Source organism: Symphalangus syndactylus, chromosome 3, assembly GCF_028878055.3.
Source record: "Symphalangus syndactylus isolate Jambi chromosome 3, NHGRI_mSymSyn1-v2.1_pri, whole genome shotgun sequence".
In the NCBI taxonomy this organism is placed as follows: Eukaryota; Metazoa; Chordata; class Mammalia; order Primates; family Hylobatidae; genus Symphalangus; species Symphalangus syndactylus.
Window position 1 is genome coordinate 142,880,901 of NC_072425.2, and position 121,896 is coordinate 143,002,796.

A 121,896-nucleotide genomic window follows, 5' to 3' on the forward strand; every position below is an offset into this window, starting at 1 on the left:
TTAGACGCTCAAGAAACATTTATTCAATTCATTGTTTATGTTCTTTGGTTAAGGGGTATAAGTAAGTTTAAGAGGCAGGAGCTATACATGCATAATCTCATGCGTTCCTCTCAGGAAAACCATTAAATAAAGGAAGAAATTGAAGCTCAGAGAAGTTCTGTAAGATGCTGAGGTCACACAGTAATAAAGAGATAAATGTGTGTTCTCACTACTACGCTTTCTTGTCCCTCAAAGCAAGGAACCAGTTCACCTTGTCTCTCCCAGCTCCTCACCTCCTGAGGCAGCCCTGGGCCTGTTTTCCCATTCCAGACACATCTCTTCTCTTCCAGACAGGGGCTGTGGCTCTGCCATGGGGTTCCTGTTCTGGCAGAGCCAGGGCACAGGATGGGGGGTAGGCTTCACCTCTGTGATGGTCTGTTTTATGTGTCAACTTGGCTAGGTCATGGGGTACCCAGATATTCCAAACATCGCTCTGGGTGTTTCGGGAGGGTGTTCTGGGGTGAGATGAACATTTGAATTGATAGAATCAGTAAAGAACATTGCCCTCCCCAACATGGGTGGGCCTCATCCAATCAGGTGACGGCCTGAAGAGAACAAAAGGGCTGAGTAAGATGGAACTCCGCCTGCATGACAGCCTAAACTGGAACTGCGGTCTTTTCCTGCCTTCAGACTCAAACTGAAACCTCAGCTCTCCCGGGATCTCAAGCCTGTGGACAGCAGATCGTGGGATTTGTCAGCCTCCATAATCACATGACCCAATTCCTTATGATAAATCCCTTTCTGTATAAACATACAGCCTCTTGGTTCTCTTTCTCTGGAGACCCCTGACTAATATACCCTCCCTCCCTGACTCTCCCTGCGAGGGTCCCCTTCCTAAGGGGAAAGAGCAGGTTGAGGAGCCCCACCTGACTTCCGTGTTCCTGATGCCCCAGCTGAGCAAAGGCTTGGGGGCTGATAACGCAAGCGGCGTAGACTAACTACATCAGCACAAGCTCTTGTCGCCGCCAGAGGATCCTTTAAAGCTCTCCTGATTCACATGGCTGGAATTCTCCTGTTCTCTCCAGAGACAGGGGCTGGCCACCCTGAGGTGGAGAGTGCTGCCAGATCCCCACACTTTATTTCCATAGGAACCTCTAATAGAGTTCCGAGGAGATACCCAGTTTGGGGAGTGGGGGAATCAAATGAGTGGCCCGTATGCATTGGTCACCAGGGGCAGTCAAACCTGACTCTCAGGGACCACCTGCCATTCTGCTCCATAGCTGAGTTAGGAGGGAACGGGGACTCGAGACCCTGAGGAAGGCATGGAAGGCCTTGGCCATGGATCGAGTGAGGGCGGGATAGGGGTCTGTCCATACAGCCTCTGTCCATGCAGCCACTGTCCCAGGCAAGTGAGAAGCCAGAGTGCCACAGTGACATCTCTGGGCCCCGGAGGAGCCACCTGGAATTCAACTCTGACAGCTCCTGTCTTGGCTGACCCTTGGAGAACCTGAAACCGGACATCAGATCCCCCTTCTCACTGGGGTTCAGGAATCTCATCCTCAGTCTAACCCTGCCACCAGAGGATGGAAAAATCTGACCCCCTCTCGGGCTGTCATTCAGAGACAGCTAGACAACAGGATATGCTCCGAGAGCTAGAGAGAGGGAGGATTCAGAGAGCCCTGGACAGCAGGAATGCTGGGCTCCAGCCCAGCGCCAGGGTCCAGACTTGATAGTTCAAATCTACCTAGGAGCATGAATGGTGCACCTACTGCGTGCTGGGCACTGTTCACCCGTGTGTGTGCATGAGCGCATGCATGGACAGGCATGAATGATATCAAACACATACGTGTGCATGAATTATATCAAAGATTTGTAAGGTACATAAAAAAATAAATGTACAGCTTGAGGAACTGTAACCCTCACTCAACTCAAGGAACAGCACATTTCAGCACCCAAAAAGCACCCTCGTGCTAATTTAAGTCTTGTCATTTGATATTCATAATATACGCTTTACAGCAAAGAAGGCGTTATTATCCCACTTATCTGTGAGGAAGCTAGGGCCCAGGGAGGTTCTGAAACGTCCTCGCTTTTCAGTTTATCACCAACCCCAGCTGTGTTTGACTCCAAAGCGCCTCCCGCCGCTCCACCTAAAGGTTGTTTGAACCTCAAGGTCCCTGTGGTCGGAGTCCTGTGTTGGGCAGGTGATTGGAACAGAAGAGTTTGGGGGCCTTTCTCAACTCTGTTCAGTGACTCTAATTTTACAATATCCTTCGAGTGAAAATGCAGGGAGCTCGTGGTCCTCTCCCCTGGGTCTGCCCCAGCCACGTCCTGCCCTCCCCAACTCTGCATTATGGATAGAGTGAATCATCTGGTAAATAATTCACAAGTCATCGAGGCACTGAGGGTAACAGGAGAGCAGGGGTGGAGGCATGGGCAGGGCTGAAGTTGGCAACCTGAACCAGACCACCATCCTCCCAGGGCTAGGCTCTGCTGTGGGTCGAAAGGGCCCCCAAGTCAGGCAGGAGCCTCAGGTGGGTGGCCACCAGTGAGATGGGGCCATGGTGGGTCAGAGGGCCCAGCACAACCCGGTCAGCCTCCTGCTGCTGATACGCCTCTGCCTTCTGCACCCGAGGGCCTCAGGTGAGTGATACTCAGATCCCCCAGGGGGTTCATTTCCTACTCCCATCCCATTATTCTTGCCACTTCCTGGGGGATCCTCCTTTTGCATTCCATTCCATGAAGTCCATTCAGTCATTCATCGGCTAGACATTTAGCTAGCGTTCACTGAGCGACTACTATGTGCCACGTAGGTGATAGCACTCTGCTTAACCTTGAGAAGCTGGAGTCATCCTGAGAGCCACTGTGAGGTGGTAAGCTTAGGAGTGGCATGGTCAGATCTAGGTTTCAGAAAGCTCCCTGGTTTTGAGGGGGATTAGGGCAATCAGGAGATCCTTGCCATAATGCAGGTGAGAGATGCTGGCATCCTGGGCCAAAGCAATGTCCATGGGGTTGGAAGAAATTGGTTTCTGGGTTACGTATTTTTATTCTTTTTTTTTGAGACGGAGTCTTGCTCTGTCACCCAGACTGGAGTGCAGTGGTGTGATCTTGGCTCACTGCAACCTCTGCCTCCTGGGTTCAAGCGATTCTCCAGCCTCAGCCTCCCGAGTAGCTGGGATTACAGGTGTGTGCCACCATGCCCAGCTAATTTTTGTATTTTTAGTAGAACCGGGGTTTTGCCATGTTGGCCAGGCTGGTCTCAAACTCCTGACCTCAGGTGATCCGCCCACCTCAGCCTCCCAGAGTGCTGGGATTACAGGTGTGAGCCACCGAGCCCGGCCCCAGGGACTTATTTTCACACAAATTTGCTGAGGTCCTCAGCACTTTATGGCATGAGACCCACCTGGGCCACATGTAAGAGGACAGCGGGGAACATGGTACTTGGGCTTAGGCTGGGGTTGAGGGCTGGGCCCTGAGCCAAGAACACCTGTTAAGTGACTTACTCCACAGGAACTACTTAATGGCTGGTCCCTGATAGACTGGGAGCTCCATGAGAGCAGGGGTGGGGGCTCATTTGTCCTTGTGACCCCGGCACTCTATGTTTAGTTGAACGGATGCTGGATGGGCTGATGGGTCCTCTTCCCCTTGCTGCAATGCGACAGGAACAGGGTGGGATGGAGCCCTGGGATCCTCCTAGAATCCTTACACATGAACTCCAGACCCCGAGCCACCAGGGGCCGTGCAGATCTCCTTATCTCCAGGGTCACCATCGTCACAGGACTGATCATCAGACTGATCTTGGGGTGCTTGTTACAAATATACATTCCTGGGTACTGACCCCCTCACCACCGCTGGGAGTGTCTGACTTGATAGTCTGCCACGAATCTGCCTTTTGAATGGTCTAGTGACCCATGAGGAGTGGGGATCACTGTTCCAGTCCATTCTCTGACTTCAGTCAACCCCTCCTTCAGTGCCTCCAAACAGGAAACCCGGAGGCTCCCACAGAAACTGTCTCTTGCCCACCGACTCCAGAAGTGCTTTTATGTGGCCTTCCTGAACCTGCCTGGGCCGCTTGGGACTGCAGAACCAAAAAGAGAGGCTCCAGGCAAGGCAGGGAGTGCAGGAGAGCCCAGAGCAGCCCAGAAGTCCTGCTATGCCCCTTCTCTCCCCAGGCCAGCCCCACCCGACCCCCGAGGCCCCTGCAGAGGAGGTGGTGTCTGTCCAGGGAGTGCGAGGTGGCTCCGTGGAGCTGGCCTGTGGCTCCGGGCCTGCCCCGCTGCTGGTCCTCTGGAGCTTCATCCCCCTGGGTTCCCTGGTTCCCCGGCCTGTGGCCGTCACCGATGGAGCCATGTCCAAGGTGGAGGCCATCGCCTCGGCTCTGGGAGTCGTGAGTCTGAGGAACAGCAGCCTGGTGCTGGGGGAGCTTCGCGAGGGTGCCCGCGGCCACTTTCTATGCCAGGTTCTGCACGTGGCTGGTGGCCAGCTCCACACTGCCTACTCCCACCTCACGCTGGCTGTGCTGGGTGAGGGCCTGGCCCCAGCTGCAGCTGGTCCACGGGCTGCTTTGGATTTCTCTGCATGCGTGCTGCCCATTCCCTTTGTGTGCGTGCGGGACCCGGATTCTAAAGGGCGCCCCACTGCAGGGACTGAGGAAAGCTAGGGTGATGAGGAAGGGATGGTCATGGTGGGTGGGCAGGTGAGGCCCCAGCCAGCAGGGGTGGGGGCGCTGGACACAGCTGGGCGTGTCCTGGGTCTGTAATAACACAGCGGGCCTCTCCCTCCTCTGGCCAGTGCCGGTGTCCAAGCCTCAAGTGCGACTGAGTAACCCATCCCCAGTGGAGGGAGCCTCCGTGGTGGCCACGTGTGCAGTGTGGGAGGGCACAGAGCCTGTGACCTTTGCCTGGCAGCATCAGGCATCCCGAGGCCTTGGAGAGGCCCTGGTGGGGGTCACTGAGCCACTATTGCAGCTGGACCCTGTCAACCGGACACACCTAGGCTGGTACATGTGCAGCGCCAGCAACTCCGTGAACAGGCTGAGCAGTGACGGGGCCTTCCTGGACGTCATTTGTGAGTCAGACTGTGGTGGGGGGGGGGGGCTGTCAGGGCTGACACCCATCTCCCCATCCACACTCGGCCTTCCACACCTCAGAACTCCCCAGATCCCTCCACTGCGGGAGTGCCCCTCCCTCTAAAATCTCCAGCAGGCAAGAGTCACGGGGTGCTGTGCCCCTGGTGCCCAGTGCAGCTCTAGTTCCAGGCTTTTAGCCTTTTTAAGGTCATGGACACCCTTTTCCAGGAAAATGTGCATACATTCATGCTTACAATTTCACTCACGATTTCACTGGCGGCCTGGAGAGTCTGCCTTTAGGTTGAGCCTGGAGGGCTCTCAGAAACCCACGGAACCCCGAGGAGATGGAGGTGGGGCCACAGTGGGAGGAGAGGGCAGTAAGCCTGAAGTTAGAAATCAAGAGCCCCGGGTGAAAGACGAAGGCCAGGGTGGCCTGGAGCTCGCTGTCCCAGATGGCAGCCACGCATGTGTACCTTCGGTCACTTGAAATGGAGCCGATCCAAACTGAGCTGTGCTGTAGGCATGGAAGGCACACTTGATTTCGAAGATGTAGTCCAAAAGAAAGAATGTAAACTATCCGTAACTTTTATATTGATTATATATTGAAATAACATTCTGGATATATATGCTTAAATCAAATATATTCTTAAAGTAAAACACCTATTCGTGGTTTTTGTTTTTGTTTTTTGCTTGATCGGGTTTGGTCATTTTTACTTAAGATTTGGCTACTAGAAAATGTTATAAAAAAAATCTGTGGCTGGCATCCACCTATTGCACAGTGCTGGTCTTAGACGTTTTAAGGAGCAAGGACGAATGGCGTCCAATTTATTGGTCTTCACGGTGGTGGTTTGTGGAAACTGTGAACTGAGGACTGTTGAGGAGGCAGGTGACCAGGAGAGTTCTTGGGAAAGAGGCAGGAGCAGACTGGAAGCAGGCAAAGAATTCAGAACTCTTGGAGTCAGGGAGAGCTTCGAAGACGGTGACCCTGAGCTTGGAACGCAGGAGAGAGGGGAAGGTGGAGTCCAAGGAAGTGAAAGGAGGCGGCTGCTGGGATAGGGCTCAGGACATCACCCACTGGAGTATCTTACTTCTGCAGTCTACAGTGGCCGACTGTCTGCTTCCAAGAGCCCCTCAGTCTCAGGCACATGGGGAGCTCCGGTCCCCTACTTCTCTTCTGCCCCACCTTGGCCCAACCCAGGAGTCCTTCGAGGAAGCGCCCACAGCCCAGGGCGCTCACCTCCACACATAAGCCCTGAGCATCCTGGACTGTGCCCATGGCCCCTGGACTCTGAGCTCCAAGAGGGCCTAGCCTTGGGGTGGACATGGGCCAGTGCATACTACATGCCCCTAAGATGGATGCATACATTCAGAGATGAGCATGTGCGGGAATGAAGGAATGAAGCTGGGGAGGTGTAACTGGCCTTCCTTGCTCTCCAGATGGTCCTGACAAGCCTGTGATCACCGTGGAGCCACTGGGACTCACTGAGGAGGGCTTCTGGGCCAGTGAGAGGGAAGAGGTGACCCTGAGCTGTCTGGCTGCCTCCAACCCACCTAGTCACTATGTGTGGCTCCGTGACCACACGCAAGTCCACACGGGGCCTACCTATGTCATCGCCAGAGCTGGCCGTGTCCACACAGGCCTGTACACCTGCCTGGCCCGCAACAGCTACCTGGACGCCCGCACCCAGACTACTGTCCAGCTCACCATCTACTGTGAGTGTGGGGGTCGGGTGACGCCCAGACCTGGCCTGGGGACAGCTCACCCTGGAGCCTTTGTGGGGCTGTCCTCGGGCAGACCCAGCGGCCCCGTGGAGAGACGTGTGCCGAAGTTGCTCTTGTTGGAGGGATGTCTCCAACCAAGTGGAGTTGGAGGGCGGGGAAAGAGGATAAGAAAACTGTGGGAAGGGGAAGGGATGGGGGGAAGCTACCGACACTACATAGCACCTCGCCACTAAGTGATTATTCCCATGGCCCTGCGGACTGAACTGAGGCACAGAGAAGGGCAATGACAGTGAGGCAAGGTGTGCTGGCTCCTGGGTGCCCAGGGGCAAAGACGAGAATGGGAGATGGGGCCTTCCACGGGGCCTCTGAGATTCCTTGGGGACTCCAAACCCCTGTACACTCGGTAACCTCCTGCCCCTGACCTGAGACCTCAGCCTGTTGCTCACCAGCCCCTCAGAGAGACTCAGTCTTTCCCCTAACCCACTTCTCCCTACTCCCCTACCCATTGACACCCCTGGCCTTCAGACTCGCCTGCCTGGGCCTGGGGGCTGCAGGGCACTGGCAGTGGAGCCTGCTCCAGCCTCACCCACTTCCCCATCCAGATCCCCCTGAGGGACAGCCCTCCTGTGCAGTGCATCCCAGCCCTGAGGCTGTGACTCTGCTCTGCGCCTGGCCTGGGGGGCTTCCGCCTGCCCAGCTGCAATGGGATGGGCCCCAGGGACCTGGCCCTACTGCCCCCAGCAACGCCACCTGGAGTCATGCAGCCGCCCAGCTCCCCAGTGGCAGCGTCTTCACCTGCACTGGCCAGCACCCAGCCCTGGCACCACCTGCCCTCTGCACGGTCATGCTCTGTGAGTGGACACAGGAAACCCTAGGGCTCTGACATTCCAGGCAGAGTGTGGGTAGAGGTCAGGGGAGAGCCGGGGGGCCTGGGATCTGGGTGGCGCTCCAGACCGCAGGCTCCAAAACACGCCATGTAACAAGGAGGTGGGCGGCACTCAGCTCTCAGTCCCCATCTCCCATCTTTCCCATCCACACTGTGCTCTGTTCGCCTCACTTTGGGCTTGGAGCCCTGACACCTCCCCACTGTCCCTGCCTGCAGGGTCAGCAGGCTGTCACTGCCCTCACACTGCACTTCTACCGCTCTGACGCACGTTGGGCTTGAAATTTGCCTTCAGCATTCTCTCTGCCAAGTGTGCAGACAGAACTCCCAGCCATCAGCCAGGATAGAGTTCAGATGTCATTCTGTCCTCTTTCCGGAAGCCCCAGGGAGTTTGTCTGTCTTTCTGTCTATATTCTAGCACACATCAAATCATAATAATTGTTTAATGTCTGTTCCCACCATTTCCCTGGCACATGATCAATAAATGATGAGTGTGTGAATGAGTGAGTGACAAAGTAATGAAGGAAGGAGGGAGTGAAGGAACAAATGAAGGAAGGGGGATAGGGTGGAACTGCCAAGCCCTTCCTCCTTCCACAGGGCCATACTGAGCCATCATTCCTTCCAGGGGAGCCTCTCGGGAGACCCACCTGCTGGAGCACAGCCACAATGGGGGACCAGTTCGTCATGCTGAGCTGTGAGTGGCCTGGCGGCGAGCCCCCCGCCACGCTGAGCTGGCTTGATGAACAGCAGCAGCCCCTGGGCGGTAGCAGCTCCTCGGTGGCCGTTCACCTCCTGCAAGCCCAAGAAGATCTGGCTGGCAGAGAGTTCACCTGCCAGGGCACTCACCTGCTCAGGACCCCTGACCCCCACTGCCACCTCCAGCTGGGTGAGTAGGGGCTAGCGAGTTTGTTCTGGGGCTGGGACAGGAGGAGGAACCCTTTGGAATCAGGACAAAGAGAGGGGGTGGCTGTGCTGGCATGGAAAGTGAGTCAGTGCGGATGGGGAAGCTAGGAGGTAGGTAGGAGCTGAGCTCCCAGGGACTCAAATTTTCTTTGACCCATAAAATGAGGGGGTTAGGCTAGGTCAGAGTTGTGTAATAAAAATATAATGTGAGCCATATATGTGATTTAAAATATTCTAGCAGCCACATTTAAAAAGAAGAAGAAACAAGTGAAACACTTTAGTTAACTCAATATATCCAGTATGTTATCATTTCAATATGTAATAATAAAAATTATTAATGAGATATTTTACATTCTTTTTTTATCTTGTCTTTAAAATCTGGTATATATACAATTACTGCACATCTCAATCTGGACTGGCCACATTTCAAGTTCCCATATTGACGTGGCTGGTCACTACAATATTGGATAGCACTGATCTAGAGGAAGTGGAAATGCCAGTTGCATAATCTTCATTTACATGGATTTGCATAAGAGAGGTGCCTGATTATATTGTTGATTTGCATTAATGTTTCAGAAGTCAGTTCTCTACCTCTCTTACTCTGTTTGGTTTTGGTCTGGTTCCTCTTTGTCTTCATCTGGCCCTGCCAGTCTGTTTACTGCAACCAGGAAAAAAAGAATAAAATATCAAAGTAAAAAAAATGTGAGAAAAGCAAACAGAGAAGCTGTCACATACAACAGTTCTCACAGAATGGTTTACCTCTTGGTCCCCAAAGGCTTGGTAACTAGCATGTTCTCAGGGCTCTAAGGAGGCCTCAACCCCAAATATTTCCTTCCCTATTACTCAGTCTCAGGACCGGAAATTCCATCGTAGGAGATTCATTGACACCTGAGAGTCTGGGTCTTTAATAAGTCAGTCCATAAAATCTGAGCACCTGCTATGGTCCCAGCACTATGCCTGGAGCCAGCCGGGAGGTGGGGGGCCACTAGTGGGAGGGAGGCCAGGTGCTGGAAGGGGCCGTTCAAGCAGAGACTAGTAAGGCAGGGCCCTGCCTGCAGGAGCCGAGGCTAGGGTGGGGCAGGGAAGGAGCAGGGAGGAACACTGCTGATTTTATCATATATCAGCAAGCCCTGGAGCACACTGTGACAGGAACTTGGCATAGGATGGGAACCTGAAGAGAAGGCAGACTGGCCCCAGACAAGCCTCATTGTCAACTCCGCAGCACTCCCGCTCCATCTCCTCTCCATGTCTTCCAATGCTGGCCAGCACCTTGTCCCCAAGCCCTCCCACTAGCCAGCCTCATCCTCTGTCCCCGCAGAAGCCCCACAGCTGGACGTGGCTGAGCCCCGCGTGTCAGTGTTGGAGGGGGGAGAGGCCTGGCTGGAGTGTTCTCTCCGCGGGGGCACACCACCTGCCCAGCTCCTCTGGCTGGGGCCTCAACAACAAGAAGTGGACCCCGGCACTTCAGGATTCATGCTGCACCCTGAGGGTGCCCAGCTGCGCCTGCGCATCTACAATGCTGACCCGGCACACCACAGGGGCACCTACCAATGCGTGGCCCGCAACGCCGTGGGCAACAGCAGTCGGAGCGTGCTGCTGGAGGTCCTGAGTGAGTGAGGGGTCGAGTGCGTGTGTGTGGTGAGGTGGGGGCTGGGAGACCAACAGCCACAGAGTGCTCGAAGCGGAAAGCACAGGGATTCCCTGCTCCAAAATGCGGACGCTTGAGCCACCTCGGGCATAGGCAGGACTCAAGAGCTAGATGGGCAACACGTGCGTGAATCTGGTGCAGTCATGGCAAACAGAACGCCATGCAGGCAGGATCGCCTCCCTTTCATTTTATAGATGGAAAAAACTGATGGGACAAGACAGGGCTTCTCAGGCCCACAGACCCCAATCCTGTGCCTTTTCCACACTGCCAGGCTGTCTCTTGACAGGAGCAAATCTGGGGGCACAAGCTCACATGGTTGTAGGTATACATGTGCCTTGTTTTGTCTCCACCCTCACCCAGGATATCCAGCTCCTCCCAATGTCACCATCAGCCGCCTGACCTACGGGAGGCACCGGAGAGAGGTGCAGCTTCAATGGGCCATCTCAGGATCCGGGAACCTGACCGGCTTCCTGGTGCAGCGGAAGGCCAGTGCCCTGGGCCCAGGAGCTGGGGCGTGGGAGACGGCAGCTAGTGACATCGAGCCAGAGAGTCGAGGCCGGTGGCTGGGAGGCTTGGACCCCGGGGTCCTTTATGCCTTCCGCATCCTGGCTCTGAATCACCACACTGCAGGACATCCCTCTGAGGTGAAGACACCAGGTGCCAGCTAATGCCAGGGAGGGACCCACCTTTTCTCCAAAGCACTGGCCCCTGGTTCATCTTCCTCTTCACAGGGCATCCCCTCCTCTGTTCCTTTGCTCGCTTCCTACTGAATTCTCCCGTCCCTAGCCCGTCCTTGTCTCCACCCTCCCCTCAGATAATCTCCACGGCTCTTTCCTGTCCCTCCCTGGGGGGCTCAGGAGGCTCCAGGCTGAGGGTTAGGAACCCTAATTCATATGATCAGAATAGAGAGGAAGGAAAAGGTGCGGATGACTAAGAACAGGAACCCACTCTGTGCCTCAGTCTCCCCTCCAGGGCAACAGGCAGGCTCTCAGCTTCCTGCCGCCCCCTCTCCATCCTGGGAATTCCTAATTTTATGGCATACTCCCCTTCAGCCCCAAGCAGCCAAGATAACCAACCTTTTGTCTTCTGCACCAGAAACAGGGGATTTGGCGGGAGAGTCAAACCCCAGAGCACTAGGCAGACAGAGCGCCGCCTTCCTGATCTCCAGGATTCTCTGGGTCCCCACGTCAGCTGCAGGGGGAACTGGATGAGCAGGGAGGGCACCGCTTCTCCAGAACCCTAGTGGTTCCCTACAAGCCACTGTGGCCCAAGTTCTGCAGTGGCTCTAAACCATGTGACCTGTGCTCTCCCCTCCTAGCGGACCCCCCCTTCAGCGCCTATCCAGCGGTGTTGGGTGCAGCAGGCACAGGAATGGTGGTAGCAACGGTGGCCTGTCTGCTGGTGTTCCAGTATGCTGCCCGGCACCCGGAGACTTTCCCCTGTGAGTGGGAATCGGAAGGGAAGGGCTGCTTGACCCCACAGGGTGGCCAGGCCCTGACCTACCCACAGGAGAGATGCAGCAGTCCCAGGGGAGAAGAATCTAGGCTCTTCCTTAATTCTGACCCTCTCCCCAGTGCTAGATGTTGCCATTCGAGGCTCCAACCCCCAACCTAGGCACCTGGGGCCATCCCCTTCTGGGTTCCTGAGGCCCTAGTACAGAGCCCATTGGGAAAGAGAGGGCTGTCCTCCTGGGATCTCTGCTGGGCTGGCCAAGTAATACTCCTTTTCTTTTCCTTCTTACAGGCCTTGGTCAATTGCTTGTTCCCATGTGAGTGTGGAACCCCAGTCATCCTGGGGGCCAGGGCTTTCCTCCAGTTGGAAAGGAAAGCGAGGGAAGTGAGTTGCCACTAACTTTACTCTCCCACTTCACTCTCAGGGAGCAAAGGCACCAACAGAGGGGTTCCAGAGAAGATGCTGAGGCACAGGCAGGTAAGCACTTTATCCAGAAGACGACGACTCGTGTGCAAGGAGACCAGTGTGGGGTGCTGAGGCTGATGCTTGGTCTCTCTTGAGCTCTGGGAACATTTGGACACTCTCAAAGCATCTCTCTGTTCTTTGCCCACATACGCCCTTCATAGGCCTTGAAACACCAACCACCACCCCAGGTTTGGATCCTGCACAAGAAACCATGGATGCTCCAGTGAATGTCACCATCACAGTGACTGCAACACCATAAGGCCCGAAGAGGAAGATGCAAATAGGCTTAGGGAAGGCAGGTGGGATTTGGGAAGAGCCCTTCTGTCAGACTTTGGTCATAAAACCAACGTAGCTAAGACACCAACTACCACTTTCACTTAATATCCAGTCTTTACAACTGGTGCAAGGCCCAGCTGCAGTGTCCCTAAGTGACATGGTTACAAGAGAAGCCCTGGCCCACCTTGGGGAAGACAGAGGTGGCAGGACAAGGAAGAGGACCCACAACTGGGAGAGAGGGTTCTCTGGGTGTCTGAGGGCAAGTGAAAGCCACGGTACTGGGAACCATCTGTGGTGCTATAGAAGTATGAGCAAGCTAGCTGCTTCCAGAAAAAAAGTCTGTGGATGGTGCAATTCCTAAATAAATCAGAGCTGATGTTCACGCCAGTAGAGGGCTATTTCCACTGCAACTCCCGCAGAGAGAGGCTGATGGCTGGGCCCCAGGTTTGGCTAGTGGGAAGAAACAAGGTGTGTAGGTGTGTGTTCCTTTGCTCAACCGTAGCTTACAAACATCACTGACGCTGCAGTGGTCCCACTCCAGGAGTCCCAGCCCACAAGATACAGAGCAGAGGTACTGCAGATGTAGCTTCCCGCCCCCAGGCTGGGGGAGCTGGCCCACAGAGCACCGGGGCTGTTCCAGAGTCACAATGTCAGCTGCCAGCATGACTCACTAGCTCCAAGTGTGTGTGTCTGTTTGTGTGTGTGTCTGCAATCTGGGTGAAAACACAAATGAATGCTTGTTCAACTGACTAGAAGACTTGGGACTCCAAGCCGCCTCTGCAGGAGACACAGATGAGAAGAAACGGCAAGACAGCCAACGGGTGACCCGCCAGCACAAGGGAAGTGGCGCCTGAAAGGAGACAGAAAATTGAGAAACTTAAGAAGATTCTGTGGTTCTCACAGAGTTAGACTTTATTAGATAAGGGGTTTCGGCTACCCTCAAAGCTCTCAGGACTGGGGCTAGGGTTTAAGGAAGGCTTATTTAAATATGGGAAATAAAATACAAAAGGGCCACACCCCATTCAAAAGACTTTGTTGGCTTTCTGGTCAGAGAAGCCTAGAGATGTGTATTTGCTTAGGGCAGTAAAACAAAACGTTTTCGCAAGGAGGCTAAATTTCTAACCTGGAGTTCGTAAACATGTGGCCCTAGGTTAATGGTAAAAATAGACAATGTGTGAGGCGGGACCGCTCCTCCTCATCCTCCCAAGCTCCTCTCCTACTCATCTCCCTTCCTTCCAAAGAAATGCAAAGTTGCCCCGAGGAGGTGGACCTGCCTCCCCATCGCCCCCAGGCTCACGTATGTTTTCAGCCTCCCCTAAAACACTTGCCCAAGATCCTGCTCCTTCAGGGCCTTGATCTCTGCAGTCAGAACAGAAGGGGTGTGCACAGGGGAGTTTCAGGGGAGGACAGGGGTGGAGGTTCCAAAGAATTTCAGAGGAAGACATTTGCCCACCCCAATCACAAACTATAAGCAGCGTTGTACAAACAGGGAGTATCCCCACCTTCAGGGGCTACGCTATATGAAAGCAGCGTTCTCTTTTAATATAAAATCATACCAACCAAATAAAACCTGCCAAAGCTACATCATTTAAAATATGTACAGTTTCACACATAATATTACAACTTTAAGGAAAATAAAACATACTTTTCAATATGATACAAAGCATGCATCTCAAAGCCATTACTTTAAAAGACAGCAACACAGGTAAAATTCAATGATAAACTTCACTTCTTGGCAGTACCGTAGCTGGAATGAGATCTGTGGCATGATCAGCCCAAGATGGATGCATTGAGTCTTCATAGACTCATTCGACAAAAACAAAACCCAGAAAGAAATGCTTTTGCTAAGAACACTTCAAAAGGTTTAGAACATTGCAATGTAACTTGCACCCTGGCAGCAACTGTCACCAGACCGTCAGTGCAAAACTGAAAGAAAAACATTAAAAGGAGATCGTGGAATGATACAGTGGGAGCGGGCAGTTTAATGCTAAAACAATCACACAGAATTCTAGATGAGAAGGAACATGAAGAGGCTTGACCAATTTCGTGATCACTGAGCACAGTAAAGATCAAATTTCCAGGTGGAGGTGGTAGACAGGGGCCGTCAAGGGGAGAAATGTGGACTCCTGGAAGACGAAGTCATAAGCAGAGCTCAGCCCGCGGAGGCCAGAGGGCAGCTTCTCCGGCTGCAGAGTTGGAGCCTCGGAGGAATTCCACGGCAGGGATAGATCACAGCATACGGAACGGGACTGGCTCCATCTAAAGAGTGAACCGCAATGCTTTTGGAAAGCAGTATGGAAAAATGGGAGGAGCCCAGATTATGGCTCCAGATAAACTAGGTTCGGATTCAGGTCCCATGGCTCACTGAGTGACTGGGGGATTTTAATACCAACTTTGTAGATGAGTTGTGAGGGTTAAATGAGTTAACAGTAACAAGCACTGAGCACAGTGCCTGGTACACAGTAGTTATTCAACACGTGTTAGTGCTGTCTCCCACACTGTACCATGTCCTCTCATTTCCTGGTGAAGTGACATTAGGTAGGATTGTTTGGGTGCCTGTGCAGGGCAGAAAAGTTCAGAGCCAACTCACGCTTAGGGAGAAACTCATACTGCCTAAACATAAAGGCAATTCTATATATATATATGTGTGTGTGTGTGTGTGTGTATATATATATTTATATATTTCAATATATAAAGGCATTTTTATAAATAAAATACAATAAAAAGAATAACACTTAAAACAGCGTTACTAATAATATAAATAAAGCAGTCCACAATGAGATTGTCCTAAAGGTAAAGCCATTTTCTCTTCCTTGTGGACAGATCCCATATTCAAACTCAGTCTTTAAAAGCAGTTCATGACCTAAGGCTCATGCTAATACACCTGTTTCCTGAATCAAAATGGCTGCTACGGACAGTGACTCCCCAGTTTTCTAAAACTCCCTTTGTGACAGCACTGCTGTGACTTGATTGGCTAACACAGGGTATGTTTTCATATTCTGTGTGCTGGGACTTTGTCCTTTGCTAGTCTCAGAAATAAGGGACGCAGCTATCCCCCTCCAGAGTTAATTGCATCTAAGCAACATGAAGAATAAATCCAGTATACTATAGGCACGGACATCTGGAATGTAGAACTTGGGTCTACAGCATCCCTAATATCCGACTAGGGAATTACATTCACTACATTCTACTGGAAGTAACTCTTGCATAGTGACCCAGCTTAAACAAGCACATTTTCACTAACAGTTCTATTATAAAATATATAGACATATGTAAGGGAATACTGATGCATTTATACAGAAAGTTGGTTAACATACTATTATATTCTATTCCACTGTGATTTCTGGGAAACTAACATTTCTTCACTTCTGCTGTAATTGCTTGATTCTATAGAAACAGTAATTTTCTGTTTCTTCCCCTAAAGGGATGCATAATACAAAAAGGAGCAGTGATCCTTGAAAGCTTGACTCAAGCTATGAAACACACTTATATAATTATTGTTTTTTAATGTGAAGAGACTTCCAAAGGCAGCTGCAAATGTCCTTGTCACGCAGAGGCAGCCGTGGTCAGGAGCTCTGCTGACCAACGCTATAGGTGCCTGTTCACAAGGGTGACATTCTGAAAAAGATATCAGGAAATTTCAGAAAAAAAAAAAAAACAAAAAAACAAAAAACAAACAAAAAAAAAACCCTTTTCTTCCAAAGTAAGTCTTTTTGGACACTCACCCCTGCAGGCCGCTGCCTATGCTGGAGGTGGGGCATGACTAGTTTCAGCGTCATGGCACCATGAGCGTGTCCCTGTGCTAATCCAACAGATTGGAGAGCTCCTGCGAAGACGGGCTCCCTGCAGCCCTCCCCTTTCTTTCTTCTGAAAATGCGTATCTTTCTCTTCAAGCCACGATTTAATGTCTTATTTTGTTCCTACTCCGAGAAACAGTCAAAAAGAGCCCCACGGTGGCCATTTTACAAATTAATGTAATTGTAAAGCAGTGGGACATTAGGCATTATTTGTCTCTCTGGCCTTGGTTCCTTTTCTGCATACTGCCTTACTTCATCAAGACCCTACACTCCACCACGTCCATAACACTATGACTAGTGCCTGGCAAACTGAACATCACTTGTGCCCACGTGCAGAAAGTCAACAGGTCACATTACCACTTTTGTGGAAGGCACTCTTGTAAAATCCATCAGCCAGGTCTGCTATTATAAACATGGGTCACAACTGCAGTTGATTTCAAAGTGTTCTCAGGAAGTCTGATAATACAGGCCGGGCGTGGTGGCTCACACCTGTAATCCTAGCACTTTGGGAGGCAGAGGCGGGTGGACCACTTGAGGTCAGGAGTTCAAAACCAGCCTGAAACCTTGTCTCTAATAAAAATACAAGACAATTAGCTGGACGTGGTGGCAGGTGCCTGTAATCCCAGCTACTCGGGAGGCCAAGGCGGGAGAACTGCTTGAACCCGGGAGGCGGTTGTTGCAGTGAGCCGAGATCGAGCCATTGCACTCCAGCCTGGATGACAGCAAGACTCCATCTCAAAAAAAAAAAAAAAGTCTGAGAATACACTATTGAAAGACCATTTTCCACCTGAAAACCCAGCTGGTGGCAACCTTCAATTGGCCCCTGCATTCCCTCCTAGACGAAGCAGCCAAGAGATGGGATCCTTTGCATGGGGAGCTCTTGCTGTCACTATAGCTGTTAGAAAACGTGGAAGGACCCCTCTGCCCTCCAGGTGACGGAATACCACGCAAAACAAGGTTGTTTCCTACCGAGGGGGAGGAAGGAATGGGGAAGAAAACATTTAAGGCATAAATAATATAAAAGGGCACACGTTTTAAGATACATTCATATGACATTACTACTACAAAAAAATAAATAATGATTTTCTCTGATTTGAATTAAGGTCCTTCACACAGTTCGCTCCCAGGCCTGTTTTGTGCAGTTACTGGCTGAAGTTGGAACATGACTGCTTGTTTGCACGTCCTCAGGTTTCCTGGGGCTGCTGAAGGACCTCTGTCGGGCTGTCTAAAGGAATGCCAGGCGGAGACCACGTTGTCTTTTCAGCACAGCCCTCTGGGACAGGTGGCAAGATAAGAGCATTCCAACTTACAATGTTGTTCTCTGTTTCTGAATGGGCACAGCTGTCTCCTGAAACACAGAAAGGTTTGGGAGCATTATCAAATGATAAAGGCTGATTTTTACAAAGCAGTCTAAAAACTTCTTCACATTTTGAGCCAAGAAGAAAGAAAAACGAGCATAAATAGAACCTGGTTTGTGTTTGGTTTGAATTTGAGGGAGACAGAAGGTTTAAAAGGTTTAAAATAAAGTTGAGCTCTCATGAGAAGCTATACAATTCACCTGAGGAGTAAAGCAACCCCTTAAAAGCCCTAAAATAACCACCTGAAAGGTTACAACTCCAGAACCAATTCAAATCAAAATGGGGCTCATGTTCACAAAATGCGTTCTTCCAGCAAGTCTTCTGTTACCCTACGAATGAAATCAAAGCCTATTTCCAAATAGATTTTCCAAAGTGTGATGGGACTGACAGCCTGAGATGAAGGACATGAGTAATAACAGAATTTCAAAGAATCCTTTATCTTGAGTCCTATCTTTTCTTGAAGGACCCAGCACCCCGCCCAGTCTCCCAAGAAATATGTAAACTAATCATAGAGGGGAAACTCTGAAAGCATCACCTTCCTATACACAGCTCTTAGCTAACTGAAGACGATCTGGAATCCTAAGGTTGATCATGCCTTCCTGACCTCTGCTGAACTCTGCTGGATCTTCTGCGCCATCAGAGCTGACGTCATTTACAATGTCCTGACAGCAGGTACGCTGAGTAGGGACTGGTTCCACATTGTCCTTGACGCTCTCCTCCGGCAACTGGCCACAATCAGGGACTGCGGAAGTCAGGCATACAGGCACCTTCATGTGACTGAGGGGCTTCATTTCCAAACCGTCCTGAGGATAAGGTGCTACCACAGGGACCACAGGAAGAGGGCTGCTGCTGAAAGTGCTATTGGTTTTGGTGAAACACCTGCAGAGTTTAAATCAAAAGAAACAGAATTGTGACTACAGGAACCAATAATTAAAATAAGCCTATTCTGAAATATCATTTGGTATTCTGTATTCACAGACTCTTAAGAAAGAGTGATGCTTAAAAACAACTGAATGATTCACTATGATTTGAAATACTGAGAATTTCAAAATGATAGTGAAAGTGCCATACAACAGGAGAATACACCAAAAGAATACTTAAGAATGTGTCCTTATTCAATGTCCCTGCACACAGGCTTCCTTTGTCTCAGTCCACTGTCAGAAGTCATCTACTTCATTATTAACTGGCTCCCAAAAGTAGCACCCAGAAGGAAAAGGCCATTAGCTACTGGGAAGAATGAGAGAATAAAAGAGGAAGAGGAGGACAGGAAGCTAAGAAATGTATGGACACATGAAAGAAACAACCTTGGGAAAGTTAACCAAAAACACCCTGCTTTGAAATCAGATGGTGTGTTCCCCCCATTCTTGGAGGAAACGCTATAAGGATTAGACATTCAAAATCCAGGAATTTTTAATTTTTCAACTTTTTTCTTCACAGAATTAATTGCTGGAATTTATTACCACTGAGCATTTCATGTCAATTTTGTTCTACTTTTACTTCCCGCCTTTACCTACAATGTGTGTTTTCTTTAATTTTTTTCTTTCTGTTCTTCAGACTGGACAATTTCTACTGATCTATCTTCTTGTCCGTTAACTTCTGGTCTCCAACAGCTGTTAAGCTCATCTAGTAAATTTTCCATTTTAGTTATTAAGCTCTTTAGCTCTGGAATTTCCATTTGGTCTTTCGTACCAGCTCTGTTTATCAGTTGAAATTCCCCGTATGTTCATTTATTATGTGTATACCTTCCTTTAAATCCTTGAACATATTTATAATGGCTGCTTAAAGTCATTATCTGCTAATTGTGACATCTGGGTCGTCTCAGAGTCTGTTTCTATTGACTTTTTTTCCCTTAAGTAATTATCACATTTTCCTGTTTCTTCACATGTATACTAATTTTTTTTTAAACTAGATTTTCCTTTTAATTTTCTGGTTGCTCTGTTGGCATCAAACTCAGTTCTCTGATAGCTTCTGCTTGCATCTTTGCCCTAAGATTGGAGACTGCTTTCAGACAAAAACCCATAAACTCGTAAATCTCACACATTTTATTGCAAGGGTAGACTCTTATTCAGTTTCTGCCTGCTTCTGCTTATTCTCCTATACTTTCAAATTATCCAGATTTTATCATTATTATCTGTTGACGATCAAGCTATTTCACCATTACTGGAAGTTGGAGCCTCAGAGACACTTTTTTTTTCCCCCTAAAATTGGGAGTAAGAAAAGTCTGGAGATGACATTGCACTGGGCTTTGATTTGGACATGTTAGGTAGGAAACACATAGGACTGACCAGTAGTACCCTGGAGCTAGATAATGTTAGGCAATGAAGATAAGAATTATTTGGATTTGCATTCTTTAAACATGGGCTGATATGTTTCTGGGGCAAAGAAAAATCAGTAAAAGTCTAATCAACTGTTGCTAGCAGTTATACTCATTCAAGTTATTGGAAATGCCAAATCTTATGCGTGAAGACAGATATGAACCTGAAAGAGAATAAGATAATCTGTCAGCAAACCAAATCTTTAATTTAAATAACTCCAACTTTAATTTCAAATACAGAAATATACTCGCTATATAGATAATTAAATTCAGAGACCAGTCACCTGGTAAGTAAAGTGTGACAAGTATTCATCTGTGCAGAATAATTTGAGTATGGTATTTTCTAATATGACTCTAATTTCAATGTTTAATTCTATAGCAAAAAAATGCCTGATTTAGATATAACCTATGTGTTTCCACGCATGTCTTCAGTGAATAAATAGTGAAGTAAGCTCTGGTGCAGAAGGACGTTAACTGGAGCCACAATCTGAGCACTGGTCTAGACGTGTCATGACTGCAGAAGAGTACGGCATTCCTGACTTACTCTCGTCTATTTTATCCAACCCTAAACTTATAAAAAAATTTTCTGGATGCTGGCAAAGGTGAGCACTAATCTGAAACCCACTTAAAAATGTCCATGTGATCAGTGTCTTCCTTTCTTGCATTTTGTTCTTAGTCTCCCAATATTCAGGGAACCCCCAAGTCCCCCTGAATGTATTCAATGCATGGAATCTACAGACTCTAAACAGGGTGAAATGTGGGGCAAGGTTGGGGGGAGAAAAGCCTTTGTGAATTCAGACTACTACTACTGAGAATTTAATGATTATCCATCTATATAACTAACCTTATCTGAAAGAACCCTTTATTGAGAAAGCATTTGCTAAATACCTTCCTTAGGTCAGACATCGTGGTAGGCACTGAAAGAGTGAAGAGTGAAGCAGGAAGAGAGCAGAGAGGGCTTTGACAAAGACTGCAGCTCAGGAGCAAACCACGTCAATCCCGGAATGACTTAAAGTGATCTGGCCTTTGTCCAACTGCCTGCCAAAGGCAGAAGTAAATCCTTTCTAGAGGGGAAAACATCTTCCAGAAACTCTGCAAGTTTGTCTATCTGATGTGTAAAATTCAATAAAAAGGCTGGTTGCAGTGGCTCACGCCTTTAATCCCGGCACTTTGGGAGGCCGAGGCGGGTGGATCACCTGAGGTCAGGAGTTCGAGACAAGCCTGATCAACATGGAGAAACCCCGTCTCTACTAAAAAATACAAAAAGTTAGCCAGGCGTGGTGGCGCATGCCTTTCCCAGCTACTCAGGAGGCTGAGGCAGGAGAATCGCTTGAACCTGAGACGCAGAGGTTGTGGTGAGCCGAGATCACGCCATTGCACACCAGCCTGGGCAAGAAGCGCGAAACTCCATCTCAAAAAAATAAAATAAAATTCAATAAAAAGTACTGGGCACATCAGGAGACAAGAACAAGAGAAAAACAAGTGATTCAGATAGTGAGTGAGCAAAGATTTTAAAAACTGGATGAATACATTCAATAAAGTAGATGACAAGAATTTTAACAGAGAACTAGAATCTAATAATAATAATCACTTGGAAATTCTGAAATTAACAGTAAAGTAACTGAACTTTAAGAACTCAACACATGGGGATAAGAGCATGCTGGGCACAGGCGAAGAGGATTGTTGACCACGAAGCACAATCGGTTCCCACGACAAGGGATGGAAAATATGAAAGCAGCTGAAGGAACATAGGAGGCACCGTATGGCGTAAAACTGTGTTTAACTGGAGCCTCTCTGCAGGGGGAAAAGAGAGAATGGAACAGAAGCCGCATTGGAGACATAGAAGCTAAGAGTTTTCTAAACCTGATGAAAGCTCAAGCTGCAGATCCAAGAAGCTCTGTGGACCCCAGGCAGAATAAATACAAAGAAAATTACACTGATCAATGCCAATAATTAAATGGGTAGAAGCAAAATACAAAGACAAAAATCAAAAAAAGCAGCCAGAAGAAAAAGTATTACCTTGAAAGGGAACAACAATAGCTGTACTGATGATTTTTCAACAGAAATGATGGAAGCAATAAAGTAACAGAATAATGTCTTTAAAGTACAGAAAGACAGTAACTGCCAATCTAGAAGTCAATTAGCAGTTAAAAAAAAAAAAGAAAAAAATCCTTCAAAAAGGAAGACAAATTAAAGATATTCTTAGATAAAAAAGCCGGGAAAATCTGTCACCTTCAGTCTTGTACTATAAGAAATATTAAGGGAAGTTCTTCAAGTTGAAGGAAAATGACTAGCAACAGATTTTTTAAAAAAAGGAAATACAGAAAGGAATGAGTAGCAACAAAAAAGGAATGCGGGGAATTCTGAATAAATATGGATTGCAAAAGCAGTAATTTTAATATCTTAGAGGATTTTTAATATTTTTAGAATACAAACATATGACGAAAATAACACAAAACACTGGAGAGGGAAATGGAGTTAAAATGTTCTAAAGTATTTGTATTGTCTGGAAAGTGGTAAAAGTCCTAATTCACATTAAACTCTAACTAATGTCATAATGGCTAGCACCAAGCACATAGAAAATGACACATAATAGGACCTCAAAAATGTTTTTTAAAAATGATAAACATTAGAACACCAGACTTTTTCCTTTTTTAATGATCAGGGAGCAACAATTAAACTAATAGTCAAAGTACCTTATAGTAGCCCATGCCCAATAGTAAGATGAGACACGTATAGTAAAGTGAGAATGAACAGATACACCTTGAGCTTTCTGTATCATGATAGTAGTTATTTCTGTCCTAGTTCAATATTGATTCTGTGATCTGTAAGGTCCTTCTATTATCTGTCTGCTTCAAAGTTGTCTGACTTACACTTCAATCTCCTGGAGCAAAGGCAATGACAGTTCTCAGTGTCAGATACCTTAGGACACACAGCACAGTCAGGTACTTAATGAAATCCCTCAACAGTGATGGCCTAAAATACACTAAGTGATCTTCTGCCTTGATGTCGCATTGCTCCGCAAGAATCTGGAGGTAATAAAAAGCTACAAGAAACTTGTATTTTCTTTATGGGTCTCACTCTGTTGCCCAGGCTGGGTACGATCATGGCTCACTGCACCCTTGACCTCCCTGGCTCATGTGATCCTCCCACCTCAGCCTCCAGAGTAGCTGAGGCTATGAGAATAGGGCACTTCCCACATTCTAGGTACAGACCAGTCCCAGTATATTCTTCCATATTGCATCAGACTCAATCAGACTACAGGCACGTGCTACCATTCCTGAAAAATTTTTAAATTTTTTTTGTAGAGAAGGGGTCTCATTATGTTGCCCAGGCTGGTCTTGAACTCTTAGGCTCAGGCAATCCTCTTACCTCAGCCTCCTAAAGTGCTAGAATTACAGGTGTGGGCCACCACGCCTGGCTAAAACCTATATTTTAAAGATGAAGAAGTATCAGATCAGAAAGAAAAGTTTTCATTTAAAAGAAGTAAAATTAAGATGTAGGAAAAAAAACACACATACACATATTTGCCAGAATTTGAAAACCTAGGACAGCTCCCTACAAAATATTAGAAATTAATAACTTGTTTACATAGAATGAACTTGAGTGAACTCATAATGCTGATATAACAAAACAATGATGACTTGCCAGACAATGAGATGCCCTTAAAGCCTTCTGCTTCCTTCTGTTTAATTTCTTTTTTTCTGCTCTTGTCTTTAATTTAAAGCCAAGTTACAGAATGAGATTTTTTAATGAAGTCTAAAGGCAGACCAATAGTTTGTAAAGTACTTCTGTCAGAGTGACAGTGAAGTTTTACGCATGGGGCAGGACTGGAGGAGCGGGCGAGACAGAGGCGTAAGGGCCAACCGCAAGTGTGGTCATCAGCGTGTTGACACAGGTTTTATGTGCTGGGAGCTAACTGGCATATGAAATACACACACTTCTTAAAGAAATTACAGATATTTAGCAAGAGAGAAATACAATTTCCTATTACCTACTCTTTAGCATCTGTTTTTCAGATAAGTAAAACAGGAAATCATAGCAGTGTTTACTTTATTCTGAACTATGACCCTCAATCACTAGAGTGGTGTTGACAGTAACATACTTGGGAGTTAGAGCTGTAAAGCAACTGTAACCTGAATTTCAGCATAAACCACATTGATTTAAAATTTTCTAGTACACTGAATCTTAACTCATAATCATCAGTAATTAACCAATTAGCTAACCAAATGTAAATGATTCAGTTATATTACTTTTAGTTCAATTCCAGATGTCTACATGTGTCAGCATAAAAATGGCTTTAACTTAGGGGTTACATGTTGAGATACAGGCATAAAGAACATCGTCTGCTAAAAAGGAATATAGTCTGCTCTGAATATAACCAGATATGATATATGAAAACTATTATTATTATTATTATTGAGATGAAGTTTTACTCTCATTGCCCAGGCTGGAGTGCAATGGCGTGATCTCGGCTCACTGCAACCTCTGCCTCCTGGGTTCAAGCGATTCTCCTGCCTCAGCCTCCTGAGTAGCTGGGATTACAGGCATGCACCACCATGTCCAGCTAATTTTGTATTTTTAGTAGAGACAGGGTTTCTCCATGTTGGTCAGGCTGGTCTTGAACTCCCGACCTCAGGTGATCCGCCCACCTTAATCCCTCAAAGTGCTGGGATTACAGGCGTGAGCCACCACGCCTGGCCCGTGAAAACAAATATTTTACTAATAATGCTTTAGTTAAAATTTCCAAAGCAATTAGATGATCACAAAAATCATATCTGTACATATGTAAACTTAAGAGACAAATCTAAGGTAGTAAATAAGAAAACAGGACAAATGTCTGCAAACATGACATTCAATAAAATGCTCTCACGATGCACATTTTACAGTTTATATAATGCAAATAGTTTGTAACTTCACTATCTTAGGCTTCTCAAATGGTCTTTCAAATGCAGTTATTACTGGCTTAACGTGGAATAAAAGTTTTTACTGAGTTTTCTCTAGCTCAATGAAACTACTTTGTTTAATCTTAAGTTTAAAAACATTGAGTAAATGTAGCTCTATGCATCTTGCTACATACAAAAATCTAAGCTGTTTTGTAAAACCTCAGGTGGTCTGGGACCTGTTAGTTTACTAAGATACCTTTTAGTAACACAGGAAAGGCCTGTCTGACCAATCTGAAAGATAGGAAAATGACTCTATTGTGGTATCACAAAAAATAATAAAATGTTCTTTAAGCAACACTCTGAATAACACAGACTAGGAAATAGAAGATTGGAAGAGTAGTATAGGATTGTGCTTGGAAGAATATTCTTGTAAAACTATACAACACCTCTGAAATATTTTCTAGAATGTATTTGAAATATTCCACTTCTGATTACACAGTTGAATATTTGTTAAGCATAATTATGTACAGAATTACTCTGATTAGGTGATTATATAATGTTTGCATTAAGTTTCCTCTTTTGATTATGCCTAGAGGGAAAGAACTATCCGTGAATTTCTTGGATGTGTGATGCTTATTCTCATGCATATATTCTTGAGCCTTCTAAAATAGTTACATCTTGGTGGTAGTTTATGTTTGGTTTTTTTTTTTTTTTTTTGAGACAGAGTCTTGCTCTGTCGCCAGGCTGGAGTGCAGTGGCACGATCTCGGCTCACCGCAACCTCTGCCTCCCGGATTCAAGCAATTCTCCTGCCTCAGCCTCCAGAGTAGCTGAGATTACAGGCGCACACCACCACACCTGGCTGATTTTTGTATTTTTAGTAGAGATGGGGTTTCACCATGTTGGTCAGGCTGGTCTTGAACTTCTGACCTCGCGATCTGCCTGCTTCAGTCTCCCAAAGTGCTGGGATTACAGACTTGAGCCACCGCACCTGGCCGGTAGTTTATGTTAAAAATCCACTCACCTCTGCTGTTTCCACTTGTCACTGTGTCATTTTGCTGACCCAGTTCTTATTTTCGGGAGCTTATCAGTTACTACCTAAAGAACCCTGATGGTACCACTCCAGGGCCACAGCTGTCTTCCCTTCTCGATGTCTGCTCTGTTGGATGCCGCGATGACCGCAGCATTAGAGCGGGAGTTTCCTTTTGGGAATTAATTTATCAGCAGCTGTCACATAAAACATGACAGTAAATGTTGAGTGACAACAAATGACTGAGTGTATTCCTGAACATGGCAAGTTGACAGACACACACGAGCTTATAAAGAAAGACAAAAAGCTGGACTCCCTGACTTCCTGACAACAGGCCCTACGTCTCCATTTTAGAAGTAGAAGACAGACTTGGGGAGATATATAATTTCCCCAAAAGGAAAGTACTGATCAATTTTTAAAATTCAACACAGCACTCTGAATTTCTTAGGGAAATAGGGAGATTACCATAGATGGAAGAGAAGCTGAATGCATGTTTTCTGCTGGAAGAAAAAGCTCAGGTGAACTGGACAACTGTTGTTTTCATACTTAGCAAACCAACTGGTAGATCAAACCTTAGGCCGGAAAGAACTACTATTATAATTAATGTTCTCTGGTGGCTCACGCCTGTAATCCCAGTACTTTGGGAGGCTGAGGAAGGCAGATCACGAGGTCAGGAGATCGAGACCATCCTGGCTAACACGGTGAAACCCTGTCTCTACTAAAAATATAAAAAATTAGCCAGGCGTGGTGGCGGGCGCCTGTAGTCCCAGCTACTAGGGAGGCTGAGGCAGGAGAATGGCGTGAACTCGGGAGGTGGAGCCTGCAGTGAGCCGAGATCGCGCCACTGCACTCCAGCCTCGGTGACAGAGCGAGACTCCATCTCAAAAAATAAATAAAATAATAATAATAATTAATGTTCTCATATTCATCTCTACGTGTTGTTGTCATCAGAGGACATCTGACATCCACGGAGGGTTTCCAGTTGGTGAAAGAGCATTCCCAAATCCAACACACAGACTTTTAAGGTTGTCATCATACAAAACTCTGAAGTCATTTGTAGTATCTTTGTTCTCTAAAGCACTGTTCTCAATAGTTTCACTACTTCGCTTGACTATCAGCCATGTAACTTGTACTTTTTTTCCCAGATGAATTATATAATTTTTCCAAGCTGATTTTTGCTGGGAGACTTCCTGTCCATCTCCAGTCTCTCTAAGACCCTTCAAGTTAATTTCTCATTCCTTCCTGATGGGATCTCTCAGTTGGTTCATCTGTGAATTTCATCAGTGTCCTCTCTACTCTCTCTTACAAATTATCAAGGCTGATGCTAAAAAAGACCAGATTTAATGTCAATCCCTTTCCATTAAACTAGCCAAGCAACTAATAAGCCACATTTGATTACATATCCAGAACTGCATTACTGCCTTTTGAATTCAGGAGAGAAGAAGAGAAGAGAAGGGTAGAAAGCTTTTGATGTTTTTTGATTAAAATCCGTTTAACTCTTGAAATACCCAAATGGCACAAGGATTTCTTGATTAGGTCTCTGGTGTAAGGAACTGGCTCTCTGCAAAGCTGCATTAAATACACTTCTTTCTAGGTGTTCATAGTGAGCTTTACATATTACTCTTAAAAACTGCAAAGGGGTCAGGCACAGTAGCTCACGCCTGTAATCTCAGAACACTGGGAGGCCGAGGCGGGCAGATCACATGAGGCCAGGAGTTTGAGACCAGCCTAGCCAACACGGCAAAACTCTGTGTCTACTAAAAATACAAAAAAATTAGCCAGCCACGGTGGCACATGCCTGTAATTCCAGCTACTAGGGAGGCTGAGGCATGAGAATCGCTTGAACCCAGGAAGTGGCGTTGCAGTGAGCCAAGACTACACCACTGCACTCCAGCCTGGGTATCAGAGTGAGACTCTGTCTCAAAAAAACAAAAGAAAACCAAGAGAAACTAAAAAGGATTCAAGGTAATGGAACACAATGAGGCAAGCAGTCATTTATAGCATGTCACAAGAGCCCCAGAATCAAGTAAACTTCCCCACACATCTATATAGTGCACCCACTCCTCACCTGTTCTCAACTTTTCACATCATACTCTCATTTACATAATAGAGGCAACATTTTCCCTCCAGATGGTTATTACTAAAATAGATGGGTGATAAAAGGAGTCAAGGATTGGCAATGTCTTGTTTCTTAAAAGCTCACTCCAAGAAATATGCTTAAGTTTACAACTGAGAAGGCAGAGAAAAAAGAACCTGGAGGGCAGGGCACAGGGCAGGTAGGAGTCCATATGGGAAAGGCCCCACCCAAGACTTCTCCAGTTCTTAGTATCTGTGGAACAAAGAAGGTGAATTGCAGAGGCACTACCAGATCTCAGAGGACAACTTCGCAGAAGTACACTGTGGAGCAGCAGCTCCTCTTCATCTCCTGCAGTGTTTTCTGCCTCAATGACTGCACCCAGACACCTAGACATCATCTTCAACTGCTTCCTCCACTGGCCTCTTCAACAATTACTTGGTCTTTTTTTTTTTTTTTTTATCCCTCAGACTCATCTCTTTCTAAATCCTAAATCTCTCAAAATTCTTCACTTTCTCTCCCTACAACTATGCTAGTCTACTGTTTCTCATCTGGACTACTGCAACGGCCATCTAACTAGTCTCCGGGTATCCTCTCCTGCCCCATCCAATTTAGTCTCCAAACTGCATCCAGAGTGTTCTTTAAAAACCCAAATTCGGCTGGGCGTGGTAGCTCATGCCTGTAATCCCAGCAGTTCGGGAGGCCGAGATGGGTGGATCATGAGGTCAGGAGTTCAAGATCAGCCTGACCAACATGGTGAAACTCCATCTCTACTAAAAATACAAAAAATTAGCCAGGTGTGGTGGGGGGCACCTGTAATCCCAGCTACTTGGGAGGCTGAGGCAGAGAATTGCTTGAACCCGGGAGGTGGAGGTTGCAGTGAGCCAAGGTCATGCCACTGCACTCCAGCCTGGGTGACAGAGTGAGATTCTGTCTCAGAAAAAAAACAAAACAAAACAAACAAAAAAAACCACAACCGAATTCCTGCTTAAAACCATCCACGAATTCCTGCTTAAAACCAGACGTGCCATGGCTCTGTGTGATCTGATTTCACTCACCTTTTAATTCTGACTCCTCCACTTACTAGGTTTCTGCTATGTTGGCCTTCTTTAAGTTCTTTGAGGATTCGGGCATTCTGTTTTAGAGATTGTGTATAAATGGTCCCCTTTGTCTGGAAAGCTCTAAACCTATCTCCTTCCCTTAGACCTAATTTTATAAATCTTCAGAGCTCAGCAAAATGCCACTTGCTTAGAGAGGACTTTCCTCTCTACCACATTCTTTACTTTTCCTTTAAAGCATCCAGATTTAATTACATATTCATTTTTATGATTTATGTCATTTTTTTTTCTTTTGAGACAGAGTTTCGCTCTTGTCGCCCAGCCTGGAGTGCAGTGGCATGATCTTGGCTCACTGCAACCTCCGCCTCCCGGGTTCAAGTGATTCTCCTGCTTCATCCTCCCGTGTAGCTGGGATTACAGACACTTGCCACCATGCCCAGCTAATTTTTGTATTTTTAGTAGAGACGGGGTTTCACCATGTTGGTCAGGCTGGTCTCAAACTCCCGACCTCAGGTGATCCACCCGCCATAGCCTCCCAAAGTGCTGGGATTAGAGGCATGAGCCACCACACCCAGCCGATTTATGTCATTTTCTTAAAAGATATGTCTCTCCTATTAAACTCTAAGCTCCACGCAGGCAGGAGCAATGCCTGTTATGCTCACTGCCATATCCCCAGTACCTACTTTGGTGTTTGGCCCACTACAGACCTGCAGCAAACATTTGTAGGTAGGTAGGAAGTAAGGAAGGGAGGGAGGGAGGGAGGGAGGGAGTGAGAGAATTCTCTTTTTCTTTTTTACTCTCCTTATTTTATCATTCTCCTTTTCCTATCTCTGTTATTCTCTGAAGATGTATCAAGGCAGTAAGAAAAAATAATAAAAGATATGATGCCTTATAAAAAGAATGTCTAATCACTTTAAATACATAAGAAATAAAAGCAAATAAATGCATCAAAGAATTAAATATATAAAAATAATCAATCTGCCAAGGATATTGTCTCCTTTGGTGTCATCTGTTTTTAAGTTCTATTACTTGGATAGAACTTAAAATGGTCCTAAATCTGTATCATAGTTCCATTCTACCCCCTGAACCCAAGACCAGCATTTTCATCTTTCTCCTTGACTTAAGGTATCAACTCATACTTCAACTCTAAAACCAAATTCATCACCTTTTCATGACATAGATTTTTATTAAGTTTCTTATTACTATGACTACCACCCAGGTCATCCATGTTTGAAACTTCTTACGCATCTGGAATCTTCTGTTTTTCTAGATCCCTATCAGTCAATGGCCAAGTCCTGAAGACTCCACATCTGCAGTCTCACTCATCCCTTCCTCTTCATCCCCATTCCCTCATGAAGGCTGAGGCCTTTGTTCTACCCATATCTCACTGGTTCCCTCCCTCCCTTCCCTCCTGTGCACCGCCATCTTTCATCCCGCCTGAGCATATCTGAACAGATCATTCCCATTCTCAACAAGCTTTGCAACAATTATGATGCTGCTACCCCAGTGTTTCTCAACATTTAATGCATATCCCCTTTTGATTAATATAAAAATCGCATACCCTTGTATACATAGACATTACAGACATAAGAGATTTTTTCTATTCTTTAAATATAAAATTATAAAACTCAACGTGCTTCTTCAAACTCTACTCACTATATCCCTACCTCTGCCTGAGAATCACTATTGTTAGACTATGGACTCTCTGAAGGCAGGGCCTAGGCCAGTACCTAGTACATGACAGGCACTCAATAAAGGGCCTTGTTTATTAAATAAACTTGCTTATTTAATAAATAATATTTAATAGGACTATTATTAAGTAATAGTATTTAATAGGACTTGTTCATTAAATAAACTACTAAACCTTGACATTCAGGGTTATCCATGATATAAACTCGGTCCAGTTTTCCAATTTTAATATCCTACTATTCTCTAGGTGCACTTCACAGCTTGTCAAATTATTCCAGTGGTTCTCAAAGCATGGTCCCAGGACCACGAGCATCAGTACCATCTGGGAACTCATTAGAAATGCAAATTCTCAGGCCCCACCCTAGACCTGCTGAATCGGAAACTCTGGTCTAAGAATAGGAGAAGGAGTAGAGCCTAGTAATTTGCATTTTTATTAAGTGTTTCAAGTGATGCACGCTAAAGTTTGAGAACCACTGAAGTCGCCTATTCACTCTTATGTAAACATTATCCTTTCTACGTCCATGACTGTTCTTACATTCCTTCTACAGGGAAACACCTCAGAACCTAGTCCAGAGCCTGGGTAGTGCTCAGTAAATGTTTGTTTTGTTTGACTGAACAGCCAAAAACCCTATGAGGCTCACTTGATAGCCCTCATACAACAACTGACATTGTGCTTCTTTTTATGTTGACACTATTTCAGCTGACATTCAGAAATGCAAACTCATTCATAGTAACAATGTCTATATTCTAAAAGCATAAATTGACTACAATTTTCTATATTTTGAGAGTAAACCACGTATCATCTACCTTTCAGCATTCACAGCTTTTTACAAATTTTGTCATTTGTAAGATCCTAAGAGGAGTTACCTGTTCTCAATTCCAAAGTGAAAAGACTTAAAATCTTTAAATTTAATAATTCAAATTTTCTAGAGCTGAAGATAGGTACTTATTGATACTTATCTGTCCAATTATTAAGTGTCAAAATCATACAGTTGCTCCTGGGAGCCAGGTGAGACACTGACTAACCTTGAAGGCAATGCAGGCAAGTAAAGACTTGTGCTAAACAGGTAGATTCTCAGGAGGAAGAACATTTAAACCAGGAAGAAAAAGAATCTGGTGTTCCAAGCTGAAGAGAATTCACCTAAATTCCCAGATAACAGTAAAACCCACACACATGAAATGTAGTAAGTCATTAACTTGAAAATTAATAGAAATACAATTGTCCATTGTCTTAAAGGAAAAAAAAACTGTATAATGAAAACTTTCAAATACTAAAATACTACATACACAAGCGCGCACACACACACAAACACACACACACACCACACATACAAATAGCCACAAATCCAAGGTCATTTAAATGGCAGAGGTCATGCAAGTCCTTCTAAGCAAATGGGATGTATTCTTGATATTAAGATGATACTTCATCAAAAAGACATGATTGGCAGGAAATTGCCAGAGACTACCGTCAGATTATGTTGGGAGCAATCTTATATTACCTAGAACAATTTTCCCCTTTTCAGTTAAGGAAATAGCTTCAGAAACATTATGTAACTTTCGCAAGATCACAGGTTTAAGCTATGTCAGAGCCAGGTCTACGTATTCTTAGACCAGAGATCCTGTCGTTATACCATTCTATTGTCCAGGAGAATCAAGATCTGCTGATGACCAAGAACCACAAAAGAAAACACGTTAAATTTTTAAGCAAGACCACTTGTAACCAAATCCATCTGATTACTCGCCAGGTACATGAACCATCTTTACCAGGTCTTTAGCGTGTTGCCTAACAAACTATGGTAAAGTCCATGAAAAGCTCAAGACAAAAATGTGGTTTCAATGTTATGAACATTTTCAAAACCAGGGTCATATAGAATTTAAATACGTAACAAGCAAACCTTAGTACATAAAATAAGCAGGTGGCTCTTTTATAGACACCCTGAAATGGGTTAAGTAAATGATAACAAACAATCTCCAAGAAGCTTTGTTGCTTTTGTTCTGCAACTCTCAAACACAGGCTGAAACAATGTACTTTTAATTTGATGGTTGGCCTGATCCTTCTTCAAGTTCTGGTTTCAATAACTCCCAGAGAGAACTCTTAACCTGTTAATCCATTTTAAATATGTAGGTCAAACATCATCTCAATAATAAAATATCTAAACTCCAATCCATACTCCAGTTATTTTATGTACTAACTATGATATAATCTTTTTGGTTGTAGAGTTTTAGGACTGAGAAGGAAGGACTTTTGACACCATGTAATTCAATAACATCATTATGTAAAAGAAAGAACTAAGATTTCTGAAACAACATTAATACAACAAAAAGCTTGGTAATCCTTTGGGATTAATATAGAGAGAGGTCGTAGGAAAGTGTGTTGAGTATCCTATGTGTTAAATGCACATTGCTCTACATATTTCTATCTTGTTTGAAATATTGTGAGTACATATCACTTTTAAAATTAAAACACAAAATTCAAAGCAAGGGTTTGCTACTTAATGTTCTTAAGATTTTAAGAATAAAAAAAAACACTGGATAATCTGGTAGGAAAATTTCAGTAATATTACTATGAAAAAAATTACTATATACAGAGGGTTCCCCCCTCCCCCCAACACTCAGACACACTGTCATTCATCCTCATAACATCCCATAACATAGAGTAGAAAATAAAAGGTGAGAAAAGATAAAGTCTTTATAACAGAGAATGACTCTAATTTAAAATTTTCAAAAACATGAAGCCTTATAATAATATTTCAGTGACAAACAGAGCCTTTAAGATTGTGTCTATATAGCTAACAAAACCGAGGCACAAAAAGATAAAAATTGGAAAGCAGAGGCAAAAAATCAGTAATGGCCTTAAACTTAAGATTGCAAATCCTGAACTTTATATCCTAGGTAAAATTCCAAGAACTTCCTTTGCTGAAGGGAAAAATAAAAGGATGCATATGCCTTATTCACAACAGCTTGTGCAGATACATTATTAACATACCTATTGTTATTTCGACAATTTCGGCAGTTAACACACTCCAGAGGGTCAATCTGAGGCACAGCCATGTACGTTCCACCACCCTGGATAGGAAGGAGCGTCAGAGAAAAAGAAAAGAAGAAGAAATGCTGAAGGTGCCCACAGACCAGCAACCAAATAATCACAAATACACACAAACCATGTCAACCATAAATGGGCACACGGTATATTCTAACTAACTCCCAGAACAACGTCATTGTGAGTATCACTGACCCATATTCACAAAGGAGTGAATGAGAGTTCTGCACTATATTAAACCGTATTCCAAAAACTTCACTGCCATGTTTTCCTACGTATTTCTGTACTAGACAAAGGTAAATAAATGAAGGGAAAAGTTTAGTCACTTCCCTTCAAATCTAGTGGGCTCAAAATACATTATATGTTACAGCCTCCGTTCATTTCTCTTTTCTCGGCCGTCAGGGAAGAATTTCATGTGATGCCAGTTGGAGAAACGGGGTGTAAAACCTGTGTAGATGATGTCACATGATAAACTCATCTTCATTTTCCTGTAATTATTTCGATTAGGTCTGTTCACTTGACAACGCTAAGTTTTAAAGCATGCTATATTTTTCCAGATGGAGTAGATCTTCAGCCAGCAATGACTTGGAGGGGGTGTGTTAATATTTGGATGTTGCTTTTGGCGGAAACTGCCCAGCAATTAAGAAAAATGCCCAGATTAACACATACCTCATTGTAAAATGTTCACTTGACAAATAGCAAGGTTCTTCAAAAATGAAGTTAAAAATTAAACTAGCCTGATAGTCAGAGGCAGAATTCTGCTTTCAGAAGAAAAACAGCAGAACTGAATTTGATAAAAGGTGGGAGAGGCTGTCACACTGCACCCAAACCCAAAGCAGGCCTTCAAGGTTAGGAAAAGTTCAGGCAATTGTTTTTCCTAGAATACTTTCCATTTCCATTCATTTCATAACAGCAGCCAGAATCTAAGCAAACCAAAAGTGCTGAAAATTTCCTTCAGTGTTTCTGATCCAGCCAGCAACAGGAATTATTAAGAACATATCGAGAGAAAGAACTCTCCTATACTATATTCCATCTGAGGGCAAACCTGAAAGGCTCAGAAAATGAAGTTCACAACCTGCAGGGTAATGTTCTGGGTTAGGGATTCTCTGAATCCCTCAATATGTTAAAGTTAGTGCAATGACTTTTAGGATCACTAACACTGTTAAAATTTCTCTATTTCCCCCACCCAGAAAAGTAAGAAAACGAATAGTTTAGAATCACAGATAACTTCTGACATTGTACACCAAATGGGGCGCCTATTATTTAAATAGAAATTCATTGTGCAAAAAACCCAAGGTTCCGTGTTCAAACACTAAAGCAAACATTGGCCTTATGTTTTCTTCTTACGGAAACAGCGTGTGCTATTCAAACGTTAATGCTCTCTCCTTCAGTTTTCTTGGAAGATGGTAGTAGCTTGGACTAGGAATGGTGACCAAAAAAGTTTAGAAAGTCTGAATACATGCTGTATCTTTCCACAGGAAATAATGAAATCATGATTCTCTTTTAGTAATGAGATGCATTAAAGCAAATTAATATTTATTCTGCAACATACAAAAGCTAGGTCACATAAAAGCCATTCAATTTCTAGCTTTAAAATATGAGTATATATTAGTTTTGTTCTCCAAATAGATTTTAACAAATCTTTAATAAACTGAAGATGGGGCAAAAAAAACCTCTAAGCTTCATCAAATTGTAGCACATTGTGGGTCATGGTAAATTTATCTGTAATCGGAACAATGACAAAAACTGAATGCTTAATTCCATCAATTAAACAAATTATCTATTTGATCCAAAGTAATTCATAAATCAAACTTTCTAGTGCAGAGAACCCCAGCATAAGTCTAAAATATGCTAGTCATTCTACTCCCATTTCGAAAATTAAACGCTATCAACTAGTTATCTCTGATATAAGGCTGTCTTAAGGGTTTATCACTCTTTGTGTGGCTAAAGAATACTAACATTGTAAAATGTAAAAAGCTTACCAACCACAACAACAAAACATATTGGGCAAAACAAACAAAAGAAGCCCATGAAAGGTCAGAAGTCACAACCCGGTGGCCTGCAGAGATGTTTGGCATGGCCTACGTATGTTTTCAAAAATTTGAACTAGGTGCCAGCATGTAAAAATCTGTCAATTTCACTTGGATTTACAGAGGTTTTGAAAAATCAGAAAATTTGGCAACACTGGGCCCTCAGCCCATGACGACTGTAAGTGTCAAACTGCGGCTGCTTCCTGAAGACACTGTCTGTGCTCTCCAGGTGGCCATCGCCTCCTCCAGCGCTACCATCTCACTCCCACAATTTCCTGATCTGCCTGACTCTTCTCGGCATTTGCATTTTCAAGACCCTGCTCTCAAGAAACCAAATTTAAGGTATTTGGTCTAGTCTATGTCCAGTGGTATTTCCATTTCATCTAAAGAACAACTTCCAGTCTGTTCATTGCTGGTATTCCACTTTCAGTGTTAAATAATTTTAAAATGAAACTAAACTGATGAATATAACTATTACCTGGCGATAGAAAACAACTTACAAAGACCACTCCGGATCAAAGGGCTGCCAGTGATCGATGCTGTTTCCATTCAAGGAAATGTGTGAGGTTTCTATACGGAACAAAGCCAAGCATGCTGTCCCTGTTCTGGTACTTGGCACCCTGAGGGACAGAGGGGCTTTTATTTATAGTTAGGTCTCTTACATTCACTAGATGATGAGGATGTTCAAAATCCACGTGTGTCCTGGTTAGAGAGTTGGTGTGCCCGAAGGAAAGCCCTCCATTTAGGCTCCCATTCACAATTCCATTGACTCCGTTGGGGACCTTATGGCGAAGGTGGGAATAGCCACTGCTGAGGCCGCCATTGGTTAGGAAGCTTCCATGAACACTTCCATTTATCTGACTTGCTCCTGAGAGAGTGGTGTATTCCACCATCTGCCCATTAATATCTGATCCTTGGTAGAGATATCCTGGTGGGTCATATTCTGTTAAAAGAGAACAAAACAGACACACACACACAAACACACACACACACACACACACACACACACACACACAGTAAGACACTAAAAAGGACAATCTTCTTGCTGAGAAGGTCTTACAGATAAAACCCCTAAGAAACTACAAATAGACTAAAATAAAAACATTTTTAAAATGTTCACTTAAAGCCTACTTGTAAGACATGCTTTAATAAAGTTACTGCTATTATTTTCCATAGAGTGTAGAGATAGCTGTGAACTCTGAGTTAATTGTGATTCTGTTAACGGGAAGAAAAATTAACCCGGGAGAAATTACTCAAAAGAGAATGAATATATTGGGCAAGCGAAACTATCAGAGTACTGGCAATACTAGGAAAAAGTGCTTAAACTCCTATATATTATACTTCAAAGTGCTGAAAAAAAACTGCATAAAATGACAACAAAAGACTAGCTTTAGGTGGGATATTTCAAGTAGCAATAAACAACTTTGTTAAGTAAAAGGATGGAGCTGACCATTCATATAGCTCCTTAGTCATTACAGCCAATTTGGAAGGTGGGGAGTACCAAAGGCAGAAAGCGATTCTATTTTCTTTTTTTTTTTTTTCTTTTTGAGATGGAGTTTCGCTCTTGTTGCCCAGGCTGGAGTGCAATGGCGCGATCTTGGCTCACTGCAACCTCTGCCTCCCGGGTTCAAGCAATTCTCCTGCTTCAGCCTCCCAAGTAGCTGGTGCGTGCCACCACATCCGGCTAATTTTTTGTACTTTTAGTAGAGACAGGGTTTCATCGTGCTAGCCAGGCTGGTTTCGATCTCCTGACCTCGTGATCCGCCCACCTTGGCCTCCCAAAGTGCTATGATTATGGGCGTGAGCCACTCCGCCCAGCCTTCTATTTTCTTCTATTAAAAGCATATAAATGACTGCCTCAAAACTCTGATTTCCAGAGGCACATCTACCAGATATATTTAGAAAAAGTAAAATATCTCTTAGAAACTAGAGTGTCCAAACTGTCCAAGATTTGTTGTTGGAGTCTGGATAAATTCTTCGAAGGCAGGAGAGCTTGCCAAGGCTGGATTAGGTGTCCCTCCTTTCCTTAGCTGCCCACATTACTGTGCGCTCTCGCCCAGGTATGTAATCTCAGTACACCTGCTTGTGGTCTCCACTAAACTATACACTTTGAGAGGGCAGACGTGGTGTTTATGTTTATTTTATTTACCATTACATCTCCACTGTCCACAATAGTGCCTGGTATACAGAAGACGATGACTATCTTTTGAATAAATGACTGAATGAACACCACCATAAGAATTTTCCATTTTTAAACGTATTATCAGGTCACAAAGTAGGATGACTTTAATCTGACTAATATGGCTCGGATGACCAGATTAATACTTCTCTTTTAATGATTCAACACGCACTCACACAATTAAAGGCGATGGCATTAAAACCATTTAGAAAATCAAATGATCACCATCCCTTTCAGCCTGATGCAGCCACCGTCTCTCCCCCTATCTCTTGGAAGGCACCATTCAATACAAACAGAGTACTTCCTTCCCCCGGAACTGGTAACTAAAAGGCGAGCGTGCGTGAGAACTGGCTAACAGCCACTGGAAGTGCCTGCTGGGGTCCTCCCTCACTTTTCTTTCATTTCCTTACTCTGGAGCCAAAGGGGAAACCAAAAATCTTCTTCCCACCAAAGACTAAACTCTCTGCTTGATTTGATTATCCTATTTTATGATAGCTGAGATAATAGGAAAAGTAGGACAGTGAAGTGAAGAGAACCGAAGGAAGAGAAAAGAGAAAGGGGGTTCTAGGTTACTTCACTGTTATTTCAAAGCAGGGCCATCATCGATGTTCAAGCACACACACTCCTAGCTACACTGCAGGGAGAGGGTGCCACGCTGGAGCAGTCTTGAGTCCATCAGGTACAGAAACAGGGCTGCGTTATCCTCATTGGCTAAGTGTCATTCAGTGACAGTGACTTAGAGAAGTTGTCACTACCTGCTTTCCGTCATGGCTTTTCTATTCCCTGTTGACAAGCTCTGTACCAGTGTAAAGGTGTTCCTACGGCAATTCCAGAGCTCAGGCTTCAAGTATGCATCCTCTTTGGTGGTCCAACAAAGCTGGAGTTTCCCAGCAATAAGTCAGCTATTTACTTAGAGACCTGCTTAGTTTTGGCTTTGGTGTTTATGTCTGCTGGGCAATTTAATTTGATGCTCCACTTACTCTGGCTGACAGCTAGAACAGTTTTAAAGTCGTCTCCTCTGAATGACAGTATCTAATGTGTTTCATACCATGACACTAATACACAACAGTGTTAGAAATCAATATTTATTCTGACAATATTTGTCTACCCATCTCTAGAAAAAGAGAAGGAAATACTTATGAGTGACTTACTTTGTATGGTATTCTGCTGGCGATTCTTCCACAGGCACATTGCAATGAAAACCATCAGAATGAGGACCATGACGCCCAGCACACAGCCAACGATCAGATATAACATGTCACTGCTTCTGGCAGGGTTGGTTGCAGGCCCCACATTTCCTCCACTTCCCAAAGAATTTGGAGGGGTACTCAAGTCTTTGACAGGATATTCAGAAGCTCCAGGAACACGTTTCACTAGTTGAAATATAAAGGAAAACATGATGTCAGAGTGAATACAGACTCCATGAAATGGTTTACTCTCTGAAGGAGGTCTGGTTAGGAATGCAAGCCAGTCTGTTTACTCTTGTTACTGAGATGATCTGACCACCAATGAGTCACAAAGAGGGCTCTAAAGTTTAAAAACCTGATGTGCCAAAGTTTTAGTCCACAAACTTTAGACAGATCCTAAGAGCAGAGGAACATATGCACTGGTCTAATCCAAACTGCTATATGATTATCTGCTTAACTGTACTTGGAGAAAACTCCCAGAGTTGAAATAAAAGTGTTTCCACTTAGGCCGGGCATGGTGGCTCATGCCTGTAATCCCAGCACTTTGGGAGGCCGAGGTGAGCGGACTGTCTGAGGTCAGGAGTTCGCGACCAGCCTGAGCAACACGGTGAAACCCCGTGTCTACTAAAAATACAAAAATTAGCCGGGCGTGGTGGCGGGCACCTATAATCCCAGCTACTGGGGAGGCTGAGGCAGAAGAATTGCTTGAAGCCAGGAGGCGGAGGTTGCAGTGAGCCGAGATCACGCCACTGCACTTCAACCTGGGCGACAGAGCGAGATTCCATCTCAAAAAAAAAAAAAAAAAAAAGTATTTCTACTTATGGATGGAACAAAAACTCCTTTCTGTCAGATATATTTTGAGCTAAACAAGACTCAGAATTACATATTTTATGTTTCTACCATGTATATAAAAATCACTACCAATATTAGAAGTTACAGCTTTGGACTGCTAGAACAATGACATTCCAAAACCTCACACATGGTATTAAGCATTCCAAAAACAAAGACTTTGGAGCCCGTGTAGGTGTAGTACTTTTACCCGGTTCATCGGTATTCTGGGTAATAGTGATAATGAAAGCTAATAACAGGTGGGACTCAAACCTCATTCTCTCAACCCCAAATCGTATGTTCTTAAGTCTCTAAATGTCACAGAAAAGCAGTAGAGCAAAGTGGTTGGCAGCCAGTCTCTGGAAGCACACAGCCTATGTCTACACCTCACCTCCACTTATCATTAGCTGTATGATTTTTACCTCCAAAACCTGTTTTTATTTATTTTTTGTTTTTTATTTTTTGAGACAAAGTCTTGCCCTGTCGCCCAGGCTGGAGTGCAACGGCGTGATCTCAGCTCACTGCAGCCTCCGTCTCCCAGTTTCCAGCGATTCTCCTGCCTCAGCCTCCCAGGTAGCTGGGATTACACGCACGTGCCCCCATGCGTGGATAATTTTTTTTATATTTTTAGTAGAGACAGGGTCTCATCATATTGGCCAGGCTGGTCTCAAACTCCTGATGACCTCAAGTGATCCGCCCACCTTGGCCTCTCAAAGTGCTAGGATTACAGGCGTAAGCCACCGTGCCCGGCCAGTTTTTACATTTTGAAATGGGGATATTAATAAGAGCTCTATCAATTATCTAGTGGTAATGAAGGGTAAATGTGTTAAGCCATGTAAAGCACTTAGAGCCTGGCTCAGAGTGGTGGTCAATCAATTCTGCTGTTATTATTGGTTATTATACTGAATTTCCTGTTACGGTGCCAACAAACCACAGAAGCAAAGTAGCTTTTTAAAAATCTACTCGTTGAACAGACACATGAAAAAAATGCTCATCATCTCTGGTCATCAGAGAAATGCAAATGAAAACCACAATGAGATACCATCTCACACCAGTTAGAATGGCGATCATTAAAAAGTCAGGAAACAACAGGTGCTGGAGAGGATGTGGAGAAATAGGAACGCTTTTACACTGTTGGTGGAAGTGTAAATTAGTTCAACCATTGTGGAAGTCAGTGTGGCGATTCCTCAAGGATCTAGAAATAGCAATACCATTTGACCCAGCCATCCCATTACGGGTATATACCCAAAGGACTATAAATCACTCTACTATAAAGACACATGCACATGTATGTTTATTGCGGCACTATTCACAATAGCAAAGACTTGGAACCGACCCAAATGTCCATTAATGATAGACTGGATTAAGAAAATGTGGCACATATACACCATGGAATACTATGCAGCCATAAAAAAGGATGAGTTCATGTCCTTTGTAGCGACATGCACAAAGCTAGAAACCATAATTCTGAGCAAAACCAGACACTGCATGTTCTCACTCATAGGTGGGAATTGAACAATGAGAAGCCTCAGACACAGGGCGGGGAACGTCACACACTGGGGCCTGTCAGGGGGTGGGGGGATAGGGGAGGGATAGCATTAGGAATGATGAGTTAATGGGTATAGCAAACCAACACGGCACATGTATACGTATGGAACGAACCTGCACGTTGCACACATGTACCCTAGAACTTAAAAGTATAATTTAAAAAAAAAAAAGAGGAAAAACCAGGAAAGAAAATTAAAAATAAAAATATACTCGGCTGGGTGCAGTGGCTCACGCCTGTAGTCCCAGCACTTTGGGAGGCGAAGCTGGGCGGATAACGAGGTCAGGAGATTGAGACCATCCTGGCTAACATGGTGAAACCCCATCTCTACTAAAAATACAAAAAATTAGCCAGGCTTGATGGCACGTGCCTGTAGTCCCAGCTACTCGGGAGGCTGAGGCAGGAGAATAACTTGAACCTGGGAGGCAGAGATTGCAGTGAGCCGAGATTGCACCACTGCACTCTAGCCTGGATGACAAAGTGAGACTCCATCTCAAAAAAAACAACAAATTAAAAATTTATTCAACAAACAACATTAACTTGGGGTTCAATTTTCTAGCAGCATCAACCACACAAAACAGAGCTGGGAATGAGAAAAGAAGTCATCTTTCAAGAGAAGGTGTTCTGTCTTATTGAAGGCTGGATGAATACTTGGCAGAGATGCTAAAGGAAACTTCTACTTGAGGTGGTATGTTAGATTATACAATTCTATGTCCTGGTCAACCCTAAAGAAAACAAAAGAGTTTCTGAGGCACAATGGATGTTCGTATCATATATTAAAGATCATGATTACTCATAGGGAAGTCCATCAGGTTTAATCACTCTTTATTTATTCTTAATTCATTTGTAATTCTACCAAGCTTCATGATCTGGTTTCTAACCCCTTGCTAAAGTTAAAAACTGAGGACAGATGGCTTGCATTGAAGGGTGAGTGACATCCATTAACCCTGATAGGAAGAGACAGCTAACAGCCTGAAATAAGAAAGGTGAGATGAAAAACATAAAGAGAAGCCAAAGAACTAAAAGAAACATCACAGCAGTCTCTGATCTTCGGTGGGAAGTGAAAATGGCCAGACTTCAGCGCCTCTGTCATCCCTGAAAACCTTCCTCAGTTACTCAAGATAAAACCATCATTGTTCACAAGAACCTACAGTCATTTTTTAAAGGTTGAAGTACACATGAGATCTTCCATCTAAACAGGCTGGGAATGATGTAATACATAATTACATAAAAGTCATTCAACATGAATAGTTAACATTTCAAAGAAGTTTTTTGTTTTCCACTGACCTGAAAGTCTGTAGGTAGAACCTTTTCATTCCCTACTGATGTCAGAAAATGAGGTATACTATTGTAATCACAGCTATACTGTTATACTATTATAAACAACAGCTATAATGTTTTATGTTTTGTCTGGCTAGATTCTTAAATGTCCTGGGGACAGAGATGATAAATTTCATTTTTATTTAACTTTACTCCAAGTATCCCATGAACACATCACAGTGTCTTGTACAAAAAGGCACTCAAACATATGCTAAACAAATGAAATTCAAGGTAAGTCTAAATGTACGTGGATATATGTTTAAATATGGACTTAAGATGTGTGTATTGCAGCAGAAACACACATGGTTTAGAATTTAAAAGCTGGAACTAAGCCTTGGCTTATCATTCAATCTTTTGGAGCCTCCATTTCCTCATTTTCTAAAAACGTACTTTTTCATGTCCTCATTTTTAAAAAGGAATAATAAGATCACCTGTAGAGAGCCTGACGGCTGCCCAGCTCACTCGACAGCCTTCTTTGCCATGTTATGAGAGCTCCAATTTTGTTTGGGTGTCTACCTCAACCCCACAGAACTCTGGGATAAATCTGGTCAATGGTTTAGGGGCTGTGTGGGGCTGTATTGTGGCTGAGACTTGTCGGAAGATCTAGTAGAGGACTTTGGGGGAAATTTTCCTTGTTCCTGAAAATAGACGCTGTCAGATATTATAACACTTTAAAGGTGACACCCAGAACTGTGGCGAGCTATCAGCAGTGCTAGTCTTAGTGCCAAGCTGGCAATGGGAACACGACAAACAGGAAAGACAGAAAAAAAATGAACTTTTTTTTTTTTTTGAGACAAGGTCTCACTCTCTCACCCAGACTGGAGAGCGGTGGCCCGATCTCAGCTCACTGCAACCTCTACCTCCCAGGCTCAAGCGATTCTCCTGTCTCAGCCTCCTGAATTAACAACGTTGGAGTTAGTTACCTACTTCTGGGCTGCTTATTTTTGGGATAACACATTTCCTTACTGTTGAAGCCTACTGAGAGGAGATTTTCGTGTTCCTTGCAGTTGACAGTATCCTCAAAGTTGTTGTGAAGATTAACTGAGACTGTGGATGAGTGGTTTTGCTCGTAAACATCTACATGAGCTATTTCTATTGTTCCCCTGTGGTGTCTTCTCTTCTTAAAGACGGCAACATTTGACAGTGAATCTACCTATGTAGGCAGAGTTGAGAATGTTCAATTTAGAATTAGCAACTGCTAATTCTAAACTTTACTACACTTAATTAACCAAGTAGATAGAAGTTACATATCTGTCATTCAAGAAACCACCTTAAACATACATTGCACTTCTCCTTAATATTCTTAAACTTTTGTTAGTATCCTCATTCTCACAGCAATCTAGAAAGTAGTCAACAAATATTTCTAATATCTTTGTAAAGAAAAAGGGAAGGGTTCATGACCAGCCTGGGCAACACAGTGAGATGCCGTCTCTAAAAAAAATAAAATAAAAATAAAGGGAAGGGAGGTGATTTACTTAGAGTCACACATAAATTAATGAACAAGATTAATGATTATGTAAACTATTTTTTAGACAAGTATTCTAGCCCACATGTGATACATTTGTCGGGACAGTCTAAGTGTATGCACCTAGAAAATGGTCCAAAGCAGAAATTTCCTTAGGCAAATATATCATGTCCAGGCATGGTGGCTCATGCCTGTAATCCTAGCACTTTGGGAAGCCCAGGTGGGTAGATCACCTGAGGCCAGGAGTTCGAGACCAGCTTGGCCAACATGGTGAAACCCCATCTCTACTAAAATCACAAAAAATTAGCCAGGCGTGGTGGTGCACACCTGCAGTCCCAGCTACTCCAGAGGCTGAGTCAGGAGAATCACTTGAACCCAGGAGGTGGAGGTTGCAGCGAGCTGAGATTGTACCACTGCACTCCAGCCTGGGCGACAAAGTAAGACCGTGTCTCAAAACAAGACAAAACAAAACCCAGAATATACCAGTAGTCAGAAGCAGTAATCCAGGGTTGGAATTCTATCACTGTCCAGGGAAAAGCAAAAATTCTCCTACCTTTAGTCTCGCAGATCATCACATTGCTAAATTCACTTTCTCCTCCTTCATTGAAGCATTGCATTTTAATGTCATAGGAGGTTTCTGGCTGCAGGTGGCCAATCATGTGCCACTGCTTTGAACCTAAAAGGAAAAATAAAAGGCTTTACACATCATACAGCCTAAATGATAATGTCAATATAATTAGTTAATGTTTTCAGGATGAGGCTGGAGCAGCATCCACCACCATCTAGTAGTTTGTGCAATAAAAATGTACTTAACAGTAAGTATCTGACTAATGCACCACAGATAAACAGCATTTCTATTACATGGCATGAAAAAAAGGTAAAGAGAGGAGATAAACTGACTGACTTAAAACTATATCTGTGTGTTGGCAATGATACTTGTTTCACTAAAAATAATTAGTGGGGGGTCTTTCACAAAATATATGTTAATTTTACGCATAGGAAAGAAACCCCAAGTCCCTTCATCCCTATCTTAACCCAGCAAGTCAATCCACTATGTTCCCCCACCAAAAAGCAACAGGACATTCGGGACCAGCAAATGGTACACTACCCAGAGCAACTGACCAGTTACAAGAATGGCCTTAGCAAAGCTCTCAATTCCATTTTCATGGATGCAACATGAACTGACATATGACCAAATGCCTGAATAAACTGCTGAGAATCACCAAAAAGCAAAATCTACTCTGAGAAACTCTTGGCCGCCACACCCACTCCTGCTTTTCTTTTGAGTCAAGATCTCCAAACCACACAAGTATCCCTAGTAGACGATTCTGTTATCCGTGGCACACAGCCAACATTTCATTTAGAAACACTCCTAAACTGAACACTCCAGTAGAAATCACTCTTCACGTTGACTTCCAGGGACCTGTGACAATCTTTCATAAACAGGGACACTTTTGCCAGATTAAATTAACTCTTCAAGCACCCTTAATCCCTTGTGGAAAACATCTCTTCAGACTGTCTCCACTGTTTCTTAGAAACTCAAGTACACCCCCAACTGATTTAAGAATTAATTAAAGGGGGAGAAAAAAAGCAAAACAAAACCACACATGCAAGTTAAATCTACTTGGCTGACAGGACCAATATCACCAGACTCCTTTCTAACTGAATACAGACAAAAATATTTCAATCTGGAAGTACAAGCCTCTTTTCAGGTCAACAGTACAAAACCCTTCACTTGTACAGACCCACGTTTTCTAAGGAAGAAAATCTGCTTGTTTTAGGATTGTCTCTGAAAGGCTCAAAAGTGAGGAGTTCAATGCCCCATTTATAAATGTAAAAAGGACCCCCCAAAAGATGTTGACTCAAAAACTGGTTGAAAATGGAATAGATCTGTCTCTAAAATCCAAAGGCTTTCCAAAATTCTTTTTTTATAGCCTTGGGTCTTTCCCAACCCAGCCCTACACTCACCCTACACTATAAACATTCTCTTGAATAATTACTACACTAGATTTGAAGTTTTCCTTTCATAGCGTTCATAAAAATGGCATTAAACTAGACTTCCGATATGTTACTAAGAAGAGAAAAATAGTTAAAATGATACATATCTTGTTAGATTAATATTCCATTGTTATAGTTATTCTTCCACTGGCTAAAATTATAGGAAATATCAGCAAAGAGAAATAATTTTACTGATCATTGATGAATAAGACAACTAAGTACATCATTAGGTTTAAAACTGACCAACCAGCACATATCCTTTGATTAATAGGCAATTATTTTCCCAAAGGATATTTTAGAAAAGGTAAGGATTTACCTCAGAGAGAAACCAAAGCACAGACTTAAAGATCAGAATGACTGATATTTTACTTGGAATTAACTTTAGAAGATAAAAATATTCAACACCAAAACACTGGTGTGTTGGAAACATTTATAGTTTATCTAAATGTGGAACCTAATTCAGAAAACAGGATAGCTTAATCGTCCTTCTCTTACTGTATTCTTTTACAGTTTGACTTTTAATTTTGTTTTCAAAAGTTTAAATTTTGGGTCGATTTACAGAAGTAATCTAAAACTTAAAAAAAAAAAAAAAACTTTAAGTACAAAGGATGAATACTTTTGTTCCTGCATTTTGGAGAACAGACCAATAGTTTCCAACTGCTACAAAAAGAATTTCAAATGCATAAACTTGAAAATATAGAATAAGCAAATTACACAGCATAGTGAAGTCCACTTAAACATCTAACTGCTCAGTATATTACATTTATAAACAAGTGCTCTGTGAACCTAAGGCAAAACTCACATTTGCAGACACTACTACTAGATATAAAAGCTTCTTAATTTCCAACTTCCATGCTCAATATGCATTTACAGAAGTTTGTAAAAGCTCAAAGATTTGACTAGAGAATATAGTTTTAAAACTGTTTATTAGTGGATAGAACCAAGAAGGGTGATGATGATGAGAGAGAGAAAAACAGAGAGACAAAGACAGATACTCATTTTATTTACATGTCTTGTTTAGAACTATTTTATGGCAAATATTTAGCTTCTGTCAAAAAATTCTTAAAATAAAATTCGGACATCCCCACGGCCCTAAACCCAGTGAAATAAAAGGAAGACCCAGACAGGCCCAAAATGGAGGACAATCACTATTAGGTTGGTGCAGAAGTAACTGCGGCCTTTGTCATTAAAAGTAATGGCAAAGACCACAATTACTTTTTACTTTTGCACCAACCTAAATATTATCCTTCCATTTCTTTTTTAAAATAGTCTTTTCACTGGTGTAAAGTATGCACACAGAAAAGTCCACATAACTGTACAGCTCAATGAATGTTCACAAACTGGACATGCTCATGGTATCTGTACCCAAGTCAACAAAGAGAACACAGGAAAGCCCCCCACCCCAAACATCCCCTCATGCCCCTTCCACGCTCTGCTTTCCCACGAGACAGCTACTATCGTGAGTCCTAAGAGCACAGAATAGTTTTGGCACTAAAAGTTATGGCAGAAAAGAAACAATCATTCCCTCATTCAAAAAATATTTACTGAGCATCTACTATGTGCCGGGCATTAAAAATTGGGTCATAAATTTCTCATTATATTACAAAAGTCACTCCACTGGATAAATATGAAAAGGACTGCTACAATATTTTAAGAAATGTGATACAGCATAATGTAATTTATTATAACACAAACTATATGCAGTATTTGATGTCAAGAAGTCATATGGAAAATAATCTTGGCCTATGGCAATTTTCTGACATAATTCACTAGGACATTTCTTATTTCAAAGAATCAGAATCTTGGAGTGAAAAAAAGACCTTGGAAAAAGCCTTCCTCCCAAAGCAAGAATCCCTTCCAAGATACCACTGAAAAGCGGGCATTCAGCTTCTATTGCGCACTTCCAACATTAAGGAGTCTACGACTTTGTGGGGCAACCTATGTTAGAAATGCTGTTAGAAAGTTCTTTCTTACACTGCTTTCTTGCAACCTCCCCTCCCCCAATTGACTCAGCTCCTCTTCCGCATAACAGTCCTTAAATATCTGAAGGCAGCTATCATGTTGCTTCTGCTAGTCTTTTTCAACCCGAATATCGTTAGAGATTCTCTTGTTCTTTGTGGACTCCATTCATACATGAATTCAATACTGGCCACCTCACCACTGTAGGGGCTGGAGACATAGCAGTGGGGAAAAAAGGTCCTATGCTCACAAGGGAGTTAACATCTAGTAGAGGAGACAGACTTTAAGCAAATAGTTTCAAACACACACACAGTCTCTGTCTCTCAAACACACGCACACGCAAAACCATGTACTTAAACTTTGGTAACTGCCATGAAATAAACATAAAGGGTATGGTTAGAAACTACAGCAAGGTACCCTCTCATGCAAATGAGAGGAAGACACCCGAGGGGAAGTTACGGGGAAGATTTGACTCCCCGTAACTTGACTGTCAAACATTTTGAAAAGTGGGACAATTTTTCTGTGCACATAACTAGGTAAAGGCAACAGGAACTACCCTGTGCCAAGGTCCTGAGGCAAAAATGTCTCGGTGCACACAAGGAAACTGAAAGAAGGGCCAGAAAGGGAGAGATGCAAGAGACGTGGTGCAGGCAGGGGCCAGCCAGGTCGGGGGGGGGGGGGGGGGGACCTTCAGGCCGTAGGCAAAATTGTGGATTCTATTTAAATGCAGTAAAAAAAGCAGTTTCAACACCCTTCACCATCTTAGCCGTTTTCTTTCTTTTCTACATGCATCCCAATTTCTCAGCATCTCTACAAGTGAGCAAGATGCTTAAGACGTGATCTTTCTAGGACAGACTCCAGTGAAAATGAGTGAGGTATTTTTTTAAAGTAGCTAAACATGATAATGGCTTTTTATACTCAGGTCACTGTTCATTTAAATGAAACAAATCAAAATTTTCTTTCAGATGAACTACTACTGATTAATCATATTTCCCCCAAATGTTTGTACAAGTTTCTGCAACCAGAATATAAGGTGCTGCATATATTAAATGGGAAAAGGTGGCTTTCTTTGGGACAAATTCAACAGCAGTAACACATACACCATTCCATTTTGTACTGTCTTAACTTGGGATGATGCATTTTATATTCATAAACCTTCTTTCTCCAAAGCTCCTTTACAGGGACTCCAGTGTGCCGGGGGGACTTACCTTCTACAACATCCCTCTTGTAATCACTGTCATTGTCACTATCTGTTGGTCGGTAATAGATATAAAATCCTTGAATGGGAGTGTTATTGTTACTTGATGGAATGTACTAAAAAACAGAAGCAAAGACTTGTCAAAGAGAAAAATAAATGTAACCTTCTCATTCATTAAGGTTTCTTTATCTACTTGGTCACATTTTTCTACTTTCATTTTGCAAACATACTAATAATGGCCATTTTTAATTTACTTCAAAGGTATTAAAAGCATTTAGCTTATTGCAAGGTTAAACAGAAATAAGGCAGTACGTTTCCCTGGGTTCAAAAGCATAAAAGCACATTTGGTTCAAAATGAATCACGACGGCAATTAAGTTAACAACATTTGGATAAGAGCCGAGGAAACAATAATTTTCCTTTTAACCCTGCCCCTCCTCAAAATATGTGCTCTTATTTAGACAAATATTGGTGCCCTTGCACTTCCCCTCAATTAAAAGTTCAAAATTTGCTGTTTACTGTATTGTGTCGTGAGAATATTAAATTGATTGTTAACATGACCAAACCACAAAATCTCATTCCATAAGATGTTTACTGACCGTCCACTTTAGCATGATCTGAGTATCGCTGACAGCCTCTGTGTATGCAATGTGAGGTCCAGTTACTGGACGGTTGGAAAAGCGATTGGGGAACCCAGCCACCTGATAAGGACGAGATGCTGAACTCCGAAAACTCTCACCATAATGGTTGATGGCAATGACCCTAAATTTGTATGTTGAACCTTTGAGGGAAAACAAAAACAAAAAAAAACAACAATTAAAAAAAAACATAACTAAGAAAAGCTATAATAAGACAACTAAAGGCAGAATAGTCAAAATATGGCAATTGTGCTTAAGTACCTATCTATAATAAAGTATCTAAAGCCTGTATGGTAAAGAGATTTCAACCCAATTGACAATCTCAGTCAACGGGGAGTGGCTGCTCCGTGCATGGTGTTCAAGATCCCAAGACCATCTTAGGAGTCACCAAAAAAGAGGGCTGCAAAAGATTAATGACATCTCAGGGAAGAAGCAGGTAGAGAACAGGAAAGAGGACATCTGCTCTTTTCACCATCCTGTTCTAAGTCACACCCATCAATAGCAGTATTAGTTGAACTATCTGTCCCCAAAACTAGGTTCTTTTCACTTTAAAAGAAACAACTGAAGCACGGTTTAATATGGTGAATACGCTCATAAAGAGGCACCGTGTGGACGGCTGCAGATGTCACTCTGGTTTCACTGCTAACAGGGTAAGAGGGAGCAGATTTAACTACTGTAGAAGGAATTATTTGAATTAGATACTAAGAACTTAAAAAAATGCTGAGGATTGTGAATTTCTGAAAATCTGAACCTAAAGAATAAATTAAAATCCTAAAGCAAGTTTCCTGATAGCTCAAACATAATTACTAAGCTTCTGAAAACAGTGTTTTCAATCTACGGAATGTTTCTTAGCTTCACCCGCATTTAAAACTGATGCTTCTCCCAACTACACCTACGTGATCCTTATGCTGTGCACGTTGCTTGTTTTGACAGCCACAGGCATTTGCTACTAACGTACATTTAAAAGTCCAGAAAAAAACCACCATGAAACCTAAACGAATGAAAGTACAGAAAGTTTATTTATGCTTTTTGTCTTTTATGGTTTAATTTCTCTCATATAGCCTCAAGATTCTTGTGGGGAGGGGAGGGTTCCTCTGCTGAAACAAAACTTAAAGAACAAACGCGTGTTCATCATTGACTCATGTCCATAACACTAAGCACTGAGTATTACAACTGTGCTGAAATTCAGCATCAGATCAAATAATTTTTGTCAAATAACAAGCAATTTTCCTCTTATCCAGTCACAGCAAAACACACCCACACATAAGATGTACATCACAGTATTTCTAACTGTAAATAAACAGAAATAATCTAAAGCCCGGAAATAAAGAATAGCTAAGTGGATTATGGTATATTTATTTATATGAAAGGTAAATCTCTACTGAAAGTTGAGTTTGTGAAGAATTTTTAATGACTGGAAAACATATATGATAAAATATGGGGAACATGGGATAATAAAACAATATTTACGGCATGATCCTGCGGTGGCTCATGCCTATAATCCCAGCACTTTGGGAGGCTGAGGCAGGCAGATCACCTGAGGTCAGGAGGTTGAGACCAGCCTGACTAGCATGGTGAAACCCCATCTCTACTAAAAAATACAAAAATTAGCTGGGTGTAGTGGCACATGCCTGTAATCCCAGCTACTCAGGAGGCTGAGGCAGGAGAATCGCTTGAACACGGGAGGCGGAGGTTGCAGTGAGCCGAGATTGCACCATTGCACTCCAGCCTGGCGACAGAGGGAGACTCCATCTCAAAAAAACAAACAAACAAACAAAAAAAACAACGAGAGAGAGAAAAATGGCTAAGAAAAAATACAACGAAATATAAACAATGATTATCTCTGAATGGGTGGATTTTAGATGACTTATTCTCTTCTTTATATTTTCTTTATTTTCACATTTTTATACAATAAGCGTGAATACTTCAACAATTAGAAAAAAATATAAGACTACTAAAAATATGCATCTGCCAGGTGCTATGGCTCACGCCTGTGATCCTGGCACTTTAGTAGGAGACTGAGGGCGGCAAATTGCATAAGCCCAGGAGTTCAAGACCAGCCTGGGCAACATGGCAAAACCCTGTCTGTACAAAAAACACAAAAATTAGCCAGGCACGGTGGTGAGTGCCTGTAGTCTCAGCTACTTGGGAGGCTGAGGTAAGCCATGATTATGCCACTGCACTCCAGCCTGGGTCAACAGAGTGAGACCCTGTCTCAAAATATATAAATATATGTATCTAAAGTTCACACCGATGGTAAAAGGAAACGTTTGAATATTACTACCTGGTTCTAAACTACGAACTTCCACTGAAAGTTTGGAAGGAGGGATGTCTTCAGCTGCCACCAGCCAATTGCTGGTCCTCATTCGTTTATATTCGACTTTGAAGGCAGTGATTGGAGAACCTCCATTTGCCCGAGGAATCCAAGTGACATAGACTGACGTCTCTGATGCAGTGGAGATGGTAGGCCGATCTGGTGCCTCTGGAACTAAACACGGAAACGTTCATTTCAATAACCCACCATGTCAGAGACAAGAATAACATAGATAAATTAAAGGGATAAGTCCCAAACTTCATGTTATTAAAGGTTCTTCACCAAACTTTTTGCCAGAGTTTATAACATTTACAGCAGTCTTCCTGTCCTCTGTGAAAAGCTAATGGGAATACAGGAAATAAAGAGAAAGTAAAATAATCTATAAATTTGATAATTAGCTCTGAAAAACTGAAAGCTAACAAGTATGATCATTTTGACCACGCTATTCAGATTCATGGCTAAAATAATATGTAAGTATTATTTGGCGCTTCAAGTTTGATTGTCGTTAAAATTTATAATAAATTTTCATAATTATGTGTTATCTTATTTAAATGTTTTCCTTCATCTATCCAAGCTACACAAAATGCACTCAGCAATCTACTAATTCTTATTTACTATTCCATATTATCTTAATACACCTCAAGGCTATAGGAAGGTTACTCCAAAATGCAGACTATAAGTGGCAAATAGAGATAAAATCTGACTGATAAAATCAATACTGTTAATAAAGGGGAGAGAGAACGCTGCTCAGGATGAATACGGGAAGACAGGATATGTCATTAAATAAAAGTGCTAGCAGAAAACATGATCCATGTGAACATGTAGAAAAGGGGGTCAGGGAGCTAGGGTCTAGCAGTTTTCACTTAGCACTGCCAAGGAAAGTGGACGCTCTAACACACAAGGTAGATGGTCTAGACTCTGCAGGAGGTGAAAACATGAGGAGTAAGCTCATCAGCCATTGAAACCATGTATCTAACTCTTCTTGATGACCAAGTGATATGGCCTGGACACTTATTCCCTCCAAATCTCATGTTGAAAAGTGATCCCCAATGTTGGAGGTGGGGCCTGGTGGGAGGTGTCTGTGTCGTGGGGGTGGTTCCCTCATGATGGCCTGGTGCCCTCCCCATGGTAGTAAGCGAGTTCTCGCTCTGTTGATTCACACGAGAGCTGGTGATTTAAAAGCATGTGGCGTCTCTCTTGCTTCCTTTCCCACCCTGTGATGTGCCTGCTCTCTCGCTTCACCTCCCACCATGACTATAACCTGAGGCCTCACCAGAAGCCAGTGATGCTGGTGCCATGCTTGCATAGCCTTCAGAACCGTGAGCCAAGTAAACCTCTTTTCTTTATAAATTACCCAGCCCCAGGTATTCCTTTATAGCAACACAAACAGACTAACACAACAAGCAATCTTGTGGTTGTAACTGGCTTTCCACTTGGTTCCTACAAGGAAAGAATGCTGACAGAAATAATCCGGTCTGTATGACAGTGACATTGCAAACTTGTAATTGCCATTCTGGTTTGCCTTGATCGTCTGTGAACTGTATAGACACAAGCCGGTTTTTGAGAGACCAGTGATCTTTTGGCATGCTGACAATCAAGTTTCTAGAGCTGGAATGTGGAGGGCCAACTCTGGGCCATGGTGACACTACTTACTTTGAGAAAGCCACTAGGGAGCCCCATCTCTAGCCTATGCCATGCTCCTCAACTGAGCAACACCTTTCCACCTCAACATGTCTTCAACCCACCATACAAATACATAAGAAAGAAGAAAATAAAGTTGAATGTGGTATTTATATGAAGAAAACTGTAGCTTTTAAAAAAAAAATTGCTTAAGGGATAAAAGAGGAATATATTCAAAGCAGGCAATGCTGAGTGATACTTACTGTATTCCTTTCAAGTTAGAAAGCAATGAAAACAGAATGAATAGTATGGTTAGTGAATCTTTTTTAATACTAGAAAAACCATACAACTTCCTTATGTTGACTCGTCTGAAATCAAAACTCTCCAAACACCACAGATCAAATAGGAAAAAGAAAGTTATTGGAGAAGATGTCTCCACAGAAAATAATATCTTCAATATCTAAAAGAAATAGCATGTGACTGTTAACAAGGTATAAAAGACAGACAGCACTTGGAGTTAGAAACGGACTTGGAGAGCAAGCAGTTCCTCCAATTTCCGGATGATCTGAGGCATCGTGCATAACCTCCTCATGTGTCAGTTTCCTAATCTGTAAAACAGACGTGGAAATCTGTTCCTCATTAGGTTGTTATGAATATTAAATAAATCTTTTCTTGCGGTTATCTCTTCTTGGACAACTCCAAACTCATGATTTCCAAAACTGAATCCATAATCTTCACCTAAAAACTCTTATTACTTATCTTGGTAAATGGTCTTCTGGCACCCACACCCAATCCATCATCTTTCTCCTTCTCATTCAGGGTGGATTCCAGTCCCCTAATCTCTCATACAGGTCTTCCCCCTCCTCCATCCACACTGTCACTCCCCTTACTTCTCTAGCCTTTTCTTTTGCTATTCCTCCCTTCTCCTTCTCTAAAATCCTTTAGGGTTCATTATAGCTTTCAAGGAAAGATTCAACTTTGAAGCGTATCACACAAGGCACCTACCTGCCTGCCCACTATAGCACCATTCCCCACAGTAACCAGTCACACTAAATAAAATCTCTAACCTCTCAATCTCTAAACAAAATAGAACGTCAGCCACTTGTCGAGCTGTCTTTGCTAGAAACTCTTTTCCTGTCTCATCTGTCTGTATCGTCCTTGTCCTTTGAAGCTTAGCTTACGATGCAGAGAAGCCTCTCTTATCTACTCACCCTTGTCTACACTGAGTGACCGACTTAAGATATTTCTCGTGAACCCATAACACCAAGGGTATGATCTCGAGCATAAGCAATCAAAATTGGTATTAGTTTGTCTACATTATCCACATATTGTTATGGGTTTAGCTATCTATATCATCCACTATACTGTAATTAAAAAAAAAATTGAAACAGGATCTCACTCTGTCACCCAGGCTGAAGTGCAGCGGAACAATCATAGCTCACTGCAGCCTCAAATTCCTGGGATCAAGCGATCTGCCTGCTTCAGCCTCCTGAGTAGCTAGGACTACAGGTGCACCCCGCCACACATGGCTACTTTTTAAATTTTTTGTAGAGATCAGGTCTCACTATGTTGCCCAAGCAGTTCTCAAACTCCTGGACTCAGGCAATCCTTCTGTCTCAGCCTCCCAAAGCACTAGCATTACAGGCATGAGTCACTGTGCACCACCACGCTAGGCCCATATTGTAAACTTCTTAAAGGCAAGGATTATTTTATCTTTGCTGTTCCAGCATTTCATACAGTATCTGCCAGAGAATGTGTAAAATAAATGGTAAGGTTTTTGTTTTTCAGACATTACTTTTATTCACATGAAATTAATACTCATATACGTAATCTGCTTAAGGCAGCTGAAACGTGCCTCAGAGATAAGAGCACTCAAGTAAAAGAGATTCATGATATTGAAGATACAGAGGTGCTCTGGAGGGAGTTCAAAGCGTTATAACCCGCTTTTGTCTGACATCAATTCACGGAAAACTGTAAAAATATGGAAGAGAAGTCTGAAAATTCTTAGAGCTTAGCAATGAAATTTTAAGTCTTCCCTAGTTGTCCTGACATTTTAGGACAATCACAAAAAGCACACCTGGCTATAAGTGTAGAGCTCATATAAGTGTGAAATTTAAATACTAAAAAAGTCTTTTGAAAATTATACAGCTAAGACCTTTAAAAACCATAAGATTAACTAGATATAGCAAAAAAAAAAAAAAAAGTGAATGTAACATGTAATCCTTCAGTAAAATAACTCACCACAGGTACCACTATACATTTTGATGCGTCACACACATGAACAGTGAGATTTTCAGAGTTCAAAATATAAATTTCCTTCTCGTACCAGAAAACTCCTTTCTTTTTTTTTTTTTTTTGAGACGGAGTCTCGCTCTGTCACCCAGGCTGGAGTGCAGTGGTGCGATCTCAGCTCACTGCAACATCTTCCTCCCAGGCTCAAGCGATCCTCCCACCTTGGCCTCCAGGGTAGCTGGGACTACAGGTGTGTGCCACCAAACCCGGCTAATTTTTTTGAATTTTTAGTAGAGACAGGGTCTCCCCCTATGTTGCCCAGGTTAGTCTCAAACTCCTAGTCTCAAGTGATCTGCCCACCTCAGCCTCCCACAATGCCTAGCCACAAAACTCCTTTCTTGAGTTCTAAAAACTTAGGCCGGGAGCGGTGGTTCATGCTTGTAATCCCAGCACTTTGGGAGGCCAAGGTGGGCGGATCACGAGGTCAGGAGATCGAGACCACGGTGAAACCCCACCTCTACTAAAAATACAAAAAATTAGCCGGGCGTGGTGGCGGGCGCCTGTAGTCCCAGCTACTCGGAGAGGCTGAGGCAGGAGAATGGCGTGAACCTGGGAGGCGGAGCTTGCAGTGAGCCGAGATTGCGCCACTGCACTCCAGCCTGGGTGACAGAGCGAGACTCCGTCTCAAAAAAAAAAAAAAAACTTAGTACCAGAACATTTTGAGTCAGAGTTAATGAAGTTAAGTACTAATCATGACACTGAGATGCCAAAGTTTAAATATAGGACATTAAAATGGTTGAAATAGAACCTAAAAAACCTGTATGGTAAGACATGAAAATAAACAAACACCCTATTCCACCCCACCTCCCAAAATCTGAAGCAGGTCAGTTATATTTGTAAAGAAACAATAAAATATTCTTCTTTTTACCTCCACTGTGCCTAGAGGAATCTGTAAGTACCACTCCAAAATTGTTGTTTGCAGCCTCTGAAACAATAGGATACTTAGGGATGCCCATGGGTGGAGAGGATGCCTGGGTGTTTTTTGATGATGCTGTTTTTTCTAGAAAGGTAAATCAACATATACAGTAACATAAGCTTACATGTATGTAAAGTGGGAAAAAAAAAGAGTACTGTGCAACTTACCTGGTATGTGGTTATAAATTTATGAATTTATCTGCCACAGCATCTAAATGTAAGACCTACTTCATAAATACTTAGCTGATCTGAGGAACTGACCAAAAATTACTTTGTCTTTTTCTAGTATCTTTAAAGTAAAGCTAAAATATGTCTTCCTTCATTTTAACTTTACGTATGCAAAAAAAAATAGGTGAAAAAGCCAAATGACTAAGTGTTCAAACTATTAGTCCATTTTTCTTTTTACTGTATATATTTCTTAATTCTAAGCCATAAAACTCATCATTAAAGAGCTTCTGCTAAGTTTTCTAAGGAAAAGTGTCACATCGTTTTAATATTTCAAGAGGCGAAAAGTGAAATGGAGTGATTTGTTAAAAACCGAAATGCATGATTACTCAGTATTTATAGGTCAGACTCCATGAACACCTAATGACTGATTATGAAAATTAACTCAAGATACATTTAAAATAAAAAGTACTCGTTATTTTTCTGGCCAGACTTAGTAATTAGATGAAAGGGTCTTTTTCAAAAGCCACTAGTTGGTTTCTTCTCAATCTTCATACCTCCTTTTCGTTACAGTGCCATACTAAAATACTCTTCCATCCAGTTCCCTTCCCTACCCACCAAAGTCTCTTTGTTCATTTACAGCCAAGCCACGATGGCATCTTTTTTTTTATCAAGCCTTCCCTCACAAGCTGCCCTGCAGAAAGAATATCCTTCCTTTGTGCTTCCCCAGCACTGTCCTTGAAAATCTCCTGTGGTACTTGGCATATTCTGGTCTCTTTGCCTACAATCCTACCCACCTCCACTCTATCCAGACTCCAGCCAGCTCGAATGCTCCAGCTCTTCTCAGCTCACTCAGAGGTAAAGTCAAAGTCCTCCCAAGGTGGATGGTGTGCTGTGTGATGTGGACTCCCCATTGTTCCCTGGCATCTCTCCCCTACAGCCTCTTCACCCACGTTGCTCCCATCACAGCAGCCCCCTCGTGCTCCTAGTGAACACCATGCACACCCAGCCTTGGGCCCTGGCACTTGCTATCTCTGCTGGGAATGTTCTTTCTCTAGAGAGACACATGGCTTTCTACTTCCCCTCCTTCATGTCTCTGCTCTGATGTCGACTGCTCGTTGGGGACTTTTCTGGCCACCTGCTTAAACTGTTAACAACTCCTATCGCATATACTTCCTGTATCCACCCCCTAACTTATATCTCTGTTAACACCTTCTAATGTACTTATAACTTACGTATAAGTCTCTCTCAACTAGAATAGAAGCTCTATGAGGCCATAAGTTTTGTCTATTTTGCCTCTTGCCTGACATGTAAAAGGCATTCAATAAATACTAGCTGAACTGAATACGGTCTTGTAGTTGGTATTAAGTTACACATCTTAGCTTTCTTATCAAAGTGTAAGCTCTGTCGGGATGGATCTCATCTTGACCATCTTCATTTTCCCTATATCATCTATCCTCATTGCCTTGTATAACATAAGCCTTCAAAAACATCAGTGGAATATTCTATAGAATAGGACAATACAACCACGTAAATGTGACCCCAAAATGGAAGGGGGAGGCTATAATAGGGTCGTTTAGTGAATTTATATATAGGAATTTCTACTATCCAAAAGAATTCTGGTTGGGCACAGTGGCTCACGCCTATAATCCCAGCACTTTGGGAGGCTGAGCTGGGCGGATCACGAGGTCAGGAGATCAAGACCATCCTGGCTAACACTGTGAAACCCCGTCTCTACTAAAAATATGAAAAATTAGCTGGGCATGGTGGCACACGCCTGTAGTCACAGCTACTTGGGAGGCTGAGGCCGGAGAAATGCTTGAACCTAGGAGGCGGAGGTTGCAGTGAGCCGAGATTGTGCTACTGCACTCCAGCCTGTGCGACAGAGCAAGACTCCATCTCAAACAAAAAAAAAAAAAAAAAAAAAGAATTCTTACTAATAAATTGACATCAGGGCAGCCAGCTCATTCCTCCAAAGGAAGCCCTCACTTCCTCACTTACCTTTGCTGGTTCGGAAGGTAAGCATGGCAGGTTGGCCTTCACCTGCTGCGCTTCTTGCTACCATCAAGACTTCATAAAGACTAGATGGCTCCAGCTCAGCTAAATGGAGCTCATTTTCACTTCCTGGGACTCGAACCGTGTGCCAGCTTCCCACCATGCCAACCCCATCGTCCAGCTGCCCAAGAGAAAACACACCAGAAAAGCAGGAGATGGAGGATAGGAAATCTTTCAGTCACATTTGCTCAAAACTAGGATTCATTTAATTCTAGAAGAGTTTTAAGAAGTAATACACCATGATAAGTAACTTCTTCATATTAAGAAATACAAGATCTGTTGCAAGAATGCTGCAATTCTCACTGTAGAAAAACTCCTGGCTCTGCATCTGACCACTAATGTGTGGCCTCAAGCAAGTTTCTGCCCTCCCAGACTCTGCTTCCTTTACTTGTTATGGAAACAAAACCTTCTTTCTTCCTGGGCTAATGAAGAATAAAATAAGTATAAAATAATAGGTATCATTGGTAATTATATAATATACATAGTAGATACATGGTAAATTAAGATGATATTATATTATGTTATATGTATATGAATTATATAATTATGTATTATATATTTCCAGCATTCTTGCTTCATGTCTTGATGCTGTTCAATATGTGTTACAGGAAATAAAAAGATCTAATCAGTTGTTTCTTGATTAATGGAACCAAGAAACAATATTGCATGGAGGTTTTAGCGTAGATGAGATTACTAGCAAAACTTCTTCATCTAGAATCATTCATTAGGTTAGAAACAGTACAGAAACTTTAAAATATCATCATATTAAAATATCATCATGTTGTTTTTCCTAGTCATTAAAAACATTACCATTCAACAATGTATACTAAAATTTCTTGAACAAAGAAAATTATTTTAAATATGGAATGCATCCCTCCCATTTCATTCGTTTACTGGTCTCATTAAACAGAGAGGAGCTTTTCCATTCTGCTCCAATACAAGCCCATGGGGAAAATAATATTTGAAGAGTTAACTGAGAGAGGCCCAAGGTTTACCACCAAAAATGACCAAACAATGTGTGACTTTAATACAATTAAAAAGGCAACTTGAAGCTGGGCACAGTGGCCCATGCCTGTAATCCCAGCACATTGGGAGGATTAGGTGGTGGATCACTTGAGGTCAGGAGTTCAAGACCAGTCTGGCTAACTTGGCAAAACCCCATCTGTACTAAAAATACAAAAAAATTAGCCAGATGTGGTAGTGCATGCCTGCAATCCCAGCTACTTGGGAGGCTAAGGCATGAGAATTGCTGGAACCCAGGAGGCAGCAGTTGCAGTGAGACGAGATCACACCACCGCACTCCAGCCTGAGTAACAGAGCAAAACCCTGTCTCAAAAAAAAAAAAAAAAAAAAAAAAAAAAAACCTTGAAATGCAAACAATTGGCATAAATTATGCCAGAGACTCTGTTCAAATAGTTGTTTTTAATAAGAAACTGCTTTATTTGCTACATAAATGGTATTCTACCACCTTAGAGAGGGAAGAATTTGTGTTTTAAAAGTGGTTATAGAGCTTTATGTTGAAGGGTTAAAATGGTTGATTAAACATGTAAAGACATCATTGGGTTCCTAGAATTCCAATTTGGGGGGAAATTATACTTCATTCTCAGTGCTTTCCTAGGATTGGTAAATCCAGCATGATTGGGATCTCTCTGACAAACTCATCAGTCTGGAACACTCTTATTCTGTTTCCTGCCATTCTACAAATGGGAAAGGCAACAGTATGTGTCATACAAAGAATGTTCAGGTGTGAGCAGAGAAAGATGATAAACGATAAGACATTACCTTTCGATACTTCACAAAGTAAGCATTGATGGGCAGCCCACCATCCTTGCCTGCCCTCCACACCAGGTTGTATGTGTCTGGTGTGTGGGTCTGTGGGGGGCTCAGTATGATGGGGGCGTCAGGAACAGAGATGCCGCTGGCGTTTTTGTCTGGTGCTGATTCCACTGCACTGGGATGGACCTTCCCCGGCAATGAGCTCAGTAACCCAGTTTCTGAACCATCTCTCTTATTTCTTTCATCATTCTGAGCAGCATCAGGAAGTGTGACTGTCTCTGCTTTTGTATTTGTTTCAAAAGGAACTGCAGGGAGAGAGGAGAGAGCTTGAAGATACTCCTCACTGCAGTGTCTTCTACCCAGTTTGTGACGTGACTGCCCTCACTTTTATTGTTAGCACAATTTAAGCCCTGGAAGTTAAAACGGGTAACATTGCCATTTATAATTCATGGAAACATTTAACCTCTAGTCCCAATCTTTTCTTATGGTAGAGCAAATAAATTGCTTGAAAAACCAATTATATGATGCAATAGTGTAGCAATTAAATGTTCTTTTTTTTCCTTGTTCTCTAAGAGTATTCTTTTTAGTAATAATCATTTGCTAGTTTAACCTCAGAAGATTTCAAGTTGGCTAGGCATGGTGGCTCAACCTGTAATCCCAGCACTTTGCGAGGCTGAGGCGGGGGGATAGCTTGAGCCCAACAGTTCGAGACCAGCCTGGGCAACATGGTGAAACCCCATCTCTACAAAAAACACCGAAATTACCCAGGCGTGGTGGCACATACCTGTAGTCCCAGCTACTTGGGAGGCTGAGGTGGGAGGATCACCTGAGCCTGGGAAAGTTGAGGCTGCAGTGAGCCATGATCGTGCCACTGCACTCCAGCCTGGGCAACAGGCCAACTACTACCCGAGGGGATCCTGCAACTACACCTGACTAAAAAAAATTTAAAAAAGGTAAAACAAGCAGGCAGCCTTAATACTTACTACTAACAGCATACAGAATATACAGAGGAAGATAAAAACAATTTGCACTGAAAAAATAAATAGGTTGCATACAGTCAAAGATAATTACTGAGCACGTATTATGTGCCAAGCATTGTACTAGCTATCTTATAAACATAATCTCATTTAATTCTCCAAACATTCTTAGGTAGATGGTAATACTCCCATGTTACAGATGAAGAAATTAAGGTTCAGAGAGACTAAGTGAAGGCTGCCAGAAGAATGTTAATGGTACTGCTGTGGAAAAAAAAAAAAAAAAGAAAGAACAATTTACGAAAACAAATGTATTGCCAGCGCAATAAAACCTAAGGAGTGACAGCTTGGTTTCTCGAAAGTGCTATTAATACTGGCAACGGAAAATTCTATTTTTCACTCCTTTTGTGGAGGAAGAGTGCAGAGGAAACAACGTACATTTATTTCCAAAATGAAGTCAGATTCCTGGTAAAAGATGGGTGTGTTTTTAGAAGGGCTGGACTGTAGTAGAGAACCAGCAGAAAACAGGACTAACAGTGTAAGGTTAGTTCTCTGTTGGTTTAAAAGAGAGAAAGGGTGTCCCAGAAGCATCCTCCATCACAGAAAACAAGAAGCTAGTAAGGAAATAATGTGGAAGAAAACTAATTAAGTTCACTGAGACAACTTCAAAATATTGCTCCTGGAACAGAAGTGTTTATCTAGTGAGTCAGACTGCGGACTGATGTTCAGGGTGTGATCCGGTGCCTGCTAATGCAGACAGACGGACTCAGCAAATGGAGGTAATTAACTGTGGCTTGAGGTAGTGGAGAAGGACCTTTTTATCATTAGAAGTTTAGTGGATCCTCCGGGCAGTTTTCCACTGGGAAGTGGGATCTGGCTGTAAAAGAGTTTAAATGCCACATGCCTCATACAGAAGCATGAGAAAAACGTTACGCTGCAGCTTCCCCGCTGTCTGAGTATCAAAATTCCATTTCTGTAAGACTTAAGATGCAATAAGACCTCTCCAGAATTTTTATTAAAAGGGGGATTCAATTAACTTTCTTCTTCTGTTTCAATAATATAATCTGGGCACTTGGGAGATACACTCAATACAACTGAAAAGACCTTACCAGTACTTCCCCAGTGTTTTTGCATGTATTATCTCAACTTATCTTCAGACTCTATGAAATGGGTAGAACAGGCATCTAGCATCTTTTAAGGTGGAATGTTTTTTGAATTGGAAAAGAGATTGATGCAACTATGACAATGTAAATAAATTTAATGACTCTAAGTGGAAACTAATTAAATAGGGAGGGAGTACAACCATATGTGTCAAAGATGCTCCCACTGTGACCACTGCTGCCAGCAACTCACAACCCAAACTACTTAGGAAACCCACGCCAACTCCCATTATAGTTTTAAAGAGTACCACACACTCTACAAATATTTGTACATCCAGGACCTCAAAAACCCAAGGTCTCTGGAAAAAACAAAAGGCTGGGGAGAGAGTTCTCTCTTTCTCTAACCTAGCTTGCTCTCCCCTTTACAGTACAGTAGTCAAAGTAAATGACTTGTCAGGATGCTAGAATCGCACAAGGCTCAGATTCCTATGCAAAGAAGTGAGTTGTTATATATTGTTTTGAGTTTTAATAAACTCAGTTGGATCTTAATAATTATACTAGAAAATTTAAAAAAGACAATGTAGGACCCCTTTGGTAGAATATAGCTGATGGGGTTACCATACATAAAAGTAGTATTTATCAAGACATAAAATCCTGGAGCACATGGGAATCTTAAAGATCTTCAAAAGTTAGTTCACATAACTTCAAAGGGCTTCCGATTTATCATATTTAAGGTGAGGAAGTTAGACAAAATATCTAGTTCCATCAGCCATAACTATGACATACGTATCTCTACACCTTGCATTCACATAATCCCTTCAGCTAAATTCTACCCAAGGAGCTCCTGCAACTACACCTGTCACGCAGCTAACAATTTTGAGCACAGCCATTCTTATTTTTGCCTAGAGGAATAGAAATATAAACACACACACATATTCATTTATAGGTGCAAATTTATGTAACACTGAACTACTTTCTTCATTTAAGGATTCTTAAGGTTTCTAAAATTACTAACTATTTCTTCCTTCCCTTAACACTGCCACAGGAGATCACTATAATTTAATAATAAACAGTAATAATCATAACTTTATACTTAGTACCATTGGAAGGCTTTCTATTGCCAGACACCATTCTAAGCACTATGCATTAACTCCTTGGATTCTCACATCAACCCCATGAGTGGGGCACCTTCACTATACCTGTTACACAGACGAGGAAACAGAACAGAGAAGTGTAGTGATTTGCCCTCGGGTTACAAAGCTGCTAAGTGGCAGAGCCAGGATTCTGACACAGCCCACGTGCTAAGCCTCCACATCTCCCCCACCTGTAACATGCACAAGAGGATAAGGGGAAGTCCCTGGTCTCCACCGCTTCTCCTCCGCCTCCAGCTTCATTCAGAGCCAGGGCGTCCTTGTTTGCACGTGAAGGGAGATCGTATGTGCACATACAAACTCTTTTTTATTTCAACCATCACTCCTTTGCCAAGGACCCCCCATTGGCCACTGCTCTGGCTAAGGGTGCCCACACACTGGTCGTGTGGTCCAGACTGTGGCAGATGAGCCAGGGGAGAGGAACTGTGGGGACCAGACTGTGAACTCACTAAAGCAGGAAATGCTGGAGCCCCAGACCTGTCTAGAAGGAGGAACGTGGGCTCTGAGCTCAGCATAAGCACTGCTCCTTGACCCTATGGGCTCTATGGCCTGTGGGACCACGGCCCCAGGCAGAAGAGGGCCAAGCTAAGCCCCTTAAAGCAGAGGCCAGGGTCAGAGACCTCAGTTACCCAAGACTAAAGGCAGTACTCCCTTTGATGTTGGGCCTCTCACAAGACAAATTAAGGTGACAATCTATACCCAACTGACTAGTTGTTGGGGAAAGCTGCTCTAAATGCCTACTGATGGAAGGTCTGAATTTGAATTAAGTCAAGTTTGAGTCCATTTCCATGAATATTAATAGTCTATATACCAGTACATCAAAAATCATATATACTTTTTAAGTCATCATCACATAAAATCAGTACAATACGAAGAATTAATATTATACATCCCATTAGAAAATAACTTTGGATAAGACACAGGGAATATATACATACAGGTATTACTTAATCGTACCACAACTCCACATTCTCAATGAAGGCCAGTCTTTCAGACCCAATACTGGAGTTATCAAGGGCGTAAAAAATGTCTGCAATATCATTTTTGGTGGCTTAGAAAACCAAAAGCATTAATCTCAAAGACAGGTTATATTCTAGGCCTGCTCCCAAATGAGAGCTTTCTATATTGCAACTACAATCTTAACAAACACATCAGAAACACAGACCAAAATTCATGTGATTCACGTAAAGCGAAATACCAAGAAATACAGTTCTACATTTCACTGTCATCAGGAAAAAATATACAGAGATTGCTGGATTCATTAAAATAACGTATTTCAAATCACTTTATCTTCTATTATAAAAGGAAATTATTCAACTAAAAATAAATAATAATGGCAACTCACCAACCATGAGAGATGCTTCTGCCTGGGTGGTACCATGTTCATTTGTAGCTTCGCAGATGTATTTCCCTGCATGTTCCTGACTCACAGCCTGAATATGGAGAGAGCTTGCACCAGCTTGGGACATGACAAAGTACACAGGCTCCAGGTTCAAGCCTTCAGGTCTTGATAACTGTGATTTTCGGGATTTCGATCTCAAGACTTGAGATGGATGGCTGGTTATCAATCCATGGCTGTCATACCAACGAATGACCGGAACCGGCAGCCCACTGGCATTGCAGGACAGAGTGACAAAGTCTCCGTCTGCCACCTTTGCACTTACTGGTGCCGTAATTATAACTGGCTTGAATCCACTGTCTATTAAAAAAGTAATTCACATATGAAAAATAAAGAACATTGTAGTATCTATGATGCAAAACAATTTCATCCTATCACGTAAATGTGGGAGTAATGATTAAAACCAAGATAGCAACCTCCTTGTTAGCTCCCTTCTCAACTTTCACCAAGTAAAACTGTCAATAAATGGTAGAGTTGTTTCATAGCTGTGGGCTCCTAAACATTTCCTACGTAAATTTCCTGTCCTTCAGAAAGAAAGGGATATACATAAAGAAATCTTCGGAGAGTTTTCTGAAGGTACACTACACATATTTGACCACTGCAAATATACAACATATGAGGTTGAAACCTCAGACCTTAACAGGAAAAATGTGTAAATAAGTATAAAAGTAGATAATTTTCCTTCAAGAAAATGGTCAATTTTGTGGGGTAGGGTGGGAAGGGAGGCAGGAATCTGATTATAAAAAGCTTGGGAGAAAAAAACCTGTTCTGAATAAAAGTTGATACTGATGATACCTGTATTTTTTTTCCCATAGGCATGAACAGTATTTTCGTTTCTAAATTAAAGTGGCACCAAATCTTTCCTTTTGGTCCTGGTATTCTCTGGAGGTATTTTTAAGAGGGCTTACAATGGAATATTGATCAAAGTAAATGACATTTTCTCTAGCATGTCTGTCTTTTTCTCCAGTCCTCCTTCCTATGTCTGGAAAAAACCAACCCACAACTGATACCAGATTTCTGGATTTTTGCCAAGCTACTGAGTGTAAAATGCTATCTCACTGGTCAGAACATGCATTTTCCTGAGGACTAATGAGGCTGAACATCTTTGCATGTGATTATGTGACATTATTAATTTTCCTCCTCTGTGAAATGCCTTTTGTCAGTTTTTCTATTGGGTCATGAATCTTTTCTGTAGTGATTCGGAGTTCTCTGTATATACTAGATTCTGTTCTTTTGTTTAGGTATGTATGTGACTAGTATCTCCTTCCTAATGTACTGCTTTTCTTTTCAGCTTTTAACAGTATCTATTAGGAAGATGTTTTCATTTCAATGTGGTCATCTTTTAAAATGAGCCTTTTAAAATGTCTTATTAAAAAGCTTTACCCACAGATCATACATTCTTCAATGTTTTCTTGAAAACTTTTTTCATCTCATCTTTCATATTTAGATCTTTAATCCACTGAGAATGTATCTTTTACACAACGTGAGTAAGACACTGAGTTTCACTTTTACCTCCATGTTGGTAACAACGATCCCACATCAAAATGCGAAATGGGTCTCCTCCCTGCTGATCTGCAATGCCAGCTCAGTCAAGCCCTCACATGCAAATGTCTTTTTGAAAGTCTCTATCTTGTTCCAAGAGTCTATCTATTTCTGTACCAATATAATATTTTGTTAATTACTACAGATATTTTAGATGCTTAAGGCAAGTCTCCCATGTTCTTTTTCTCCTTCCTTTAGAGTGTCTTTGCCATTCTTGGGCCTTGGGTTATCCATATAAATTTTAGAATCAGTTTGTCAAGGTCCTTAAAATATTATGAGGGGATTTTAATTAGAATTGCATAAATCCACAGAAAATTTTTAGAAAGACCAGATAACTAAATAATACTGAATACAATATATAATATTGAGGAACTGACACATCTTCCTATATAACTGGCTGTGCTTTACTGCTGTGATATAAAAAAGGTGGTTTTTAAATTATATTTTGTTTGTTGCTAGTATACAGAAAGGCAACTGATTTTTTTAAAGACATGTAGTCTCGCTCTGTTGCCCAGGCTGCAGTGCAGAGGTGCGATCTCAGCTCACTGCAACCTCCACCTCCCAGGTTGTAGAAATTCTCCTGCCTCAGCCTCCTGAGTAGCTGGGACTACAGGTTCACGCGGCCATGCCTGGCTAATTTTTTTTTGTATTTTAGTAGAGACGGGGTTTCACCATGTCTCAAACTCCTGAGCTCAGGCAATCCACCCGCCTCGGCCTCCCAAAGTGCTAGGATTACAGGCGTGAGCCACCGCACCTGGCCAAGGCAACTGATTTTTGTTCACTGGTCTTCATCCACCCACCTTGCTAAATGTTATTATTTATCATAATAGGTCATAATAGGACATACAACAGCCATCATAATGGCCAGCAAACTATTTGGGATAGTCCATGTTGACAATCATATCTGGCTGTAAATTAACAACGATCTGGGTTCTTTCCTTTTTTTTCATGTCTTTCTGTGCTGGTTAGGATCTCTAGTATAATGATGGCCAGAAGAGATTTTCAAAGAAAGTGCTTCTTATATTTCACCATTAAATGCAATGTTTCCTGTAAGTCCTTGTTAGACACTCTTTATTAAGAAAGCTCAACTCTATTTCTACTTTTCTAAGTGTCTAACATGGATACCTAACTACGTCCAATGTTTTTCCATCTCTAGTGAGATAATCATATTGTTTTTCTCCTTTATTCAGTAAATAGGGTGAATGACACTATATTTTCAAGTGGATTCCTGGGATAACTGTTTGGAAATGACATATTTTCTTTTTTACACTGTCCTGGCTTGCTAATATATTATTTAGGATTTTTACACCTATGTTCATAAATGAGATTGGCCTTTGATTTTCCTTTCTTGCACCATCTTATTGTGGTTCTGGAATCAAGTCTGGAGAGTTTCCATCTTTTCCTCGTCTCTGGAACAGTTAGTATAATATTTGAAATGGTCTATCACTTCAAAGTTTGGTAGAACCTCCATAAAATCTTCTGGCCCCTTATTTTCTTTGTGAGAAGAGTTTTAACTCCTAATTCAACTTCTTTCATAGGTGTAGGACTATTCAAGCTTATTTCTTTTCAGTCAGCATTGCTAAGTTACATTTTTTCCTCAGAATTTGTCCGTTTCTGTCTTTATTATAATTTTTTGTCATAAAATTTAGCTTAATCTTATTATCTTTAATTGCTGTAAGACTTGTATTTATAGCCCTCTTTTGTTCCTAATATTATTTGAACCTTCTTTCTTTTCTTTGGACCATTTTCCCCAAAGATGTGTCCATTTTCTTAGACTTTATGAAGGGCCAACCTCTATCTTTACTGATCCTCTGTATTTCATCTTTGTTTTCTGTTTAATTGATTTCTGCCCTTATTTTCATGATCTTTTTTTCTTTCTTTGAATCTATTCTGTTATCCTTTTACTTCACTCAGTAGTTTTTAGTCTTACTAATTTTCTTTTACAGCCACAGAAGGCTATAAATTTCCTTTTAAATTCCATTTGGCTGTCTCTTACAAAACTGATCTGTAGCATTTTCATTATCACTCAGTTCAAAGTATTTTAAATTTCCATTATGATTTATTTTATTGATCCAACTATTGAGAAGTATAATTTCAAGTGTCCAAATACATGCCAATTTTTAAAAATTGTTTTATTAACTTCTAAATAAATTACACTAATGTCAGAACATTTGGTCCATATTATATTGATTCTCTGAAATTTAAAATATTTATAACTCGTATCATAAACAATTGATTTCCCTAACAGATAACTCTTATAAATCAAGAAGAAAAAAGACCAATAACCTAATTTTTTCAATGAGCAAAAGACAAAGAACAGTCAATACACAGAAATGCAAATTTAAAGGGCTCAAAAACATGAAAAGAGGCCCAACTTTACCTGTAATAAAAGAAATATAGATTAAATGGTTCTCTTTTTTACCTATCAGATTGGCAAAGACTTTAAAAACTGACAATGCCCCATGTTGGTGAGGGTTTGAGGAAACAAGGAGAGTTAAGTATTGCTGGTGGGAGTGTATGCTGGTAAGGACCATGGAGAGTGATTCAGTAATTTCTACCAAAGTTACTAACACAGATATGGTTTTATTCTGCAAGTTCATTTCTAGGAATTTCTTTTACAAATACTCACACAGGCACAAAATCATCTTTGTAGAAGGGCCTTCATTATAGAACTATTTGTAATAGCAAAAGATTAAAAACAACCATCAATAAGGTACTAGTCAAATTGTTACAACTACACAATGGACCACTAAGCAGCAACTTCTTAAAAAAGAATGAAAATACTTTTTATGTGCCATATGAGAAGATATCCCAAGATGTTAAGTAAAAAATTTATGATAAAGAATGCTACCACTATTTAGGTAAAAAAAACAAAAACAGATATTGTTATAAAATGCACACACACTCTCTCATGTTGTGTGAAAGCACTTGTATGTGCACTACACACAAGGCTGCTCGAGAAACTGACAAAACTAATTATTTCTAAGGAGAGGAACTGACTGTCTAGGGAATAAGAGTAAGAGGGAGATTGTACCATATAGATTTTTAAAGTACACAGAATCTGTTGAAAATTTTTTAAAAACTTTTTTTAATGAGCTTGATTAAATAAGATTACTTCTTCACGGAAATGCCTACCTGTCACTAGCCAGGAACATGGAAAGTGAACACCGTTCTTGCACGGTGCTAGGGTTATTTTCTTTTAGTAAAAATAATTTCATTTTTGACCACAACAACAAAAGCCCATCTGTAAAATAAAAGTTTTTATGACTGGCATGACCTAAAAGCCTACCATTTTCAATTTCAAGTCTTCCAGTAGACTGCATAAATCCAATCCCATTATCTGCTACACACTGATACATCCCAACATCTTCCACGGTAACCCCACTGATTTTCAGTCCGTTTCCTGCAGTTAGATGTCGTGGGGAAGGATGAATAGGCTGTGCATTGTGAAACCAGGTACAGTTGGGGGCTGGGTTCCCACGAACATCACAGGTAAAGTGTACTGTGGCACCCAGAGACACTATCTGATCCTGCAGTCCTTTAGAAATGGAAGCATGTTCTGAAAATAAAACACACAAATTAAACTCTAGCCCACAAAATGTACTTCTTAAATTATCACTCAAGTGATAAAAATCTTCTCTCTACCAATAACCAGTTGAAACAAAGTTGCGTTGTTTATTCACATTCTTCTGTCTGCTGTGGTAATCAAGAAAAAAATTAGAAACGTTCCACTAATAGGATAAACCATATGTTACTAAGAAGATATAGTCTCCTTTTATAGATTACTCCACCCACTTAACTCCCCACAACATACGCGAATACACACATATATACAAATAGTTTCTAATCCTGGGCTTCTCTTAGCATTTATTTCGGGTTATTAGTTTGAAATACAGTAACAATTTCCCTGGATTTCACACTAAACAGGAGCCATCAGTAGAATGTTTATAAAACAGAAGAATGTTTATTCAGAGGTTAAATTATTTTTATGGTCAATTCAACTTTGAGGTTAGATGTATAATAGGTGAAAATAAAAAAACAAAACTTCATTTAGGGATCCTTAAAGTCACTTATTACCCAAAAGTAAATCATTTATCAGAATTTGTAGCCTAAGTCTAAATTATGCATATTAATCCAGTCCTAATCACTGAATTCCAAAGCCCGCTTGTCATACACTTATGTTAATTCCAGTGTTGCTAACCTATAGCAGGCCATGGTTATAAATATTATAAATACATGCAAAGAGTTTACAAAAACTTTATTCACTATGAAACCACTTTCCACCTATTTTTTTCATGAAAATCTGTTTCAATAAAGGAAAACGTTTTCTGCGGCTACACATGATAGTGAGGTAGGTAGCTGGTTAGAAACAAAGGAATAGCTTTGAAATAAAGTATACATAGAAATGTGGGTGGAAATAATTCAATTTTATCACCCAGGCATTGGTAAGAGCATCCAAAAAAAGAAAATTAAATTAAATAGACTGATTTCTTTTTGAGATGACATTTTCTTTTTTGAGACAGGGTCTGGCTCTGTCGCCCGGACTGGAGTGTGATGGCGTGATCTCAGCTCACTGCAACCTCCGCCTCCCAGGTTCAAACCACCCTCCCACCTCAGCCTCCCAAGTAGCTGGGATTACAAGGCTGTGCCACCACGCCCAGCTAATTTTTGTATTTTTGGTAGAAATGGGGTTTTGCCATATTGCCCAAGATAGTTTTGGGCTCCTGGGCTCAAGTATTCTTCCCTCCTCAGCCTCCCAAAGTGTGAGTTACCGTGCCTGGCCTGACATTTTCTCATCGGTACTCTGTCTTAGTTACTACTACTGAATACTACACACACATATAGGCTAGATTCTTCCATTCTCCTGATTTCCAGTTTTTTCCTCCATGTTATGAAGAAGGGAGAATAATCTCTATATTGTACAACGAGGTTGGGGGTGAGGTTCCCATGAATATTCCATGCGAAATGCTTTATGCCACCGAGAAAAATGGCCTAATTCAGCAGTCATTATCAAAATGAAACTTGTTCTGGCTAGGATATACATATTTCTAGATATTCCCTATTTCAATTTCACAAATAGATCTTTCCTTCAGATATCCGTTAGACCAGAAAAATGGCTTCATTTGAAAAGAATTAAAGACTAACATCTTACCAAGTACATTAACCATGTAAGTCACATATTTTACATCTCCAGACTTGTTTCCCACCACGCAGGAGTAGTTTCCGGAGTCCGCTGGGTCAATGCTATCTGTGGCAAGATGAGAATACAACCTTCTCCACTTGCTTCCTGGTGCAATGTCCTGCCCGTCCTTTAGCCAATACACTTGAGGCGCCGGGACCCCACTCACCACACACTCCAAGGTTACGGGGCTATGAGAAAGAACAGCTAATGCCTGTGAATGGGTGGGGTGAAGAATGTGAAAATCATCTGAAGAAGGACCTGGAAAAAGGAAAGGAGACGAGAGATTATTAGTAAGTCTTTGCTTCTAATCTCTTGCTTAGCAAAGCTGTGGGCATCACCATTTTCCCATGTATTCTTTATACTACACGGTCCTATTTGGCAGTTAAATCCTTTTTAGTTGAGGATTAAAAGATTTTTGTGGTCCTTTAGGGCTACTTCTGAATTGGCAGTTTGGAAATGCAGAATTCCCAACAACTTCAGAAGCCACGCCTCTACTATGCTCTAACTATTGGTGCTACCTCAACTCAACCGCCACAACCTAAAAATCAACAGTGATTTTCATTACATCTGAAAGAAAGAGGACAGACACATCTTTTTTTTTTTTTTTCAAAATTCACAGACATCAATTTAATGACCACTACTATAAAGTTGTATCTCCTCTATTTCTTCTTGTTTGAACAAAGGGCAAAATTCTCCACATGTATTCACTCTGTCACCTTGGCTAAAATTCCCTTCTGTAAGTTACATTTTTAAAGCACGTACAGTACTCTTCTATAATGCATTAATGTATTTACTTTTTTTTTTTTTTTAAGACAGAGTCTCATTCTGTCACCTAGGCTGGAGTGCAGTGGTGCAATCTCAGCTCACTGCAACCTCTGCCTCCCACGTTCAAGCAATTCTACTGCCTCAGCCTCCCAAGTAGCTGGGATTACAGGCGCGTGCTGCCACACCCAGCTAATTTTTGTATTTTTAGTAGAGACAGGGTTTCGCCATGTTGGTCAGGCTGGTCTCAAACTCCTGACCTCAGGTGATCCACCTGCCTCAGCCTCCCAAAGTGCTGAGATCACAGGGGTGACCCACCACGCCCAGCCTGTATTTACTTTTTTGGTAAGGCTTTTTATGATAAACAAACAGGATTTGAAAAAAAAGAACTATCATTGCCCAACTTTTTATGAGGACTCTTCCTCTTCCAGTTACCATTATTCTCCCAAATACTTACGACTCACAAGGAGCTTTCGGCCAATAGGTTCAACTTTTAATTGATGTGTGACAGGATTATAAGCTGCACATTTGTATGATCCCTTGTCCTCTAAGGATACATTCAAAATCTGAAGATTTCCTGATGGAAGGATTAAGTAATTCTCTGAGGAAGGAAGGGAGTGCAGTTAGGCCTCTCCCTTTATGAAGGACACCACAGCACAACTAAAACTCACAAAGGTTGATCATTATGTTTTATTCCACCTTATTTTCTTTTATTTTAGAGATGGGGGGCTCACTCTGTCACCCAGGCTGTAGTACAGTGGTATAAGTATGGCTCACTACAGCCTGGAACTCCTGGACTCAAGCGGTCCTGCCACCTAAGCCTCCCGAGTAGCTGGGACTACAGGTGCATGCCACCACACCCGGTTTTTAAATTTTTTGTAGAAATCGGGTCTCACTATATTGCCCAGGCTAGTCTTGAACTCCTGGCTTCAAGTGATCTTCCGGCCTCAACTTCTCAAAGTGCTGGGATTACAGGCGTGAGCCACCAGCCAGCCTGTATTACGTTTAGACACGAGATTAGCGGTAAAGAAGCAATCAAGGAAAATTTCTTAAATGAAGGAAAGGGAAAGTCAAGGCAGAATAGGAAAAAAAGTCTACAGAACTAGCATAGCAAACCAAACCCAGGAGAAGCATTTTAACGATAGTGAATCTCAAAGCACAAGAAGCATGCTTCGACTTTGGCAAACCTCTACCTACAGCACTGGTCACGTGGTGTTCCTGCATCGTCTAGTCATTCATTTTTTTTCCACAAATACATATGAAGGGGCTACTTTCTGCCAACAATGGCCAGGCACAAGTGCTATGGCAAGGAAAAGGGCAGACAAAAACCCCGCATGCATGCAGCCGGCATTCCAGTAGGGGTATGTGCAGAGGTCAGAGGAAAAGACATACAATAATAAACTAACAGAAATATGAATAACATAGTGTCAGGTGTGATCAATTCTATGAAGAAAAGCAAAACTAAATAAAGGGGCCAGAGAGCACCAGGTATATTATTTTAGATAGGACCATGAGGGCTATCTTTTCCAAGGAAGTGAAATGTGATGGGGGTCTGAAGGAACTGAGGGAGTGAGGCCTCAGGGTATGGGGCCGTAATTATTTGTATATTGTAACCATTTGTTTTAGTCCTCTCCACTCATGCCTTCTTGTATCCACGGTTCATCCCTAGCACAAAGAGCTTAGAAGCAGCTTATTTAATGAACATTTGTTCTGTGTGTGCCACTGGCTTTTCACAAAAGGTCTCACCTGTGGAATGTTTCAGCCATTTTCCCCGGATTTTATAGCGCACCTCAGCTTTGGGGTTACTCTCCGGTACCCTGCAGCCAATGAAACCAGCACTTTTTTCTTCTGCTGTAATAACATGCTTTGTGGATGAACCAAAATCACCAAGAACTGAAATATATAAGGAAACAGATAAATAAATAAATAAATAAATGCAAATTTGAATTCTTTTTCCCAAAGGAAATTTAAAAATTAGAAACAACATCTGCAGCATGGCCTTTTGTGGCAGCTGACCCCAGTCCAAAGGGCTGCATGATCTTTTCATCTCAGAAAGCAGCTGGGGCAAGCTACTCAGGAGGCTGAGGTGGGAGGATCGCTTGAGCCCAGGAGGTTCAGGCTGCAATGAGCCAAGATCGTGCCACTGCACTCCAGCCTGGGTAACAGAGTGAGACCCTGTCTCAAGAGAAAAAAAAAAAAGAAAAAAATAGAAAAGAAGAGAAAAAAGAAAGCAGCTGGGGCAGATGTGCATGGTTGAGGGCTAAGACCTAAGTCATGGCACCCTTTTTCATAAGTCAGTGCTTCTAGGGAATAAATATAAACTGCTCTTAAGACATCTAGAACTATAAAGCATAATTATTCCCATTCGGTCAAGATAAATCCTTTTCAATCCAGTGCCCCATCAAAACTCACTTTCCCTACGGATCTTTAATCTGTTTGTAGCTATTCACGTTGCAATAAAATGATTTCTGGAATGAACCTAGACATGAAAAAAATAAGGAAGGATATCATTATTTAGATTATCTGAATCTACTAACTTGGTCTCAATTCCTCTCAGTCTCAGTTCACTACGGATGGAGCCTGCGAGGGAACTCTTTATGATCTCCAGGGCTCAAAGCACTCAGCAGCCTGCCACAAGAAATTCAGCCCTCCAGTGTGTGTCTTACAGCTGTCCATGGGTCACAGCTCTACAAAAACATTTACTCTTCTCAGTTATGACAAACTCACTACTCCTGGGGAATCCAGATTTGTTCTGTAAATAGGGGTGCCCTTACAAAGGCGTTTTCCATTACTGGAAGCCATCACCGTTTGAAAGGCAGATGGCTCCAACTTACTAAGAAAAACCACGCATTCCAGATTTTCCGTAAGTTCAATACTCAACATTCCTTTCTTCACAGTTACTTTTTTCCTGCTTTTTAACCATGGTTTCAATTAAATACATTAAAATCACTCAGTAATCAAGGTAAATTAAACAATTAGATGTGAAAAAAAGACAAAGGACTCCAGGAAATAAGTAAGTGTTAGAGTAGACAACAGCTTTTGTTGTTAATGATATCATGGACTTCCAAGTACTCACAAACAAATTGTTCAGAATTCACATTAGAAAAGTGTCCTTCCCTGGCAAAGCTGCAGAGATTATAAAGGAAAAAATAAACTGTCCTAACTGCGTAACTTTAAAAAAATCATTTCCATGTCATTGTTACTGATGAGGACATGAGGCCAGGCTCACAGAGGTCTAAGTGCACTTCCACAAGTTATACTCACAGCAAGAGTCAAGGCTGAGATAAAAACTCCTATGTGCCTTACACCAAAGCCCATAGTCTTTCCCCTCTTCAGAAATGCAAGCACTAATAGTAATTTCAAGAAAACCCATACATAACAGGGACAAAATTAAACTCACCTGCCACAGATACTGTCGCAGGGTCACTCACAATGGCACCGATGCTATTGTTGGCAAGGCACTGGTAGTAACCCAAAAGGGAGGAGTTGAGAGAAAGAATTGTCAAAGTCCCCTGATGAATCTTAATATGTTCCAGGTTTCCATCCAATTTTTTTCCATTATGCAACCATGAGATACGAGTGGTCACAGGTTTAGCAGAACAATGTAGTACTACAGGTCCACCAAGTTTCTGGACGGCAGAGAGTGGCTCAGAAGTAAAATAAGGTGCCAAGTCTACAAGGGAATATTCCCCATTTGCAAAGAAAGCAGGGGAGAAAATAGGAAAGAGAAAGAAGATTATATTGAAAACATTTCATCTGTATCTTTATAACTAAAGGCAATCTCCTATTTAATATATGTTATGGTTCTTGATGCTTGTAAAAGTTCTAGCAAAAATTCTTATAAGCCTATTTGTTGGAAGTAAAAAAGAGCAACATGTTAGCCTAGCACTTAACAATTAGGGTACAAAAGACAACAATTAGGGTACAAAAGGATGCTGATGATATAAATCAGATACAATACCAATCCTATTAATAAGAAATAGCAAAGTGCAGCTGGGCCCTGGGGCCCCCGCCTGTAATCCCAGCACTTTGGGAGGCCAAGGCGGGTGAATCCTTGAGCTCAGGAGATCAAGACCATCCTGGGCAACATGGCAAAACCCTGTCTCTACAAAAAAATACAAAAATTAGCCAATGTGGTGGTGTACACCTGTAGTTCTAACTACTCCAGAGGCTGAGGTGGGAGGACTGCTTGAGCCCAGGAGGTGGAGGCTGCAGTGAGCCATGACTGCACCACTGCACTCCAGCCTGGGTGACAGTGGGGGACCCTGTCTCACAAAAAAAAAAAAAAGAAAGAAAGAAAGAAAGAAGGAAATGGCAAACAGCTCTTTTAATAAAGTGACTTGGAAGAATTGGAAGTTAAGAACTTGAAAAAGTGAAGATGACTTTCCAAATAAAAAGAATTCTCCCCTATTTTACCAACAGGATTTGATTTACGAGAGCAAGTTTTTCTACAAATGAGGGCTGTGGTACTTCCTTACTACTTCCCTTCAGTATAAAACAATGTTTAAGTTTTAAGAAAACAGAAATAGAAAGCTAGGAAGCCACAAGTGAAATACAAAGGCTACCCTTTCTTAAACACAGGGCTTAGTAGTTTTATTTGGGATTTGCAATTGTTTCGTCTGTGACTTCTATTACTCCAGGAACACGGGAAGGCGGGGTGTTCTTGCACTAAAGTACCCATGAGGATCCTTCTGTTCCAACCCGAAAGTGGGAAGGGGGAAGACATATTTGTTAATTTGGTGGAATAAAATACTTAAGAGAAAAAAAAATCAATAAATTGCTGAATCTACTTCTATAGAATATTTAATCAGAAATGAAGTTAAGGGGAAGTATCTCTTTTGGCTGAATCTGGGGTGGTTGTTTAGCAAAACAGAAATAAAACCACAAAACCAATTTTCCCCTTATTAAATTTAATACAGCTATACAGTATTTTAGCAGATATTAAAAATAAATAGTACTCAATGAATAAACATCACTATTTGTATCTACTTATATATTCATTCATCTTCACACAAGTCTAAAATAAAAAGAAATGCACGTGAACCATGTCTTAGGCATGGGGCTTACATACACATTTAACAACAAACACATTTATGCTTTTCAGTAACCCAAAGAGGTAGGCAATATAAATTAGACAAGGTCGTAAGAGAAAGTGGCAGACCTGGGATTTGAACCAAGTTCTCTCACTCCCAACTGAACACAGTATCATGCTGATTCTAAAACTTCTCTTTGGTATATATAGTCCGCATTTTATTCCTGTTCTTTCCAAATTCAGAAATTAGTAACGTATCCCCTTATTTAAAAAAAGCATGATTGGAAAATATGTATTTTTTTAAAAAAAGAAAGGGATAAATTACAAGGGCCAGGACAGGAAGGTCTGCTAATGCCCAAAGCACTACTAAGAGATCCTTAAATTGCTTAATTTATCAAGTTTTTAAATCATGTAGTTGGTCAAACCAATCTTAGAAACATCTTTAGATACCACCATTACCACAAAGCATTGAAGTAAAAATGTATTTTTTGTAGGATTAAGATGAGTAAAGGCCAAACCACCCCCTCCCCGATTCTTCTAGTCTTACCTGAACCCACAGAAGAGCACAGAATTATAAGAGTAACATATAGCAGTGTACATAAGGGTCCAAGATCCGGATGCATAGCGCCAGATTACAGAAGCAGGCAGGACAGGCTTCCAGAGCAAAACCCAGGCCTTGGTTCACTAAAAAAGAAAAATGAAAGAAAATCTAAACCATGGAAATCTTTCGTCTGAGCAGCTGGAGGTGTGAGCATGACGGCCGCCATCTATTTTGAAAGCTCTGTGTAGAGTACGTCAAATACTAGGCACTTGATGATCCAAATCTTCCCAATTCACAGACTGATCTCTAGACACTAGAGCTAGAAGTTTTGCTCATTATTCCAAGGTCCTAGGATATCTCTTACTACACAGAACTAATCACTCCAAATGAATACATTCAACTGCCTGTAATGCATTTCTACTTACACATCTCACAAACATATAAACCTCAATGCAACCAACATGTATTCCTCCTCCACATCCCCCAAAATAGTAACTATAAGGAAAACAACAAAATAATGGCTAACATTTATGTAGCGCTTACTATGTGCCACACACCATTTCAGTGCTTTAATACACGGATTTAATCTTCACAACAACCCTGTGAGGTAAGTACTACTGGTTTTTGTTCCTTTTTTCAGATGGAGGACTCCTGGCTCATGGATTGGTCAAGCACAAAGAATATCAAGGTCGGGCCTGTGTTGGGATTGGGCTTGGCACTATTGTGAGAGTGGAATAAGCCAAGAAAAGGATAGTAATGGATGAAGCCAGAGAGGAAGGCTGGACCAGATCACATTCAGCTTTGAAGGCCATGGTAAAGATTGTGGGATTTGTTCTAAATGCAAGAGCAAACCCTTAGAGGACATAGAGAAGGGGAATGATGTAATTTTATTTATGCTTTAAAAAGGTCACTGGCTGAAGTGGAAAAGGGAGACTAAGCAGGACATACTGTAATCACCCTGGAGACAGATGAGGACACAGTGGTTAGAGCAGTGAGTCAACCGTGGGGGTGGAGAAAAGTAGTTGGATTCAGAATATATTATAAAGGTCAACCCAATAGGACATGTCAAAGGCTTGGATATAGAGTGTGGGACAGAGATGTGTGAAGGATAACTCTTGGGTTTTGGTGACACAAAATAAATAGTTTACTGAAATGGGGAAGACTAGAGAAGGAGAGACAGAAGAGAGGGTTCATCACTGGTTCTGTTTTGGCCAAGGTAAGTCTGAACTATCTATTAGACATCCAAGTACTACTGTCAAGTCAACAGTTGCATGTGTGAGTGTGGAGCTGTATGAAGTCAGAGCTGGAAATGTAGATCTTAAACGTATGAACACCTTGGCACTAGATGAGCTCTCTCTGAGGAAAATATGTCTAGAGGACTGAAGAGAGGAGAACAGATAAAACAGAAGAGCCTTGGAATACTCCAACCTTTAGAGACGGGAAATAGCCAAGGACACGCAGCAGAGGTAGTTAATGAAATAGAAAGAAATCTATTTGTCCAGGGAGAACATAAGAAATATTTCTAGGCTGGGCACGGTGGCTCACATTTGTAATCCCAGCACTTTGGGAGGCTGAGGAAGGCAGATCACTTGAGGTCAGGAGTTTGAAACCAGCCTGGCCAACATGGTGAAACCCCGTTTCTACTAAAAATACAAAAATTAGCCGAGCCTGGTGGCATGCACCTGTAATCCCGGCTACTCGGGAGGCTGAGGCAGTAGAATCGCTCGAACCTAGGAGGTGGAGGTTGCAGTGAGCCAAGATCGTGCCACTGCACTCCAGGCTGGGCAACAGAGTCAGACTCCATATAAAAAATAAAAATAAAAATAAATTGAAAAAATAAGAAAAAGAAATATTTCTAGAAGAGTGTGATCAATGGTCTCAAACATCGATGAGAAGCAGAGTAAGACGAGACTATCAGAAAGGACTACTGAAGGTCATTGGTGATATTGACAAGAGTGGTTTCAGTGGAGAAAAGACAAAAGCATGATGGTGGTTCAGGGTAGAATGGGAAGACAGGAAACAGCAGGCACAGACACTTCCTTCCAGGGTTCTGCTATACAAAGGCAGCAGAAAAACAGGGAGAATTGCTGAAGACAAATGGTAGTCAAGGGACGGTTTGTTTGTGGTGTGTGTGTGTGTGCGTGTGCGTGTGTGTGTGTGTGTATTTTACTATAGAGACAGTATAGCACATTTGGTAAAACTGAAAAAGTTTCACAAAACCCAGCACTGGCAAGAATGTGAGCAAAAATCATTATCATATATTGCTGGTGGAAACAAAATCAGTACATACTTTTTGGAGTCAGTCTGCTATTTCTATCAAAAATCATTCATGCAACAAATACTTATTGAATGCTTATCATATGCTAAGACTATCCTAGGAGGTGGGAATTGAGCAATAAAAAATGTATACATAAAAATAAGTAACAGACAAAAAATGTATACCATATATTCAAGTAGGAGAGATGGACAATATAAAAGATAAATAAAACTAGTAAAACTAACACTGTCCATGCCATTCTCCAGATATGGCCCATTCTTTCTCTTCTATGCTACCTCTACACCTGGGACATGCATAACCACAGCACTCAATACTCTCTTATGTAACTTATCTGTTGTCACAACTGTGACCTCTTTGAAGGCAAGAATGACATATTTAGCTTTGCAAAATTTTAGTGCCCAGCAGAAAGTAGGTATTTCAAAAATGTTTCTTAAAATGAAAGGAATACAATAGAATGCAATTCCCAGAAGGACCTTAAGGAGTAGTGTTTAATGAGAACTGCCATCTCATCTGAATTTAGTATATTCTAGCTATATTGTTTATTCCTTCACTCACTTATTCATTCATATGTATAATTTTAAAAATCAACAGAAAATACAGTAAGTGCCTACTATATGCCAGGCACTATGCTAGACTAGGCTACTATGTCTGCAAATCCTGCCCCATGTTCCTGCTTAGCCAGGGCTAGACACTGGACCTACGACTATAGAATACAACAATATCTAATGACAGTGCTACATTAATGACATTTTAGAAATGAGAATTTTATGTGCATTTTCATTTACGCAAAGAAAGGTTAATGCTAACCATTAATAAAATTAGGTAGTAATACAGAGGAAGGCACCTTAAGTACAGCTTTTAATAAATCAAATAGTATCTCTCAGAATCTGCTCACCTTCTCTATGCCAAGTACTCTAAAATCTAAAAGGTGCAAACTCAAGTTTCTCTAGCTCATGGATATCAGGTTATGAATCTGCTTTTCCAGTTTTTTCTTGCTGACCTCCTTTAAAAAGTGGGAGAGGGACTACTGGCAATGACTCATTGGCAGAAGAGTCCAGCTGTGTGAAAACTTTTTTGGTTTATTTGAATTCTCACATGGTTCAAGGGTAAAAACTGACACACCACTGGAAAGCAGTCAAGGCAAAGTAAACATTCAAATAACTTGTTAACAGGAGACATTTTCCTGAGAGAATGAGGACAAGAAGGATTGTTTCTTCCTTTTGCCAAATCTTTCAGCTATTTATTTATTAAAAAGCAGTGAAACAAACTTCAGAGTCAACTTTAACCCTAGTGCATGACCTACTGAGTGACTTTATAGTTGTCCTTAAAAGTTTCACAGCTCATTACAGCTACCTAAATATTATCACACAGGAATCTTCTTAAGTCTATCTTTCTATTGGGTTACTCTCTACATGCTCTCAGTTGATTTTGGAAGTTGGAAAGAACCTATGGCCAGAAAAGGCATTTACTAAACACGTGTTGGCTTGGTTTACATGTATCCAAGGCAAGCTTGCTCTGTTTGTTAAAGAACTGTGATAATGACAACAAGGAGTTGGATTCTGCTGTTTTATGGAGTTGGGTAGCTTGACGTAATAGTCAACAGCTAGCAACAGCACCCCAGGCCCAACCTCACAAATAAACATTACCGACCACACAAAGGTTACATACGTATAAATCACAGTATATCCATTAGTACTACTGGAAAATCTTTCAATGGTATGTCATTTTCAAAAGTACTATCTTTATCAAAAAAGAAACCCTTAATATTAGTGTTATGGCTATTTAACTAGTAGGTTATTAGAAAACCAAATATACAATTTATTCATATGTGTGTGTATATATACATGCAAATACGTGTGTGTGTGTGTGAATTTAAGTTCCCCCACATTGCTCTGGCAAATAAACACAATTTTGTTTGACAAAGTTTACCATAACTAAACAAGGTTTCTGCCATCTTCTTATTCACAAGTCAGTGGCCTTAACGAACAAGTCATTTTTCTCACCTACAGAAATTGACCTTGGCAAGGGAGACAATAACCCTAATTTCCTCTACACAGGTGTTATCCCATCCTCCTGATCGTTTCTTTCAATCTGGAAATAATGACCAGCAGAGAAAAAAAATCCATGATAAGGACAACCATCCCACTCTACACCACACATAACATGGGCACATTACTTGCCAAAGGTGCTTAACCTCTGTTCTAGTGAACGTAACATTCAAATCTCCTCATGTAAAAATTAAAAACAGGATTCTGATTTAAATCATGTCAGATAGAATAGAATTCTGATTTAAATCACACTGCCTTTTTTTTTCTTACTTCAGAGTTTCTTTCATTTTGAATTTTTTTAAAGCACTCGATGTTGTCAACATAATGCCTGGTGATATTTTAAACAAAATATTCAAGTTTTCTTTGCATATTTGATATGTCAGTTTTACAAGAATTGCTAAATTTCTACAAATATCCGAAAAAGGTACACATTCAATATAGAATGTGCAGAAAATACATAAACGTATAAAAAGGAAAGTAAACAAGACAATCCCGCCACCTATAGATAGCATGTCAATACTCTGATGCACTTCCTTCTCATCTTTTTCATGTATGTGGTGTACTGTATTTACATAATTGTTAGGGTTTTAAGTGCTTTAATTTATTTTTTAGTGATCATTTTTCCTTATTAAAATTCTTTTTTTTTTTTGAGATGGAATCTTGCTGTCACCCAGGCTGGAGTGCAGTGGCCTGCAGCCTCCACCTCCCAGGTTCAAGCGAATCTCTGCCTCAGCCTCCCGAGTAACTGGGATTATAGGCATGCGCCACCATGCCTGGTTAATTTTTGTATTTTTAGTAGAGATGGGGTTTCGCCATGTTGGCCAGGTTGGTCTCGAATTCCTGGCCTCAAGTAATCTGCCGCCTCAGCCTCCCAAAGTGCAAGGATTACAGGCATGAGCCACTGCCCCTGGCCCTTATTAAAATTCTTCATAAATAAAACTTTTAACAGCTGCAGAGAATTTATTTATTTATTATGTCTTGCATTTTAGTCTACTTAACCATTCTCTTTTGGATAGTTAGGCTATATTTTTATATATGTATGTATATATGTTACTTTTTTGCTATTCTAGATAATACTGCTATGAATATTTTGTCCACAAATCTTACACCACTCTTCTAATTATGCCCTTAGGACACTTTTAGGAGTAGAATTACTGGATCAGGGAGTATAGACATTTTCAAGACTCTTAATACATATTGTCAAGTCATGTTCCAAAAAGAGGCCCCCAATAGCCAACCCCATCCCTCACAACCAAAATCGGCACATGAAGGTAACTCCCCATCACCGGCATATGGTTTAGATCCTCACACTGTAGTAAGCAAAGCGTGGATATAAATCATGACTTTGAGTAATGAACTAAAATACCTGCTAAGGCATAAAGCAACTTTCACTCTCTATTAGGGATTTTTTAAAACAATATTCTAAAGTTACATAAAAGTAACTGGAAAAAGAATGTAAGGCATGGACATTGCAGGCCATATTCATCAAACCTTGTCAATCCGTGAACTTCCAATGACAAAAAACAACGTGGACATAAAATCTCTGCTTTTTACCCATAATGTATTATATAGTAGAATAAGGAGCTACTATTGTTACACTGTGTGGTTTTAACTCATTACACGTATTTCTCAAAATAAATTTGTATGCAAAAACTGCTGACACTCTGAGGGAATATTTGCTGACATTCAAAACAGTAAACTGCTAGGCCGGGCGCGGTGGCTCACGCTTGTAATCCCAGCACTTTGGGAGGCCGAGGCGGGCGGAGGCCGAGGCGGGCGGATCCCGAGGTCAGGAGATCAAGACCACGGTGAAACCCCGTCTCTACTAAAAATACAAAAAATTAGCCGGGCGTGGTGGCAGGCGCCTGTAGTCCCAGCTACTCGGGAGGCTGAGGCAGGAGAATGGCGTGAACCCGGGAGGCGGAGCTTGCAGTGAGCCGAGATTGCGCCACTGTACTCCAGCCTGGGCGACAGAGCGAGACTCCGTCTCAAAAAAAAAAAAAAAAAAAAAAACAGTAAATTGCTATTCATTTCAAACCCATATTTTCCCTTTCTTACTGCTTTTCTTGTCCGTGTAACATACATATATATATGTACATATGTAAATATATATATACATATTTCCCTAATCTACTAGAGGTAATAAAATCAGTGAAGAGGTTAGAATTTGAATTTGATTCCTGATGTGAAAAACAGAAGTGGTGGGCTCATCGAACCCAGTGGTCTCAAATGGAATTAGCATGACCACGAGAAAGTTCTTCCATCTCCTTCCCATCTTCATATAAAGCTAGTGGCCAACATAATTCCATTCTTTTCACCGACATTCTGAGTGGGTGATTTGTCTGAGAAGATGCTTAGTGGTCACTTTGCTCTCAGGAAAGCGCCTGGTAGTACGGTCTCTCCAGAAAAAGATTGTAGAACATGCACACACACAAACACACAAAATGCAGCTAAGTGTAGTAAAACCATTAAACCACCTACAAAGCAGGACAACTTACTGCTCAATGCTGTAAAAATCTCTGGAGGCTCCCCAGTCTCGTGTGACACAAGTACTGCTCCCAAAGTCCAAATGTCACTAAACAACAGCTGGTGTTTCCTAAGTTATAGGGCTTAAGCCTTTCCCTCACATCCACATAGAAGGCAATCTGTCCTATAAGCTCTACTTTATATGCCATGCCAAGCTTAGAGCATTTCTGTGGGCAGAGGGAAGCTAAACGTATACCTCATCTTAGAATAAGAAAGGAAATACTTTCCTAACGTTTACTTAACTTATTGTTCAGGTTGTGAACTTATTGCTTTTATAACCCCTTTTCAACATGCTGCCAGAATAATCCTTTGGGAAAAGTCTTTCCTGAATTTCTAGATTTGATTACTTTGTTTTTGAAGCAACGCCTTTGCTTTCATAAGGACGATCAAGGCTGTCTTTCTGAATCATTCCTCTTCCCAGCCTCCTATTTCAAACTTTCTTGTAGTTTTCTTTCAAGCTTAGGAAATAACCGTGATTAATTTGTGAACAAAAACTTGGCTTTGAGATCAGTTATAGTTCTTCAAAATAGGAAATTATTTAAGTTAGATTCCGTTTTTTAAAAAGAATCTTATTCCGTATGAAACATGGTATTTCCTTTTTTAAAACAATGATTGATCTCAATTTTCAAACAATCTCAAAATACGCTATTGATCAACTAAGAAAAAATTATTTTCAGAACTACAAAGAAAAACTAAAACATGTCTACTTAAAAATTCTTGATTAAGTACTATCAAGATTAGTGCAGTCCAATTTCAATTATGGAAGTCAAATATAGTATATACTGTTTTTTAACCCATTGGGCTACCTTGACCTTAACCACAGGCAACTTTAAATCTCCTGTCAGTGTTCTTCATTCTGAATATTAAATTTAACTAAGAAGTTAACATCATTTCCTACACAAACTTCTCAAATAACTCTACTTTTCAAGTAAGTATTCATTCAATCAAACCATTTAATACATAGAACATCTACTTTGGGCAAGAACCTATGAGGGGTGCAAAGATGTACCAAACTAAAGGAAACTGCTCAACTGAGAAAGAAGGGCATGAACATAATTATCTCCAGAATAAAGAAAAAAGTCTTAAATGTAATGAGAGTAAAAAGTATTTAAAGAGTTCAAAGCAGAGGAATTCATCTTTTATTCAGTAAATACTTGGTGCATACTTACTATATACCAGGCACTGAGCTATCTTGGAAACTCTACGATGAATAAAAGAGACATAGTGTCTGCCCACATGAGGCTTACAGCCAGGTGAGGAAACGTGACAAGTAAGGAAGCAATTAAAACACACAAAATACAGACTCATCTAACATAGGAATGGCTCAGATAGCAACTTTTTGCAATAATGGCTCTTAGAAAGTTATTCCACTTTTTTTAAAATAAAGCTTCGTTTTATTCAGTACAACTTTTTCAATCAGAAACTAAAGAAAAACACTCTAAAAAGTGATATTATAGCATCAGGCAAAGCTGCACATACCAATTTATATAATACCACAGTTTTTAGAGTTTACACCACGTCATGTAGAAAAAAGTGAATTGCTTGCTATGTTCGGCTGGCCCCAAACATTGTGCTCTGTGTTCAGATGCCAGCTGAGGGGGAGGACAGTGGGCATTCTCCTGATCTTCTGTGAGATTCCACTAATTAGTGAGATTCTACTAATCTTCTCTCTGCAGTGTGTGTGCACCATTTCCACGAGTTGTGAAACACTCTTGTGTTGAGCTTTTGTTTTGCCATAAGGTGATTTTAGGTGCTTTTATTTTCTAAGTGCAGTTTGAATGCGAGGTAACTATGAGCCTTAAGAAGATTTTCAGTATCCAAAAATCAATTTCCTGACTCTACACCACCCGTGAATGAATTCCTCACCATTCCTCTTTCACCAGCCTCAAGGCTTCTCTTCCTTCTTTGACAAGCATAATAAACTCAATGCATTTTATTTAAGAACAAACTGGATTTATTTACTTTTAAAGTATCTTTTACCATCTCTACAAATGTGCTTTCACTGCTCCGTTGACATGTTTTTCTATCTGTGAGATCTGGCTATCTTGGATTGGGACAGAACATATCATGACTCTTTCCATGAAAAGCAATGGATATGCTTTATACTAAATGGCAGAATTCTTAGGAAATAAAGGTTTTCAGAGATTAAAGCAGTTACATGAGAAAAGGACAGGTGAGCAACAGAATAAAGCAAATACAGGTGCTCCAGGGAAAAGGCTCACTTAACCTAGATTTGGACTTGGAGAGGTGAAGACTTCTCAGAGGAAACAACTGACTAGGTGAAATCAGATGGACACGTTTGGGGGATGGAGTAGAGGAAGGGTGGAAGAGAAGGAAGGAAGGATCCCAAGCAGAAGGAACAGTGTGTTTGCAGAATCAGAGTAAGGAGGTCTGGGCTGGAGAATACAGTAAGAAGAGAAGGATAAGACACAGTGAGGGGAAAGCAACATAGGTGAGCAGAAACAAGAGTGTAAAGAACAATATAAATCATATTAAAGTGTTTGGCTTTTATTCTGAGAGGAGAGTGTCAAAGGCTTTTAAGCAGGCAAGGACATGATCAGTCCCGTACCTTTGAAAAATCACCGACACTGCAGTGTGGAAAATGGCTGAGGATAAGAGAATTCAGAAGGCTATTGTGAAAGATACGGGGACCTGTACTGGAAAAATATCACGGGACAAATTTGAAAGGTTTTTCAAAAATTTTTAAGACATGGTCATATTCAAAAGACGTAAGAGGCCAGGAGCGGTGGCATACACCTATAATCCCAGCACTTTGGGAGGCCAAGGTAGGTGGATCACTTGAGCACAGAAATTCCAAGACCAGCCCGGGCAACATAGGGAGATCCCATCTCCACCAAAAATACAAAAATTATCCAGGTGTGGTGGTGCACACCTGTAGTCCCAGCTACTCGGGAGGATGAGGTGGGAGGATCCCTCAAGCCCAGGAGGTTGAGGCTGCAGTGAGCTATGATCGCACCACTGTACTCCAGCCTGGGTGACAGAGTGAGGCCCTGTGATCAACAGGACTTGGATAATGAATGAGTTGGACTGGAAAAGAATAGACCACTAAGACCTAGGACATCTTTGGAATCCATTCATCTGTCCACTGCTCTGTTTCCCCACTGCTGTGACTGTAAATAAGGAATCGAGGCTGCTGTCCAGACTTCTGACTTAGACAAGTGAGTGAGTGGATGATGTGCATTTTCTGAGATGGGAGCAGCATGGTCTTCTGTGGTCTGCTGCTGCTGTTTGAGGTGGCGGAGGGAATGGAGAGCGTCTGAAGGTGTGGAGATAACAAGATGAGCTGTGGGGTTCTAAGGAAGGTCGGGCAGGCAAGCAGAAAGAAGCCTGAAGTTCTTAAGAGATTTGGGTCGCAGATGACACTGTGGTGGGCAACAGCAGACACACGGAACTATGGCTCAGGCTGAATCCCAAAACAACCATGCTTGAAGGGATAGGAACTTCTCATTCAAAATAAACCACACTATCAATACTACTAATGAAGAAGTTTTAAAATCAAAAAAGGAAAAGACAGAAATGATATTCAGACTTTAAAAATAAGTTTCTTAATGTGATTTAACTTCATATTTCACACTGTTATACCTTTCCAAGGTACTACAGTGTAGGGTAATCAGACACATTCCTTCATGCTTACTAAAGGCTTTGATTAGGGACAGTCTTCATGCTATCTACAGGGGGTCTCCCAAAATGAGAGTAACAGCTGGCATACATCTTCCATGATTCTACAGGAGGAAACGAGAGGCAAACAGAGTGCTACAAGTCTAGTGGCAACAAACATACTATCTAATAGCATGCTACTCTCTGGGGCTTATGGGGGTTCTTTTAGAAACGAAAGAATTTCTTAAAGCAGTCATGTGCAATTAACAATGATGTATCTTCTGACCTGCCGCATCGCTCCCAGTCCATAGGAGGACCATATAAATCTTATCAAAGTAAAGTTGCAGGATCTCAGACACCAAGGCCCACTGCCAATCACTGGGAGTGCTCTCTTCCTGCCAGGATGAAGCCCCTGGGTTTGAAATGCAGCTTTCCATAGTACTCACTTTATAAGCACTTATTAATGATCATGCAATCATTCAGATCAACTCAAACAAAAAAGTTCACACCTACAGACTTCGCAACCCTTCCCCCACTTCTCCCAAGTCTCAATCAAGTCAGCCAAGCATACAAACGATCCTGCTGCCTGCGAAAGCATTTCCTTTCACTGTGGACTGCCAAAAGTAGAGGAAGAAAATGGAAGTGACTTGGAGTTATGGCACCAAAAAGGCCAAATGAGCAAAGAAATAATCAACTGCACATGAGCCACTTCAGCTCCAACACAATGAAAAGGGCCCAGGACGAACCCCAGGAAAGGTCACTGAGATCAAGGGTCACACGCAGAAAAAGGCAACAGTGAGGGGCTGCCAGCTGCAACAGGAATCAATGTGGTCCTAATTACACCAAAGGAGAGGGGGCAAGAGCTCAGTTAGGTTCTATTCACAATATTTGTGTGTTTAAAAAAAAAGTCAAGTGTTCCTGTTCCACTCTCTTTCTAAGAGACTATTTCTTCCTGCCACTAGAGCACAGGAAGCCAAGAATCGTGAAGATAATCCTGGCATCCACAGTGGGTTGTACAGGAGCATTATAAATATTTAAAAGCATAGCTGCATACAAATGGTGAAATTCTAAAAAGCAGTGTGAGAGAGATTACTAAAAAGACAAAATACAGAAAATTTCAAGGGGATTATTTTGCAAGTCCCATGGAGTCAACACTTCCACAAATCCAGCACTTGGTAGCTTTTCAAGTTTGTCACTGGAATTGGCTTTATGGGAAAAAATAACAGTTATGATAACCACAAAACAAATGCTAAAAGCTAAGTTTGCTAAGAACTAGCTATTGCAAAGATGCAGACACACATTTGACTAACTTCTGCTGGAGGATGAGGAGGAGGAATATGGAAACATTTGAAAAAGGGCCCCATATAGGTGTTAGGTAATATAATTAACATAGTTGTTACCAGGTCCAGTGCTTTGCTTAGACCTTACTGACTTATGCACTGGACTAACCTAAGTATAAGAGTTTCCCTGGCAGTTACGAAAGACTCACCCTCAAGGGGTTTGGCTTAGATTCCATTTTAATAACAAGGAAAAAGTCCTCAAGGAGAAACTCATTTCCATGAAGTACATTATTCAAATATACACAGTCAAGCATTGAAAAGGCAGATAAGAAAAAAACAGAAATCCTAGAAAAGGATCTTTGCTGCAAATAAACTTGAATCAATGCTGGCTGAACACTGGGTCTCTGCCACAATGACTTTTACATTATCTTACTGTCAAGTTATAAGTTTCCTAGAGACCTAGAACATATTAATACTAGTTTCCAAGTACCTTATTCCATCTTTAAACGTGGCCACATAAAATAACGAAAGAAATCTAGATTTCTTATAAGCCCCTGCTTTGTTCAAACTGGTAATAGGAATTAGGTCAGACACAGCTTCATCAAAGCTGTCATCCTACCATGGAAGAGAGGCTGTGCATTGATAAAGGGGTTCTTCAAGCACGTTCATAAGCTGACATACAAGTCAATCACAGATTACTATGCAGTTAGTACATAATTGGCACCAATTGACTGTTAAGTCTAAAATTAAGTAAAAACACAAATTGGCCTATGTCAGGAAAACTTACACCCCCGAAAACTTTAAATCAGTGCCAGGCAGTTAAAACCAAAGTAACAATCAGGATACAACACCCTGATGAACTAGAAAATAGAAAAACAAATCAATTAGGATCACCGTATCTTTGTAAACATAACACAACATAGCATGAAGTTTTAGTCCAAGCGGAAAAGCCCAAGAAGTGGCCTTTGGCATCAGGTCCGGCCTGACTATCAAAAATAAAGCAAAGCTTGTTGGAACAACTCTGCTAGGCCACACGTGCGTGAAGCAGCAGTGGCTAGATTATAACACAACACTGGCAGGATGGTCAAAGAAATAATTCACAGACACTGATACAGAAGAGGTACATACACACACATATAAATACACACGTATGTATACATACTACTAAAAAAACATAGCCGCAGATAGACCCAACCTGGAACCCAGATAAACTTATTCCAATGATGCTTCTCTGTGCAAAACATAATCCCTTATTAATTATTTTTTGTATCAATGTATAATGCAGGCATGAATATCATTCTCATTATGATTACATCTGATTTTTAAACACAGATAGTTGTAACTCTAACATTATGACCCCATTTATTCATTAATGACTATTTCCAAAAAATTAAGAACATCAAACACTTTCTTTAGTGTACCACAACCAATAAAGGTAACTTTAAAAGAACTCCAAATTTCTTGGCACAATAACAGTAACGTGAGATTAAATATGCAGTTTCCCAAGGTAACTGACTGCTTTAAAGAAACAATTCTCATGTATAAGTCTTGGCATAGTGCTTAAGGCTTTTGTATTATACTATACTCATATTTCATAGTTACACAATAACAGATCTGATGTTTACAGAATACACTTCTACCTGTATATACCCTTGTAGGCCTCACTCTTCTTTGAAGGACTTGTCATTGTTGACTTCTGTGCACAACATGAGAGTTTGTTTTTAGTGAGTTTTCTTAAAACGTACAACTTTACTCATGTTTTTTTTGAGACAGGGTCTCACTCTGCTGCCTGGACTGGAGTGCAGTGGTGCGATCATGGCTCACTGCAACCTCTCCCTCCTGGGCTTAAGTGATCCTCTCACCTTAACCTCCCAAGTGGCTGGGACCACAGGTGCAAGCCATCATGCCCGGCTAATTCTTCTACTTTTTGTAGAGACAGGGTCTCACATGTTGCCCAAGCTGGTCTCAAACTCTGGGCCTCAATGGATCTGCCTGCCTCAGCCTCCCAAAGTGCTGGGATTACAGGCATGTGAGCCACCACACCCAGCCTACAACTTTATTCTTTATATAACATCATATAACTAATTTGAGCCTGAGGATTATAAGAATGCTGGGGGATGGATCCTTAACTTTCTAAAATCTCTTCATTCAACCCATTTTCTTTCTTTTCTTTTTTTTGGAAGATGGGGTTTCTCTCTGTTGCCCAGGCTGGAATGCAGTGACACAATTATGGGTCACTGCAGCCTTGACCTCCCCAGGCTCAGGTGATCCTCCCACCTCAGCCTCCTGAGTAGCTGGGACCACAGGCGTGCACCACCACACTCGGCTAATTTTTGTATTTTTAGTAGAGATGGGTTTCACCATATTGGCCAGGCTGGTCTTGAACTTCTGATCTCAGGGGATCTGCCCGCCTTAGCCTCCCAAAGTGCTAGGATTACAGGCGTGACCCACTGTACCCAGCCCATTCAACCCATTCTCTAAGCACAGACTATGAGTGGGGTTGGAATCTACAACCTAAAACTGCAAAGAGCAGTTTTTCATTCATTTATACAGCAAAAATATATTGAGTATCTATATTCAAGGTAGTTAGGGAACAAATATGGGTGGGGGATAAAGTAGAATAAAATAACAGAGATCTTGACCTCATTTCTTAAAACACTCCATCTCTGACATCTTTAACTCTTGTATAGCAATTCATAAATAATTGAATTTAAAACTTTTTTGGTATAAAAAAGTTTCAAAACATGACAGGATCCCTAATTTTTTAAAACAATATATTTAAAACAAAATTATTAGTTGGTGGTCTGAATGGATTTATCTCCTTTTCCTAGAGAATGTTAGGCAGAACGCTTACTTAGTATGGCTTGGGTTCTGTCTGCAAAAAGAAAAAAAACCCAGTTTTTTTCCAGCTTTGGAATTCTATGACAAATATTTACAACTATTGTGTGTAAATGAAAAAACATACAAACACTTACAAGTTTATCTTACACTATAGTTTTGCCTCATCTATGGCAGGCTCCAAAAATGACCGCACTAAGAGGAAAGCGGGGAAAAAACAGCAAAGATATCCAAAATCAATAAAATTTCAGCTCTAAACATTTAACTTCATCACTTCAGTTTGCAAGCAAAAAAGAGTGTTCATGTTCACTCAAAAAAACAAAAAGCTAAGTTGAAAAGAAAAAAAAAACAGTAGGAGAAGTGAAGTTCAGTTTCATTCTAAGAACCCGGAGAGGCGGGCCTTTCACTTTATATTCAGGTAAAGAATTTGGAGAAATTTCCCTAGCCAACTTTACTTCGTGAACATCACAGCCACTGTCAAACGATCATTGAGGTATCCGTAGAATTCTGGAAAGACTGTCAGAAATATGTATACAGTAGAAGAGATAGGTCTTCTCATGAAGACTCAGTAGTTATCTTAAAAAAAGAATCTCAGGCTTGACATAGTGGCTCACGCCTGCAATCCCAGCACTTTGGGAGGCCGAGGTAGGAGGATCACTTGAGGTCAGGAGTTCGAGACCAGCCTGGCCAACATGGTGAAAACCTGTCTCTACTAAAAATACAAAAATTAGCTGGGCATGGTGGCGGGCACCTGTAATCCCAGCTACTCGGGAGGCTGAGGCAGCAGAATCGCTTGAACCCAGGAGGCAGAGGTTGCAGTGAGCCGAGATTGTCCCACTGCACTCCAGCCTGGGCAACAGGAGCGAAACTCCGTCTCAAAGGAAAAAAAAAAAAAAAAAGAATCTCTGGTTATGAACAAAAGAGCATTTCCAATTTGAAAACTATTTAGTTGCAAAGTGTTCCAAGAACTTAGGACGTTTTAAGATGTTTCATGGCTCCACAAAATCATCTTTTTCTCTTCCTAGCTTCCCTGCCAACATAAGTAAGTACCTCAGGAGTAAAGGATCAGATGGCAAGTGTAGGTATTCCAAAACATAAGAAATGATTTTGTTGATTTAAATTATCTTCTTTGCTTGAACAGCCTCGGGGTGCAAATAAAACATACTACTAATTAAAAGAGCCAACAGTAGTATTAATAAAACATCTACAAAGCAGCTTTTATATAGACAGAGGCTTTTAGGTACTTGCCTCCTAACCTCAGTACATGGAACAATGAATGTGCCCCTAAAACGAAGTGAGCTATTTCCATTTCTGTTGGAGAAGAATAAAAAGCCAACTTAAGTCTATGGCTGGAGAGAGAGAACCCTACTTGATACTGAGGCATCACAAAAACTTGGGCATAAATCTTACAGGTGAAGAAGTATCTAGCATGAGAAACAGCACAGAAACCATTTTCCAAGATAGATAATTGTACATAGGTCATTTTACTCAATGGAAACTACGGCAATGGTTCTCAAACTTTGGGATTTCAAGAGACAGAAAATTTACAAACAAAACACCTGTATATCCTAAGTAAACTTTCCAAAATCTGCCCTAAAAATATTTTTTAAAAATTAGTCACTGCCATCTACTATTGGTATTTCATTAGAAAACAAAGTAGTAGGCAAGAAGTAATTTCAGTATAAATGCAGCTTATGTCTTCTGGTTAGCTGCTTCTCATTTTACTCCAGACGAATATAAAATCTTCATTAAAGATCATGCTGGTTCAAATATCAGTGTCAAAAAACAACTAATCTAGAGACTTAACGTTTTGACTGTCTTCAATCAGTAGGATTATGCTACAACTGCTCAACACCACACATTTGGCTATGAAACAGGCTGAGTCATCTGCAAACACAGGTATTCCGCAGCTCTTCATCCTCGTGGTCAGCCAATGGTCTCCCTAAAGCAGCATTATCACTCTTCTCAGCAGTGACACGTTTCTGCCACTCAAAAAGACCCAATGTGTCCCAGAGTCCCATCCCTGCCTTCTTGATTCAGCTTCCCCTCCAAAATAAGCCGAACTCTTAGACCTTGCTGGGAAGCTGATGTCTCAGAGGCAGGACCCTCATCACAAGCAGCCCCACGTTCCACTCGAAACCCCCCATCGCCCCCTCGCTCTCTCTCAGCACACTGCTCTCCAATGTCATGTTTTAAAACTGTTTTCCTTCCGCACTCATGGCCTTCATTTTCATTTTAATCTGATTTCCCCTGTGTAAAAATCATAGCCAAGGAAGGGTCATGAACAGACAGAGCAGATGATCCTACCTGACTCACTATACTCAAATAAATAAATAAATAAAAGAGCTAGACTAGCTTATTCACAGGTCACATAAATGCAAAAAAGGTCTCTGGGAACAGAGGGCTGGGGGTTACATGGGATATCCCTGTACCTTCCACTCAGTTTTGCCGTGAATCTAAAATTGCTGTAAAAAATAATTTTTAAAAAAATTTCTAGAGGAACTAGATTAACCACTAGTTTGCCAGCTCCATGAGAAAAGGGGCCTTGTCTATTCTGCTCATCACTGTACAGACACCACCTGGGAAATACCTTGCACAAAATGAGTGCTTAGTAAATTGTGATAAATGAAAGAACTTACACTGTGAGAAACCCAGCAATGTTTTCTGGGAATTATGAAGTTACTTAACAACCATACTGACTTATGTTTTATTACAACAATTTTTAAAAAGTGATTAAAGGATATATAATTAAAAATAGGTACTAAAGTCAAGGCAACTAACCAAGAGCATGGTGCAGCGCTACAGTAAAAACATGGGCAGGCTGGACACGGTGGCTCACGCCTGTAATCCCAGCACTTTAGGAGGCCAAGGCAGGCGGATCATGAGGTCAGGAGTTCGAGACCAGCCTGACCAACATGGTGAAACCCTGTCTCCACTAAAAATACAAAAATTAGCAGGGCGTGGTGGTGCACGCCTGTAATCCCAGCTATTCAGGAGGCTGAGGCAGGAGAATCGCTTGAACCTGGGAGGCAGAAGAGGTTGCAGTGAGCCGAGATCACGCCACTGCACTCCAGCCTGGGCGACAGAGTGAGACTCTGTCTAAAAAAAAAAAAAGGATAAAAATTAAAATAGTTTAACAAAAGGGTCCCTTTAAACCTAAGGGAAAAAGACCATAAACAACATCAAAGGCATATTATTTTGTTCACAAATAGAAATGACTTGGTGGGCTGCAAGACATTTATTATGATCTTAAAAGCTCTAAAAGGCATGTGACCAACTGTGGGTAAATGGAAATCTCTACATTTAGGATGCTTTAAGGATCTGTAGCCAAAACAAACATAACAGACTCTCTTCACACACTTATGACACAGATGGGCATTACTGACTAAACTATCAGGTTTTTATTGTACATAGTTAGGCTTCCCACAACATATGAACTTCTGTATAGTCAAAATCATGTAATAGCAAACTATGTTAAAACAAAATTCTACCACATAATGCTAGTACTAAATAGGATAACTTCTTAGGATAAATTTTAAGTAGATTTTAACAGTATTGGACGAACTAACTGGGTCAAACCACAGTTTCATAAATCTTCTTAAAACCATCAGGTCAATCTATCCCACCTCCTGCCAACGCTTTTTCTTTTAAGTCTTAAATTTGGTAAATATCTAAGAAAAATCAAATACACTTTTTAAACAACCTGCCACAATGCTAACTTAACCTACACATACACGTGAGGTTAATCCAGCTCGCATGTGAGTTGATCCCTGTCAATATCAGGCAATATCAATTTGCTGATTTATTTTATGTATTTTTTTTTTTTTTTTTTTTTTTAGTTTTGCTCTTGTTGCCCAGGCTGAAGTGCAATGGTGTGATCTCGGCTCACCGCAACTTCCGCCTCCCAGGTTCAAGAGATTCTCCTGCCTCAGCCTCCCGAGTAGCTGGAATTACAGGCATGAGCCACCACGCCCAGCTAATTTTGTATTGTTAGTAGAAACGGTGTTTCTCCATGTTGGTCAGGCTGGTCTCGAACTCCCGACCTTAGGTGATCCGCCTGCCTTGGCCTCCCAAAGTGCTGGGATTACAGGCGTGAGCCACCATGCCCGGCCAATTTGCTGATTTATTTACATAAATTTGTCTTCATAAGCAATTACAAAATTAGGATTTTAAAATATTGTACAAGTACTTAAATCAGAGCTGCCCGAGAAAGACTCAACTGTTTTTAGTTGATAGTACTCATTTCTCTGCCTCAGCACAGCAGAGTTATGCCACATTCCCAGTGGTAATTGTGGGTCACCTGTAAGTGATAAGAAAGTGGGACACATGCAGTATGAAAAATCTTGCCAAATAATTCTGATAATCTAATCCACCCCGGCCTCTTGCTTCCACAAAGACAAGAATTGGTTTGTGCAGAAACATATATATATATTTATGCATCTTATTAAACATGTTTTATGAGATTATTCAAAGAATAATAACAGCTACCAATTATTAGGTTTATAACTACTAATTATTAAGTTATTAATCCACCCCGGCCTCTTGCTTCCACAAAGACAAGAATTGGTTTGTGCAGAAACATATATATATATATATATATATATATATATATATATATATATTTATTTATGCATCTTATTAAACATGTTTTATGACATTATTCAAAGAATAATAACAGCTACCAATTATTAGGTTTATAACTACTAATTATTAAGTTTATGGTTCAAAGATTTTATTTTATCTATTTATTTATTTTTTGAGACGGGAGTCTCGCTCGGCCGTCCAGGCTGGAGTGCAATGGCACAATCTCGGTTCACTGCAACCTCCACCTCCCCGGTTCAAGTGATTCTCCTGCCTCAGCCACCTAAGTAGCTGGGATTACAGGCACACGCTGCCACACCCGGCTTCTTTTTTTGTATTTTAGTAGAAACTGGGTTTCACCGTGTTGCCAAGGCTGGTCTTGAACTCCTGAGCTCAGGCAATCCACCTGCCTCGGCCTCCCAAAGTGCTAAGATTACAGGCGTGAGCCACCTCGCCTGGCCGATTTTACATATATTATTGAGGCAGGAGAATGGGGTCTGGAGGCAGGGAACGTAAGGCTGTTTCAGACCCGACTTCCTAGAACTAAATTGAAAGGAAAACCCTAATTTCCACACCTAAGTAACAAAAGGACCAGAGGCTACTCGCTTTGACCTTTTCTGCTTGGCAGGTGGGAGAATGGCTGTCCGCAACAAATCAGACTGATTGTGGGCTGAGTCTTCGTTTGCACAGAAGTATAACTTTGCAAAAAGCAACCAATCAGATGTTTGCACAGGAGCGTTACCTTTGTAACTTCACTTGGGCCTCTGGTTGGCTCCTTCCTGCAACCAATCAGACCGATTGCGGGCTACCACTTCACTTACAAGAGATGAGCATGAAGTGGCCAACGGGAAGCTTCTAGGGGGTATTTGAATCCAAGAAGATTCTGTATCCGGGCCCTTGAGCCGCTGCTCGGCCCACTCCCACACTGTGGAGTGTACTTTCATTTTCAATAAATCCCCACTTTCGTTCTTTTGTTGCTTCATTCTTTCTTTGCTTTGCTGGGCGTTTTGTCCAATCCTTTGTTCAAAAATGCCAAGAACGTGGACAACTTGCAGTCACGACCCTCTACCGGTGACATTGTTACCAATCCTCAAACAAACTTAAGGATAGGCATTATTTCCATTTTACAAATGAGGAAACAAAGAATGCTCAGATAGCCTCCCCAAGGGACCACAGCAAACAAAGACACGAGTGAGGTTTGCACCCAGGGCAACCCCAGGCCTAAGCCTTCCCGCTCCACACACAGCTTCCTAAGGAGAAGAAAGGCCTTGAGTACACAGTTGCGCTTACATCCACTCACTTCAGTGTGAATCGATGGGCATTCTCATTCTGGAAGATTCTCAAACCTACCAGGTTTTAGTTCTTTTTCTCTATTCTAATCTGCGGATGGATTTCAGGGGGTATGAAATTCTCTGAAAAAAAAAAAAAAAAAAAAGGTCATTGTTGTTATGCATTGCTGATAAATAAATTATGGTGATAATTTGATCCAGCGAAGTCTGGAACATCAACCAAAGACAGGTCCCAAAATTTCAGTGCCCAATTGCATTTGCATTTTTGGATCACAGAGATGACATCTGAAGGTCATATGACATTATAGAATGCTGTACAAACAAAGTTTGAAACAGATAAAAAGAAACTTGGGAGATTTATCTTCTAGTTCATGGCAGCATTGGTGTGCCAAACTTGAAAAGCACGACATAGGAGACGACCTTACACAAAGTAGGAACACACGTATTGCACAGATCCCATGTGAATATGGTTCTTCAACAAAAACTAAATATTAATACATAACAAAAAGTTTTCATTGAATGGGTTTTCTTCATACTTTGGTATTATATGTTGGGGTGTACTTTTAAAGTGGCTGCCCTGCAAAATAATGGATTGTTAAAAACAAATTCACTGTTAACAGACTACGGTAAGATCTAGCAATGATACTGCTGGATATATATCCAAAAGAAAAGAAATCAGTATAATATATCAAAGGGATATCTGCATTCCCACGTTTATCGCAGCACTATTCACAATTGCCAAAATATGGAATCAACCTAAGTGTCCATCAACGGATGAATGGATGAAGAAAATGTAGTATATACACAAAATGGAATACTATTCAGCTATAAAAAGAATGAAATCTTGTCATTTGCAAAAACATGGATGGCACCAGAGGACATTATGATAAATGAAATAAGCCAGGCACAGAATGACAAATTTCACATGTTCTCATTCACATGTGGGAGCTAAAAACTTTTTAAAATTGAATTCAGAGGGACAGAGAATAGAATGATGGTTACCAGAGGCTCAGAAGGGCAGCAGGGAGGTGGGGATAAAGTGGGGATGGCTAATGGGTACAAAAATAATTAGATAGAATGAATAAAATCTAGTATTCAATAGTACAATCAGGTGACTATAGTTAACAATAATTTATTGTATATTTTTAAATAACTAAAAGCGTGGAATTGAAATGTTCCTAACACAAAGAAAACCTAATTACCCTGATTTGATCATTACACACTGTATGCCTTCATCAAAACATTACATGTACTACATAAACACATACAACTATTATGTACCTATAATAATTTTTTTTTTTTTTTTTTTTTTTTTTTGAGACAGAGTCTTGCTCTGTCCCCCGGGCTGGAGTGCAGTGGCACAATCTCGGCTCACTGCAACCTCTGCCTCCAGGGTACAAGCGATTCTCCTGCCTCAGCCTCCCAAGTAGCTGGGATTACAGGCATGCGCCACCAGGTCCAGCTAATTTTTTTGTATTTTTAGTAGAGACGGGGTTTCACCATGTTGGCCAGGATGGTCTCAATCTCCTGACCTCGTGATCCGACCGCCTCGGCCTCCCAAAGTGCTGGGATTACAGGCGTGAGCCACCGTGCCCGGCCAATAATTTAAAATGTTTAAAGCCCTTAAATTTGTGGGAAAATTGTTAAAAAGAAAAAATAATGGTAATCATGCTTAATATCAAAAGAATCAAAAAACAGACAAAGGAAGTATAAAATAAACGAAAACAGTTCTCAATCATTAAACTCAACAATAGCAATCTAAATGTTTTAAAAATATTATTTTAAATTTTTGAATTGTGTTGATTTTGGAGCCAGTATTTACTTTGCAAATTTGTTTTAGTTTTATAAGATGTTTCCACTCAGTTTATTTTATACATAATTATATGAAATTAAAAATAAGAATTATTTAATCAACATTAGGATTTTATAATAATTTTTCCTTTTCAAAAAAGTCACACATTCGGCTGGGCACAGTGGCTCACCTCTGTAATCCCAGCATTTTGGGAGGCCCAGGTGGGCAGATCACCTGAGGTTGGGAGTTTGAGACCAGCCTGACCAACAAAGAGAAACCCCATCTCTACTAAAAATACAAAATTAGCCGGGCGTGGTGGCACATGCCTGTAATCCCAGCTACTTGGGAAGCTGAGGCAGGATAATTGCTTAAACGTAGGAGGCAGAGGATGCGGTGAGCCGGGATCACGCCACTGCACTCCAGCCTGGGCGACAACAGCGAAACTCTGTCTCAAAAAAAAAAAAAACAAAGTCACACATTCAAGGTTAAGTGCTAGCCCCTTTTTAGCAACATACAGAATATTATCATCTCAATTAAGACATATTCACTGAAATGGCATTATAACTAGCCAAACACATAGCTGTTTCCTTGATCACACATCTTCACAAATCTGGACTAAGAATGGTGTTGGGATGGTAGGATAAGAATTGTAGTTTCAAATACAAGATTCCCATTCCCTAGAATCAAAAAAGTTGTAAGAATCTTATAAATGCTACCCTAGCCATGAAGACCATTACCCTAATAAAATTCTATAAATGCAATGCAATAAACTTATCCTCTATTTTAGGGGACCCACAGAGTATCGTAAAGTCCAGGCATTTCTAGAGCTGTGGTACAATCTTTTCTCCTGCATACATGTTCAACATTGCTACAAAAATTACTGTGCTGCTCTGAAAACCTGTAGACCAGTGACAAAAATTCAGTAATTAGGCCAATCTGTGGGGTCAAAGAAAAGAATGAGATTCTCAAGACTTATCTAAATAATATTTTTTAAAAATATTTAAGACAAGCATCTACTTTCTGAAGCACTGTTACTGTCACTGCTGAAGACAGAGAAGCAAGAGCCAGCTGAAAGGGGGCGACGGTGGCCCCCCTTGTCATTTTCCGATTCTACAACACCTTCTGGCTCCAGTTTTTTGGATGCCCCTCCATTACTAAATCCCAATCTTCAACGGCCACTTGAGGTCAACTTCTACTGTACTTATCGTGGCCAGCTAGAAACAAAACAGGGGAGTGTCTGGGTGGGGCTGACAGTGTGCACACTGGTCTATCTCCAGGCAAATCTCTGCTCTGGTGACCCCACTGTTACTCTATTTCTTTCTGTGAGGCACCTTGAGGATGGTACTTTATTGGTAGTTTTAATACTACCAATCACAGTTAAGTGTTTATCTGCTCCAAACATATGTAAGCCCAAAAGAAAAGTAGGAAACCTGAAAGAACAGAGGTAACAATCATGCTCAGTATTTAAGTATACATCTAAAAATTCTAGGAAGTACTGAGATTTCCCATCGATGACAACACTCATACTTTTGGGGGAAAACTATTATCAGAAAAGTTAGCAAAGAATTCCAACGATAGCTATCCCCTTGCTTTTAGCTATCCCTTGCTTCATACCTAGCCTAGTAAAGCTAGGTATGAAGTACATCTCTTATAAAAATCAGTGTTATTTACCTGGTATTAAACTGAAGAATGTTTACATTGAGCTTCAGGAGATGGAGGGGGAAAGGGAGAGTAACAAAATTGAAAATTTAAAGCAAGAAAATCAAGATGGTGTTCAGTTGCTTGAAGATATGGGAATTTACCCAAACTTTCACCATTACGTATTACAGCACTCCCCTAACTGCTCTCTTTCCCATGAGCCATGTCCTCACCAAGCCAAGCACATACAATCAATTCTAGTTATTCCCATGTCAAGAGCTCCTTAAATTTTAATCCTACCCATTTTATTTTGATTTGACAGTCTCTCAGTAAGCTGTACCACAATAATGTCACATTTTGTCAATAAAAAAAAGCACTCCATCTCAAACAGAACAACAACAGGAACAGCAACAGCAACTGCTCACATGCAGTAAGTACCTAGCAAGTGCCAATCACTAGCCCAAGCTATTGCGTCCTCATTTTGCCTGTAAAGACTAAATGGGATGATCCCATAGCCTCATGGACCACCATATAGAGATGCGGAAATCAAGGCACAGAGGGGTCACATCACTAGAATATGGTGGAGCCTGGCTTTGACCCCAGGCTCTCTGACTCCAGGACCTACCCTAGTCTAAACTGCTATAATACACTGCCCAAAAATGCCTAGGTTAAAGCTCCCATTTATGTAACACAAGTTCATTCTAAATTCAATCATTTCATTAATCTACAAATCCCACATGCTACATTTATGTAAAATAAGGATGTGGATGTCTTCCAGTCCCATATCTACTTCCAGAGAGTAGTACGTGAATGACATAAATGATAAAAATCAAGAAATGGTCTTCAGCCGTCGTGGTGCCTCCTGCCTGTAATCCCAGCACTTTGGGAGGCTGAGGCAGGTGGATCACTTGAGGTCAGAAGTTCAAGACCAGCCTGGCCAACATGAAGAAACCTCACCTTTACTAAAAATGCAAAAATTAGCCAGGCGTGGTGGCACACACCTGTAGTCCCAGCTACTCTAATTGGGAGGCTGAGGCATGAGAATCGCTTGAGCCCTGGGAGGTGGAGTTTGCAGTGAGCCAACATCGCACCACTGCACTCCAGCCTGTGCAACAGAGTGAGACTCTGTCTCAAAAAAAAAAAAAAGAAAAGAAATGGTCTTCTTCAGTTGGACTCAACAGTATAGACTAATGATTTAGTGTTGCCAAGAACATTTGGCACATTCCCATCACACATTGTATTAATCTGTTGGTAATGGGAATGAGATAAGGAACAATCTAGCAAAAAGGTCAGCAGCAACGTTCAACGCCCCAGATATGCTATTACAATCATCCAAATCATTTTTTATAGTTAGAAGGCAAAGAGTCAAAAATTCCTTAAGTTAAAGCCAAAGACTTCCAAATAATTCAATTTCATTAGAGAATGAAGAGGAAAATTTCCTACAGGTTAAAAAATTCTACTATATAAAGAATATATATTATCAAAGAAAACCATGTTAAGAAAGATATTAAGATATGAAGCAGGTTCTCTAAAATTTCAACAATTTAGTTATTTTTTTTTCTTTTTTGAGACAGAGTTTCACTCTTGTTGCCCAGGCTGGAATGCAATGCTGCAATCTCAGCTCACTGCCACCTATGCCTCCCAGGTTCAAGCGATTCTCCTGCCTCAGCCTCCCAAGTAGCTGAGATTACAGGCATGCACCACCATGCCTGGCTAATTTTGTATTTTTAGTAGAGACGGAGTTTCTCCACGTTGGTCAGGCTGGTCTCGAACTCCCCATCTCAGGTGATCCGCCCGCCTCGGCCTTCCAAAATGCTGGGATTACAGGAGTGAGCCACCACGCCCCGCCCCACTTTAATTCTTTAAAAGCCAAATTAACCTGCAGACCTGAAAAATTATTATTTTTAAGCCATTTAATTATAACCTCAAAAACAGCATACAAATTAATGCATATTGCTCACTATAGATAAAAATACTACAGACAGTTTATACTGGGCAATCAGAGATCTGAACAAGTAGTCTTTCTTGTTCAATTTTTCTCTTTTCAAATTAAAAAAAGAAAAACTTACAGACAAGCATCATCAATCATTAAGAGGGCCTGGTTCTGATATTATATGAGCTCTGTCAACCTTAATCAAATTGCTTGACAGATCGTAGATAAGTAATGACTTGCTTAGGTTAAGCAAGGCCAGAGTTTTCCTTCTGTAGTATATACATCTCCAGAGTGAAAATAAACAGCCTCACACCTCTCACTGGGAGCTGCACTCCACTGCTATTACAACTCAGTCTTCATTTCAACAGAGGAGGAGGAACATCTATTTTTCTCTCCTTCCTTCTCAAAATGGTCATCAAAAGTCATCAAAGCCATTTTTAAACTATCCCATTAAACAGTTAATAATTATTTTAATCTACACCAAAATAACACCAATTAGCTATTATTAAATGCCAAAACATTTGTTTTGGCCTGTATTACACAGTGATATAAAACAAAACAGAAATAGTTAACAACTGACAAAAGCAATACTAAAGGAATCACTTAAAACTGCAAAGCTTGAATTCATGTTGTAACACATCCAAGAAATTGAAAGACAAATTTTGTTTCAATATAATCGGTCGCATTTTGGGTGCAGGGGCACCATGGAACAACAGTTAAAATAAAGAGCATCCCAATTCAGATTCTGTATTCATTCTATAACCAAGACACAAATAACGAACTAAAACATCCTCCTTGTTAACTTCTTTACATATAATTGGAAAGGGCTTTCATACTTCATATTCAGCCAGGATATACTGTTAAAGAATTTCTAAGCATCCAAGTATTCTGCCTGCTCTAAAGAAAAGTGTTAAAAAGCAACGATCCCAGTGGCTAGGGGAAAAGAAAACTGAAATGACTTCTTTAGAAGAACTTTAGAAGAATGAGTTTAAAAATATAAGATACCAGGGAGTCAATTTTACCTCAGGCAAAATGCGCTTCGATGTTTTCCATTAGGTCAATAGTATCTAGAACGCAGAGCTTGTGGTTTAGAAATGTCAAAGACCAAAAAAGCAAAAAAAAAACACACACACAAAAAAAGCACCCTTAGAACTTAACTATTTTAATCTATTCCTAAACACATACAACCGTGCAATTATAACCTAAAATAAACCTAAAAAGAAAGACTAAAGTTTCAAATAACGCTTTTCTCCAACATGCGAAAGAGGTATTTTAAAGGACACCTAACTTTGAACTAGATTAAAACTTTTATATCTGATATCAATGCTCGATCATTTAGTCTTCATGATTTCCATTCTAACAAAGATTTTACAATCTCATACATTTCCTGTAAGTAGCAAACACACACACACACACACACACACACACACACACACCAAAAAAAGTCTGTAAAATACTCCAAAATACAAAGGGCTCTATAAAAGTTATTTAAGAAATGATCATTATCGGAAACAGAAAAGGAGAAAATTATTCTAAAAGAACCACAAAACAAGATTTGTAATTGCCGAAATACAAACTCCTCAGCAGGCGACCAAGGACGGGGTGTGCTGTGGCTCCTCCTAAGCCTGTCTGTGCACACAACGCACAGCCTGGGTCAGGACTTTTCTTTCCCAATCCCCTGGAGGCTCCATTCTTACAGTCCGCAGGGCACACAAACAGACAAGGGCCTGGCTCTGTAAAAAGCAATACTTCACTCCTTTGACACCATATTAGTTATTGTTAAATTGCTCAAGTACACATGCAGCATACATTCACTCTAGGTGAATCGGAAACAAAAGACACTAGTATTTCTCAGTGAATTAGAAAGAAGCTTTACAAGCAAATGGGGACTTCGCCTACTCAATGTAAATTTTTTTTTTCCAGAAAACTCACATTTCAACATGAAGGAAAAAAATTCTTAATTGCACAAATGAAAAACTCAAAAATCAGTTTCTCATTCTTGGTTGCTAAAGGCCTGTAGCATTTGAGATGTGGTGGCTGCTGCTTTGATTCTATGGCCAGCTGACACCTGTAATCACAATGAATTAAGTGTCCTGTATACATGTACAGCTAAGGAAACGTGAATCTAACCAAGTGTTATAGTTTCTGCTTTGTAAGGGTAATCGCTTCCTTATCTTTTCCCTAACAATCTACCTATCTGGGAAGAGACACCCTAAAATAACAAGTAAAACACGGACAGTGTTTTCTTTAAGATAATTTTGGATATTACTTTCAAGGGGGGTGGAATGCATTAGCCTGGATTTACCAAGGTTCACATTTAGAAATCCACTTGGGGAGTTAGCTACAAGACTCCTATTAACATTACTAAGATGCATGCAGTCCAAACCCTGAGCTAAAGTTTATCTGATACCACAAAATATTGATATGAAATCTCTGCACAAGCTGTATTATATAATTAAAACCCCCACTGTGACTGCTGTCATAATAACAAATGTGAAATAATTGTAAGACCTAATCGCTATAACAACAGCTTTTTTTTTCTTTTTTTCTTTTTTTTTTTTTCAGACAGAGTCTCGCTCTTGTTGCTCAGGCAGGAATGCAATGGTGCAATCTTGGCTCCCTGCAACCTCTGCCTCTCGAGTTCAAGCGATTCTCCTGCTTCAGCCTCCCAAGTAGCTGGGATTACAGGCACCCACCCCACGCCCAGCTAATTTTTTGTATTTTTAGTAGAGACAGGCTTTCACAATGTTGGCCAGGCTGGTCTCGAACTCCTGACCTCAGGTGATCCACCCGCCTCAACCTCCCAAAGTTCTGGGATTACAGGCATGAACCACCGCACCTGGCCAACAATAGCTCTTTTAAAATGTATCCTCAAGCACAAAAGAAATAACAAATAACATCAATTGTGTTTGCTAGCCTAATAGGAGACCACAGTTAACAGTCAATCTCATAATGACTCAAAATTGGCTTTACTTAGCCATGGGATTAAAACAAAACAAAACAAAACTTTAGCTCTAAATGTATTATGAAAATTATACAAAAGACCTATATACAGTCAAAACATGATTACTGCAATTTCTTTTAAGAGAGAAACCCAACCAAAATATAAAATAATTTAAAACATGGTGACTAGAGTTTGGAATTGGGAACTCAGGGTAGAAATCTGATCCATTTATTTTTATTGTAACCTTAAAAAGGACTCATACTATAAAAAATAAAGTATGCCTAATTTTCAATAAATAGAAATCAAACTACTGATTTAGAGATCAGAACAATTCTAATCAAATTATAATATCACTTGAAAATATGTTAAGTTAGAGGTATACACACTCGACACTTGGTATCCACAGTTCCCCATCCACAGATTCAACCAACTACAGACCAAAAATATTTGGAAAATAAAAATAAAAAATAATACAGGCCAGCCGTGGTGGCTCATGCCTATAATCCCAGCACTTTGGGAGGACAAGGTGGCTGGATCACTTGAGGTCAGGAGTTCAAGACCAACGTGGCCAAAGCCCATCCCTACTAAAACTACAAAAATTACCTGGGCATGGTGGCAGGTGCCTGTAATCCCAGCTACTTGGGAAGCTGAGGCAGGAGGATCGCTTGAACCCAGGAGGCGGAGGTTGCAATGTGCCGAGATCACACCACTGCACTCCAGCCTGGGCAACAGAGCAAGACTCCGTCTCAAAAAAAAAAAAAAAATTTTAAATCTACAGTATAACAGGTATTTACATAGCGTTTACATTGTGTTAGGTATTATAAGTAATCTAGAGATGATTTAAACAGGAAGATGTGCATAAGTTATATGCAAATACAGAGAACTTCAGCATCTAAGAATTTGGATAGCCAAAGGCAATAGGGGGTGTCATGTCCTGGCATGGATCCCCCATGGGTATTGAGGGACGACTGCATTTACAATTAGGTTTAAAATATACTTTCACCCACCAGAACCAACTCAGCAGAACCTCACTATAATTCTTATTACTGTAGAAGAAAACCTGCCATTTCCTTTTGGATGAACATCCAAGATTTAATGGAAGAAACAATAAAATGACCCCACTTAAAAAGGCGATCACACAGTAAGATGCACCCAGGAGGTAAATCATGGGTACAACATAGCAGTTAAGACTCCAATGTGGCTCTACTCAGGAGTTTAATAATCTATTAAAAACTATAAAAATACCTCCTCCAGATTTAGTAGTCCCAAGGTTTACTGGAACTACTGCTCGGATGCTAGGACACCAAACCGAAATCCTGATAATGAGTTGTCATTAAATCATGGTCACATCTAGAAATCTAATTTCACAATAAGAGTGCATAGGATGAAATGGGAAGGAGGAAACACTAAATCAAATCAAACCGCTCTGATTGGTAATCTGATATTATTTGACTGGTGTTTTTACACAGAGGGATAAATGGCACCTTTTCTGCAAAACTGTACTGTCACATACATAATCACATTCAGACATTCAGCCACATGATCATTTTATGAGCCAGTATCAGATGTTTTCAATACATTGCAAGCTACGTAATATCAAGCCAAACTGTGAGGTTCAACCCCATTTTATAAACGAGGATTCCCCATACCCACTCTCATACTCTCATGGTCACCAACAGGAGAGGGACAGTTAGAATGATGGAAATAGAGGTTAGTGATAAACACTATGTCCGTTCCAGCTGAAACCATGCTCACTCCCTAATTCTTACTGCCTGTTATTCACTGTGTTGTTGTTTTGTTATACACACACCCTAAGGCCAAAATCATGAAAAGAAGCCAAATTAAATGGGCAGGAAAAATGTCTCATCCCCAGCTTGCAATGCTATTTTTCTTTTTATTGGAATAAGAGACTGCCAAGTTCTGATGTCACTACAATAATTTCATGGCCTGATAAAAGCAGTATTTTATCCATTAAACATTCGTTCCCCTTGCCAATTTTACCTCTAACCAGGCAGTGTGTACAATTACTCACTGAACAGATACCAAACTATAGTAAAATAAAGAATTCTAATTACTTTTACTCTGATACTGTAAAAAGCCAGTAACTGTCAGAAGTTTCCCTGGCAAGAGACACAATCCAGAATATATTTTTTAGTACCTATATACCCAGGAGAACCCCCGCAAAATACAAAAAGACAAAACATGACATCAGCTCTCTGGGCACCGAATAATGCTACACAGGACAATCATATACATTTTAAATATATAAAATTGTTAAAATATTCAAAATATTTGACAAGGATTCCAGTAATGGCGTGATAATGCACATCCTAGTATCTTCAACACGTAACTGTTTTTTTCTTTATCTAAAGCTTTTGTTCATCTTCATTACTTGAAGCTGTGGTATCGCTCCCTGAACTTGAGAGTCATTGATGTCACTGAATTTTTAAGAGCAAAACTGTGTGTTGAAATCATTCATGAATCTAGAGAAGATGGTTCAGCATCTTTCTACTCAGTGTGTTCCACCCAGCTCATTAGTATTATCTGGAAACTTGTTAGAAAGGGAGAATACTGGGCCCCACCTCAGACCTACTGAATCAGAATATGCAGTTGAACACACTCCCTCACCCAGAATTCCAATGCACATTAATGCTAGCCAGGATATCTGAGTGTTTAGTACTTGTTCAGCAGAGTGCAAAGAAAGGGGTGGGTGGGCCAATGGTACATAGGGGAAAATCACATTGTCCTTAAAGAATAAGGGGGAGACCGACATGTATGCAATTATGATGCCGTATCAGTGCCAGGAGAGATGCGTTTCCTGCCCGCGAGAAAGCATGGTATATTCATGGAAGGCAAAGTAGCTGGGATGGCAGAAGCTTCCAGTAGGCATATAACCCTGTATATCCAATTAAAGACCTGGGCTTCAATAAGTGAGCAATTCAGGGACTCTAAAGGATTTTAATGAAAGCAGTCACGTGATCACATTTACATTTCAGAAAGATCATTACTCAGGCAAAATGTAAGAAAAATCAATGATCTGGAAGGGGGCAAACCAAGACTGAAGACAAGGGGATGAGTCAGTAACAGTTTAAGCAGGAGTTGCAAAGGCATTTTTTTCATCTCACATGCTGAATCTCCTCTGTCCCTCTCCCACAGTTTGAGAAGGTGGATGGAGGGGTAAGGTAATGGTAACAGACAAGAGATACAGAAGGCCCACTTCTAAGCTACAGGGAGGATGGAATTGGTATTGATGGGCATACATAAATATAAAACAGCAAAAACTCAACATACTTTTCTGTTTTATAAAATAGAGAAAATATTATTTTGGTGATTCAGGATCCTACAGTTCCTTCCATCATTTTAAATAACAATGATTAACATAAAGTACTATATTTACAGATATAAGATGTATACATGGTTAAATATCTATAGATCCCAGAAAATATCTTGAACATGGTTTTGATACTTGGATACGTCACTGATATCAGCCTTTCTCCTCCTATATGAGTTATTTATCTCTCTTGTAACTCAAGTTTAGAAAAGTTGCAGTGGAGGAGGGACAAGAAGGACATTTATTAATGTTTACATATATTTGTTGTAGGAATGAATAAATAACTGGGCCAACAAATGGCTTCAGATGTGTACCTATATAAAAAGGTAGTATATGCTATACTTTTAAGTATTATCATTTCTGATACCAATACACTTAGAACATTGAAAAAGTCCCTATTTAAGTAAGGAAGAAAGAATATTTGACATTTACTTGTTAGTGATAAACTAAGGATTACATTTAAAGTGAAAAGAGCCAGCAAGTTGAGGCAATCTCCAACTTTAAACTGGAGCTGGTTTAAAAAATGTATTTATCCAATGGCTGTTTGGAACTTTGAACATATTTCCTACCTCCAAGATCATGTACGTGGTGGGTGTGTAGCCTAGGCACACCATAAAAGCCTATTTCATGGAACCTCAGTCCTACAAACGCCCTAGAGGTTATTTGGTTCAATGTCGCAACCAAGGAAGAGATTCTTCCCACAGTACCCTTTGCAAATACCACCACAACACTTTCAGGAATCAGGAGTCCGTGCCCCTTCCAAACAGCACTGTTTCACATGAGGCAGCTGTATTTGTTGGATATTTCTTCTTTCTTCTGAAACATAATCTGCATCTTTGAGTACGCCTATAGATCAAAAGATGAATCACGTATCACTATTTCAACGATCCCAACCCCCAATGAAATCCTGACTACGGATGGTCAGATTTAGGAAGTAAAGGGGACAATTTGCCCCTCTCCAGTCCACAGGAACCCATCCCTGCATATGGCTATATGTGAAGAATGACCTTGTGTCAAGAGCTACGAATAGTCAGATTTAATAAAATTATAAATGTTGAAAAATACAATGTCTCCTGAGAGAAAAATGGCTAGTGTTCAAGCAGAACACCCAGAAAATCCTTAATCAACATTTCCAATAACAGAAATACAAGCTATTAACCGCAGCCAAAGTCCCTTCCAAAATTTAAAACAAACACAAACCCTTCTGATTTCATCTACTGAATCATCTTGTCTGTCTGTGAAATAAATTTTATTTAGCATATTAGAGAATTTCAACAATACAAACAGAAATTCTGAATGTACAGGCATAGCCTGACCACAGTTGTTAATAGGTTAGTGGCCAAAACTCTTCTTCCTGATATAAGTGCTTGGTCCTGTTCTTCAAAATCTTCCTGCAGTATGACATCCTAGCTCCACTTTCTTCCTTTTATGGTGGGCTTTTTTTTTCCTTCAGAAAAGCGTTGTACTGTTTCATTTTAAACTCAAAGAATATTATAGTAACGCTGGACTAGTGGTTACTTCTGTACAACGCTAAGTGTTGATTATGGCATTTAGTCCTAAGCATGAAGGATATAAGCTACCTTGGATGGTCCTTTTCCCCTATTTTGAGGCTCCCTCCTAAAAACACACACATAAAAATGAACACAGTTTTCAAAATATTTGGTTTATGGAATTGTAACTGAAGGTAATTATACCTTCAAGTAGTGAATAAACCCAGTTCTGCGAATAAAAATGAGGTCATGGTTGTTTTCCTAAGATAGCCATTGGGATCTGATTTTCTAGTAATGTAGGAAGAAGTGTTATTTTCTTTTTTCCCCCAAAGGCTGTGTATCCAGTGTGCCAATAAAATGAATTATTATGAATTTCAAACCGCACAAAACTCTACAACAATTTACAAAGCATGAATTAGTACTGTATACATAAATAAATGTTATTCAATAACATGAATAAATCCCACAGGCTTGTGTCTACTATAATGCTCATTATTGAGCAGTGCAAGAACTCCAACATAAGACTACATACTGTAGGAGTCCATTTTCATACGGTTCACGAACAGGCAAAACTCATCTATTCTAACTCGTCAGAATAGCTGCTGCCTGCTAGCAAGAGGGAGGGCTGCCTGGGATGGGCACCAGGGAGCCTTCTAAGGCCAAGAAATGTTCTATATCTCCATCTGGGTACTGGTTACCACAGACATGTGCATATGTAACAATTCATCTAGCTGTTCACTTAGTATACATTAGCTGTACACTTGTGTATATCACCATGTTACACCTCAACTGGAAAAAAATAACACACGATGTCCAAGTGCCTTCTAAGTTTCAACTGCAAATTTAAGAAAGCTGTATGGTTCCATGTGCCTGCACTATTACTAGCTTCTAAGAAATACATGTACACGGCCGGGCACGGTGGCTCACGCTTGTAATCCCAGCACTTTGGGAGGCTGAGGCGGGCGGATCACGAGGTCAGGAGATCGAGACCATGGTGAAACCCCGTCTCTACTAAAAACATAAAAAATCAGCCGGGCGTGGTGGCGGGCGCCTGTAGTCCCAGCTACTCGGAGAGGCTGAGGCAGGAGAATGGCGTGAACCCGGGAGGCGGAGCTTGCAGTGAGCCGAGATCGCGCCACTGCACTCCAGCCTGGGCGACAGAGCGAGACTCCGTCTCCAAAAACAAAAAAACAAAAAAAAAACAACAAAAAAAGAAATACATGTACACTTACATATACAGGAGGAGTTAATAAAAATAACAGCAGCTAACATTTACAGAGGTTTTACTATATGCCAAGTGCTTGACTTTCATTATCTCATTTAATCCCACAATAGTGGTAAGACATAATTTCTGTTATTATCCCCATTTTACAGATAAAGACCCCCAAGGCTTAAGTCAAGATCATTGCCCAGGCTTACATAAATAACAAGAGGTGAGCTGGTCTAGAACAAGAATAGCTGAAAAGCAAGCTCTATGTCAGCGTCCGAATTCTCTGTTTGTATTAGGGTAATATAAAAATAAAATTGGCCTCACAGTTCCAAGTAACAAAACATAAACAAAATATGTAACCTAAGTTCAGTAATATAACCCATATATTTTTTCTCGAGTAGGATTAAAGGCACATCAGTGGCTCTTAAGCATTGGAGTCCCTACTCACATTCCAACAGATATACAGCAGAACAAAATGTTCTTTGGGCTAGTTTTTTATTCTCTCTGACCATCAAAATATACCGCACAGCAAAGCGACTAAACAGCTGTGAATGCGGACAGGCATAAACTGCAGTGTTTACTCCAATTCATTCAAGGGTCCTTTCAATTTGGCCATAGTAGTAGGAGAAATGCCCAGGATTAAGGTGGAAAAAAGCTAAACATATCTTCAGAAAGGCTTCTTTATTTTCTGAACACACTGTATTGTGAGCAGAATTTGGTAGAGGGCTACATGGGAGTAGGACGGAAAAGACTGAGCACTATTTACAACACGATTTTACTTGGAAACAAAATATATCAAATGAACCATCAAATATGCTACTGCTTTCTGCATTAGCTGAAAACTAGGAGCATTGGAATTCACATTCTTGGTAGATGAAAACCAATTAACTACACCATCCACCATTCAGAACTGGTCTTCCTTGAAAAGTACACAAGAAACAAACTGGGCTAATATTCTGAAAAAAACTTTGTGCCCAAACATTTAAGGCAGGGGAAGAGGGACTTGGGAAGGAAGACACACTGATGTTTCTCAAAAATTTTTCTCCAAAGATTTTACAGAATGTTTTTGGCAGATAGATTTTCATTTACTTGGCGCTGCTAGCAAGTCTGCAGAGTAATGCCTCAAAAACACTAGAAATGATAGAATTCTTAAAAAGACAACAGAAAAGACATAATCTAAATCAGAATTCTGTAATAATAATAATGTAACAGAAACAATCAATTCTATCAAGAGTAAACTAAAATATGCCTATTAAAACAAGCATTTCATCACTGCAAAACGATCTGTTTCACATGAAATCTAATTTTGCTCTCAGTTTGAAAGTTATTAAAACGATACATCAGCCTTTACAGGCAAGACCAAACAGTAAGATAATTTGACATATTATCAAGAGATCATTCAAAGAAAACTTACCAAGTCTGCAACGTGTATATGCTTGTGCTTCGGAGGGAAAGCAGAGAAGCCACTTTCTGTACTTACACTGGAGTTCACTTCAGTGCTAAAAACACATCACTGTAGTCCCGCTTGTAATAAAGTCCGGACTAGCAATCTGCCTTTGGGTTGGGCTTTTCTCTTACAAGATAAGTTGTTAAGTCATGCCTTGATTTTAGATCTGCCAACATATGGAGTCTTCTAATGTAGCCTTCCCTCCACCCCCTCAACACCCCCGTCCGCATCCCCCCAATCCCCGCTCTGCTCCACTCCCTCTGCACACACACACATACACACATACAAAAAAGGCACTGCAGGGCAGAAATTCCTCAGGTGCTCGCTAATGGAATTCCCAGGGTCTTGGAGCCGCTTCGGGGATCAAGAGATCTCATAGCCCCCGCTGGGGTAAGGAGCAGCGAGTCTGTTCCATTTAATCAAATACAGAATGAATTTTCAGCTCTATTCACTAGCTTGTCTCCAGGGCTCTCAAAAGGCACCAGGCAGCTAGAATCAGACACATGTGGCTCTTTTAGGCAAGTATAATTAGCTTGATTTTAAAAAGCCACATTAATAATATCACCTCAGGACCATTATTCAGGAGACAGATGACAATGATACTGTATGTTTTAAGCCTGACAATGGGGGAAAGAGCACAAACAATGAGGGAAAACTTGAAGGATTAAAAAAAAAAAAACCAACAAACCAGTTTTTCATTTAATTGTAATCCAATATTTTTCAAGTGACATTAAGAATATTCCATACACCATCCCTTATTTTTAACAAAAAAGAATCAAGTAAAGCCCTCCCCTGTGCTGTTGAAAGTGAGTTAGTGCCAAATACACAACAAAAACTTATCACATGGAATGTTTACATACAATATAAAAATTTAAGTAAAAATAAAACATTCTCGAATTCAAGTTCACGAAATTTCTTGAAAAAATTCCCCATTAAAAAATGCTGTAAAAAAGCAAGTCCTTCAGAGCAACATATTTGGCAACCATACTCCAAATTCTGTTTCTAATCTAATTAGTTTGTATTAAGTTCATTTACTTAAAGGGGGGCTACCACGTACGCAGCTCATCTACAGCTCCACTGTATTGTCTTACCCATACTTCTACATCATGCCATAGCTGATCACAAGGCGCTGGCTCATATCATTACACATTAAAGCAACACATTTTTCAATTCATTATTTATTTTCTAACCCTTCCCTGATTTTTACTGCGATAATATTTAATTCCTGAAATCATTTCCCTAGCATTTAACTTAGAAACAATCACCAATTTTTAGTCTAAACGTTCGCGAAAAAAAAAATTCTACAGAAGGTTTTACTTCAACTTCTATTTCGACAAAACCATACAGGAAATTGTCTATAAAGTCATGAAGGCAGATGGGCAAAGTGGGAAAATAAGAAGAAAGCCCAAGAAATAGTCAACAAATCTTTACCTGCCCTCTTTAGCGCAAAGCCCTAGGACATTTGTTCCTACTCCTACCTACTGCCTTCATCTGTATATACCCTGACGATCTGGAGGAGAAAGTCCTATCTTAAAGTGAACTTAATTCTTTTCCTGCAAAGTCAAAACACCTGCAAAGAAAGCAAGGCGTAAGATAGATTTAGAAGCCAAGCTACACAAGCTAGATCAGTATCCAAGTCCTAAGGGTTCTTTGTACTTGAAGGCTTGAGAGTCAGAGCTGTTTAAGTACTTTGCACAGAGAGGAGGTTGATGAGAACCATGGCAATCAATCAAAGCATCCCAAGTGAGTTATTCCACAAACAACAGCACAGTACCTCTAGTAACTGATTCTCCTGGTTGACTAAACTATTCAAACAAAGACAGATTTCCCAAACACTGGGAAGTTTTTGCATGAAAGTTAAACAATATACATTTGTGTGTTTCTTAATAGAAATATAAATGTTTCTGTTCTACACACTGCCAAACACACACCCAGGGCACGTCGTTACAAAATGAAACAGGTTTTCTCCATCCTTCTCATATAACTTCAAGTATAAGGCAGTTCACTTCAACATGTGCATAACAGAGACTGCAGTATTTGGTGCTTCTCGGGTTCCAAAGAATGCTTTCTAGTTAAGCACTAATTTAAAATTTCCAGAAAATTTTCTGAAGGTTTTCTTTCATCTTATCTTAAAAGTTGAACTATCCCCAAATTTTCTGCTAAAAATAGACTGAGGGTGGGGGAGAACTATAAAATGTCATAGAATGTTTAGAATTATGCTGACAATAAACTCATTTCATTTTGTAACACCCTCCCCACCTTCCTCTCCTTGGAGACACTGTCCACTAGGTATGCCAAGTGTCAGTTGGGAATGTGAGGGTTATGTTATCAGCGCCGAAAGGAATCAGAATTCACTGACTTGGCCTCTTTCATCTTTACTGGCATAGGCCTGAAAATAAATCTCATGTGAGCTTTTCGTCCAACCTCCTGTTTTCAAGGTGTCTGGTTTGGGACACAAAGGCTGACTTTCTGTTGATGAGGCTCTCTAAATTCTGGATTCCCACTGGAAAGCAGTCTGCCCTTAAAGCACCTGCCACCCTCTGTCGTCCTGATGAGGAAGGGCAGGCATTCTGGAAACAGCTCCTTTTGGAGAGCCTTCCACCTGATTTGGTGGGGTTAGGGAGAACAATGAAGGGAAGGGCAAGAGAGTCTATCTATCCCCCTCAGTGATTTATTGCTGAAATTCCTAGATGTAGAGAGAAAGCAACAAAGGTCTGGAAGCTGCCGACTGAAATAAATAGCGAGCTGTAATGTATTTAGCAAATGATAATGCAATCCACAGAAAGCTTTACACAGGAGAAGGAAAAATACACTCCCTGGGGCTGGGAAGTCACTGAGTCTTGTGAAGGCAGAGAAAGATACATTGTGCAGGAAATTTCTCTTGCTTCTCCCTACACATAAATCACTGTCTCTCGCGGGCGCTCTGCAGGGATGGAGGTTGAGAGGGGCCAGGGACCCGGCTCCCTTGGGAAAACGCGCGGGCGCCCTAGCTCCCCGCTCTGCGGCATCTCACCTGCCCCCGAGGACCATCGTCAAGAGGTTTCGTCGTGTCACTGACACCTCACCCCGCCTCCTCCCGCGAGGTGCCTCCGAGCCCCCGAGGACGCGGAACGCCGGGGCTCCCCGCCGGGCAGGCATCAGCATCCAGACCCCGCACGCAGCCCTGGACCCCCACGCCCTCCGGGGAACGCCGGCCCGCCAGTCCCCGGGACCTCCCGTCCCCTAAGCCAAGGCCCCCCAAGCCCAGTGCCCGCGCGCCACCCCTCCCTCCGACCCTGCGGCGGGACCCCCGCCCCCGCACCTCTCTGCGGGGCTGGCTAAGCCTCCAGACCTCCTGCGCTGCAGCCGGCTCGGAAAGCCACCCCCCAGGTCATCCCCCCGCGCGCGCGGCGGCGGCTACGGTGGCGGCGGCTGCGATCCGAACGGGCCCCTCCATGCACCGCGCAGGGCAGATGAGGGAGGGGCGCCTCGCACGCCGGGGCGGGGGCGCTGGGCAGGGCGGGCTGGCGTGGGGTCCCGGGTCTCCTCGCACCTAGTCGCGCGAGCCGGGCTCCCGGGCTCAGGGGAGGGGAGCTGGGGGGCGGAGTCACCGGGGCGCGCCCCCGCGGCCGCGCTCCTCCCCGCCGGGGAGCGCGGGCGCGTAACTCGGCGGGTGCTGGGCCGGCCCGGAGCACGCGAGCAGCCGGAGGAGGGACCGGGGAAAGACAGACGGAGGCGGGCCGTAGAGGCCGCTGCGCCCCGCCGGCCCGCGCCCCGCCGGAGGGTGCGCGCGCAGCCTGCCAGATCAGCGGCAGGGGCACGGGCCGTACCAAGTGCTGGAGGGGGACACGCTCTAGGCAGGACCCTCTCCCCGTCATTGACCTGCCTACTGTGCAAGAGAGATACCCCAGGGAGCATAGAAGAGGTTCTTCTTGCGTATAGGACAGGTAAGGATGAGTTGCCTTAGCAAGTCACGGAGATTCCCATCATGCCTGCTCTCACGCTCCCCTCACCTTTCATTCCCTTGGAGAGGCGTCTCTTCTGGCAGGTCTCCAAATGGTCGACTCTGTCCTCGAGGCCCCGCCCTAGCCTCGCTCCGGCCCCGCCCCTCGCCCAGCCCCGCCCCTCGCCTCTCTACCTACGTTCTCTGAGCCGCCAACGAGTGCATCCCTTCTCCCGGTTCTTGCCTAGTCTCTCTTAGGGTTCCGGCGGCCCACCGCTTATACCTCCTTTGCCTTTCCACCACTTTCCATGTTTAGTTCCTTAGGTAGCTTCATCTGATTCTCCCACCACCACCCACCCGCCCTGCCTGCACATACACGCAAGCAGGTAGCAAAACACAGGGGCTAGGAGAGGCGTGGTGTGTCCTGGTGGCCTTTGGCCCCAGAGTCTTTCCAACTCATCCGTTGGACCTGCCCCAAGTTATCTGAGCTCAATGAACTTAAGTTGTTCAAACAGAAAAAGGAAAAATAAATTTCTATTCAAAAGGTTGCTGTGAAGCATAAATACAATACTTCGTGAAAAGCACCTGCCACTTAGTGGGCATTCAAGGACTGTAACTTCTTTATAAATTGTTATTATTAGCAGTTAGCTCTTTTTTTCCCCATCATCATTACTTACTATTAGTTTAACTACAAAAGGAGCCCTAATAATAGTTAAGTTTATAAATACTCAGTACTGAACTTCAGGAGAAATATGCCAGTCCTCCCTTAGCTTCTTACATGAATTTTAAAGAGAAATGCTTTGAAAGTGTGGTATTGTTCAAGCAGGTTAGCTTTCTGCATTAGCTAGATTCAGGGTTTTTGTAAAGCCCCTGGAAAGAAAGTCAGTACAGGAGGGAAAAAGCAAAACAAAAAACAACAAAAAAAACCCCACAACTTTTTTTAAGACAGAGTCTCACTCTGTGGCCCAGGCTGGGGTGCAGTGGCGCGATGTCGGTTCACTGCAACCTCCGCCTCCCGGGTGCAAGCGATTGTCCTACCTCAGCCTCCCAAGTAGCTGGGATTACAGCACACGCCACCCCGGCTAATTTTTGTATTTTTAGTAGAAACGGGGTTTGCCATGTTGGCCAGGCTGGTCTTGAACTCCTGACCTCAGATGATCCACCCGCCTTGGCCTCCCAAAGTGTTGGGATTACAGACGTGAGCCACCACACCCAGCCAGAAAAAAACTCTTAACAGTGGAGTTTGTCCTCCACTGTTCCATTGTTCACTTATTGAGACCAAGAATCGATATGTTATTAACAAGGTATAGTAAACAATTTTTCACTCGGCTAGTAAGACTTTCTATAAACATAGAGGATTTAACTGAAATGAGAGTTTTGTGTGGATGTAATAGAAGTCTTGCAAATTTATTGTGGCTACGGAGAACTCCAGGTTCTTCTCCTGGGACACAATGCACTCTGCGCACCTCCAGATCTCACAGTACCATTTGAATTCACTATGCCTACTGTTCCTCATAGTCAGACTGAGAAATAGTCACAATGTTTGTTGATATTAATTACTTCCTCTCCCCCTATTTTTGTAAAGCAGAGAAATCATTTCAGGTGTAAAACAGTTTTTCATTAATGAATCATTCATCCATTTGTTCAACATTAAGAAACAATGTGCACCTTCTGGGAAGTGAGGAGCGCCTCTGCCCCGCCGCCCCTTCTGGGATGTGAGGAGCGCCTCTGCCCGGCCGCCCCATCTGGGAAGAAGTGAGGAGCGCCTCTGCCCGGCCGCCCCTTCTGGGAAGTGAGGAGCGCCTCTGCCCGGCCGCCCCTTCTGGGATGTGAGGAGCGCCTCTGCCCGGCCGCCCCTTCTGGGATGTGAGGAGCGCCTCTGCCCGGCCACCCATCGTCTGGGATGTGAGGAGCGCCTCTGCCCGGCCGCCCCTTCTGGGATGTGAGGAGCGCCTCTGCCCGGCCACCCATCGTCTGGGATGTGAGGAGCGCCTCTGCCTGGCCGCCCCATCCGGGAAGTGAGGAGCGTCTCTGCCCGGCCGCCCCGTCTGGGAATAAGTGAGGAGCGCCTCTATCTGGCCGCCCCGTCTGGGAAATGAGGAGCGCCTCTGCCCGGCCGCCCCGTCTGGGAAGTGAGGAGCGCCTCCGCCCGGCCGCCCCGTCTGGGAAGTGAGGAGCGCCTCTGCCCGGCCACCCATCGTCTGGGAAGTGAGGAGCGCCTCTGCCCGGCCGCCCCGTCTGGGAAGTGGGGAGCGCCTCTGCCCGGCCACCCCGTCTGGGATGTGGGGAGCGCCTCTGCCTGTCCGCCCCCTCTGGGAGGTCTACCACAGAGACCAGAAGCAATGTGGGGGCTGGACATGGTGGCTCACGCCTGTAGTCCCAGTACTCTGGGAGGCCGAGGCGGGTTGATCACTTGAGGCTAGGAGTTCGAGACCAGCCTGGCCAACATGGCGAAACATATGAAAAATACAACAGACAAACCAACCAACCAACCAAGCGACAACAAAACAGGTCTACCCTGGAGTCATACTCTAATTTTTTCTATTTTCCTCCCTTTCTGATCCTTTATCCCACTTTCTTTTTCTTCCTCTTCCTTCTCCTTCTTTTTTGTCAAATAGAGGATTGAGTTATTATCATTGATCCATACAAAGTCCCTCTCTCATTTATTTTCTTTAATTCCCACCCCCCATTTCTATTCCCCGCCTTCCCATGTGCAACCTTCCTAATATGTTCGATATGCATCTTTTTGTTTGTATGTACTTTTAGAAAATGTTCATTGTTTTGTGTGCAAAAAAAATAAAAAAAAAAAAAAAGAAACAATGTGCAGTCCCTAGCTTCAAAGAGCTCACAATCTAACTGTGATACAGACACACACGTGGATAAGTACAAGGAAACATCTTCAGTGCAATGAACAGGGAGCCATGTGA

At 41.7% G+C, this 121,896-nt stretch overlaps 2 protein-coding genes across 4 annotated transcripts; one reads left to right on the top strand and one right to left on the bottom strand.

Annotated features, from left to right (window-relative positions):
• Positions 1 to 2,526: 2,526 nt before the first annotated feature.
• VSIG10L2 (V-set and immunoglobulin domain containing 10 like 2) lies at positions 2,527 to 13,225 on the top strand. 3 transcript variants are annotated; one of them, XM_055273669.1, is made up of 12 exons: positions 2,527 to 2,619; positions 4,149 to 4,499; positions 4,768 to 5,043; positions 6,482 to 6,757; positions 7,369 to 7,617; positions 8,275 to 8,535; positions 9,871 to 10,161; positions 10,561 to 10,857; positions 11,519 to 11,641; positions 11,944 to 11,968; positions 12,077 to 12,129; positions 12,279 to 13,225. In XM_055273669.1, the coding sequence occupies exons 1-12, from the start codon at positions 2,538 to 2,540 to the stop codon at positions 12,374 to 12,376; spliced, it is 2,382 nt and encodes a 793-aa protein (XP_055129644.1). In that variant the 5' UTR covers positions 2,527 to 2,537; the 3' UTR covers positions 12,377 to 13,225. The 3 variants fall into 3 exon arrangements, with proteins under 3 accessions (XP_055129644.1, XP_055129647.1, XP_055129646.1); XM_055273672.1 differs by lacking the exons at positions 2,527 to 2,619; positions 4,149 to 4,499; positions 4,768 to 5,043; ... (4 more) ...; positions 11,519 to 11,641; positions 11,944 to 11,968 and having other exon boundaries at positions 8,131 to 8,535; XM_055273671.2 differs by lacking the exons at positions 2,527 to 2,619; positions 4,149 to 4,499; positions 4,768 to 5,043; ... (3 more) ...; positions 11,519 to 11,641; positions 11,944 to 11,968 and having other exon boundaries at positions 8,131 to 8,535; positions 10,561 to 10,685; positions 12,077 to 12,377.
• Positions 13,226 to 13,279: 54 nt separating this feature from the next.
• CDON (cell adhesion associated, oncogene regulated) lies at positions 13,280 to 118,813 on the bottom strand. Its single transcript, XM_055273667.2, has 20 exons — positions 118,349 to 118,813; positions 78,811 to 78,947; positions 76,632 to 76,904; positions 74,978 to 75,124; positions 73,689 to 73,832; positions 72,440 to 72,727; positions 70,577 to 70,846; positions 65,692 to 66,045; positions 61,128 to 61,426; positions 59,292 to 59,466; positions 57,079 to 57,210; positions 52,269 to 52,472; positions 49,946 to 50,127; positions 49,359 to 49,464; positions 44,747 to 44,869; positions 38,999 to 39,220; positions 36,331 to 36,611; positions 33,585 to 33,664; positions 18,153 to 18,427; positions 13,280 to 17,538 (listed from the first exon to the last, which is right to left on the bottom strand). The coding sequence occupies exons 2-20, from the start codon at positions 78,884 to 78,886 to the stop codon at positions 17,375 to 17,377; spliced, it is 3,795 nt and encodes a 1,264-aa protein (XP_055129642.1). The 5' UTR covers positions 78,887 to 78,947; positions 118,349 to 118,813; the 3' UTR covers positions 13,280 to 17,374.
• Between the last annotated feature and the right edge of the window lie 3,083 nt (positions 118,814 to 121,896).

Bases quoted from the DNA above. Each gene is read 5' to 3' on its own strand.
- VSIG10L2 (XM_055273669.1), top strand. From the start codon at position 2,538: ATGGTGGGTCAGAGGGCCCAGCACAACCCGGTCAGCCTCCTGCTGCTG. The intron at 4,500-4,767 runs GTGAGGGCCTGG...TCCTCTGGCCAG, and splicing joins CCTCACGCTGGCTGTGCTGG to TGCCGGTGTCCAAGCCTCAA. The intron at 12,130-12,278 runs GTAAGCACTTTA...CGCCCTTCATAG, and splicing joins AGATGCTGAGGCACAGGCAG to GCCTTGAAACACCAACCACC.
- CDON (XM_055273667.2), bottom strand. From the start codon at position 78,886: ATGCATCCGGATCTTGGACCCTTATGTACACTGCTATATGTTACTCTT. The intron at 75,125-76,631 runs GTGAGTTTAATT...TATATATTTCAG, and splicing joins TGCGACAGTATCTGTGGCAG to TTCTTGGTGATTTTGGTTCA. The intron at 44,870-49,358 runs GTAAGTCCCCCC...TTTTCCTTTTAG, and splicing joins CAAGAGGGATGTTGTAGAAG to GTTCAAAGCAGTGGCACATG.